We start from the raw sequence: 132,067 nt of genomic DNA on the forward strand, positions 1-132,067 counted from the left end.
AGTTGAATTTAATTCTGTCTAGTCCCGGAGCATTATTGTTGCATGAGAGGAGTGCAATTGAGAATTCCATCATTGTCAAAGGCGAATCTATGAAATCGTTACTTGTGGGAGCATCGCGAGTGATTTTCTGCGCAGGACCAGAATCGGGACAAATTTTCTTGGCAAAATTAAATATCCAACGATTCGAAAAATCTTCGCTTTCATTAGTCACGTTTCGATTCCTCATTCTTCTGGCTGTGTTCCAAAGAGTACTCATTGATGTTTCTCTTGACAAGCCATTAACGAAGTGTCTCCAATAACTAGATTTTTTGGCACGACGTATACTGTCAAATTTGTTTTGCAAAATGAAATAATTTTCAAAGTTCTCACGTATACCCCCTTTCTGTTTCATAATTTCTTTGTAGGCAACTTGTTTAGCTTCATATGCATCAGAGCACTCTTTGTCCCACCAAGGATTAGGGGGCCGTCTATTTATTGTCATTCCAGGATTGCATTTCGTTTGGGCTTGTTCTGCTGCTTCAATAATTAAACCCGCTAGGAATTCATATTCTTCGGTAGGGGGTAGCTCTTCTGTCGAAGCAAGAGAAGTGGAAATTAATGTTTCGTATGTTTTCCAATCAATATTTCGTGTTAAGTCATAAGGAACATTGATTGAATTCGTAAGGCCTAATTCACTGTTAATTGAAACAACGATTGGCAAATGATCGCTACCGTGAGGATCAGGTACAACCTTCCACGTGCAATCTAACCGAAGTGATGTCGAGCACAGAGATAGATCTAATGCACTTGGACGTGCAGGAGGTCTGGGGATGCGTGTTGTTTCGCCAGTATTTAAAACTGTCATATTAAATTCGTCACAAACATTGTATATCAAAGAGGATCGATTATCATTGTAGAGGGAACCCCACAATACTCCGTGCGAGTTGAAGTCTCCCAGTATCAGACGCGGAGCAGCCATGGATTCCACTACCTCAAAAATTTGACGTTGTCCAATTTGAACTTTGGGAGGTATATATATAGAAGCGATAGACATGTCTTTGCCTTTAATGTTCGTTTGGACAGCTACAGCCTCAATGCCCGCAAACAAGGGGATGTTAATTCTATAGAAAGAATAGCATTTTTTAATTCCTAGAAGCACTCCTCCATACGGGGTGTCTCGGTCTAGGCGAATAATGTTGAAATCATTTAAGTTGAAATTAATGTTTGAGGTAAGCCATGTTTCACATAGAGCAAAAGCATCGCATTTTAAATTATGCAGTAAAATTTTTAAGGAATCAATTTTAGGTATGATACTTCTGCAATTCCACTGTAAAACAGTGATGGAATCTTTCATTGGAGGAGGTGAATTACCCATTGAAAGATACAATCGCTGCAAGGATGGGCCATTGAGCAATCAGCTGCTCTAAAAATGTTCTAATTGTTGGGAGGAAAGCTGAAAGTATACTCTTTAGTGGTTCAGAAATATTGAATGCTTTAAAAATCCAATCAACAATTTCAGAAAATTTCAATAATCCTACCCCCGGCTGAGGCTCAGAGGAAGTCGAAATTTTATTATTTCCAGTAATGGTGTTCTGTTTGGATTGTACGTTCCCAAAACCGGGCGGAATTGATTTCGGTTTTGAATCGGAATTTTTCGGTTTTGGGCGCAGTTTATCTATTGGTGGAGAAATTTTAAGGCCTTTTCTTGGCAGCTTGGGAAAAGAAGACTGTTTTCTTTTTCTGGAATTTCCGGGTAAAACAAATGATGTACCTTCGCACGCTCCGTCAGAGTCAGACTGTTCCGAAAATAGAGATGCGTAAGTGTTTTCTAAGAAGATGGGTTTAGGGGTAGCATTTTTCAACATTTCTGCATAGGAGCGCTTAGACCTCTCCTTCAAGGATCGTTTAATTTTATCCTCACGCAATTTATAAATGGGGCATGCAGGGAGCTCATGTGAGTTTTCTCCGCACATTAAACATTTTTCTGAATTTTCATTGCATGTATCCTCTTGATGAGAACCCCCACATTTGCCACACCGTGCCTTATTGGAACAGTAAGTGGCTGTGTGGCCAAGCTGTTTGCAATTAAGGCAATTCATTACACGAGGGATAAAAAGGCGAACAGGGAGACGAATCTTATCGATAATGACATAGTTGGGCAGCGCAGACCCAGCGAAAGTCACTCGAAATGAGTCAGACAGTCGATAAACTTTTTTATCTCCTTCGTGTGATACTGAATGCAATTGCTTGCATTCAAGTATTTTTACGTCTTTAAGTATGGTGTCTTTGAAACGACCAACCCCATGCTTAACTAAGTCATCAACAGTCAAACTCGATTCTGTGATGACCCCATCAATTTCAATTTCCTTTGAAGGAATATACGCTCTATACTCACGCGTAAAAAGCTCGCAAGAAGCAATTGCATTGGCTTGTTTGAAACTACCAACGACAATGCGTATTTTATCTTTATTGACTTTGACGATCTCTTTTACATCCGAGAATCGCGAAGTCAAATCTTTAGAAATTTGAATAATATTTAGCGCCTTTACTTTACGCCTAATAAATACAATCCATGGTCCCGTTGACGACTCTGGGTAAATTTTAATTCTAGTCGGATTTACATTTTCAGCATAAGGCTTAGGGGGAGGGTCTGTTACTCGTTCTCCCATCTCTTCATCCATTTTACCTAGCAAGAAAAACTATCACAAAAAGGAATGAAAAATATACCTGTTATACCAGTAGAACACACCTCATGTGTTACGTTGAAAACTCGGTGCCCGTTGTTTGACAATGTGACACCTGCTGTTCTTCTTCGTCGCGTTGCTTCTTCAGTAGAGAAATAGTCCTACCTGCAACACTTCAAAACTCTCTCCGATTAAGCTGCTCGTCGGTATCACCACCACAAGCGCGCTCTCTCCGTTTCCACCACCTCGGTAGACAAATGTGGCTACCTGTGGCTTGCTGCGAAAATCCCACTGTCGATGCGGCACTTTTCGGTGCCACTTGTTTTCCTTATTCGTCGTACCACTTCTGCGGTAGACAAATAGAGCAAATGGGTCTACCTGTGACGCTTCCCTCTCGTCGATTAGAATTGCCCGACGACACCAATACACTATATTTTTTTCTGTGTGTACAGGCACGATCACTGTCGATTTCTGCCACCGCGGTAGGCAAATTCGTCTACCCGCGGTTTGCTGTCAAAACACCACTTGTCGAGGATGCCGTTGACCACGCCTCCGACGTATCAACTGTCGACTCACACTTAACAAACTGGTCTCTCTCTCTCCCACAATAACGCATACAGCGTCTCGCACTCCGTCACTCTCTCGAGAACAAAACCTTCCACCTGGAGGCACAACCGTCTCGGTCGGTTGCAAAAACTGTTATGAATTACATAGATTTCTCAAAATCATTCAACAAAGTTTCACATGATCTAGCTATTGAGAAGCTGAGGGGACTTGGATTTCCTTCTTGGGCAACACGATGGCTTCATTCATACCTCTCGGATCGTTTCATGCATGTTAGTCTGAATACTTTAAACTCAGATTTGTTTCAACTAACTTCTGTAGTTCCTCAAGACACTGGGGTCGCTCATCTTTATACCTACTGTTTGTGAAAGATCTATGTCTTCATTTGAACTGCGACAAAGTATTGGATGCTGACGATCTGAAAATGTATAAAACTATTTGCTCTGCTTAAGTGCATGTTCAGGAGTGTTTCAGTTTTAGATTCATAATTTTGACAGTTCTATAATATAAAACTGAAAATTTTTAAAACTGTACTGTACAGATCTACAATTGACTAATCTATGTGGAGTGGTGTTAGTGCGAGATTGAGGTTAAATCGGGTAGTTTTTTGCCAAATGAGGTTAAATCAGATGGCGAATTGAAAACATAGCGTTATATGTATGTTGTCTATACACATTGCAACTGTGTTGGTGTCCTAGACGTCAAATAAGTCAATTGGACATTTACTTGCTATCGCGATGATGTAAAGGGAAAGGAATGGAGGTGAACATCAAGAAATGCAAAGAAATTTTCATTCACTCGGCGTCGCTTATCGATCAAGCACGAATACGCTCTGAATGACCAAATACTGGAGCGTCTCGAAACTCGAAACTGGAATATTGCAGCATAGTTTGTAAATCAGCTGTCAGAAATCTTAATTGACTTAACAACGACAAAAAGACAATTTAAAAAATATTTCAATTCTATTCGCCGTGGTGCTGTGAGCGATCCCGAAATATATTTCAGGTTAGAACAAAACCCGGTTTTCAGTTCAGTGGTGCATAACCTAGGTTCGAAACTGGCTCCAAACAAACGGTTTGATAGCAGTTAGGTCCGAAACTGATGGGATTTTCGATTGATTGACACCGGTGTAGTGGAGTGTACTAGTTCTGCACCATTTTTGCACTTTCTAGCAGAAGTAGAGCAAACTGGGTATGTTCCATTGACACTTCTGCTAGAAAGTGCAAAACCAGTGCACTCCACTACACTGGTGTACATCAATCGAAAATCCCATGAGTTAGTTTCTGCCTCAAGCGAAAACGACATAATTAATTTACCCGAACTCTTACTCCAGGTGGGGCATTCAAATTCGTGCTTTATTTAGTTATTTAGCAATACCGCGGAAAGCCCAAAGTTACTTCCAAACTACACTGAAATAGTGAAAGTAACGTATGTAACGAAACTATGTAAGGTTTGCGTGCTTATAACTCTGCTATTACTAGGATTTTAATCATTCATACACCAACCGATTCAGAAAAAAACCCTAAATTAAATATTAGTAATAATTTAATATCTCCGCAATAAAAGTAGTCTTTTGAAAATCGTCAAAATTCAAAAGTTCACGAAAAAAGGGAAAATTCCAATTCGTGAGGCAGATTTCTCAGGCAGAGCCGTCAATAGGAAGCACATTAGTGGCTCAATCAAACACGAAAAGTCATAAATAGAGGAGACGCGCTCCTGTTAAAATCAGTTGTTGTTCTTATCCCATACGAGCAACATCATCTCCGGACGATACAATAAGCGCTATCGATTTTCGGCAACGTTAGCACCTATGTGACTAAATCATATACCTACGGTTAGTTTATAAATAGAGATGACGCGTGAATCAGTTTTTGCTCTTGTGTCGAACGGGCAAGATCATGAAAAAAATATTTTTATGCATGCGTTGTAACTTCTCAATCCATGTTTACGGCGCTTTGTAGGTGCGTAGGGTAATGTGCCTATTGATATACATGTTTCATATTTCGGTTATATGTGATACGTTTTTAATCAGTAAGGCATCTGACAACATGCTTCTGTAGTTATTTCTAAAGCACTTCAGCAGCGTAGTATTTTATATGGGAGTGTAATTGGAACGGAAACAATTACATTCCCAGCAGAATTTTTTGATTGATTATTTCGAACACTTGTTTCGTACTGCAATTTAAAACAAAAACATATTATCCCAGCAGCAGTTTAAACGAGTATTCTTTTTAGATTAAAATTCAAGCCATTTTTTGAGTGTTAGTGGACTTAAAGTTGTTTTCTCAGTTTAACAAATAGAACGATTGTGTTGTGTAATTTGAATTTTAAAATAAATTTGTTTTAAATTATAAAACAAACGGGTGTACTGGGAATGTAATTGTGCCACTTCTAGTTCCACATTGAAACACCTATATAACATAATACGCTGCAGAACATGCAGTGCATTGTTTAAGTTTCAAATTAGAATCGTTTTAAAAATACTATGTTTATGCTACAGAGTTATAACACGTTATAATAATTAGCAACAAGAAAAATGTCACCAATATAGCGTCAAAACCCGTTTTAACTGGTACTGCGAACGTAGTATAATTTATCAAAAAAAAATCATTTGTTCGGCCATTAATCGATCAAGAAATACTTAACCTAAAGATTGTTTACCTAAGTTCAATATTGAAAATTTAATTGAAAAATGAAATTCCATATTATTCGTCGAGAAACTTAATATTTCTGTTGGTGAGCGTGAGTTTCCTCATCACAGTTCTCAATATGCAGCTATTCTTTTGAATATATTTTCTGGGCAAACCAGCCTATTTTTACTAGATGGATCAAATAAATAATGCCAATCAGCTAGTGAGATACTTGATTAATTGAAATAATAGGGAGATAGGGAGAGTGCATAGCAAATTGTAATATATGGGAACAAGAGAGTGGGCAAGAACGTGAATCGATAATTATGATAGATAACAATTTATTTGCACGCTCTTGAAAAAAGCTGCATTTTTGATGTCCGTGGTCGTGTCCTGTACACAACCCTTATTTTTTTAATTTGTCCAATTGAACGCATGGACCTACACTACTTGTAACTAGATACTTCCGCAAGCGAACGATTGATGATAGCGCGACCGCGGGAGTTTGAAGATTCACGCTTCAGACCGCGTTTGAAAATTTATAAGTGCTGAGACGTTCACCTTATCACCGGGATTTTATCAAGTTTGCGTGATCGCGGGCGTAGGTTGCGTGGATGATCGCGAAGGTCTCAAGCATTTGTATGTTTGTCGCTTGTATCTGACTTCGCGTGTAAAAATTCGATTTTTTTTGTCTCCATGGAACGCGTTGTTTAGTGGATATGTATGTCATTTTTATGTTTGGTCCACCTGAAGGCGTTGGTTCTATGCTACTAGGGACGAGGATAAGGACTTCCAGACGTAACCGATTCACGATCATTCGAAAACAGGTATTTGTTTTTGTAAAGCATTATTTCTGCTCTTATAGAGTTTCTCCAATGAATATTTCATAGGCAAACATAATTATATAGTAAAAAAATAAAAAACACGGTCTGAATTGCCCCGTAGGGAGGTCCAACATTGTAAAAAAATGGGAAAACGTAGAGTTTTGCAAATCGTCGCCTAGCGCTGCTACTCTATGGCAAATGAACTTTTATGGCACCAAACTGCAGCTGAAATTTTAAACTACCAATTAGGACTTCAGACCGATAAATTCTTTCACGTCTATCTACATAAAAGGACGATTTGTTTAGGTAGCTCCGAGTGGCCCCGGGTTCTCCTATTTAATGGATTTCTTTCCTTTTCGGTAGGAAATATATGTGCCAGTAATTCTTAGTTTTTTATATTGCCCAATTTCCAACCTGCTTATAAAGAACTACACATTTGCCGCTGTTTTCCATATATAAAATAGTATAAAGAAACTTAACCTCTAAGATTATAGAAATTAACACTTGTGTCACCACTATTGAATGTACAGAATGTTAAAGATATCCGTGAGTGATTAACTTCAACATGCATGTGAAGTTCAACACCTAAATTACTATCTCACAGCTTAGCCTCTGTTTTTAACAGTGGTGCCAGTTTTTGGGCGAGCATAATGTTTCCGGTGATCTTCAGCTTACCTTTCATGAAGGCAGCCTGTGGTTGAAGTTTGCCAAGCGCAAGGTCAACAAAATCTGCATCCGAAATTGTCATTGTGGTATCGGCTTTACCCTGCACCGGGCCTTCATAAACCTTGGCTGTTTTCAAATCGAGTACTGCAAAGATGTTAGGTTTGTGTTAAACAAATTGTAGGAAATCATTATAATTAAAAATTAATAATAATCACATACGCAACTTCTTTGAGTTCAAAGAACCTCTCATAATAACCAGAACTACATTTGTGTAGTTTTTTCATTCATTCGTTCGCACAGGTAAAACTCACCCCATTCTTTGACCACCTTGCCAGCATCGGTAATTTTGTACAGAAAAACAGCGTTGATAGTCTTCGCCTTGGCCTCGTTCTCGGCTATGCGTTCCTTGATTCCAGCGAAAATCGCATCACTCAGCAGATCTTTTCCGGCGGTCATATTTGGTTTCACGACAATTTTCTTGAAATCAACGTAAGCGCCTGGGAAAATAAATCAAACAGCAACTTAGCTTAATGTGATTGAGTAATTCGGGATCAATTAGCAGTTGAAATAATCAAATGATTTTTCCTTGGCCTTGCCTTAAACGACAGTGACGAGCCCTACAATTCTCTACTCGAGCGGCGAAAGTGTTGCTATGAATGTTCAACCACCCATCGATAGTGATGTAGGTACCTACCAACGAAGCAAAAACAGGCAAAGTCTAAAAGTCAACACCACAAAGGTTATTTTTACTGGAATAAACGCTGGGTCATGCCACTTAAGTCGCGATTTACAAGCGATTTCATTCTTATCAATATCAATGGGTTTTTATATTCTGCACACATATCGGAACATGAGAGCACACTACAAGCTGGGTGGTTGTATAATCGTCAGATAAAACAGATTAGATTAACTGTTGTAACAGCTAACACTTTTGGATTTGTTACTCACCAAGCAATGAAGATTGTTCAACTAATTCAAGTAATAATAGGGAAACTTTTGATCGAGCGTGCTGCTAAACTTGATCTAAGCTGGATTCTACGTTCGAGTGTGAGCTTACTATATTAGCATGACAGTGAAATGCTTGACCCAGCCATACAAATATGAATGAATATGCTGGAAAATGAACGATTTTAGTTAGACCATTTTGCAGGTATGTGTGTAAACCTTTCAGAAAAATGAGCAAATAGAGCAGAACGGGGCGAGGCAGTTAGCGGGGCAAAAAGACCAATGAACCATTAGGTACTCTTATATGAGGCGTTAGTAAAATTATAATCAAGCAGTAATGTAATACCTGTATCGAACTGAATGTATGGAGGTGGCTATCCGGTTCCGGAAGGCGCCCGAGAATATTTTACTGATGGCTCAAAAAACTGTGGTGCGGGAGCATCAGGGCTCTGTGTACCATTGGTTTTTACGAGGCCCTAGATTCTACACTGTCAGTATTTGAAGCGGAGGTACGTGCAATTGAAACATGTGCCAAAAAGTGTTTGCTTAGAAGCAATCAAGGGGCAAGAAATTGGTCATTTTAATAGATACACTCAAAAAAAATTAAACGTTATGCCTATTGATTTTACACATAGATTTTTGCAATTAACGGAGGCATATAGACACTATTTGCTGGCACATAAACCTAATGTGTGTATTTACAAGAAACATTAATCTTGCATTCACATTTCATAACTATTAGGCACATAAAACCCCATTCTATAACATTATGCACATATAACTTATGTGTGTGCATACATAGTTTATACAGTTGACACATAGAAGGTATGTGTGCGCGTGATAACAATAGCATTTCTTCTTCATATGAATTTTAAGCGGTTTGAAGCAAATAGAATTAACGTTTGGATTTTTCTCAGTGTAGCCAGGCCGGCTTAAAAGCTCTGGATTTGTGTAAGTTCAAATCAGAATGTGTAAGATGTATGCTGGGCAACCTTTTTTAGCGAGGAAGTGTAAAGTTGATGCAAAACTGAAACGAAATGCATTTTCGAAAAATACAGTGATGACCCGTAAATTTGAAAAAAAAAAAGATATTTTTTTGTCCATTTTGCTTCTATAACATAAGAAATATAAGCTCAAGAGAGATTTACTCGCTTGGTTTGGTTTATCTTCTAGAGAAGATCAGTCAGAATTTTCAGGCTGTCAAAATCGGGCCAAAAGCCACCAAATCGAAGGTAGACAAAATCGGGTTCTGATAAAATCGAATCTTCTCTGTAGACCAAATTCGTTGTACAGTAATAGAGCAACTTGCGATTATACTGCCCATAATCGCAAGTCCGTCCCATGTTCTATGGGATTCCCTATCGACATGGGACTGACTTGCGATTATAGGCAATATAGGCAGTATACATATCAACAGATATTTTTTCGCGCAGAAACGATGCGGTTGTGGTTAAAAACTACAGACTGGGGTAACGTTCTCGAGAGTTACCTACTTTTCAAATCCTATCTATCCAGTGCAAATCTAATATGCTGTGTGAGCTGTCTCGCCCCGTTCTACTCTACGTGTTCCGTCTTTATTTGCTTTTAGTTAGATGGAAGATGTAGTATAGTGCTGTTCGGTCAAGCTCTTGACTACACATACTATAGCGAGCCGGCTAAAAATGAAATTTTTTAACCCTTCACCGCCCAGCCTTTTTCATGTGTTAAGGGGGCATCTGGTGTAAAGTGCTTATGCCGAAAGTTATTTAGTTTTACGATCTTGATGGCAAGGAATCAATGGATCTTTTGTGTAATGTTGAGATTTATTTATACATTCATTGTGCACGAAAAAAATATTTTCATTCACGCAGAGCCAAACCTACGTTCCAAGAGTAGACATCCAACTATTTCCAAGTCGAGAAGCGCCGCGGCGAAAACGATAACTCTTGATAAAATTGTCTGACACAGGAAATTCAATGGGATTTGTAAAGCTTAGACTTGTAGTTAACCGATGAACCAAAAAAAAATAGAAAAAAGTTCGAGTTTCGGAAAATGGCTTCAAGAAAACCGAAAAATCTTATATTGTACTGTAAAATTTGCTCACTTTTCTAAAAAAAAATAGAGAGAATTTTTTTTTATTCAGTTTTCTGTGGTTCGTCGACAGACTACACATATTGGGCATTCTCATAAAAAAACCAAGCCCATTCGTTTATCAGTTTTTGAGTCATCGTGTTCGCCAATTTGTAAAACGCGGTTTCGAGAAAAACGCTATTAAGGCGAATGAACTTAAGGTTAAAACCTCTATAAAAATGCTATAAAAGTTTCCGATAGATTGAAATATGCGTGTGTTACAGCAAGTACACGTGAGGAATGCACGGCTGTTTAAAATAAAAAAAGTTCAAAGTGGCCACCGAGATTGCGGGAGACTATTCTAAAGAATCCAAATCCTCTCAGGAAATTGTTGCACTAATATTCAAGCTTTTAGTTACAAGTTTGTGATTAGGATAACTTTAGATAAACAGGGACAATTCCATCTTTTCCGGTTTGGGTAGAAATAAAATAATTGCTCATGATTTTTAAAGAGGTTTTAACATTATGGTCATTCACCCCTTATTCGGGCTAGGGAAATCTCTTTAGAAAATTCTTTAGCCCTATGTGCGGGGTTGGGAATCGAGCTCAGGTGCGCAGCGTACAAGGCAATCGATTTATCAACTACGCTAAGTCCGTCCCTCTCATGACCTTTTTGTTTGACTATGCTGCTATTATAAAGTTCTGAGAACAAAAGATGCGTGGGTAATATATGTGATATAATCGGAGTGTCATTACTACACTACGGGACATTAATTCATATCTAATGATATTCAACGAAATACCCTTTGAATGAAAAATTATTGTTTAAAATAATGATGGTGGTGTTAATGGGACACGCACAGAATTCGAAGATCGTTGATGTTGCTGACTGCTGTCCACTACGTCCAGGCTCCTTTGTGCTCATGAATGCGATTCTTAAATCAGGGCTACCATTAACCCGAATGGGTACAAAGCAGTCTTCCCAAATGAACATCGACCACCATGTTCGCAACGACAATGCGTACAAAAACACGTACCCATGTTCGCCTTCACAACCGGAACCCAACCGGACCTTGTGTAAACACCCGCTGTACGTACACGATGTTTAAACCTAAGTTTGCGTATGGTTCGCATGGCTTCGGTGTTCGATGCAAACCAGTACACAACGGCAAAGCATGGCAAAGTCTGGTACTAAGAGGAGCATTGGGTCCAATACTGTAAATTTGTCGAATTTCGCAATACTCTGCAAACTCTCGCGATGCGCTTGTGAAAATAAAATCGTAGTACATCGAAGATTTCGGACGCGCGTATTTTGTGCACGAAATATCTGCATGAGTTTTCAAATTTTAGATTTGTTCTAAAGTTTTGAGTGGGTAATTAACCACTCGGATATTCTCGAGTTGGCGCTACTACCCACGTTATCCGCCGGTTCTGTCTTACATGATTAGTATAGGTATAGCGCGTCAACCGGTTATAATTTTACCAATTGCATTCCAGATGACATTAAACCACAGGACCAATCAAACAAATCATTGGTCTGTACTAGCAAAAGGTCGAAATATATAGAGAAACCTGGGGCTATTAAGACAGTGGGGATAATTCGGACCCCCTCGATTTCTCAAAAAATAGCAAGACTTTCTGATTATCGTACATATTCGTGGAACCGCTATTCTGAAACATTATTTTTGAAAGCTGAATTTGATTCTTTGTTCTATGTAGAAAGGAGATACAATGTGTTTAGTTGTTTTGCCATTCTCAAAACAAAAATCATTGTAATGGAAAAACCGTGATTAAAGCAACAAATAAAAGTGAAAAAATATCATGCGAGTGTTTTGGAAACCGTAAGGCTCCTATTTTATGGAATGATTTTTGTTTTGGTGAAAACACAGATATTTTCGAGACGCTCACCACTTTTGTGCTATATGAGCGTACGGGGCTTTTCGGACCCCCTATTCCGTCAACCAACGTTCAGCGGCTTGCGGCTGCGCACACCATTGCACACGCCACAGCTCAGAAAATACATGGGCAGCCAAACGACAGCTGTGACATACTAGATTAAGTTTTTGCAAGGCAATTTTTTTTGCTTCTTAAGGAGTGTCTCTTATAAATATTTCATAGGTAAACATAAATCCATTGTAAAAAAATTAAAGAAAAATGACGGTCTGAATTGCCCCTACATTGTAAAAGAATTAAAAAAAAACATGTTTGCAAATTATCGCCTAGCGCTGCCATTGAGTGGTGTAAATGAACATTTTATGGCACCAAAATGTAGCTGAGGTTTCAAACTAACAATTAGGACATTTAAACGGTAACATTTTTCACATCTAAAAGGACGATTTGCTTAAGTAGGTCCGAATAGCCCCGGGTTCCCCTATTTGGCTTTTTATATTAACGTTTTTAATGAAAACGAAATCAATGCATGTACCCTTAAATGTAGTAGCTTACGAGGGATCAGATGGGGTAATTTCGGAAGAGATGCCGCACATTTCTAAAAATCAATTGTACATCAAAGTAAACCATACAATATTTGATGAAATCATTTTTATCAATTGCGACAAGTATCTAAAATACACTGAAGTGGATTTTGTCATGAAAAAAATTATCAAATTTCTACGAACATTAAAAAAGAGGTCAATTCAAGAGATGCCGCATATGCGGGTGAGACGCTACACCGTGGCCGTTGATGTTTTCGTGGTTAGGTGTCTTCAGCTTAGAATCATGAAGCTTGATTAAATCTGTCAGCACTCTCCCTTTTCTTAACCCTCTAGTTCCCAACACTGCCTCTAGGCGGTCTTTTAAAAAATCTAAATAAAACTACTAAAATATGATTGTATAATATAATTAATATATTGATTAAGCAATCCCTTGGCTAGGGCGGCTTCTAACATCGGCCTCACGCGTATATCTTTCTACGGTCCATCAATTTACAATTTGCTACCCAATGAGTTAAAAACATCGCCAGTATTAGTTCATTCAAACGTAGTGTTAAGAAATATTTCATAATGAACGTAGTCCAATTTATTTTATAAAAGAGTGAAGACGTGCATATCAAAAATAGATTACCTTAGTTATAAATTTGTACTTAATTTTCATAAATTTCATCTTAGTCTTAATTTTTCTATTTTTAAAATGTAATTTTATGTATAGATTAGCATAATCTGTCGATCCCCTTAAAATGAATCTTATATTCCACTGGGAGCTCACCTTAATGATTAAAGTTAGTAGATTTTTCCTCCCTTTTAATATTTTTTCATTAATCCCTCAGCTCCATTAAAAATCTATTTCATTTTGTTTAACCTGCTGTATAGATACTGGAGCTGAGGTCTGTAAGTGTCCGTGACCAGGGGGCTCTATGTGCGAGCTTCTTGGTACGGGGGTGTGTGGAGGGAAATTATAATTAAAAAAAATAAAAAAATGCGGCCACAGTCCCAACTACAAATATATTTAAAATGGCCGTTGAAGCGTACGTATTTGTATTTGTATTTGAGCGTTATGTCTGTTAGTTTGTGGTATTAGTTTTAAACTTGTAAAATTAAACATGACGCCCAGGCCACTGCAAGTAAAGGGGCTGATCCAGAGGGAGCGAACTGAAGGGAGAGAAGGAAGCGCACCCCTCCCCAAATTTTCAGCTTGGGAAATGTCTTATTGGATGCAATTTTAAATTAGACTCCAACTCATAATTATTGCAAACCAAAAATTAGCATATTTTCATTAAATGAGATCATCATGTCTAACGTATTGTAAAACGTTCATTTCAGTATCGAAATTTTAGAAATCCACCCTTCCCCTTCCCAACGAAAATTTTTGTCTGGTTTCGCCGATGCACAAAAATATATTTTACGGGTAGTCATTTAAAGTGGCAGTGGATGGTTTTCGGTCAGGTAAAAGTTGGGAGGGTGCTTTTGGTTTTTAAGGAAATACTACCTACAGCAACTGTAAATTTGCTCCATTCATTTATGAGAAAAGCAGAAAGCTACATATTAGGACACAATTTCGAAAATAAAATTTTATTCGAATTCCGTTCAACGGGAACACTTTGTTCAACCATGTCATCATTCATTCAGACTTCAATTTAATAGCTTTTTTCACCGATGTAGAAACACAGCGCCCAATACATCTCGTGAGATCATTAGCGGGGTGCATAAGAAACCTGGAACGATCGGGGCAGGGTTCCTGTTCAACAACGAGTTCATGTCGGATGTCAGCTTCCTCGTGGGATCCGAGAGACAGCGAATTTTCGGCCACAAGTTATTGCTAATAAACGCATCGGAACATTTCGTCAATATGCTTCAGAATTCAAAAACCAACGAGATTTTGCTGGAAGACGTTAAGCCGTGCTATTTTCTGGAGATATTGCGTTTCCTTTACTGCGATAAAATTCAACTTAACACCGAAAACGTTCCAGAAATTTACATATTGGCAAAGAAGTGGTCCCTGGAAAAGGTGTTGGAAGCGATTGCGATCTTTCTCATGCAGAGCATTGATTCGAAAAATGTTCTTGATAAATTGATGGAAAATCGGCTCTACGAACTCAAGTCAGTTGACGAGAAGTGTTTGCGAATAATTTGCGACAATCCTTTCCGATACTTAAAGGAGGAGAATCTTGCGCTTTTGGATCGCGAATCGCTTCAAATAATCGTCAGTGCAAAAAGAATCTATTGTTCAAGTAATCAATTGATGGATATTATCGATATATGGCAAAAAACGCGTAACGAGGAATATGTCGAGGATTTGAGATTAGCAATCGGATGCTCTAATCCTAATTCTTCTTGGGTTAAGCTGAAGGTTTTCGGCGAGTTCTTTACATTTGTTCGTACCTACACGTTTGACTTTCGCATTACATCTGGCTACATTCTTCAAGTCTCATGAAAAAACCACAACTGCAAATGTCAAAATAAGTCGAACCAATGACCACTGTTTAGTACATCCCGCACGCACTTACACTTTCAACAACTCATGTGTTGACACAGTTAACATAGCTAATGTTTTCTTTGAGCCTATTGAGATAATACCCTCTGTAACCTATAGGGTGGATATTCAGTTCAATAATACAGCGGAACAGTTGATCAGAGATAAACCTAGAATTTATTATAATCTAATCAAACTAGAATTCGTCAAGCCAACATATAATTCATCAAGTAATACAGCTATTGCCCATTTCCACTGCCAAATTTTACATTAATTGTATGATTTTGATATTCTCTGTAGCGCACATCACGGAATGAACGTTAAACTGAACCGTAACTGATCAAGTCTTGGTCAACTAAGTTTTAAACTTCAAAATCGATCTAAACGTCAATAGATCAATAGCTATTGGGGTTTTCTCTGAATCTCGCGAGAAAATTGACACGGCGGATGTTCAAATATCTTTGGACGATTCGTCTCGTCGTCGTAACATACTTCTCCAATGAGATGAGATTACACTTTCAGAAACTTGTTTTGACGCAGTGCACATAGTGTTTTTAAGCTAATTTATCTACAATCTGTTTGTTTGAGAAAAGAAAAATTTTCAATGGTATTTTCCAGTTGTGTTATTATCCTCATATATAATTATTCCTTGACAGTAATCAATCATTAGTACCACCACAAAGGAAAAGTTATATAAGTTTTTTTCCTTTTGAATCGAGATGTACAACAATAATTAAATAAACGAATTTTCAACATCCAGCCTTTTTCAACTAAAGCGTAGTCGCGGAGGGTAATTGAAAAAGTCCCTAACCTAGCCGATGAGAGAGGGTTACAAAATAAAACTGTTTACTGTTGCTGGAATCTCTTAATCGGAAATACGATGTGTTAACATGTGCAGCCCGGCAAATAAACATGTTAACATAAAGGATGGCCCCTGGATTTTTGAAGAGTTTCGATTCTATCCGCTCAGTCTTCTGGGGTATGTGTTTCTGGATTGTATGGTAATGTAATTGATGACGCAGTTGCATGGGCTAAACTGCCGTGATACGCATAACAGTCCCATTTGCTATGGATTTCCTATGCAGGTGGGACTGTTTTGCTTATCACGGCAGTAAAGAAGCTGTGGATTCTGATGTGACGAAGTCGAATCGCAAATTCCATAACTAATGAGGTAACCGTAGTGTTATTGCTTTGTAAAAATAAAATGGAAAGACACCCTAGTCAGTACACTGGTTTACCCAAATACGTTTAAAAATAAATCGTTTGAATACAAATACATTGACACCTGCAGTCCGCTTGGTTGTGTAAGTTGCTGCTTCCATTCTGAGCGCATTTTAAACCAATGGTAAAGAAATTTGGTGTCTGCCCTTCGCGAGTCACTTAAAGAGAAATTATTTATCCAACCCACAGGTTTATAACGCGAGGCCCTTCCATGCCTAGTTTCCCCAAATGCCCTTTCTTACTGATTAACGTTGAATTTAACCAGAACCGTTACTCACCAGATAGCACCTCCGTGTTCGTTTCAACAACCACCGTACGGAAACAGACGCGATTATTCGACTCCTTCCACATATCAACGCGCAATGTTTGTCCCGGTAAAACAGGCTTGGAAAAACGCACCTTAGCAGCCTTGAACAAACTAGAATCGTCAGCCCCAAACTGCTTCAAGACTGCTTTCACCGAAATTCCCATCGTGCACAATCCATGCAAAATCGGTGTCTTATAGCCGGCAATTGCGGAGAATCCTGGATCAATATGTAATGGGTTCAGATCCCCTGACAACCGGTACAAAGCAGCCTGATCACGTGTGGTTTTCACCTGCACTGATGCATCTGGCGAACGTTTGGGATTCGGAACCAATGGTTTGACTTCCGGGCTGGCTTTTGTTTTACCGTTGAAGTTTCCAACACCCACAACAAACGTACTGCTTTGACCACGTGCAATCAATGTCCCGTTTTCGTCGTAGGAATCGGATTGAGTGATTACTAAAGCACCGGATTTCTTATCGAGAACATCAATAACACTGGTGGTGGTAATTAAATTACCATCTGTCGGTACTGAGTCAAACAATTCGATGTACTGTTCACCGTGCAGGATCTGAAGGAGTAGAAATACATTTCTAGCAAATATAACTGTTTAGAAATAATAATTACACTTACATTAGTCAGATCAAAGCTGGCATGAGGGATTGCTGATGCGGTTATGTTAGATCCCATGACCGAAAGTAGACCAGGGAGAATGAAAAACGTCGGAATAACTGAAAATTCTGAGTGATTTTCGTACAAGAAGCGTAAATCACTTTCATCAGTAACGGTCGCTCCCACTCCCAGAGCGTACAATATAACATCTTTAAAGTTAAACTTAAATGTTTCTGTAACGGAATTTTCGGCATGCTTTCCCTCGCGTAACTTTTCCAGTACGTCTACTAAAGATAGGCTGGCTTCACTGATGGCATTAAGATGTTTCGCATCCGACATGTCAGTGACTTTATCCCAAACACTCTTAACATACTCTGGTGTAACATCATCGTCGATTGATGTACGGAGAATTGATCCTTTTCCCCTAACAAAATGGACCTTTGTGGCCCAACCAGCTGCACTTTCAATTATTGCCCCCGTATCCTGACAGGATTCATGACACAGATAAGCAACGACCGGAGCAATCAATTTGGGTTCTGAAAATCAAAGAAAACATTAATTTACTTCGCCAGTTTTAAATTCAATGAAACTCACTAAGCTCATTGAACAAAATCTCTGGAAGTATTCCCTCGGTCATCCTTGACGCAGCCGTTGGAACGATTACATTGCATTGAATGTTATTTTTAGCTCCCTCGATTGCGACTGTGTTGGCTAACCCGACCAATCCTAGTTTGGCGGCACTATAATTGGCTTGGCCGAAATTTCCATAGACACCGGAGTTGCTGGATGTCATAATTATTCGACCATAGTTCTGTTTTTTCATGATTGCCCAGGCAGCTCGCGTCGTTAGGAAACTACCTTTCAAGTGCACATCATGAATAAGATTCCAGTCCTCATCAGAAATGCGAGCAAGACTCTTGTCTCGCAAAATTCCAGCATTGTTAATCAAAACATCAACACGGCCAAATGCTTCCATTGCTGTCTGAATAATTTTATCCCCATCCACTACGGAGTTGTAATCTGGAACCGCGGTTCCGCCAGCCGCTCGGATTTCCTGTACCACATTATCGGCTGCATTCGATTTGCCCTGACCGTGAAAATTGCCACCCAAATCATTCACCACAACCTTTGCACCGCGGGAACCGAACAGCAAGGCATATTCGCGACCTAGACCAGCACCGGCACCGGTAACGACCACCACTCGGCCATCGTAGCGCAGTTGATTCTCGTTAGCTGATACCATTTTCTCTCCACACCCAAGCTAATTGACCTCTGGAATGAGCAAATTCTGCGCCGGGAAGCTTATTTGTTCAACAATAATCTTATCTTGAAGTATAGTGAAATGATACCACAAATCAGACCTGAAGCGAGAATAATATGGTAGGTACTAAGCGCAAGTCATGCAAATGTCAATCAAAAGTGAACTTTTGTACATATCGTATAATATACTCTTCTGTACCAATACGGACAGAGTTTATACTGGCGAATGTTATGAATATGCAACAAGACTGCCCTCAAGAAAAGTGACTTAACTTTCAACCAGTTTCTATACTGCGTACTTTGGTGCTTTCAATAACGCACTCTCTGTATAGTATGTACTACAACGATAATCGGTGTGGGTATTGCTATGCTTGATGTGCACAATATGCGCGATTAAATTTATAATTATTTTAAATTACTTACAAATTTCAGCGCAAATTGTAATTATAACTGCGATTTTATTGAATGCGGTAAAATAAATTGTTGGCAGTTTCAAACTAATGTACGAGACAAACTATAGACATAAGAAAGTAATAATATTATGCACCTGATGTTTTTGAATGATACTGCGCGGTGGACCTAAGTACTAGTGAATTAATACGCAAGAGTAACGGTGACCTGCGTGAATGACAGCGTCTATGTATAGGTTTTACTACAATACTACGAGTGAGTTATGTTTTTTCTCATTGTCGTTTCCTTCTCACCCAGTGAACGAAGAGGCGGCTAGGCGGGTTAAACCCCAGTCAAAAAAGACGGACGAACATGGTCAGGCGATTTGAACACTTCTCGATAAACATATGATTACGGTTTAAAATCCAACTGTCAAATTTCTCTTTGAAAGGAAATTTCGGACAAACCGTTACTGGCCAAACACAGTTCATAGCAGTTAATGAAAGAGAAAACTTTGCTTACACGCCACCGAAAAACTACCTAAAATTCAGTACTTTTGACTCAAACTCGTGGTATCGTGCAGGAATGTAAAATTAGGTAAACCGTGTTGAAGGTAGTTTTCATTTAACTGCGGCAAAAATAATAACTCAACCTTGAGTTTAATTTACTTAAATTTAAGTTGAATTTACCTAATTTTGAGTATACCCCAAACAACTCAAAAGTACCTTACTGCACGGAAGACCTCGAATGAGTCGAATCTCTCGTTTTGTTTTTGACAACATTAATAAGTGCGAAAGCGATGCACACGGTAAACTGGATATACCTAGAAAATTGGTAGTGGCGTGGCACCCAAAAAAGGGGTACAAATTACCTGCTAATAGGTTCCAATCCCTATAATATTTACCTATTTCTAGGTAATATCCGCTCAGATTTGATTACCAATTACCTAATTTTAGGTGGTTTCAAGTTACCTACTGGTGAGTATGTGCAGTTTTGTGGAATTTAGGTACTATTTACTTAGGCATCCAGAAAAGTGCACGAACTTAGAAGTGGGTATATTCACTCTACCTAAACTAGGTGATTACGAATCAATTATAAATACCTTGTACATGAAAAAGAATAAATATTATAGAGATTTCCACCTATTAGTGGGTAAATCGTACCTTCTGTTTGGGTACAGCGCTAGTACCAATTCTCTAGGTGCATCCAGTTTACTGTGCACAGCTCAAAAGTACCTAAATTTAAGTTAAAATAACTTATTCTGTAGGTTATTTTACGGTTGCGTGTACAAAGGGAATTGTGACAGTTGGCTTTTAAGCCGCAATCACATGTTTGTCGAGACTTTGACGTTTGACTAAACCTCCTCCAACGAAAAACGAAAGAGAGGGAGTCCAAATTTACCCAAAAATAATGAGATATTCCCCAAAGCTGACTAAACTTCATCCCATTAATTTTGAGTAAAAAAAATCATTCCCTCTCGCTTGTTTTCCGGCAGTGAAATAAGGACAGCAAATTAAAATTACCTACTGGTACGTAATGGCACAGATAACAGACGTTTAGGCTAGAACAAAATTTCTTCAAAAACCTGGGTAAACTTTCAAATTGATATACGTTGAAAATCCGTGTTTCACTATTGCCATCTGCGCAACTGTTTGCTACACGTGTTTGACAGCTGCACTCTAACTGCATTGTAGTGATCACTGCGCCATCTGCAAACGTTTGCCAAACATGTTTCAGATGTCTGATTTATTCGGAATTTCAGCAGCGGGTATTTACACACGATTCAAATCGAGCCTAAACGTCTGTTATCTGTGGTAATGGATTTTAAGTGTGCAGGGACAACTTGACAGATATATGTTTGTTTCATATATGTACCACCGATTTGATGGTGGCGCTAGTATGCCTTCTCTTTGCGAGTTCCATAAATAACGACACGAAAAAGTTTCAAGAGAAAAGCGTTTTTTATTACGTGTGTTATGAACACTGTCAATGCGGCTAGAACAACATTTAGAAAAAGCGTATTCCAAAATATGGATAAAGAAAACTGGTGGTGTTAGTAGTGTAATCTCTATTAAATATCAGATTGATTGTCAAAGTAAATTTGACATAAGATTTTGACATTGCTTTTTAGTTGGACAATGGTCCAACTAGCGGAGTTCCAACTAAAAAGCGGTCCAGTTAAAAAGTGTCTAACCAGCGAATCACGACTGTACAAGTGGAAGCGGCTCAATTTTGAAAGTCATCTTGAATTTCCGAAAAAAATCGAAATTATTTTATTTTGGATTTTTGAAACTTAAAATGGAATCTATGTTCCTGTTTTGGTATGGCGGAATGAGAACAGCTTCTAATTTGAACAGCGAAATAAATTTGATGATAGAAATGCTTAAATTGTTTATTTTTTAGATATGGATAATAATAAATGGGATGCGCCTTTTTCAAATTTTGCTCCATTCGACCCGCCATGACATCACCACAAAATTTGCTTATGAGTCCAATATATGGGAGCTGTCAAGTTGTCCCCGCAGATCTTCGAGTTGGTTTCTCTATTCACGGAAACGAAAAACTACCTAAAATTGAGTTCCTTTGACTCAATCTTGTGGTATCGTGGGGGAACTTAAAATTAGGTAAACCGTGTTGAAGGTAGTTTCCATTTAACAACGGCAAAAATTACAACTCATTGATAGGTTTTTATACTCAAATTTAAGTTGAATTTACCTAATTTTGAGTATACCCCAAACAACTCAAAAGTACCTTCCTCCACGGAAGACCTCGACTGAGTCGAATCTCTCGTTTTGTTTTTGACAACACTAATGAGTGCGAAAGCGACGCACAACTCAAAAGTAAGTTAAAAGAACTTATGCTGTAGGTTGTTTTATTTAACCGTGTTCGTTCGAGCATATATATATGACGATGGCAAGTAGTGTTGAATACAAAGGAACTAATTATAGGGCTGGATATTTTATGACTCCATTCGAAAAACATATGATGTACTTGGTTCAAGTCATTGAATTTATTATGTGTAGTAACGAGATATATTTAATATGTCAATTCTGGCAAGTTGGAAAGTTTTGTGAGCATTTCCAGGCGTATGAAGTAATAAGAAGCTTGAATATAGTTGAGATATTAAAAATTGATCTGTTTGATAGCTCTCCTGTATCTGTACATAGTATAGGTGATAAAACTAGCATTTATTTTCGAGTTAAGAACAGTTTCAATGTAAATATAAACTAACTTGTAATAAAGTTTGATATGATGTTTTTATTTTTTTATACTTGATTGATTTACGTTTATTTCAATAGGTTCCATATGTTCCCATCACGTTTTATAATTAATAAACTGATTCCGAGTTTTCTTTGAACTTTTTTAACTTTATCTTTTAATTACAAATATATTTATGTTCGTATTCTGATCTAATGATGATTACTTTGGTCTGCATATCCTACGAAGAGTTGAAAGGCAATGGAAAAAATCACTGAATAACTCGCAGAAGACAATATATACATTAAGTGTCTATCATTGTTAGATTGGTCTATTTGAAGAAGTATTAGATAATTGGAAAGTCATGCAGTTATTTTTATAAATTACTCTATAGAGTAATTATATAAACAACTGCATTATTTTCCAATCTACGAGTACTTTTTCAAATAGTGCAATCTAATAATGATAGACACTTAAAGTGTACATTCTGTCTAATATTTGTATATAATCAAGAAAAACAAAAGGTAAAGTCCATTGCACAATCCTATAGATTTCACATATTTTTTGATAACATTTACAAGTACATCATATAGTTTCTACTATAACACTTTGTAAAAGATACGAGAGAAGTCACGTAAATATAAGGTGAAACCTACGTGGTATTCAAATTTTTGTTTTATGAAAACTACTGGTGCATCATGTAGGTTCTATTAAAGTACATTGTAAAGGATAAATGAAAAGTCACGTAGGTGTTATGTGAAACTCCGGCAAGAGTTCATGAGTTCATTCTGTGTTACCTATCACCCACGTAAGTATTACGTGAAAAGTGTGATGGAGAAAAACCACGTGTTTTCACGTAGCATTGACATGTGGATTATTTTGAGTGTAGAGTTACATCTTGGCCTGTCGGAAAGATGGATGATTGAATCGCGCGAACTGCGATCATAAAAAAACTCAAGAAACGTCAAATGAATGAAGTGTGATAGCGGTGATAGATCAAAATAGTCGCAAATATGCTGCACACGAGTTTTGTAGTGTGATTTGAATAAATTTCGTGATTTCCACAAAGTGAAAATTTAGGTCATCAAGGCACTCGAGCGCGCGTTGGAGTATCATTTTAAATTATTTAATAAAAAATAATATTGAAATTTGTCTTCGGTTTGATGACGCGTGAATGGTTACAACGGTTTTTTTTTCACGAGACGGATTTTTACATTTTTGAGATATTTTTCGTGCGATCTTTGATTTCTTTTTCGATTGTGCAAAGTGACCGCGGATTGACCTACGGATTTCGGGTGTTTCATTCGGTTAAACTTTCTAGCGGGCCGTGATTTCGGCGTTTTTCCACGGCGTTCTTGAGCCGGGCAAGATGGCGACCGTTACCACGCGGAACGAAAACTAATACCGAAGTGCTACATAACGAGTCTTGTGCGATCTTTCATTATTTTATCTCGTGTGCAAAGTGAACTCATTTAGTCCCACGGTTCTCGGGATTATCGTCCGGCCAAACTCTTTAACGGCCCGTAATTTCGGTGTTTTTCTTCAAGGAATTTGAGCCGGACAAGATGGCTACCGGCGCCACGAAGAGCGAACATTAGTATCGGAGCGCCACACAGAAAAAAATTAAAAAAAAGAAAAGAAAACTAAAAAGGAAAATGTCCAAACAAATGATAAATGGGCAGAGGATCACGAGATCCCAAGCCGATCCACAGAATAAGTGTACAAATGGTTCACAGATTCAGATTAAAACAGGACAAAACAGGATTAAACAACCGAAGGATGACGGAAATAAAAACCAAAGAAACAAACGAACCTCCTCTACAACACCAATTACTGGTGGAAGTCAGCCAGCAAGTGTTGAAGAGATCGTAGATGAAAACCAATCAACGAGACCTAACGCGATCGCAGGAGGGAACAAATCTACACAAACTACTTTTCTATGTACAGGAGAAAGTCAAAATACGCAGGCCACAATATCAGAATCCCCGACCCTATCTGATGTCGCCTACTTGGAACCGATAAACTATGCGAATGAAATTCCCCAACACCCTGTAGCAGTGGGCAAGATGCTTTTCGAAGCAGGATTCGACCAATGTAACGAGATAACAAAAGTAGGGAAGTTTAGGTACAAATTAAACCTTACCAATAAAAAAGCTTTTGAAGTCCTCCAAACCATTGACATCAAACAGGGGAATCTGAAAGTATTTTTACCAGTAAGTTACAAGGAAACAATATGTTTTGTGCCTAACGTTCCTCTAGAGTTCAAGGAAGAAGAATTCAAGGATCACGTCGTGTGTGAGCAATCGATTTTGAAAGTAGAGCGCATCAAAAAGATGGGAAGGAACAAGGAAATTATCGACACTACAAACATGAAAGTGACCGTACAGGGAAGAGTTGTTCCGCGCACAATGAAGATTTATGGATGCTGCTTTAGGCCTGAACTCTACATATTCCCGGTCAAGCAGTGCTCTAACTGCTGGAAGTATGGACACACCAGGAAATTCTGCCGAGGCAAACCATCATGCCAGAACTGTGGAAACGCACACATAAATGCTGATAAATGCTCGAATATGCCACATTGCAGAAACTGCAACAGAAACCACGGAGCTGCCGACAGAGAATGCCCGGAAAGGTTCAGAAGACAGGCGATAGTGAAGGAGATGGCAACACAGCGAATCCCGTTTGCAGAAGCGGAGCTTTCCTTCCCGTTAACGACGAACCGGTTCTCAAGCTTGTCGGAAGAAAATTTCCCAAACCTACCTACTATCGATATTGACAAGGGTGCAAGGTCAACTAGCACAGTGCCCATTCGTCCGAAACGGAAAATGCTACCCAGAATGCCCCAGCTAGAAACCGGAGCAGAAGCACCCTCCGCGAATTGCACAACCAGGACAAAGCAAACGGACTAAGCGGTTCCTTTCTAACCGAAAACCTCCTCAGAGCCACAGAATTCGAGTCATTCATCGACCAGCTCAGAAAGCTACTCCTGCAGCACCTTCGATCAAAACCCTGGTTGGCACCCCTGGTGCAATTGCGAGACATGATCACAAATAAAATAAAAGGAGAAATATCCCCAGTAGAAATAGATGGCCTCCTGATTGAAATCTGCACAGAGCTCGACAACATAATTAACAACGAAACCAAAGACACTAACGAATCTAGAATAGCCAGCAACACAAGTAATGGTGAATAAAATCATGAAAATCCTTCAAAACAACGTACAAAGCTTAAGACCAACTGAAACGAGAGAAGAGCTCTATACAACACTAGTACAGAACAACGTTAGTGCAGTACTACTGCAAGAGATATGGTTGAAGGAGAACGAACCCTTTAAAATGAAAAAGTACAATCTAATATCGAAAAGACGAAAGCAAGGCTACGGAGGAGTTGGAATATTTTTGCACGAAGAATTCGAATATGAGGAACTCGCTTTTCCGGATCTGGGACCACTGGAAGTGGTTGGAGTTAAAATAAAGAGTGGTTTTGACCCAATAAACCTAATATCAGCCTACCTGCCTCCAGCCAATGTTTTAAGCATGGAGGCTAGAGAAGGACTGGCAGTCTTTTTTGATGTCATTTCCAGGGTGCAAGGTGAAACAATCATAGGTGCGGATCTAAATACTCATCACGCGTCGTGGAGCCCAAATTTCCCAGCCTGCGCCAGAGGAAGGTACCTGAGGGAAAAAATCGACCTGTCGGACTACACGCTACTAAACGATGGCACAGCAACAACGCTACACGGTCCGGATGGCAGGGACTCAGCCGTAGATGTCACACTCGCCTCACCGAACATCGCCAAAAAAACATCCTGGGAGGTACATCAAGAAGAATTTGGCAGTATTCACTGTGCGATATGGATTAACGTCAACAGCAATATACCGGTCCTTCAAAAATCCACCAAAAGAATTAACAAAGCGAAGGTTATCGAGAGTCTAAGCGAAATACAGCCGCAGTTCATCTACTCCCCAGAGGAGATGGTAGATGTATTTAACGATGCAGTGGAAAAAGCTTCATTTGTGGTTGCAAATAAAAAAACCAACTTCCTAAAAAAGTGGTGGAACACAGAGATCGGAACTCTATACGACATAAAAAGAGAAGCCTTACGTGCGTACAACATTAACAAAACTCGAACCAACTATATGATAGTACAAAAGACCCGAGCAGAATTTAAGCGAATGGTGCGTAGAGAAAAGCGTCTGTATGTTGCAAACCTGATGTTAAAGGTGGATGAAGCTACACCAAACCGCCAGCTGTGGAACATCATCAAGGGGATCGACACCTCCCTGTCAGGCACAGCGCGAAAAACAGGCACAGCGCGATGACCCACACAAAAGGTGAGGAATTCATGAACTATTACTTCCACGGAAAGAGCAAAAAAATCCAAATGCCAAGTACTAGGACACATGAAACACTTGAAGGATACGAGATGGCACTGAAGGACAATGAAACTCTTCAGGCTCTCGGAAAAACAAAGAACCATTCTGCCCCAGGGGAGAACCAAATATCGTATGACATTCTCAAACAACTCCCCTTAGGAATGCAACTAAAATTCTCCGAGATGATCAGCCGAGTCTTCGTAACTGAAACCATACCTTCACGGTGGAGAATAACCGTAATAAAGCCCATACCCAAAAAGAACGCCGTCCCTGGCCTTCCAAACGCAAGCAGGCCAATCGCCCTGATGAATGTGGAAATCAAACTGATCAACACCGTGGTAAAGAACAGGCTCGCCGAAATAGCGGATATTGGTGGACTGATCCCAGAACTTTCCTTCGGCTTCCGAAAGCATAGGTCCGCATCTACTTGTGTGACCTACGTAATAAACGCCATTCATGAAATAAAGGAGCACGAAGAAGAAGCCATAGTTGCCTTCCTTGACGTCAAAAAGGCTTACGACTCAGTAAACACAAACAAACTGCTACGGATCTTGGCGGATCTACACATACCAAGAAAACTGATTTCATGGTTGTACGAGTATCTGAGACATCGAATAATGCGACTGGAAACGGAAGACGGTGTGATTGAAGAAGTCGTGTCTGAAGGCTTACCCCAAGGATGTCCTGTCTCCCCAATTTTGTATAATTTTTACACTGCAGCGCTCCATGATCTAAATGACGACTCCTGCGAACTCGTACAATTCGCCGACGACTTTGCTGTGATTGCCAGAGGGGCTACACTAGAGCTTGCGGAACAGAATCTAAATAACTTCCTTAACAAACTGGCGAGCAGACTGAAAGACCTAGACCTAGAAATCTGTCCACATAAATCTGCAGTTATACCCTTCACTGGCAAACGCATTGACCATCTGAGGATCAAAATCCAAGGTCAGCGGGTAGAAGTAGTCAACACGCACCTCTATCTAGGTTTCACGCTGGACCGAGCACTTCGGCACCGAAAGCATATTGACACAATCACGGAAAAGGCTAGGGAAAAACTTCCCCTCCTCAAACTGCTAGCAAGAAAATCAGGAGGTGCCAATCCAGAAACGCTATTAAAAGTGGGAAACGCTGTCATACGAAGCCGAATGGAGTACGGTGCCTCCTCCTTTGGTAACGCCGCCAGCACCAACTTCAAAAAACTTCAACTGCTTCAGAACTCATACATCAGAATAGCAATGAAATATCTACGTAGCACTCCGGTGCATGTCATGTTAGCGGAGACAGGTCAACTGCCGATGAAGCTCAGGATTGAATTACTCACCAAAAAGGAGCTGATCAGAAGTGTATTCCACAGGACACCCCTTCTACATTTCATCAGCGACACGCTGTCGAAGGAAATCCCGAACGGATCCTATTTATCTGAAATGGCTGACAAACATGCAGATGTCATCTTCCAAGTTCATCCGTCTGACAAGGACATAGCGCGAGAAACGAGGATGCAATATTTTTTAACTTTGATCTGGAGGACTTCGTACACCCCACTCTTGGTGAGGAAAAGCTAATGAAAAAACAGCATTGCAACCTTATATGGCAGAACCTTTTCCGGGAAGCGACACACACGAAATACAAGGACCACAAAATGATATTCACTGATGCCTCAAAAACGCCTAGTGGAACCGCGTTAGCAGTCTACGATGAGTATGAACAAATCACGAAAACAGAAAGCATAAATAACAACTACTCCATAACGAACGCGGAACTACGAGCTATATTCAAAGCAATAGAACATATAAAGGAAAAACAATATAAACAGACTGTGATTTTCACCGACTCAAGAAGCGCCTGTCAATCTCTTATGAACCGAAATACACTGTTAGAAAATTTCATCATATGGGATATCCACAAAGAAATGAAAAGCATGCGAAAAGGGGCAGTGCAAATACAATGGATCCCCAGTCACATGGGCATTCATGGCAACGAAATAGCCGACCAAGCAGCGGTGGCCAAATCTAGCGAAAAACAGACGGAACATATTGGCATAACACAGGGAGATGCAATAATTCTATGTCAGAAAGAAGTTTTGAACGAATGGACAAAGGAATACAAATTGATTTCAAATGCAAAAGGACGGTGGCACTACAAAATTATGGAGAATCCAGGAAGAAACTGTTGGTCTAAAGATCTGATCCTGTCCTCAGAACAAAAGAAAATCTTAAACAGAATCCGATCCGGGCACACCTGCACCAAAGAAAGGAGAGCCCTTTGGGGTCTCGAACTAGATGAATACTGTGAAATGTGCATAGAACGGGAAGATCTCAACCATAGCCTGTATCACTGCCCTAAATACAACAACACCAGAATCAAATTTAACGCATTAGAATATATGAAGCCATTAGAGGAAATATTTCTGGAAAATTGCGAAGAGAGCATGAAACAAATCTGCAACTTCATCAAAGAAGCACAGATACAAATTTAAATTTACACCAAACCAACGTAACTACTAAACGGAACTGGGAAAGTATACAAAGAAAACTAAAAAGACGACACCGGCCAGATGGATCAACTATGATCTTAGCCTGTCATTCTGACACCCCAAAGGAAAAAAAAAAAAAAAGTGAAAATTTACTAATTTTATTTTCGCAGAGAAACAGTTGTAAAACATAATTGAATGTTGAGCGTTGAGCAATCTTCGATTGAAATGTAGAAATTAACATTGGCCGCCGAGACTACCATTTGTATAAAGTTCAGCACGATGGCGACGCGCCGACCCCGTGTGAAAGTGGCTGCGAACCTCTCGATTCGAAGACCCTCAAAGTCGATATCCGGAGATTCTGGAAAAGATGTAAAGCCAACAATCACTGAACTATCAATTAGTTCAAACACTGCAAATGCTACAGTTGAGATCACTGAAAAATCGACGGATGAAGTCAGCAGTACTACATGCGATGTGAAGGTGGTAGAAGGCAATGTTCGTGATAAACCTGTCAAAAAATCCGGTTGTGCGGAAATTGCACCAAGTCCAATAGAAGATCAACATACTTTCAAATTTCCTAGTGTGTATTTTTAACTTCGACTCGTAGAAGAATTGTAAAATAGATTTTGTTTTTTTTAGAACCAGTCGAGGAGACTCTTAAGATTACAACACCCGCTCCATTGCCACACTCTTCCTTGGAAGTCTGTACAGAAGAACCGCATTCACCGAAGAAACTCGATTCCAAGTTTGCTTACATAAATGCACTCAACAGTCCACGTAAGCGGATCCGCACCGAATCGATGACTTCAAATAAATCATATTCGGATGTCAGCTTGAAATCTCGCAAAACAATCAAACAGGAAGAATCGCAAAAGGCGTCCGACGCGAAGCGAGACCTTCGTAAGCGTTTGAACAACATCCAGAACATTGACAAGCAGTCGCTTACTATGTTCGATATGATCTACTACAATCCAGCCAAGAACCCTATGAAGAATCCGGCATTCAGCAAAAAGGGTTCTCTGGAAAATATCCCCAGCGCGGTAGATAAAGATCGGCGAAGCGTGAGTAAATCGCGGTCGCCTACCCCAGCTCCGATGCTTCCACCGCTGCCACCTAATCCACCTAAAGCCCAGATACAGCTTACGCCACAACTGAAACTTGGACCTAATGGGGAAATGATTTTGGATGAGACCAGCTTAGTCATTGAAAATGAACGGGAAAAAGAAATCCGGGACACCATGGCTAGAACGGAAATTGTGTACGACGACGAGTTCAGTGGGAGTGAGTATACTAGATGGCAACTCGCACCAGATCAGTGCATAATATTGTTTGTTTTAGATTCTGGATATTACAGTCGGTACAAAAGAACAAGAGATTGGCCCCCTGATGAAACTATTCGGTTCTATCGATGTCTGCATACAATAGGTACGGATTTCTCGATGATGATTCAACTTTTTCCAAACCGCAGCCGGAGGGATCTTAAATTAAAAGTAAGTAAACAATCACGAATATATATTTAAACACATTTTAACTACTTTAAACGAGCAGTTCAAAAAAGAGGAACGCCTAAATTTAATGTTGGTCAACAAAGCGCTGCTCTATCCGAAAGAATTCAACATCGAAGAGCTGAAACAGCAGTTCCAACAAGAGGACGAGGAGATTGAGCGACAACGGGAGCAAGAACGCCAGATGAGGCTAGAAGCGGAGGAGACTTTGAGACAACAGAAGACAGCTAAACGGTAAGCGGCTTAGTTTGTGGTAAGATTTGTCTTCAATTATTTAATCAGTTTTTGTACTTGCAGATTACAACTTAATCAAAACAAAAATCGTAATCCAAAAAAGCGTGTAAGTAAAGCCGCACGGGTGATGTTGGATGACGAAAGGCTGTCCAAAGCAGAACCTTTAATGAAAGAAGTAAAACCCAAGCGTAGGAAAAGAAAAACGCCCAATGAAACAAACAACTCCTCCGCAATCCAACAGCCTAGTTCAGAAATATTCGCCGCGGTACCCAGTGATGCATTTGTAAATCCGATTGATCCTACTCAAAGGTTAGACAATCCAGACCAGAGAAATTATCAGGAAGTGTCGTACGACCCGCCTTACATTCCGAATGAGGATTTCACTGTTTCTGAATGTGCTAAAACTAACGGCCCGTCTTGTTCTGAAGCCACCATATCCCCGAGTGTGACACAAGCTGAGACTCCTCCACTTGATATTGAATCCATGGATATAGAAATCGTCGATGCGGAATCGAGAAGTTTATATGAGATCAAGTCAGAACCACAAGTGTATCCTCTTGGAATATACCAAAACAACGTGTCTGAATTGAACCCACCTAATGTTATAACGTTGCAGAATTTGGATGACCAAAGTCAAACTACGGTAGCCTATCAGGAGCCAATGATGGGAAATGTGAATGAAAACGACATCGATTCCATCGAATCCAAATACTATGGCGGGTGTGATATGGTATACCTTCCAATGCCAGCGAACGCACCAATAGCTCGCCCAGTCAAGGGTGAACTGTTCTCTCAAAACCCTCCAACGGTACGATCACCGCCTCTGCATTACGATTTGTTACCTCTTTCAGCGCCTGACTCTTTGAAGAATAGATCACCTGGCAGAGAAAGCAGTCAGTCAACGATTGTGAAAACAAATGTCGAATCTGAAAGGGTTCCTACACCGGACGTACCGGTTGAAAGACTTGAAGCAGAAGAACCGGTAGTGTCACAAGTTGTCGACGAAGATAGTACACAAGACTCGAAAATAATACTCAAAGAAGAGCAAGGTCATGTCGAACAACGGCAAGAACCTGTGGAATCAGAGGAGCAGAATGAATCACATGGGCTGGGTCCGTTGGAGGATATTGATCTGAATTCGCTGGTGCTGGTCGAAAGTCAAGATACGACCAATCCGGATAGAACCATCTTCGAAATCTATGTGATAGACCAACAAACGGGCAAACTCAGCGAAAAACCGCTGGATGTCCCCGAGGATGTGATTGAAAACATACGCTCCATCCTGGAAACTGGCGAAGATTCAGGTTGAGCGCAGCTGTTTCTCGTGTGTGTTTATAGTTATTTAGCTAGGTACTCATAGGAAAGCTATGTCGGGAAAGTAAATTAATAGTAGAGCATTTTGTATAGGTATTTTGGCTAGTGAATTTCTCAAAATACAAATATTATCCTGTTGCTTGTGAGGAAATAAACTTTTATTTATTTATTCTAAGCATTTTGTTTATTTATTAAAGTCACAATGTTCCAACTAAAAGTCTATTCTTTGGGGTGCAATTCTCCGGTTTGAGTCGTTTCTGTACCACCGTGTAACCAAATTCGCGTGCCCACAGAACTCGATCCAGATCGATTACGTCCATGCAATAAAATCCCTGATGAGACTTTTCCACATTGGTTTTACTATTGTTCAGATCGTGTGTCTGGTCCGCACAATGTGCAATGCACAGATATTCCTTGAGCAGCAAATCCGACTGTTGGAAGATTTCGCTTCTGGGGTACCGAATGACATCCAACTCGTATAGCTTCCCGTAGCAGCATGGACAGCAGACAAATTGCGCACGACACTCGATGCATTTTTGCAGCACAATGTCACTTGCAACTCCACATGCATGGAGCGACACACCGATATTAAATCGGGCGGTGAAATAATTCAAATTACACTGAAAATAAACAACATTGGCTAAGTCTAGACGTTGAACCCGGTCCATTGCCAGCTGCTGTGATTCTTCCTTGTTTTCCAGCAAATAGATGGTGCATTCGGGCAAGAGGTAGGCCAGCAGAATACCTAGGTGGCCGGTGCCTGAGCAGAAGTCGACAATGATGTCACCCGGACGAGCTAGTGCAATCACTTCATTGGCCAGACACTCTAGCTGATGTTTTTTGCGTTCGATGCGCTTCGAAGGGAGCATTCCACCTACAAAAATATCAATTTAATGAAAAGTTCAATTGTCCGTCACAATTATCCGAATTCGACAGAAAAGAAACAAAATAATAGCTCGATTATTTAAAAACAGGCAGAAGAATTTACCCCGCTATTATATCTTATATGTCCCCAACAAAAACGGAACATTCCCAGAAATATGGGAATACTACTACTTAGTACCAATTTTCTAAACAAGCTCGAAAGCAGATCCGAGCTAATCCTTAAGTTATCTGACAATTCACTCAACTAATCTGCGTATTTGAACGCTTCACTACTAGAAAGTCCATTGCCTAAATACATCAGCAGACAGTTATTTGCGCGCAACTATGGGCTGCTGCAACTACGTCATTGCTTTGACCGGGGCATGGCTTGACAACCGTACTTTGTCTCGACAGGTGACATCGGGTGATGGTATGCTGTGCGCAGTTCACCATGGCATCAAAGCCCGAGTGATCAATGTTGACCGGTTAGCGAACGCCGAGCAAGTGTGGCTATCAGTGAAAACTGCCGATCATACTCTGTTCCAGTGTGTTGTGTCTTTCCTATCTGATATAGTTCGTGATTCTAGCCCGATCGACGAACATCTTTCCTATTTCTTTCAAGAGCTAGAAGGCTGCCCCACCTGATGATATGATCTGGCTAGACGTGATGTAATGCATTTTAGGAGAGCTGTTCTACTGGAGCTGTAGAGCTAGGGCTCGGCAGGACTCCCCATCAGAATCACACACTATAATTGCAGACGAGACGGGAAATGTCACACTGCTTAACGCCAATTGCAGTGAGCCGTGATTCTGAATGCGATACTCATTGTACTGTTCAGATATGTGCCTAAGCACGTGACTGCGTGTAACATCGCGAACGATTCAAGCGTTTGTACGTTACCGGTTTCGATCGCACGTGCGTTTGTATGTCGCGTGTGCTAACGTGTATGTAACTTCGCGTGTATCCATTCTATTTTATAACTGAGTGACATTTGTAAATTCGCGTGTTTCCTTGGATGATCGCGCGCGAACCGTGAATCTGATACTTGAGTTTCGGTGTACGGTTCAGATTCTAAAACAAAGTGAGTGTTGTCTAGTGGATACGAGCTTTATTTTTTGATTGACCCAACAAAATGTATGGACCTAAGTTGCTTGGACGTAGGGTAAAGATTTTCGGGCGTGACCGATTCATGATCGCGCGAACATGGGAGTTTGCGTTTGTAACTTTGTTTGTACTACAACGTTCACCTTATCACCGGGGTGTTATAAAGTTTGCGTGACGTATTCGCGTGTGTTTCTGGATGGTTACAATCCTCTGATATTTAGTTTTCGGTGTACGGTTCACATTCTGACAGGGAGTGAATTACCTCATATCATTAGATTTCCCGGTTATGTCGCCATGGAAGTGTCCAGTGGATATGAAAGCTTTCTTTTTTTAATTAGTCCAATTGAAGGCATGGATCTAGACTGCCGTTACCGAAGATAGAGACTTCCGGAAGTGACCGATTCATGATAGCACGAGCACGGGAGTTTGTAGTTTATAGTTTCTCTTCTGAGGCCGCATTTGTGAATTTATAAGTGCTTAAACGATTACTTAATCACCAGGGTGCTATCCTGTTCTCGAGATAACAAGCGTAGGTGTGTGTGGATGATCGCGAAGAACTCAAGCGTTTGTATGTTAAAGTTCTTGGGGCGCGTGCTAGCGTGTAGATTAAGATGAGATAATATTAGGTTTAGTTTAATAAGAATAGCTGGTAGCCGTCCGACTCCTAGGCTTCGAATGACAGTTTAATCTCTTTCTCCTAACACTGTCAACTACCCGTACGTATTGCCATGTAAAAATGTACCCAAAAGTTCAACAAACTGCTGACTATCGCAACAATCCCTGACCCGTAGTTCCTGTTCCTTCCACTGGATCAGCGTTACCCTCAGCAATCTCCAGAACCTCCTGTTCGTTCGTACAATCGCCTACCGCATCACCTCTTTCACTGTTTGAACCATTCTCTTCTACACTCCATCCACAGACAATAGTGTTTATACTCCAGCCCAAGGAGTTTTTATTCTCAGGTTATGCGATCCTCAAAAACGCCGATCAGCCATGTTGGTTTTAGAAACTACAGCTAACAACATTGTTTACTAGTTCTCTCCATATGTTTGCATGGATTTCAATGGGCAAAAAAGTTGTTCGGTGTCATTTTTCTTCCCCGCAGTCTGTTGCACGCTTACCTCACTCCTCACTTAGTTACTGTCAAGGACGAATCACCTTAGAACTCTAAGCACCTTGCTCTAGCCCTTGCCGGGATAAACACCTTCACCGATCTCGCCTAACTCAAGGTAATGCTGCACCAAACAACGCGCGTGTGTAACGAATGAGCGCTCGGTTACGAATGTCCTTACACGCATTGAAAACATTACTTGTCAGTTCTCAGTGAGTAAAGTTTGTACTTGGTGACAAATCTGTTACCCGTTTGGTGTGCTTCAAATATTTAGAGATCGTTTTTTAAGCAACCTGGGGTAAAATACTACACTACGTACAGAAATTGTCCTTACAGTAGGCACAGACAAACAGACGTAACAGCTTGAAGAAAATTCTAAAAAAAATCTATGCCCACGCTATTTTCATTTTCTGCGTGATATAGTTGAATCTTCAAAATACAAATACATACAATTTTCGTTCACTCACCTTCCGGTTTTGCCACCAGTGGGACCGTCTCCCAGTCAAATAAATTACTCTCGCGATCGTTCGGTATGCTGCAAATGTTCAACTGTAAGCGACTTACTTTCTCCAAAATACCCAACACTTCCGACTGATTTGTGGTGAGCACTTTCTCGCCCAGAATATTCAATTTTTTTGTGTCCGATTTGTATAGACTGTAGCTGGCGGGAGCATCCACGACCAGTTGATGCACTGCCAGCTGTTGAAGTCTTGGTTGATGTTGGTTTGCAAGTATTTTTTTACAAATTAGGCTCAGCTCTCCATCGTCATCTGAATTCACCTGTCCGTACCAGCTGACGATTCTAGGGATCCTTGCGCGCAATGTATCAAGTGGAATCCGCTTATCCAGCAGGTTGAAACAGATGAAAAGTATTATATCGGCTAGGGTTTTTTCAAAACCCTCGACAAACTTGTGATTATTGTAAAAATCGAAGCGATTCGCTTCATTGTCCAATTTATCGTATTCTTGCTGAGACGAAACCTTCACATTCTGGACGTCATTTATCAATTTGTAAATATTGTGTACTTTAAGAGGCTGCGACAGATGACTCTCCAGTTTTCCTATATCTTCTGGAAGAATAAATGTACGGCAGTTTTCTTGCTGTAGCACCGTACGGACGCATTTTATTATATCAATTTCGCAAAATTTTGTCCACATCGAGATCTCAGCTGGCGCTAGAAGTGTGTTGCCTTTAAATCCAAGAATGTGTTTAGCATTTTGCGAACATTGCAAGTGAGCTTTTGTAATACAGCGAGAAATTCCACAAAGGCCGGAAGTGATCCATGCATTGGTCACCAATGTCGGCAATTGGCAGTATGTTGCAGCTATTGGCCAGTTTTCATTTTCGTGAAAATTGACACTGAGCTTTGCAATATTCAGTATGATGGAATCATGGTGCTCAGAAACAGTTTTGCCTTGGACAAAGCTTATCTGAAGATCTCGACCAATCTCAGGCTGCTGCAAATATTTACAAAGTGCTAACAAAACGTAGCTTTCGATTGGTACTTCTACTAGGACAATTTCATCCAAATCGGATTTGCAATAATATTCTAAGTATAAGTCAATCATTGTAACTAATTGAAGAGGTCGAAAAGGATAGTTTTAACAACTTCCAAGCTGGTTTTGGATTTTTAGCATAGCTCTTCGGTTCAATGATTTTTGTCGTAGAAATGAAACTGCCGTTGACAAGCAGCCTAGTACCGTGAGTGTTATTTGGAATGACCAGTAGCGTTTCTCGTCTAGCCAAGCTACCCGATCACAGCTAAAAAAAAGTCCGGTTAGCTTCCATCAATTGCGCTAGATTTAGATAAACCTACCTTCGTGTAACTATTTCACCGCTGAGGCATTTGAGCACTTCCTTGTTATGAGTGTGAACACAAACTCCCTGGGATTTGCTGGCGATTTCGAACGCCGTACACGGATGACAGTCTTTTATCACCTCATACGACTCGCGTACCCAACAGGTAGAATTATTTTCAATTACAAACTCTTGACGACGTGTTCCTGCCTTCATCCATTTGGACTCAATTATTAAAACCACGATAGTTAATCTATAGAACGTAATATATACAATGACACAGTAATTTCATAAAACTTTTACTCACAATATCAGACAGCTGATTCCGAACACCATGCGCTTTTGTGAAAGGTTTTCTATCATGTTGTTTCTTTCTCGGATTAGCATGGAATAAAGGCAATTATGTTTTGAACATTTTCTAAATGTATACAATATTATAGTGAAATTTTTTATTTACGAAATAGACCACTAATTTGTTGCGATATATAAACCGTCATCCTTCAACCACGATGCAAGAAAGTGAAAATGCAGGTGGAACAACGCATCCCATCTGCCAGGCAATCTTGCACTGAAAAGAAAATTTGACAGTATTGCGCACTTCCCACCAACCTGGACTCCGCACTTTTAAAGTGCGAGTGATCTCAAAACTGCGAGCTGTCAAAAAACATGTATTTCAAGTGATAGAGGTGGTACTTTCATAGACAGACCAGTCGAACTAACCGATCTATGAGAAGAATTTAATGGAAGAATGGTAAGTGCGCAGTGCGGTTAGAATCCAGTTTTTAGTGCCACAAGCAATAGTTGAAATTTCCCCTCATGGTAATCACAACAAACTTTATTATAATTATGAAGTACGCTTTTTGATGGGAAACTGGGACTACTTACAAAATGAATATATTGTTTTTACTCTCTTCTGTGTAAACATAATGTACGTCAGAATCTGCATACTTATAGAGAACAGTTGCACAAAGAGTGAAGTCAAAAAAGATGGGTGGGTAATGTCTAGGACATAACCGGAGGATCGTGACTACTCATTTGACTTGTAATTTTCTTGCTTTGAAATATCAATGTTAAAATCTCTCGAAACAACCATCGGAATCTTTTTCCTAGCGTACAGAAATGAATCACGCTTAGCGAAAAACTAGGGGCGGGTAATGTCCGGGACATAACCGCGATGATCATATTCTTAAAATTCTGCTTGTATGTCTTTCAAATGGTTAAATTTTATGGATTAAGTTCGATTCACCGGGTTCAGCGAAATTTTCCTGGGGATCCCGTTCGTTAATCTATTCAGTAAAACGATTTTATTACCGAGTTCTCCGCATTGAATACAGGTCAATAAGCATCTGTCAATACTCAATAAGAGTTAGTAGTTTGCGGTAAGTGTATGTCGATAAAAGTTAAGGAATGCACGTTTTAGTCAAGATCTTTTAAGGTTATACAGAAAACTTTCACACAAAATAATTGTCCTACGTCAATACCCCGGTCATGTTCCGGACATTACATACCCCAAATTTTTCTCATTTCTTTCAAAGTTTCAATTTTAAACACAAATATCATTTCATATGATTATTTCAACAAGCAGATAATGTACTTGTATGACAGGTGAGAGTGTTTTGAAGCGGTTTTAGTGGAGGTAACAACATAAAATCGTGTATTGGACATTTTACAATGATTTTCCTTAACCCCGCAAAACCATGGGGTTGGCAGCAGAGAGTTAAGTTGTTTGGAAGAAATGACTGTTAGTACACAGAGAACAGACATCCATGATCGAACAAAAATATTTAAAAAACGTGTGTAAACACTTGAATTAATATACAATAAACAATAGCGCCGCCAAACCAACTTAACCTAACTATCCGTCAAATCCATTCCGGAACCAGTTCGAAATCCACAATATGTGTTAAAAAATTGATATCAACTTATTTTGGACACCCCTCGATTTTCTTTCTTGACAGCTATTTGTTTATTGAGTTAGAATAATCAAAAAGTGACAAATTTCGTAACGGTAGGTCGCCTGCTCTTTTTGGTCAAATTGTTTAAAAAAGTTCAAGCCAATGGATGTCGAAAATCAAAAGATTGAGGAATATTTCATTGAAGACCATAATATGACCAAAGAGGAGACTTCTGAAATCCATGTTGAAGAACATTTGTAGTTCGAATTTGTTGAATTCGACGAGCAATATGTTGACAAATCTAAGAGACATATCACAGCTAAATAATGATAATAAGAGTGTACTTGCTAAATTCCTAGAATCGCCTGAAACACTCACACGAACAGGAACATCACGATTCAAGCGACGTAGTCCTGCTGTTTTAACATTCCGCCGAACAGTTGAATACCACAAGGCGAAAACTGAAGAAAAAAGGAAAGTAAAGGAAGAGAAACAAAGAAAAACTGAGCTTAGAAAGAATAACAAGAAACCACCTCGCAAACAAAAGAATTAAAAATTAATATTTAGTACAAGAAGATTCCTGACGAACTTTGAACCTTGATTTATCATCCGCTTGAGGATGCGTTACTCCATAATACTATAACAGATGAATTGTTACACAAAATATATTATTGTTAACTCTATTGCATAACATTTAATGGTGCTTTGTTAAGCCTGCAGTAACCTAATTGTACCGAAAGTTTCTCTATTTCTCAAAATGATAGAACTAAAAAAATACTTCATGCAGTCAGCCTTCCATATTAAGATTAATGTTCCATTTTTGATAGGCAGTCACTGATTTGCTTATGTTCTTCTTTCATGCATTAAATATATTGCAAAAAGAACGAGTCAGTAGGTCAGTTTAGTAGAAAAAACTTCACTGTCACATTCAGTGTGTCCAAAATATGCTTGGAACACTGTCCTAATTAGTTTGGAAGGGTGTGAAATGTGAAAAATTCATGCTGTGAAGAAATGTTATTTTCGAGTTTATGTCAATGTATAAAACATCCATTGGCAGTTTTCTTTCAAGAACAATAGTTTTGGAGCAGACTCGTGCATGTATTGCATTAAAAAACAGGCAAGCAAACATTTTTTGACGTTCACGTAATTTCACTTCCTCTAGGGGTCCAAAATTGGTTGGTTACCCTAGTCACCAAATATTTTTATTTTTGGAATTCACTCCAAAGTAAAACCACAGATAACAGACGTTTAGGCTAGAACAAAATTTCTTCAAAAACCCGTGTAAACTTTCAAATTAATAAACGTTGGAAATCCGTGTTTCACTATTGCCATCTGCGCAACTGTTTGCTACACGTGTTTGACAGCCGCACTCTAACTGCATTGTATCGATCACTGCGCCATCTGCAAACGTTTGCCAAACGTGTTTCAGACGTCTAATTTATTCGGAATTTCAGTAGCGGGTATTTACACACGATTCAAATCGAGCCTAAACGTCTGTTATCTGTGGTAAAACTTTGTGTATCTCGTCAATGCAGGGGCTATTTACTTCGGCCAATCTGGTGCATGCATAGGGATGTAGTAAACAATGTTGCTAGCTGTCGTTTCTAGAACCAATATGGCTGATCGTCGATTTCGAGGATCGTATCATCTGAGAATAAAAGCTCCTTGATTCATATATTGCAAATATCATTCCGTCGGCAACTATCCTCCACAGATAAGAGTGCTAACGGCCTATCTCGTATGAAGCTGATGTCAGATGATCATGGTTCGGATCACATAAAATTAATTTAAAAAATCTGAAGGAATTGAAATTTTGTGGTGATGTTAATGTTGTACAGCAATGAAGCATTTTAACGCATTCTACGAACGACTCATTTAAGAACTTTACATCATTTGAAGCGTCGTGGTTACTTGGGTGGTATTTGAGATACCTGACGTTTAAAATATGCGCACTGAGATTTCGCTTTTTTGTACTACCGCCCTTCCCTTAAGCCCAGAAGCTGTTTGTTTTCTCCCAATACGCCGTGTAAACGATTTGTTTTCCTCCCAATTTAAACGTAAAAACGGCACAATACCAACGTACCTGGGTAAGTCTATAGTGCCATAACTATTTCGGTAATTTCAAAATCTCTATATGAAATCACCGGACAATTTACCAAATTTTATATACGATCCTAATGAGTTTTCCAACAAATTGTTTTCCTGTAAATTAAAACGACCAAAGTAATTGCCTTTTTCTAATTATAATTTTATTCAAAACGTTGCATCTCTTTAATTTTGTCTCTTTAAGTTCGCAGTGGCCACCTCTCTTCAACCCTTGGCTCCGGGTCTAATTTACTGCAGTGGTGTTAGTGCGATATACGTAATGCTGCCAGTTTTGGTGTGGTGTTGAATTTGCTCGCATTAAAAACGATTCAGTCACACAAGTCAGCAGAGCAAAGGAGAAAAATTATTGTACAGATACGTAAATAGCGAAAAGGAGATCGAGGAAGGTTTTTTCACGAACCAGTGAAAATTTTCAGATTTTGTGGATATTTCTTCGCGATTTTATTCGACCGTTTTGCTGATAAAAGTTGAAAGAATCGATTTCCGGTAAAATTTGCGATCCCGCATTGGGGTTTCACGGGTTTTCGAGCGGAAGAAATAGTGCAAAAGTGAGCGACTGGCTGGCGGATGGCAGTGTAGAAAATTTTCTGTGAAGTTATTTTTCCTTGTCCATTCGCCGTTCCCGTTCTTCTATATCGTTAGTGGTTTACGGGAGTCGGAGAGGGTGGATTTTTCTGCCAAAGAAAAATAAAATAATAAAACGGTGCAGCTTCTTGCAACTTATGCCATTCGTTTCGCTCATAAAGTGGAAACCGCGCTGCGGGATGCGAAGAAAAGTGCGTTTCTCAAGATAAAGTGCGTTTCTAGTTGGCATTAAAGTTTGGAGAAAATTCCGAGAAAAACAGTACATGAACGGGTGTTGGTGGTAGTGGGAGGTTAATTTTCCTGCTAATCATTGATTTTGCACCAAAATAAAGAATATTTTCTTCCTATTGGATTAAACTGCTGTTAAGCTGGTGTTTCAAGACAGTGTGTGTGTGCATTGTAGGTATAATGTATTAGAGGAATCAGCCGTAGTTCCTATAAGAACGTGTGTTGAATTTTTGACGGATTTCGCATCCGGTAAACAAGCAGGTTTTGATAGCAAAGGATAGGTCTTGTGGAATAGATACCAAAAGAAGTAACAGTAGCAGAGCTAGACAGCGCCATGGCGAATCCGAGGAAATTCAGCGAGAAAATCGCCTTGCACAACCAGAAACAAGCAGAGGAGACGGCCGAATTCGAGAGAATCATGCGGGAAGTTTCGGATGTCACGTCCAAGGTAAGATAACCGTTCGGAGAGATGCGGATCTACCACAAATTGGTAGGTAGGATATTGTGTATGAGCGAATGATACATTGTATGAGCGTTATTCGGCAAGCTCCCAGCCGTAGAGAGTGAGGAAACAGCTATGAATTTTCGTTTTAATATTTTGGTGGGTAATGGGGTAATTAGATACCTATTTATGCAGCGTAAAATAGCGACTGTAGGATTGTAAGCTAAGAGGTACGGTATAGAACTTCCTCGCTGAAAAGTTGTTCTTTTGCTTCTCTTTTTACGTATTATTCTGTCCTAAAAATATGTGTGTTGAATATCAAAAAATGAGCAACAAAGCAGTGTCTTGGCGACGAAGATCCACGTTTCCAGGTTGGTATACACCAACCGAAAAAATTATGCGGATATCTCGATTACCCAAACCGCAAAATTGAATAGAAGACAATTCTTGAGCGTTTTTTTTTTTTCAAAAAGACATCTACAATGAGTGACTCTGTTTACTTTCTCTTTCGATTTTTATGGCCTCACTATACTGCCCATAACAGCATAAGAGTCCCATGTTGAAAAACAGCAAGCCGAGAAAAACGCTGTTCAAGATTGTCCCATCCATTGAGCCAAATGGATGGGACAACCATGTTTTGGTATTTTTTTTTTGATATTTTCTGAACAAACCCGGTAATCTTATTTGTGTAGTGTGATTCAGTGGTGATACAGAATACAATCCAACGGATAACTCATTTTCGACAAAAATCCACATGGGACTCTTATGTGTCTATGGGCAGTATACATAAACGCAAACAGCAAGCCGAGAAAAATGCTGTTCAAGATTTATATTTTTCATTGTGCCTTATGGATGAGACAACCATGTTTTGGTATTTTTTTCGATATTTTCTGAACAAACCTGGTAATCTTATTTGTGCATTATGATTCAGTGGTGATGCAGAATACAATCCAACGGATATCTCATTTTCGACAAAAATCCATATGGGACTCTTATGCTTATATGGGCAGTATAGCACTTTTCACTTATTTTACAGTACAGATCGAAAGACGGTGGTTTTGACTAGCATATTATGCAAAGAGTTGAGGAATAAATGTTATGGCGACCGAATTATTAACAGAAGAGAAAGTAAAGAGAGTCACTCATTGTAGATATGTCGTTTTGAATAAAAGGCGTATTACTATTTGATAGATTGCTCAATATATGATGAATGAATGAATACATGAAATTTTGATCAAAGTGGACTATCTTTGTTAAGCCCTCGGTGAAAAAAAACGTGAACTCGATGCGCAACAAATTGTTTTTTTTTCAATATCTCACTTAGTACATAGAAATTGATGAAACTGGAACTAGACGATACATACATTAATATGCTTAGCGAATCTATGCACAATTATTCGATGTAATTGAATCAATTACAATTCCCCGATAATTTTAAATATTGAACGGTGAAATATGTTCGCAGTGGATAATTTATTTGTTCACCGGGAGTGTAAACGCGACGATGGGCGGAATTGATGCGGAGTGGTGAATATAAATGTCATCGCTGTTCACGGTGAACGTTCGCCTTCGAATACCAGATTTCATTCTGACAAACTGTAAACTGCCAGTTGAGCGTGACATCGTTGTGCGGTGATGAAACTGTTCACGACATCCTCCACCGTGAACAATGGAAGGTATTCAACACATGTTCACGATCATTTTCACCGAGAGTCTAAATAATGTTGAACGTATTTGAATATGTATTACGTCATTCGGACATCATAGAGTTACCAGTTTATATTTGCTGTGTGACCACACTCTTCAACCCGTAACCGGAAGTCCGATCAATTAAAACTTCAATAGCGTCTTATGGGAGCATTTTACCGTTAATTTGAAACTGAGTGCAAATGCAAATCGGTTCAGCCATCTCTGAGAAAATTGAGTGACTTTATTTGACACACACATACATACACACAGACATTTTGCGATCTCGACGAACTGAATCGAATGAGATATGATACTCGGCCCTCCGGGCCTCGGTTGCATAATCGATTTGTGGAGTGATTGCATAGCCTTTCTTTATATGAGAAAGGCAAAACGTAAGACAGTTCGTTGGTAGCACTATCGAAGATAGAAAAAATAAATTGAATTAAAACATGTTCAAGGTTGACGATGTAATGGCCCATTCCCTGAAGCGTGGCAGGGGTTTGCGGTGGACACTCTCTAAGCCGAACCGCTCAACTAAAATTCAAAAACTAAAAAGATTATACTGAAGAAAAATGTATTGTGGTGTACTTGAATGGATCAATTTCCCAATATTTTTTTTCTAACAAAAAAAAGTTGACCAAAAAATTGAGTCTTTCGGTGTTCAAAATTTTAAACAAAAACCCATTGCAAAAAAAATCGAAATTTTTTGATGAAAGATTACCCGATTAAGAATACGAAAATGTAAATACCAACAATGCAATGAATCGATGAAAATCGGACAAATAGTTTTTGAGATATCACGTTCACTGCAACGGTACTTCTAAAAGAACCAGTGCGCTGCAAACGGCTGTAATTTAAAATCTAGTAATCGAATCTGGATAAAATTTGTTTTCAAAAGTATCTACATTCAGAATATTCAATAATTTTCTTTCAATTTTTTTAGTTCCAACTTTGTATACCCCTTACGATAGTTATTGCATTAGGCCTCGATGATGGTGCATCCAGGAGACCGAAAGGTTTATGAATATTTTTTTACGTTTTGTTTTTTCTTACTCTGCATCCGCTCATAATAACCATTAGCCTGTGCACGCTGGCGTGGCCGACTGGTGGGTCGACGTAGATTTTGGCTTTTACTGTAGGCCGTGTTTGCAAACATTGTTCCACAGGTTAATGGCGGTATTGGTGGACACGGCTCGCAGTGGGGGTCATTTTGTGTAATTTTATCGGTCGGCATCATCATCGTGTATAGGCTTATTAAAGAAATGTAAAGGGTGAAACCTATTAGTGTTAATTGTAGTTTTTAGTACTAGTATACCAGTGCTATGTGCTAGTCGTATGTCTATTAGACTGGCTCAATTTTTGACTTTAGCTCCACCATGCTCTACTGATTCCTTTTATGGCCCTTAGTAATTGTGCAAATTTTGGTACCGATCGGTTGTGTCTACGGACCCCCCAAAAATTTCGGAAGTTTCTATGGAAATTAGTATGAAAAATCGGTTAAAATCGAATTTCACAAAACTTTCTTTCAAAGATTGTAGATTAATTGCAATCGATTGAGTTATAAATATGTATATGTTATCGCTTTGAATTTAAAGTTATAGACTGAATAAAGGTTTGCACCGCTACTTGTCACTTTTACGTTGATAATCCTTTGATAATGCGACAAAACCTGCAACAGGCATGTTGGTCCATGCTTAGTCGTCGCAAAGCAAGCTGTTTACGCCTTCAATCCTTCAATGTTCGGTGACGTTCAGCGTGGAATAACTTAGTTACAAATTGCGCGTCATTTTTTTTCTCGACGGCATATTGTTAGGCACTAAAAGTAGTATTTGTGGTATTCTTTACGAACAAAAAAAAGACGCAGATCACTTTTTTTTTCAATTTTTCGAATCGAAAAAAAAAAATCGCGTACGATCTGCTTTTTAAGACGATTTTATTGCTGGTTAGTTCGTTGAAATCGGTCAATTAGGTCGCCTGTAGCAATTTTTAAAAATAAACTGGCTAAAAACTTCAAATGTCAATATTATGGCCAATCTTTTTTTTCGCAAAACCCACCTGGATCTGGTTTTGCAATGGTAAACACTATAAAAAATTGGATCTCCCATGGAAAATGCGATATCACCTAATTTGGGTGGCCCACTTGAGAAATTTTGACTCACCTATAAATTTGCAATCGCGGTCTCAGGCATTAACCCGCCGCTCGCGCGATCATGAATCGGTCATGCCCGGAAGCCTTAATTCTCGATCCTAGCACCCTGGACTCATGCTTTCGGTTGGACCAATAAAAGAATGACCGGGAACTCTAGTGATATAGGGAAACTGACTCTCGTGTAGCATATCTATCATGCACCAAAAATTTATTATCAGAATACACGCGAATATGCGAATGGCCACACGATTATAAAATCGAATTTATGCACGCGAAGTTAAATACACGCTACCGCAAGCGACAAACACGTTAACATTCAAATCCTTAGCAAATTCTCCCTTCTCGCAGGTTGATGGGATCGACAGTATTGTAAGCATCATCAAACCACAATAGATTCAATAGAGTTATCTAAATATAAGGACTTTTGAGTTTCTATTTGTACCATGTTCTACTACTAGAGGTTTTTTAGTTCTCATGTTAATAATCCACCAATCATTATGACTACTCAGGACTTGATTTATATAAGAAGCCCGCTTCAAAATACTGATTACAATACGCCTCGATAGTGGTGTATCGAGGAGGCCGGAAGGGCTGATGTGAGCCTTTTGTCTGTTCTATACCTTTCCTCTATTTACCAGCTCATAACCAACAATCAACCTGTAATCAATAGGTAATTGAGAAAGGATGTGCTATGTGTGGTGGTTGGCTCGCTAATCTATTACGTCTCTCATATATTGTCTTTTATTTCTTTTTTTCGAGTCCTATACTGCCATTCTACACCCGCCTTCAGCTGGGTCAGAAAAGATGGTGATAGTGAACGTCTTAACGCTCACACATTATCAAACGCGGTCTCAAGCGGGAACCTACAAAAATGCCCACGCGCACGCGATAACGAATCGGTCACGTCAGGAAGTCTATCTTTGATCCTAGAAGCCTAGGTCCATGCCTTCAGCTGGACCAATTAAGAAAATGCGCTCATACCTATTAGACAACACGTCTCATGGCGACATGATCGGGAACCCTAGCGACATAAGGAAACCCACTCTCTGCCAGAATCTGAACCGCGCACCAAAAATTTAATATCATGGTTCCCGCGACCATTCAAGAACACACGCAAATGTGTTACAAAATCACGTCAGCATACAAACGTTAGAGCCCTTCGCGATTTTCCAAGCAACCTGCGCCCACGAACTCGTAAACATGATAACACCCCGGTGATAAGGTGAACGTCTCAGCGCTCATAAACTTACCAACGCGATCTCAAGCGTCAATCTACCAACTCCAGCGCTTGCGCCATCATGAATCGGCATCGTCCGGAAGTCTCTATCCTCGGTACCGACAGTTTAGGTCCATGTTAATTAATAAAAAAAATAAAATTGAAAAATTAAGAAAGAAAAAATAACTCATGTCCACTAGACAAAACGTTCCATGGCGACATGACAGGGAACTCTAGTGATATGGGGTAACTCACTCCCTGTCAGAATGTGATCAGTATACCGAAAACTAAATATCAGAATGACGGTCCGCGAATATGTGAATGGCCGCAGGCTTTCAAAATCGAATTTATGCACCTTCTTTACCCTTCATTATATCAACTTAGGTCCATATATTCAGTTGGACCAATCAAAAAATAAAGCTTATATCCACTGGACCACACGTTCTACGGCGACATGACTGGGACTCTAGTGATATGGAAGAGTCTACATTCTTCTAGAATCTGAACCGTACACGAAAAATTAAGTATCATATCCACGGTTAGCACACGCGACATACAAACGCACACGCGATCGAACACGTTAACGTACAAATGCTCGAGCCCTTCGCGATGATACACGCGATGGCGAAGTCCCTACGCTCGCACATACCTGAACCGTACAATGAATATCACGTTCAGAATCACGGGCCGCTACAATTGCCCAAAGCAGTGTTTTATTGGGCACCCTTGCCTGTCTTGTCTGCAATTGTAGTGTGTGATTCTCACGGGGAGCCCTTCCGAGAACCTAGCTCTACAGCTCCAGTAGGACAACTCTCGAAAAAAAGAATGTCGATTTTAAGGAAATTCAATGTAAATTTTGCTCCTTTGATAGGTTATCTAGCAGGAGGATAGAAGCTAAGGTGTTTAATGTTAGTTAAGTCTTACCTGTCATTAAGGTTAGTCCAAAACATTATTTATTGTTTTATACATTCTCCATTAACATTAGTTTATTATACACTATTTCTTTCTAAAAAGAAAAATTACAATTTTTAGCATATAACCCAAGAATATTTTTGATTACGAACAAAATGTTTACTTACAACTCAGTGCATACCCGCCTTTGATTCGCGCGATAAGAAACTGAGAATGAGCTGAGTTTGAGTATGTTTTGGTGGTAAAGTAGTCGTAGTATACAAAATGTGCTCTCTTCTGTCTCTCTACTCGCTAGTCCCTCCTATTGCTGCTGTTGTGTATTTATAAATATAACATGTTTTGTGTTTTTCTTTCGTTACGGCGCAGCACATCGTTTGTATTGGTGTACCGTTCGCATTTGTATGCATTAGACATCATTCATCAGATGTGCGTGGATTGATATTTATTGAAATACAGAACATAGTGTTATATTTTTAATTTGTACCGCTGATAAATACTGATAGTGGCGCATATTTCTCTTGTCTGCTGTTTATATATTTTTTCTTTTACTTTCTGACGACACGTAGCGTAAGCTGAAATCGAATTTGAGCAAACGCAAAATATCGGCGCAGAAGGATTTAGCACAATTGGCGACATTGTTCGTGCAGTGGTACCATGAGGGTAAACATTAGTTGTTATTTACTCTAAGCACACTTTTAGTTTCCGGCGTTATTTTCTATGGGTAATTTTTATGGACGTGTGAAGATGACTTCGATTTCAAGACACCCGATAGAACCGATGAATTTGATTCAACAACTCTATAGTCGTTCCACTTTTATTTTCTACTGAGTTTAACAATAATTTTTTTTTACTTGACATATAATCATGTTTTTCTAAAAAAAAATATTCATTGAAAAAAATCTGGTTCATTATATTTAAATTTATTTTTATTCTAATGAAAAGTCAATAATGCTTTCCGTCAGGAGAAATAAAAAACGATTGAATTCAAAAACAAACATTTTTGTTCTAAATTTTTATGCGCATAGTCCTGCGAGCTAGCGATAGACAAACACCACGATAGACGGAATGAGCTATTCGTTCAACCCTTTTTTTTGCAGATCCAACACGATGACAAGCAACTTGCGGTGCTTGTCTGCTGGCTAGTTTTGAGATTTGTGTTCTTGCCTTCGTCATTAGATTCGATAGTCATGGCAGAGGGCACGTTTTTCTGCCTCAACGAATACTTGCTGAGATTAGCCATTCAATACTGAAGTTGTTTTGCATGAACGTGTGTGCACTGAAGTGGTTCGACTAGCGTCCTATTTTCCCATACACACTAATTTGGCCACGAGCACCGACAGAATGTGAGATTCGAAGATGATTGTATTTGGCATTGCCTCAGCCGTTTCTGGCGGCGCTCCTTCTCAGTCACAAACCGGTGCGTATTTGGATTTTGAACCCCCCGTGGAAGGAGCGGTGACGACGTGTTGGCGCGCCGCGAACGGCCATTGGCTAGTGAAACATTATACCGATTGCATTTTCTTCGCGTGTGTCGTGTCGAGCCTTAATTCTGTTCTTTTTTTCGTTTCCTGTTTGGTGGGATTTAGAAACTGTTGAATAGCTTTGAGCGCTAGGGTGATTTTGCCTATTTTAATCCTATTAGGCAGGGTGTCATGCTATTTCATAGATTACTTGGCTTGCAATCGATGTATTACGCTTTAATCAGTATCAATATCATTACTTCGTTCCCAAAAAGCAGTATATTAATGGAACTAGTTTGGATTCTGTATTATGCTTTTCGTTTGTTATATGTTCACCAATCGATAAAACGCCAGGGTCGTCTAAAGGTCAAATAACAAGATTATTTCGGGATGAATGAGGGACCGCACACCCGTTAACATACAAAGGCTCTAGATCTGCGAGATATTACAGTCCTGGTCAGTAACTCGAGCATGCAATTGTAACTATATACGAAAAAATTACACCCACGATCTGGCAAACAAAAAACGAGTGGTCAAGTGAATGTTCTAACTTCTATACAATTTATAAACGCCGTCTAAAGTGCTATTATACAAACGCGCTTTCCCACGCAATTATGAATCGATCACGTCCTCTACCCCTGGTCCTAGTACCTTAGGTCCATGCCTTCAGTTAATACTTGCGAGCCATGCACTCAAAACTAAACATCAGACTCGCGGTCCGCGCGAATGGTCAAGAATATATGCGAATATGCAAATGACAACACGGTTATACAATCGAGTTTATACACACGATGTATGTAGTATCACTGTCACACACCACATATAAACGCCAAAGCGATCAAACACGTTAACAGACAATCGCTCGAATCCTTCGCTATCATCCTCGAACACCTAGGCTCGTGTTCTCCCAAACATGAAAAAGTCCCGGTGATTTAGTGAACGTTTTAGCAGTTCTAAACTTATAAACGTGGTCCTACACGCGAACCCACCAACGTTCGTGCTCGCGCGATCATGTGTCGGTCACGTTCAAAAGTAGCTACCCTCGGTCATAGCACACTATACAACACGTTCCATGGCAACATGATCGGGATCTCCAGTGATATGGTGGAACTCATTCTCTTCTAGCATCTGAACCGTACACCGAAAAATAATTGTTAAATTCACGGTGCGCGCCATTATTCAAACAGGCGAATGGCCACACGTTTATAAAATCGATTTTTTACACGCGAAGTTACATACACGCTAGCACACGCGACATACAAACGCCCGTGCGATCCAACGTTAATATACAAACACAGCCGTAGCGTGGTCTTCTGGCACCCTTGGCGGAGTCTCAGTCTTGCGCCCTTTGAGGCATTTGTCTAACTGATCTAACCAGAGAGTAATTCTATCAATATAAAGCGCCAAAAACTTTATAGTTTCGTGAAATTTTAGATATACGTTCGATGCAGATTTGTCTCTAATATCATTCAGTAAGGCGTTTAAAGGTTACCGATGGAGCATTTTTCGGAAGATCTTGTGAAATAAGTTGACGCTACTTGAAGATGATGGACGGAGGATCTTTCCGCAATACGGGATGTGTGGGTCGGTTTATTCAACTGATGATTTATTAGGGAATTCTACCCGCTTCTATTACACAACAGTTCGAAGATTTTAATTGAATATTTGTCCCTTCACCAACCGTTCGGTATATTCACAGAACAACGTTATTTTCAAAAGAATAAGTATCCAGTAAAAATACAGAAAACGTGATGTTCAAAAGATTCGACCGACGTTCGTTCGTGTTTCACTGTCGCTCATTTCATGTAAATTCAGCCACAAATCTATGTATTCGTGACATTAGTTGTCGCTAGGTATTTGGAGGCATCGGAAGGAGTATTTATTCCAGACTATATTAGGATGCCAATAGCTTGTATGGAAGGAAAATAACCATCGAATTTTATAACTATACGCATTTCAAAAGTATTAGTACCTTGAAAAGTCTATACAAAATTTCAACTTAATCAAATAGTCAAACGTTTAACGGTCAAAGTGTAAAAATGTGAACACAGTGAAAACACACCAAGCACCCTTTGAGTATTCGTCTAATACGTATTTTTGATTATTAGATTTGAATCACCAGTCCAAGTGCCATCGTCGTGATTTCGTTTATGTCTTTTATGTTCATGCCCTCTCGCAAAGTTGAGATCGACGTCACCTATTCGAGTTTGCCTTGCGTGGATCTACTGAAGAACTTAGTTAGCAATTTAAAGGACCCCTTGCACTAAAGAGCAAAGATTTTGAATAGGAGTCGCACTAGACAGGACAAAATGGTGTACCCTTTCAAACTCGTGTCAAGTAACCTTTAGTCCATGTGGGGACATCTTTTATTGTTGGAATTATAGGCAAATCCTTGCAAAAGCTTAAATTTTTCTCTTGAGTGGTCACCACATATATTAGCTCGAGCAGACTCTGACTCAAAGCCGAAGTTAACAGTTCCTTGATCTTATAAACTTGAGATAAGTCGAGGAGTTTTCGGCGCTTCCAGAAACACCAAAAATCTCATGTGACATTTCAACCAGAGATTCAACTTAGTGCGAAACTCGAAAGTGGGTAGTGCGAAACTTTGTGATATTGCGGAACTATACCCGGCATCGAGTAGGCTTCAATTATTACGGTACGCCGTATTAAGTTTAGAGTCATGTTCTATAAGAAATGTATCTCTTATTACTAGCTTCTCCCTGGTGCAAATACACAAACAATCATTTTTCGAGTTTAAAACGATAAACAGTTTATTGTTGCTAGTTGTTAATGAGGAGGCGCATAATTTCACGAATTAATTGTTTTTGTTGAAACTAAATGCTAAATACTCGAAAACTCACATTTTGAGAGATTTTAGTTACGGGATTACATTGTAACGTGCTCCGGTGGGGGTCAATTTAATTTATAATTTATTTCTCACTCAAACAACGCAACAGGTACCTAACACATTAAAACGCCTAACAGTCTTCAACCAAAGTACTCAGCTTTAGCGCCATCCTATATCAATAGAATGCCAAGTCTCAATATTGTTTTGCCCAGCTGCTAGCGGCCAGTCGTTAGTTCGGGCAGCAGATACAAGAAAACTATTAGAACCTCGAACATCGTTATTCATTTGATAAGGTTCAACGTGATGTTCGGAAAGAAAACAAATCTGCTCTAAGCGTCATAAATACATTACAACATACCTTTTGTTATTTTTCAAAAAAATTAGATTTTTTTATTACTTTATTGGAAAGTTCAACTCCTTGAGAATGTTTTTTCAAATTTTTATAGAGATCTGAGAAATAGATCGAAAGCTTCCTCGGCATGATACTGTATCTTGATGTGGTCCGAGTGCTTTTCCACCTAATCAGTATTTCTGGGATTATATCACATAGAAACTTGGGATACGATTATTTTCTTTTTAGTTTAGCTAAATTGTGATCAAATTTAGTACTTAACTCGGCGACCTTTATTACCCGCTTATGCCATGGTCAAATAATATACAATGTGGGTTTAGGGCCAAGTTCTCTTTGGAGGCACCCTTTTTTATTGATATATTTTAAATTAGATCCATGCTAACACTCACTAACACAATAAATTGCTTATTCTCTCATATACACTCACAATCTCTCTCATTCCAAACGGACAAATGTAGCCTGAGCCATAATACAAACCTGGTCACAAACGTGAACGCCCGCGATCTGGCCAACATTTAAACACCCTGGTAATTAAGTGAACATATTAGCACGTAAAAATTAGCTAACGCGGTCTCAAGTATGAACCCACCGCTCGCGCAAAGATGAATCGGTCACGTCCGGAAGTCTCTACCCTTGGTCTTAGCAGCCCACACTAATGCCCTCAGTTGGACCAATAGAAAAAAAAGCTATACAACTCGTTCTGGGGCGACTGGGACTCTAGTGAAATGGGAGAACCCACTTTCTTCTAGCATCTGAACTATAGACTAAAAATTAGGAATATTCACGGACCGTGGGCGATCATTCAAGAACACGCAAACAGGATGATGGCCGCTGGCTCATAAAAGTAATACATACTAGCACACGCGACGAACACGTCAATATACAAACGCTCGAGTCGTTCCCGATCATCCGCGCACACTAGGGCATTGCAAAAAAAACTTTTTTTTGAATTCTCAAAGGCCCCCCCTCTCATATTGTGACAAATGTCAAAGTAAGGTCAGATGCCAAATTTCACAAAAGACCCCCGCCCACTTCGCTTGAAATTTTTTGAAATTGATATTATGGGAAAATATGGAGGAAAAATACATTAAATGCTATAACTTTTGAAGTAGCAATCAGAAAATTACAATTTATACCTCTTTTGGAAGGAAATAATCTTAGTATTTGAATGGAGGTATTTATGTTTCCAGAAAAATACGGGAAAGTGGGGAATTAGGTCAATTTGGCCCCAAAATCCCCTATTTTTAATAATTTTTCTGCTCCGTGATGCATATCATACATATTTTGTATTTTTTTTAATGTGAAAAAATCTCGAAAATCGATCGGAGCCTTTTTGGCCTTTGTCCGAATACGAGAAGTTGGGGTTATATAGCCTTTTGTCATTAATATTAAACTTCATTATTTTCTCGTGAATATATCTCTATTATTCTTCACTCAATTTTCATAAACTATACCTTGTTGAACGTGGAAAATCCTTAGGATTATAACAAAAATAGATTCGTTACCAGTAAAATTCAGGAACATCAAATTATCTGACATATAGTGTCGATTTCACATTTTTATCATAAAATCGCACATATTAACTTCATTTAACAACAAAATACTTATTTAATGTACTACTTTTAGTGTAAAATATGCTTAGGGATCACATGAGAAAAGTTTCATTCCTGGAAAAATAGGGGAAGTTGAGGTATTAGGACAAATAATGAAAAAAATGAAATTTATAGAGTAAATATCAAAAAGTTTGATATTTCTGAATTTTACCTTTAACGTTTTTATTTTTGTTTTATTCCTCAGAATTTTACACGTTCAACAAGTTACATTTTGTAAAATTTGATTGAAGAATAATAGAGTTATATGCATGAGAAAATGATAAAATTTAATATGAATGACAAAAAGCCCTATAACCCCAACTTCTCGTATTCTGACTAAGGTCAAAAGGGTTCCGATCGATTTCTGAGATTTTTTCACATTAGGAAAACTACAAAATATGTATGATTTGCATTACGGAACAGAAAACTCATTGAAAATAGGGGATTTTGGGTCCAAAATGACCCAGTTCCCCACTTTCCCGTATTTTCCTAGAAACAAAAATATCTCCATTCAAATACTAAGATTATGTCCTTTCAAAAGAGGTATAAATTGTAATTTCCTGATTGCTACTTCAAAAGTTATAGCATTTAATGTATTTTTCCTCCATATTTTCCCATACTACCAATTTCAAAAAATTTCAAGCGAAGTGGGCGGGGGTCTAAAATTGTCCAAATGATGTGAAATTTGGCATCTGACCTTACTTTGACATTTGTCACAATATGAGAGGGGGGGCCTTTGAGAATTCAAAAAAAAAATTTTTTTTGCAATGCCCTAGCGCACACCCACGCCCACGATCTCGTAAACGAGATAACATCCCGGTGACTATATGAATGGTTTAGCACTTATAAATTCACAAACGCAGTCTCAGGTGTGAACCTCCAAATGCTCGTGTTCGTGCGATTATCAACCGGTTTCGTCCGGAAGTCCCTCTTCTCGGCCCTAGTAGCATACATCCAATGCCTTCAGACGAATTAAAAAGATGACGCTCATATCCACTAAACAACACGTTTCATGGCAACATAAATATCAAAATTATACACGCGAAGTCATATACACGCGACAAATAAACATACAAATGCTTGAGCCTTTCGCGATCATCCACGCAACCTACACTCGCGTTCTCTCAGATATGATAACGTCCCAGTAATAATATGAACGCATCAGTCCTCATAAACATTCAAACGCGGTCTGAAGCGTGAGCCTACAATCTCCCGTTCTCGCGCGATCATGAATCGGTCTCGTCCGGAAGTCTCTATTCTTGATACCAGAAGTCTAGGTCCATGCCTTCAATTGAACAAATTAAAAAGAAAGCTCTCATATCCACTGGACAACACATGGCAACATGACCGGAAACTCACTCCCTGTCAGAATGTGAACTGTACGCCGAAAACTAAATATCAGAATGGTGGTCCGCGTGACCATCCAAGAACGCACGCGAATATGTGACCACACAGTAACAAAATCTAATTTATACACGGGAAGTCACATGCACGCTAGCACACGCGTCAAACACGTTAATATACAAACGCTTAAGCCTTCACGATTAACCACGCACGCCTACGCCAGCGATCGCGCAAAGTTGATAACACCACGTTAATAAGGTAAATATTTTGGCACTTACGAAGTTTCAAACGCGAACCTACAAACGTCCGTGTTCGCGTGTTCATGAATCAGTCACGTCCGGAAATCGTTACTTTTCGTTTTAGCAACATAGGTGCATACATTCAGTTGGACCAATCGAAAAATAAAGCTCATATCCAATAGACAAGTAAGATCGTTTCGTGGTCTTCGAGACTTTGTTTCTTTGTTAAATTTCCTGTGAAAGCCACATATTGATTTATTTTTCGGAAGTAATGAGCGACTTCGGGAGGAATTGTTTTGTGAAAGTTAACCTTCCCATACAAAATTTCATGTAAACTTTAAACAGTGGGCGCAAAAATAAAGTTTCAGGGATCCAGCTAAGAGTTTGCATAGTTGTTCTAGGACCCAAATGGTACCTAAAAAGTTGCTCGGAGCTGGAATCGAATTTTTGTCCCACCCTAATACTCATATACTAAGAGAATTTTTCGAGTTTTGGGATTTTTGTTAATCTATTGGTCTTCAATCGTGATCACCGCAATCCTCTTAAATAAAAAAAGTTTCAGGGAAAATGCCATAACTCCGCCAATTATCAATATATTTTTATAAATTTATGCTTGTTTATTTCATTGAAAAATGTGCTACCAAAATACTACAAGTTTGATGTAATGCAATCATTGCTTTATGCCTTTACGTAAATTCAAACCGTCTTGACATTTTTTCTCGCTAAAGGTATGTAACCCCTTAATAGCATATTGATTGGGTGGCTGTTCGGCCATCTATGGGAGCTGTCCATCAATGTCAGCTTCTTTCTCCGAACAGCCTAGATAAGCCGTGTAGTGTCGGTAGTGGTTGTTTCAACCGGCTAAGAATTACACTACGGACTACCTGTTCCGGTGGTAACACCAAACAGGGAACCCCAATTCCATAGTGTCATGCGACCCGTGCTATGGGTAAAATTGTTGAGGGGGTTTAAAATATTCTCAATGGCGAACGGAGCCTGGGAAGAGCCGGGCGAACTCCCCAGTAACTGGCTGTGGTCCACTAGGAGGTTGATAACTCTATTATCTTTCTCCGGACAAAACCAGCCTAGAGGCCGCGTGGCATCCAGCGGGTTGAAGTATGTCAGTTATGGAAATAACTGTCAAATTCATTCCCAAAGGTGGCCGCGTCACTTATGAGGAGGCAAAGAGCTTTAGACCGATCAGTCTGACCTCCTTCCTTCTCAAATAAGTGGAACGTTTAATCGACCACTACATTCGGGATGGTAGCTTGGGCGAGCACCCGCTGCATGCAATGCAACATGCATATCAGCGGGGGAAGTCTACTACCACCCTGTTACACAATGTTGTCTACAACATTGAAAAAGCTTTTTCACAAAAGCAATCAAGTTTAGGAGTTTTTCTCGATATTGAAGGTGCTTTTGACAACGTGTCTTTCGAATCCATTTTGGAAGCAGCACGAGATCATGGAGTACCTTCATATATCACGAACTGGATACACGCAATGCTTAGCAACCGACATCTGTGCTCATCGGTAAGACAAGTAGAGATGAGGAAACTGAGTGTCTGCGGATGTCCTCAAGGTGGTGTGCTGTCACCACTTCTATGGAACCTTGTCGCCGATAGCTTGTTGAGAAAACTAAATGAGCTTGGGTTTCCGACGTATGGTTTCGCCGATAATTGTCATATGGTGATAACCGGTATTTGCATTGGCACACTTTTTGATTTGATGCAACAAGCCTGATGTGTTGTTGAGCGGTGGTGTCTTCATGTTGGACCATCAGTTAATCCAAATAAAACCTCAATGGTGCTTTTCACGCAACGAAGGATTACAACCGGAGCTCGTCCATTGCAGTTTTTTGACTCTGAAATTATTGTCGAAGATCAAGTTAAGTACGTTGGGGTAATTCTCGACTCAAAACTTAATTGGACAGCTCACATCGATTTCAGGATCAAGAAAGCTTGCATGGCCTTTGGCCAATGTAGACGGGCTTTCGGCAAATCTTGGGGACTCAAACCCATGTACATTCAGTGGATCCACACAACAATTGTTAGACCAATACTGGCATAAGGGTGCCTTGTTTGGTGGCAGAAGGGAGAAGTCATGACAATCCAATCAAAGTTAAACCATCTTCAGAGAATGGTCTTGATGGCGATGACTGGTGCGTTCTCGACAACACCTACTGCTGCTCTCGAGGCACTCTCGAGTGTTTCTGAAACAAGAAGCACTTTCTTGTGCATACCGTCTTAGGGTTACTGGGCTCTGGAACAGTAACCCAATAGACCGTGTAACTAGCCACACAAGACTGTGGCCCCAAATGGTTACTTGGGATGAATACACACTTGCTCCCAGTGACCTTACACTCACATGTAGTTTTCCTTCTAAAACTTTCAATGTGAGAATTCCTCTTTGTGAGGAATGGCTGTCTGGCTGGATGGAGCGACAACTTGAAGAATACGTAGTTCGTTATACGGACGGTTCTTTGTTGGAGGGCCGAGCCGGTGCTGGTGTCTATTGTCATGAGATGAGATTAAACCAATCTCATTCGCTTGGTAGATACTGTACCGTATTCCATGCAGAAATCTTTGCGATTCTATGTGGCGTACAATCCCCACTTCAACAGGGAATTTGCGGTAAAAGAATCTATTTTTGCTCTGACAGTCAGGCTGCCCTGAAAGCACTTAGTTCGGCAGATTCGAGATCGAAATTAGTAATCGCATGTCGAACTCAAATCGAAGAACTTAGCATTTCAAATGCTATCTACTTTCTAAGGGTACCCGGTCGTTCCGGTATTACTGGAAATGAATGGGCGGACGAATTGGCTAGAGCTGGCGCTGCGACTGATTTCGTTGGTCCAGAACCAGTTCTACCACTGTGAATAAGTTGGATAAAGCACAAGATTTGCTCTTGGGCTGCATTCGAACATGCTAACCATTGGCGTAGCTTGCAAACTTGCGTTCAAACAAAGGCTTTTCTGCCGGATGTGAGTCCGAAAATGTCAAAAAAATGTGTTGCATTTTTCCAAGCACAACTGCAGTATTCTGGTCAGGGCACTGACTGGACATTGCGAACTCAATTATCACATGGCTACTATTCAGCGCGCTGAGTATTATTCATGTGATCTTTGTGAATCCGATTACGGAACATCATATCATTTGAAATGCAATTGCCCTGTATTAATGCAATTGCGCATCCGGATTTTTGGTTCTCCATACAAAGATGAACCTATGTACAGAGAGCTGAAATTTAAGGATATGCTTTTGTTCCTAACCCAGTGTGGTAAAGAGCTGTAGTTTTTTTAGCCGTATTTGAATGACAATATCTCTTCGGGGGTGTTGTCGTTCTGTTATCTCAATATCCCCTCGGGGGTGTTGATATATCCGCTCACTGTTTGAGTAGAGGTTCTAAATCCCTCCGGGGGTTGGAAGTTTTATTCCTGCTGTTGTAGCACCTGCAGATCGTTCAGCATCACTCCGGGGGTGCAGAATGCTCTGTTTTAATTGTTCTGTGTCGTTGTTTTCCTTACCCCTAACCTTACCACTTCCCCAATCCTTCCCATCAGGAAAATGATGAAAAGACGATTCTTGGCAAGGCACAAATCTCCGATCAACATGGGGAACGTGCCATTTGAGCCAGACGCTACTGATTCCTGATGTAACCCCTTAATAGCATATTGATTGGATATAACTTTTAGAATCATATTCCTTTCTTTTATGTTATCTGGTATGATGTGGAACATTTATTGAAGATGAAAATGGAGCCTAAGCTGACGTTAATCGCTTTCGTCCAATTTCATTACTTTTGAAATTCTGTACTGATGATAGTTTAGTCGATTAGAAATTTGTTTTTGGAGATTTCCTTGTATATGGAAAATGCAGGCATCATAATACTCTTTCATTCACACGAGATGGTGTGAATTCCGCATAAGAATGAGTCGAACAATTCTCCGTTTCACAAATAGTGTGAGAACTGATAATGATTTGTGTGGAAATAGACAATAGTGTTAAAATATCTACTCCATTAGCAGGAAAAGAAAACGGAATACAAAATAGAACATACATATTTATGATAAGTAGCAGCAAGGACAAATAGAATATCGTGATAAACTCACAAGTTTATTCTCCGATATCCGGTGAAATTGTGCGTTTTATGTATTCGATAAACTCATGTAAGTGACGAAATTTTTGCATGTGAAAATTTTTGTTGTTGAACTAATGAATTATCTGGACTCCTACTGTTGAAGTAGTGGTTTAACCGGCAAATGCAATGCTTAACGATGATAAAATTGAGATACGACTACATATCAGTCGCCACGTACTTCCGATAAGTTTATTGCAGGTACCATATCGAAATACGATGATTAATATTTGAAACCTTGTATATCTTATAACAAGGAATACGGAGCAAATCCAACTAATCTCCTTAAAAATCATAATTTACACTATTTACGGTTGTCCAACAAGTATCTCTGATGGCACCGGTGGTTGAGTGGTAAGCGTGACTGCCACTCACTCGTTAAGATTTTCTGAGATGAAAAATCTGTGGTCACGTCTTTCGTCGGAAGGGAAGTAAAGCCGTTGGTCCCGGTTCATGTGTTGATGGGCCGATTTCTAGGGTCCAGATGGTGGAATCACTTCTCTGGCGTCGGTGATTGGCACCGCTGGTAATAATTGTTGTTCTATGATGTTCTTGAAGCACTATTAGATAGTAGATTGCACTTGTAGTGTGCTATAAAACTTCAATTGTTACCTGGGACTCAGCACGATAACAGTATCCTACACTTACTATCTCTAATCCAACAGCCAATAACCACCAGCGAAGAAACAAGTTGTCAAGAAACTGCATTGAGCCGTATCACATAAATTACAAATTAAAAAAATCATCATTGGACATGTTTATTTTTTCAGCTTTGTCATTAAGCTGCATTATTTTCTGTTTGTTGATCATGACGTGTTGCCAAGACTAACTGACTCTACCCTATGAAACTCTCAGTATAAATAAAGCCCTGATATTTTTTTATTTAATTTTTTTAATTGGGAAAAAACCCGCGAATTCTCCACTAACACAAAACAAACTGTTTATAACAATTCGTGAAATCATGGTACAATAATATTCAATCAACAGATAGTGGAGTGCAGCATACGCTCGATCGCCTCTTTGAAGCACGCTATGTTCTAATACATGCCACACTAGCCTATTTTCCATGGATTCGAATGGCGTCACTAAGTCACGATTATCAATCCATTCTTCCAGCATGTCTGTTCTTATCTATTGAACAAACCGTGTTTTGATAGTTATGCTACTTCGCGAGTGGCCGATGATTTTGATCTAAAACAAGTATCGTTGATATAATTCGTTTTTTTCGTTCATAGTTTAATGTACGGCCACATCTGTGATACAATTGGTGAAGGAGAACATAATCGATTTAGTAATCAACGCGTACAAAATTATCTAAAATTTACGTTATTGACACGCTTTGTTAGCTTTAATAAATCTTACACAACATCACTGCTGTATCGTGTTCGTTTTTTATTGAGCCGCAAATAGGAAATTATAATTACAGCGAATTTGGCCTGATGACCTTTTTCCTTTTGGAAGCTATGGTATTGAGCCCATTTTTACCTTATTCCAATTACCATTATCACTTGAAACCGTTTATTATATTAGGGTCTGTTTGACGCATTAGCTTAAATATAAGGATAAATTGTTTTACTCAAACAACGAGTCGCAGGCCACTTTTGTCATACCGTTTATTAGGAGCGAAGCAAGGAGATTGATACCAATGTATACAAACTACATCGATTGTAGGTGCAACAATTAATGGAATAGTGTGGCACCCTCTGAACTCTACGGTTAAAATAAGTTCACCACCCTATTACATATAAACCCTCTGCTGCCTACCTGTACTTTGGGATGGGGATGACACTTTAAGGTTTGTCTATCTTCGAGTGCTGGATATGCGGTCGATGTTGTGTCTATGTTTAGCACACCGTTTCATAACAAATTTGGTTACGTGAAGTAAATAAATCGCCCTTACTTTGTTTCAATAGATGCTGCTGCTTAAAAGGTTTAGGTAAGAATACATTTTTAGTGAGAAGTGACAAGATTAATTTTTTTTAAAATTTTGCTTATGGATAATGTAATGGTAAATGATACTTGTATTAATTATTGTAATAGAAATAAATTAATTTTTACAATTTAATCATCGTGGACTACTTTTCGCCACGAGTGTTACTTTATGCCAAAATAAGAAAACGGTGTTCGAGTTTATGGTTCAAAATTTACGTAGTTTTTTCAGAAGTAAAAAATGTATTCGTTGGTTCAACATAATTATTTAAATCGAAAATGTGTTCCAGAGCTTACTGATAGATAATCGTAGCAGAAACTGAAACAAATATTATGCGCGAGAAAACATAACATAACTCGAATAGTGGGATATACCAAGTATTTTAGGGCATTACAACTTATTTTTAAATAAAAAGCGTAAAAGGTATTTTTTATCCGAATTTTGACATTATTCATATTGATTCGTAGCATTAATGTTTGAATATCCTTTCAAGCATTTGGCCACTGGCTTCGCTATACGATGTTGACCAGTTTATCTCATTTGGTCATATTTCGCCGTTAACACGCATAATGTTGGCTTCCGAAGCGTTCACAGTGTCCGGCTTGTCGGCATAGACCAACGAGTTGACATAACACCATACAAATAGTTGACCGGCGTCAGATCGCATGACCTTGGTGGCTAATTGATTGGATCAGAACGAGCAATAACACGATCGCTAAAGACAGTAGTTTTATTCTGTTGAAACCAACAATCCTTAGAATCAATACCATCGCTGTTCTGGAAAAATTGATCGTAATCACGTTAGAGTAGTGCCGCCCGTTGACCGTGATATTGACTCCTGCCCACCGGCTCCATATCATGCATAGCACTTTTATGAGAAGATTTAGAATTGTTCTCGTCCCAGAAACGGACATTTTGTTCGTAGACATACCATTTACCGAAGCAACTCAGAACTAGTTTTGACATGAAGACGATTGATGAAAAGCGAATAGAGTGCGAGTAAAGGCACTATAAACTAGGCTCATTAGCCAGCGTAAGGTGTAAATGCCTCTGTCCCATCCTCAAGGACCAAAGGAGTAACATTAACCTTCTTATCCAAGTCGCTCCCAGTGATAGATTCCAACCCCCTATAAACTGAAACGGTCGGTACGGTTGTCCTCGTTTCTTCCTCATGCAAGATTCAACACAGATCGTTCGTTAAATTATTCAATAAATGAATAAATTAATTACCATATAATTTTGAAACATCTTTAAACCCAACTTTGCACAGTAGGCCTGGCCGTTTTAATATTTGCGACATATTATCATATGCTTAAAAGATTCATGTTGACGAGAAAAACACTAATGAATAAATGGCGTGTTTTCCAGGATGCTTTTCAATGCTGGCTGTGTAAGGGGTTATAAAAGAACAGAGTAGAATAGAAAAGAATAGAACAGAATAAAATAGAATAGAAATCATGAAGAACATTACTCTACAAGAAAAATCAGCTAGTAATATCATAACTATCATTATAATACATTTTTTTGGAGACGGACCACTGCGACCAACATTTAGATCTATTGTGGTATGCCCCTTCCTTAATCTAAGTGTACTATCAACTATGACATATTAATATTGATGAGTGATTGTCTTTATTGAGATACACACTCTTCCCAGCTAGGCACTACACTTCGGATGACGTTTATTACCTGTTTGGGATTTGCAGTCCAAATAGCAAAAGTCTCCAGTGTTCCTTTACCGAGGACTCTAAGTCTGCGCAAATGCTGTGATGTTTGACTTTCCGATCCGCAGATGCGGCATGTATCGTTTGTAAGTTTACCAATCTTCATAAGATGATATTTACTCGGACAGTGTCCGGTAAATAATCCTGTCGTACATAGGAATTGCGAAAATTGTGACTAAGCTCCTGGAATCAGGAATATAGATCACGCAAATCTGCATAAAAAATCCGAAAGTAAATGCATGCATATTATCACGACAACGCGAAGAGAGATTACGAAAGTCTTGTCTAAGCTCTTGAAATCATGACCAAATCATTACGATAATTCGAAGAGAAGTTACGAAAATCGTGACTAATTTCCGAAATTCATGATCATCATTTAATTCTCGGCTTCTTGGTTGTTATAGTTAGTACGAATTAGTGTGTCCCCAAATTATGAATATGATCGTAAAAAAGCTAATCGTATTTAGAGAACAATCCCAACTGGGTGCAGTGTGCATCTCAATAAAGATGACAATCGCTAATATAGTGATATGCCATAGAACATAGTACACTTAGACTAAGGAAGCAGCACACTAAATATTGGTCGCAGTGGTTCGTCTCCCTCACAGAAAATGTTGATAGTGTTCAATTCTATGCTATCGTCAAGAATTTTATGTTTCACATGAGGAACCGCTGGATGTCCAAATGATAATTTACAGCCACTCTATTTAATAGAATCAGAAGCGATATAAAAGACTGATAGGGGTTTTTGTCTTACATAGATAACAGATGTCATTACACAATACGAAATATGCTCGTTACAATGACGAAGTTTAACGCGTATTTCAATCAATTTCTTGGGATAGGAACAGGATGGAAAAAGGAAAATTTCGTTCACGTTACCTAATCGAAAATAATTTTCGAGTGTATTTCTTCAGTGTATAATTAAATAAAATTGTTGAAAGTGAAGCATACTTCTACTATCTTGGCATAATTAAAAAAATAATACTTGCTTATAAATATTATCATTAAATCTTAAAGACAAGTCTATGCTAAAGATCATTGGATAGTATTAACGTAAAATGTTACAGCATGCAACCACAGACAAACAACACACATAAAAAACGGTAGATTAAAATTATGACAAAGGCGCCATCTCACCGAGTGTGGCTCTAGTGAAGCGATTTTGACCTACGACAAGATAACTAGTAAGCGATTGCTGGTGCCAGTGTGGAGCCAATTTGACGTTTTCGAATTTGACTAATGGGATGCTATTTTCGTTACCAAAGGGCTCATTTCGCAGTGTTAGCATCATGATCAGGGGAATTAGCCTAATAAAATAATTTGAATTCGTCAATTCTGTATCGTGAATATGTAATATATTAAATAATACTGAACATTTGAGTAAAGACTCGACATATTCATCATTCGTTTTCCATTTATATATTAGTTTCCTTCCGATCGAGTACTTGTCAATAGAATTCATATCAAGTAATTTTTTACGACTTCTTTTTGAAGAACATTTGTATTTGTATGTTTATTTGTAACGTTAGCCTGTTAGCGTATTTGCAATATTTAAATTTACTATTCTCGTATATGATTGGAATGTCACTGACCTATGTATAAAAAAACTAATAATAGAGATGTCGAGTCATTATCCAGTGATTCTGCGTATTTATGTAAATCTCTTATTTTTTTGAGGAAAAAAAAGACATGCGAACTTCCGCTTTTGATCTCGTTAAATAAAGAATCTGTAGTCCGCTGAATGTTCTGTAACGAGTCTTTCACATGGCAAGATGGCGGAAGGGTGTGTCGAATGGATTCATGAATGTTCTGAGATGACATTATGCTGACCAGATTTACTAGAAACACGTAGTTTGTGATATGGCGAAATGCTTGTTAATAAATCGGACATTGTGTATTATAGCAACATATCTAAATATGAAAAAGAAATCGCACACATCGCTAGCCGCATACAGTCAACTGTCGTCAATTATTCAGCACAAGAAACAAGAAGCACAAGAAAAGCAAGAAAACCAAAAATAAGAAGCCAGTTGTCTCATCTTGTCTTAGATTTTGACTCATAGCCATAATGCGTCACTTCTTTTCTACACGCACCCGAAAACCAAGATGATGAGAAAGAATGTACTTTTGTACATGTAAAATTGAACACGGCGTTCGCGACACTGGAAAAAAAAACGTAAAAACCGAACGAGCATCCTGATTCTTTGGCGGACGATGAATTAAGAGAAAAGGCCGAGCTTCACCTCGGATCGTCGAATTCGAACCCTTAGGAACACCTTTTTATCTCGAAACTAGCTTTAAATAACAGGTATAACGGAACAAAACCTCTGCCCACAGAAAAGCCCACTGCGTCATTTGTTTATGTTTTGAAGTAAAATAGTTCTAACATTTCAATATAGGGGTCTCGTTTCAAAGTCTCTTCTGAGATATTTTCCCAGTTTTCAAATGCGAATAACTTCTATTGTACTGTTCGAAATCGCTACATTTTTGCACTATCTGATCGGAAATATGTGCACGTATTTTGTATTTGATTCCGTAATATGTACGATTATTATAAATAACAAACATAATTATTTTGTCAAAATAGTCATGATTAGCGTTTATTGGTCTGAACAATTCAACCAGGCAGCGAGCGTTGCTAGGTAGGACCGCCATCCAATGAACCGCGACACACATATAAAAGCAACACATAAGAAAAAAAATCGCCAGTTCGCTTTCTGACCTCGTAGTAGTTGCTACGTTCCGTCAGCTCGAAACAATATATTCCATGACTGCTGCCAGGCATCATTTCAATGATGTACAGGCGCGCCAGTTTTATGCATACAATAATCACAGACCATCGAAAAAACAGAACGCTCTTTCTTTCGGAGCTAAATAAACGAATTTCAAGGCGATGGGGTGGTTGGGTGCGAGAGACCGCGCTCTCTTGCTCTTTCAATTATGTGTGGCGTTCTCGAATAAATTCATCACGGTGCGCGCTCCACTAGAATGTACAATGGAGTGTGCTCTTTTATTAGTTTTCTGCTAGCAAGTGGTAGCGTGGCTGCGATTGACGATTTGAAGGAGATTATGTTGGTTTGTTGAATACTGATATAAGTTTCTGTTGATGGCTTGGTACTGGGGGCAAACTGGTAAACTTGAAATACTCCGTTAAAAGTAATAATATGCCTTGCTTTAAAGTGGCCTATTTCTAAAATAAAGCAGCTAGATGAATGCCTTTTGATTCCACTATACATATGTGTAATGCAATATTCAATAATGTGTGTAGTAAAGGTAGTACTATCCACTTAAAAAATAATTACCCATTGGAAACTTGGGAACAAACCTGGCAGTTGAATTTTTCAACACATGTGTCTCGGGCAGACGTGCGAGACGACACATTTATTGTTGAAGTGTCCAAGGCAGGAAATACTGTTCAAAATCATTTCATAGTATCCCGCATGATGCCGATCGGTGAGCAGATACATTTTAGGATCTTGTCAAGTTTACTGGTTCGGTGTACAGACACTTTATACATAGACTACCGGAGTGTCAAAAAGTGCAGCCAAACGAGAATGATGGTATTGAGAGGGGAAGTATAGGAGGAACCCCTTGCAAAGCTTATGGGATCTTTCGTGATGCCTGTTTACTTTTGTAGTTGCTAGTTTTGCTGTTTTTTCTCTCCGCATGTCTGTGTACAAAATGCCTTTAGTTCGGTGTATCGAAACCAACCGGATTTATGCAATGGATTCGAATTTGTCGGTCGCTACGAAAACTGAAGATATGGTCAGACCTTATTCAGTCTAGATGTATATAATGATCCTTTGCAACCCAACAGGGGGTAAAACATCAAGACGTGGAATTATTATGAATGACATATTTGGGTTGCGTAAGGATAGAAGCAAAGCTTTCGTTGAAAGAGAAAGTAGTGCCATGGACACGTATACAGAATCATCGTGGTGAACCATTAGAATTTTATAAATTTGAATTCTCCCGTAGTCTACATGATGAGCTTTCACCTACGGAAAACGTGAAAAAATGAAATCATTGAGTATGATTCTTCCTGATATTGGCAAGTATTTTAAAAATTCTTTAAAAATACGTTACATAACCTTGTACTTATAAAAGTAAAATAAAAGAAGAGTAAATAGAAACAAAAATCAATGATACGATTAATGAACGACAAGAATTGATTTGTTCACACGAAAAGAAAAACAATTTTGGTGTTGTTTATTTCCAATAAATGATTGGGTTGGGTTTTTAAAAATGCAGTCGTTGCTGCCAATTGCAATCATTAAGGGAGACCGGGACTAGTTGGCGGTGTTTTCAGTTTTAAATTTTTACCGCTTTGATGTAGGTAGATCTTGCAAAATAGAACACGCGTCATGAAAGAGCAGACTGTTGGCAACATCTCCGATTTTTTTTGAAGTGTTTGATGCATTGTCTCCATTTTTAGAGACAATATGAGACACAAAAAACCCGCCAACTTACCCCGACCCCGGGGTAAGTTGGCGGTATGTGAGGATACGCCAAAAACTAAGCAAATGGAGATGCAATTATTTCAAGGGTCCTTTTGGAACGTACTGAATGTCTTTCCGAGAAAATTTATATTAACCGACATTTGCTATTATATTTCAATTTTAATACCCCACCATTTTGACTTTGACGGGTACTATTCAAAGGAAATTTTCGAAATTCTTCATGCAATTGGCCGGAATAAATGCCTCCTACATTGGCGAGATACACAAGAAAAAAGTTTTCTTACATTGGAGTGAATTCCAGAAAAAAAAAATTGATGACTTTTTTTGCACTGTAAATAGTACCGCCAACTTGCGCCTCGTGCAGCACCGCCAACTTACCCCAACCGCATATTTTATTAAAACTATTTAAAAATAACTTTTGTTTGTGGATAAATGTAATATCTATACGGATACTGAAAGCACTTTTCACGCGCTATCGAAAAATATAATCATTCGGGAAATAGATTGAAAATCACCCCAAATAACGCAAGATATTTCTAATTTAGAAAATTTACTTGGTACTCTCAAAAACACAATATCATCTAAAACTTCCACCAGACAAATCGTTTTGCAACAAAAACACATTGGATAACGGGTTTCACATAACTTGAAGTACACAAGAAGAGGCAGCGCTGTATGTCTAATATAAACAGAGAAAAAGGGATTCCACAAACTTACCCCAACCGCCAACTAGCCCCGGGCTCCCCTATCCCACGGAAAATTGAAATACGTGACGTAGGCGGTTTTTCTATTTCGTGCTTCAAATTTAACAAGTACTACAATGCTCCCACCTTTCATTTATCATCTTGCATTTGACAAGCGGTGTGGACATTGGTCCCAGGACCTCGGTTGAAAAAAAATTATTTACCATTGTTGCCAGAATCACATTTTGTGCAAAGTGTTCAACGGATGTCGCTAGTGTATCGTGGACGATAATTTTTGTTTTAATTTTCCTCAAGCTGTTACGTCTGTTTGTCCATGATATAAATATGAGACATGAAATAGAAACAAATTGTAAACATTTGTGTTTATGTTAATGGGCAGAGTAATAATAAAAACAGCGCGCAATTGGGATAATAAACCCATCATACCCCTTGTTGAGCATCTTTATTCCGCAAATTTGACATCAAAAATACACGAAGCGGAAATATACCTTTATCTCTTACAGTGGTGTGTCCATATACAAAACAAATGGAATGATGCGTAACTCGTCGAGGTACCTCGTGCTCTTGCGATTTTTTCATTTTCGGCAGTCGTCTCACTAGGCTAGACATGATTGGGGTGTGTACAACTACATACCAATACTACATTTTCTCGATATTGATATTTGGTTACTACTTGACCATATCGACAACGAGATGTTATAACAAATCAGCACATTGAAACGATCCAAATTGTAATGTGTTGGAACATTGTTGATACAATTGGCATATTTAAGGACTACAAATGTATTGAAAAATGTCCGAATGGACTTCTGTCTCATCCAATTTATTTAGCGTCTTTTTGAGCCTTATAAATTAAATGTAGACTCCACTACGTTATGAAGACGACCCAGGCCTTGATCATAGGCTTTTTTTTTTAATTCCATGACATTTGTTTACGCTTCTCTAATGATGTATTCATACAAAAATATATCAATAATATTAATGAAATACGTACATGTGTACCCCTTGCCATTATATGCGGGCTGTTGTTTACCATTCTGACAAACACAACGGGATTGGCGCATCGCGTATTCTTCGCCAAGCGAAAGACGCTGATCAATATACACACATTCAAGGCCAACCTTTCGAATGTGTGTTGCCGCGCACGCCGATCGTTTCGGATAGAGGAGCGGCCAGTTGTTGTTCAAGTTCTCATCGCGAATCGTGTATTTGGGTATTTGTGTTACAGGGTTCTCGGTTTAGCACAAAAAATCTACAGGTGTCGAAAATACGCAGAAGAAAGAATACCTGGTAGCATTGGATGGAGGAATGTAGCTCCTTCTTAACCAAACCGGTACGAGTTCAATTTGTACTGCAAAGTCGGCATCAGTCGAGATTGGAGAAGCTAACCGAACGCGCGTCAAATTGGGTGTTCTCTCAGTGATATTGTTCAGTACATGTGTGGCTTGTGCAGTGAGAACTTCTTAGATTACGCTTGCTAGTGGGTTTACTTGTGCGGAAAACATTGATGATTTGATACTCAATCAAGCGAGCGAGCAAACGTTAGGGACAATCGTAGTGTTCAAAGACTTGCTTTTTTACGCCAGCACAAATACTAAGTCTAAGAATGACGAATCCAAGAAAGTATCGTGATAAAATTAAAATTCAAGAGGAGAAGATGAAGATGCAGCAATTGGAGTTCGAGAGGACTATGCGAGAGATTTCTCCCATTGTAGTGTCTCGGGTGAGCTTAGTTTTACATTCTTTTTACTGCTTTGGGTGCTGTGAGTAATCCGCCAATTATTTTTTTTAAATATTATTCGTTGGTGGTAATAATAGAAACATGATTGATGCTTCAAAGTGAATTGTCACGTCCTGTCCAAGAGGGTAGGTTTTGTGTTTCCTTTCATCGAGGTGGGACTTGTTCGGGCCACTATTTGGTTGAACTGATTGCATTGTTTATGTTTAACGATTAGTGTTCCGTGGGAAACTAATGTTATCAATATTTAGGCTTCCATGTTATAACAACTTGATTGTGCTATTTTAAGCGCTTTATATGAAAAATTGTGGCAAGAATGTTCAAATAGACATATTCAATAATAACAATAATCTATATCATTAGGTCGCTATTGTGAAATTTTTCCAATAATATTTCAGTGCGTATCGAAATACATTGCGTTATAACATTTCTGTTGTCGTGCAAATGAACAAATATGTCATGTATGCTCTGTAAGCAAGAAAACATAAAATATAAAAGGATGGTCTTGGTTTGTTATGCTCGTTGTGAGTGTCAGCAAGGCACGGTGGTTGTACATTCTTTAGATCATTTTTCGGCGAGAGATTAGTACAGTGCCTACCATTACGCTATCACCTATGTGTATTTTTGTTTCCCTCTAGAAAAATTCGAAGAAAAGAAAGAGCACGTGGCTCGAAAATCAATCAGCGCCTGTGCCAATAGGGAAGGGAATAAATGTTAGTCCAATACTAGTTGTATATACAGAAAAGGGATTATGCTTTGTCGCATTTGATGATTTCTTTAAATTATTTATAATACTAAAACTTCAGTTTAAAAATCTGCCAGTAAAGCCCCTTGATCTTAGGTAAATATGGGGCACAGAATTGGAGCGACGTTTTAGCCGTATTCTAAAAAGTAGCAAATCAAATTCTATTCTAAAAAGTAGCAAATCAAATTCACAGGAGATAGAAACAGCAGAAAGAGAAACCATTCGCGTGTCATTTAAACCAATTTATTCTTTTTCGTTTTTGGCCACCTTTACATTCATAGATCCCCGAGAAAAATGTGTTATTGTTTTATTCTATAACGTGGTTTGTTTTCGCAGTTTTAACATATACTACAAAGACAACTATGCCACAGACTAATAGACATACATTTTAAACAAATTTTTAGTTAAGATTGTTGTCGTATATGCCATGGTGGCGTCACTGATATGTTCCTAAGTATACTGCGGGACAGATTTCTAGTAAAAAATTGGTTCCGAGCATGAGGGATAACGGAAATGAGTTTTTGTGATCGTGTATAAAAGGTAGAACTAGTGTTCTGGTAAAACGAGCGGGATGATATTTTTGGGAAAATTTCCTCATAGTGTTATGTTTGTTTGTCTGTATCTATACTATATATTCTATGTTAATTGCACACATTGAAATAGAATGCTACTTTTGACGATGAAAGTCTGGCGCTCTGAATATACATTCTAAAGGTTTGATGTCTGGCAAAGTACCTTAGGTAAAACTAATTTTGTCAACTTTGGTTTTGATCTAGATATATCGAAATTGATATAGATCGGTTGTATCTTTTTTTATTCTCGCTTATTTTACATCAGCCTCTGTCTACACTGAGTGCCAGTCACCGATGCCAGAGAGGTTTCTCCACGATCTGATGCTAGATATGATTCCACTTACATGAAAACTTATCTCGAAAACTCAACGCAAATCGGGCTTTTCCTAGAGACATTCTACAAAAAGCTTCGTCATCAAGTTTCTTGTCGAAATTTTTGCATGGAAATATTACAGAATGTTATTGAAATGATACATTATAATGTACAAAACATTTGTTCAATTCGCTTCACCGAAATTTCCAAAAAAACGCTTTTAATCCACCTAACAGTGTGATGAGACATTTCTTATAACTCTTATCACTCTTCGGATATTATATCGTTTGAAAACATTTAGAGCTTGATGCTTCGCGATGTTTTTGATAACACATACTACATGGGATAGTGGCAGGACTCAGAGAATCGCTCAAATCAGCATAGGACAACATCAGTGCTAGAAATCTCAAACCAAATCAATGGGAAAGCGAAAAAATGGCCCATAAAATAGACATACAAACGAATTATTGCTATAATGCTCTGTTAATAAAATATCTAAATTCCTCAATCAATACATTGTGGTGGGAAAATGAATTTTCCTAAAGGGGTTATATATTGTACTGAGCCAAAAAAATCGATTTTTTTTAATCGATTTGAAGTTTATACTTTACTCAAATTTCCAACGCGACTGAGAACTAAGAAATCTACGCTTTTTCTTGAAAAGGGCGATACTAGCAGTGATACCATTCAAAGAAAATCTACAGTGAATATTTTCAGACTTGGTTTTATTTCCTATTTTTATTGTGTATTTTTACATCCTAGATTGCATGATTCAGTGATCGAAACCCAAAACTTCATAAAGTATTTGAAATTATTAAATTAAAATTTGTTTTTGCTATTGAAATTGACAAAATGATAGTATAACCCCTTTGGCGATTGTTTACTTTTTCGGTCCCACCTATCAGCATTGAAGTATCGCCCTTACGTTTTTTTTACAATAACTAACGTTTTACACCACCGATTTCGTCCGGGTTTTTTCAATAGCGATCATTGTTACTATTTACAGCTGGTATCAGCTTAATAATCCTAAAAAATACGAAAAAAAAACAGTTTCGCCTCTAAACTGCTAGCAAAAAAAGTATCGCCCTGTTGTTTGCATGGAGCGTGGAGGGCGAAATTTTAAATAAACAAACAAAATGCAAGAAGTTTCTTGTGAAAGAGTGTAGAACGACTTTGTTTCTACTCACTTGAAGTCAGCGGCGTAACCAGAAATTCGGTTTGGTGGGGGTTTGGTGAAAATCGATCTTACTGTCCAAACGGCATAATTCCGAAACCATAATTTTTGAAGTTATAAAATTATGCAGAATTATTTTTCAGAAAATAGTAGCAGAGTTCGTGTCTTTAGCGAATTTGTTGAGACTTTATTGTAGTCATGAATATTAACCTGAGAAAATTCACCATAAATACTTCTTGGACGATATACCGTCAAAATTATTTTATCAAATGATGCGCTGTTTAAAGTTTGTAAAATTCATCGAAAATACTAAACCTCCGAAATTGGCGGTTTCAGAATGATGCTATCTTGACCTGAAATTACTGTTTTTAAACATTTGACCTATACATATAATTGGTCATACAACAAAAATCAAATGCTCATCAAAATCGATCGTCATTTTTCATAAATTTCTCTCTACATTCGGAAAGTGTTATCCTCGTTATTAATCATATTACGTTTTCGTCTCAACTCGACGCATTCCCAAAATAAAAACCTGTTTTAATCCACCTAGTGGTGCAATTGTGCTTTTCTCATTTGTCCAGATTACGATTCCACGACTGGTTATGTTCAATACAATGGTGGAAATGATATTACATGTTCAGTACGATTTGCACATACATACAATGGATCGACAGCCACGATCTTGAGATACTATGTGATACTGAAACATCGCTTGAAACCAGCGGCGGATCATGGAGAAAGATCCGGGAGGTCCGGGTCCTGCCGAAAATTTTCAACTTGTTAAGAAATTTTAAACTAGTTTTAATTTTAAAGTAGCAATCCCTCACTGCATACTCCCTCCGGGCCGGCATGAATGACGATTTTTAGAGTGATTGCATAACCTTTCTATATGAGAAAGGCAAAAATGTACCAAAGTCCAAAAAAGTCAATTTTTGTCAAACATTATTTTTTTCGAGTTTACATCAAATCTCAATGTTGCATGCATTTTAAAGTCCTTTGGCATCAAAAATACAAATTTGATTTTGAAAATTTTTCATTTCAGTTTATATGGGAATTTGATGTGTGATTGCACTCTTCAACTCGTAACTCTGGAACCGGAAGTCCAATCAATAAAAATCAATTGCAGCCGATGGGAAGGTTGTACCTTTCATTTGAGACTAACTTTGTGCAAATCGGTCCAGCCATCTCTGAAAAACAGAGGTCACATTTTTTTCCACATACGCGCATACACACACATACATACACACAAAGCCATTTTCCGATGTCAAAGAACTCATTCATTTGGTGTATGACACTTGGCCCTCCGGGTCGGGATAAGATTGACGAATTTTAGAGTGTATGAGAAAGGCAAAAACATTTTTAGCAACTGTTGAAATGCATTTTTTTGGTGAGCAGTTCTATGTTTCATAGACATTAAATCCATTTTAACTTCGCTTCCTATTAAATAAAGACTTTCTTACAGTACATCTCTACAAAAGCGAGCTTAGTTTGAAAAGAAATCTGAGGATTATGATTGATTACAGAACTCTGGAATTTTCTATTGGAATGTTTTCAGGCAGGAATTTGACATTGATGCTATTAGACAACTGTGAAATCAAGACCAATAGATCAGTTACATATAAGGATCCCATTCCGACAATTTATCAAAAGTCCTCATGATGTTTACAACAACAGGTTATCAATCTACGGATCAGATAATTGTTATTGTAATATTGAATTAAATCAGTCTGCATCAATAAATTTTCAACTTCAATCCAATTTTTTTTTGTGTTGGGGGGGTTGTATGGTGCTCAACCCCAAAACCTTCTCTTGGCTACGGCGTTGCTTGGAGTTATTTATTTCGCTTTTCATTTTCCGATATGTTTCAGATCGATCCGATGGTTATAAGTTAGAAAAATTGCAGTCAGAAGGTTCGTACAAATGAACATTTTTGCATTGATAAGTTATCAAGTTTCTTCCAGACAACTTGGATGTGTTCGGTGATTATTTCTAGCGGTTGCAGATAGAAAAATGAAATACAAAATTCGTTTTATCGAAATAATGTTTAGCTTATTTCAATGGATTATTACTATATTGAACAATAAATAGGCGACAAAGAGTAACCCACAAACAACAAACCATAACTTTTAAAGTATTCAAAATAGATATTTGAAGTCTTCAGTAAAGTTATTCGCAAAAGTATGAGCTACAAATTTGCTGAAGGCATCATTTCGATATAATCACTTCCAAAAAAATTTATGAAAATATCTCACTCATAGGGGGATTAATCAACAAAAGCACAATATCAAAAGAAAGGGCATATTGCTTCCATTAAATTCTCCGAAGATACTATTGACCTAAAATAAGCCGTTTCGGCGTTAATAATAGATTACATGTTTTTGGTCATATTTCTGGCAATGGGAAATGATAAAAAATTTTCGTCCGCATTTAATGTTAAATATCTTTTTTGATAATAGTCCGATTTCAACAATCTATAGCTTGTTCGAAAGGTATTCGTTGAAGCTGTCTAAAAACATAACATTGTTAATCTACAATGTCAATTTCGGCAGATAATTCGAAAAAAATGCAAAAAACGCCATTTTTACGCATTCAAACATTCATATCTTAGAAACTAAACATCAGAATCAAAAACAAATTAATAGCGTTCATACTGTTTTTTAGTTCTTTCATTTAAAATTGGTTTGGATAAGATCGGTTCAGCCATTGCTGAGAAACACGAATGAGAATTTGTCCGTTACATACACACACAGACATTGTTCCAAATCGTCGAGCTGAGTCGATTGGTATATAAGACTCGGCCCTCCGGGCCTCGGAAAAAATCTTGAAAGTTTGAGCGAATTCTATACATTTCTTTTATAAGAAATGTAAAAAAATGGTGAAAAAAATTACCCCCTCTTAAGTGTAATAGATAATACGGATCCTGAAAACTTTTTTACGTGCTATTGAAAAATATAATCTTATGTGGAATGGATAAAAAATAAATAACACAAAATGTTTAAAATTGAGAAAATTTACTTATTGTGCTCGAAAGCACACCATCGCCCTAAACCTCTATAAAACAAAATGTACTGCAACATAACCACATTGGTGAATGTATTTCACGGTATACAGCGAGATACAGCGCCATATCGTCGCTGTTGTGCTTTCCTATGACAAGCGCCATTTGGCACATTTTGAGAAAAACGATTGTTAAAGTTTGAGATTGAACATCTTGAAACTTATAAATGGTATAAACAATTAAAAGAAGGCAATTGATGGTTCTATCTGTTCTGTATTATTCTCTCAAATATTACGAAGATTGGTTGAAAACCGTGTGGTGTTCGGCGGGCTAAAATTGTTTTTGTTCTAATTGAGCCAAGAATAGAACCACTGGGAACCTGCTCCCATGCCGTAAGAGGCGACCTACAATATTTTAGGAGTTCCTAGTTTAAGGTGTTGATCCGTACCGAAGACTTATTCTGGAGCACGGTTGTACAATAGCCGTAAAGGATGAAGTCTTATTCTACACTAAGTAACAGCATATATTAATATACCGGCTCTTCCACGCCGTGGTATAACTGTCAAAGCCTTGGGGTTAAACCGTATTTAGAAAAGAAAACTTTCAAGAAGGAATTTTTTGAATTAGCCCAAGATGGAGCTGTCGAATTACATAAAAAAAAATTGTGTGGCAAGCGATCTGTGAATGTCTCAAAATGAATCAGTTTTTTGTCAAATCTGGAACGGTCTACCGACAAATCTACATCTACCTCCAAACGTGACTTCTTGAGGTCTCATGAAGGTCTGACAATAGCTTTGTACTAATTTTGATTTCCTAAACAATGGTAAACATTTCAACACTCCAGAACTTCACTGTCAGAAAATGTAGGGCCGTCGAAACCTAAGACTTCGTAAAGTCACACTCCTGTTCCTTTCTTCAAAATCATCCAGTGCAGTACTTTGCGTCACACTTTCATATGGCAGTCGGTCTTTGCCAGTATTGCTCTTCTCCCATCCATTCTTCTTCTGGGCCGCCGATAGATCAAAAGCCCTTGTCGTTGTGCTTATTATATTTATTACGCATAGTAAACATGTTGTTTGACATTTGGCATTTAACCCAATTATTGAAACTTGTCCGATTGGGAGAGTGGGGATCCCAACTTGTCATTAACATTTCGCAGTGAATTTCTTCGCATTAATTTGAGATATCTTTTATACTTTTCGTACGCTCGCTTTGTATTGCAAGCTTTGGAAATGATCATTGATATGTTAACAATAAGCAATACTGGCCGGCTGTTCGGAGTTCAAATTGTTCGTTTCGAATTATCGGAAATTGATCGCGAGCGACTTTTGTATATATTACTAAGATCATATTTTCTATAGATGATTATTTTATTCCACGCGGCCTAATCATTTTTGTAACGCCCGCGGAAGAATAATTTTTAAAATGCCTATTCGAACGGCATCTATATTTCTACTGGAGGTCGCACTCTTGAAAACTTTGATCTAAAATGAAACGACAAAGCGCGTGAGTACTTAGCTAAATCACAATATCTACCAAGATATATCCTGATTCATTTCCTTACTTACTAATACCAATCCTATCCTGCGACACTTGTGGATGATGCAGAGAATTCCTCGGTCATAATAGTCACATGTGTTGAACTAACATTCCTTTCCATCCCAAAATTGACCTGCATGGGCGTAGCCATTTACGTTATTGCTCATACTATAATCTTAGTCTCTTTAGGTTGCACGCTGAGTATGATGTACTATCCCAAGTATCACAATTGGTTCAATATGCAATTTCAACAAGCTTTGCTCAATCGCGGGAAATTCACGGGCGGTCAACTAAGTTAAGCTAACCTAAGCTAAGCAAATATTACGAAGATCGATTACCTATGTTGCCGATTTTTACTAAAAATGTAAACAAAAGTCGCGCTCACACGAGTCGTAGGTGTGTATCGATAACAAAATTTGTATGGCGTGTCATAATCGTGCCTGGAAAATTTTCCATAGAAAAAAGCATCAATTATTAACTTTTATTCATATCTTTGGCTTCATTTTGGTCTATAAACAATCGGTGAGATGCATTTTGAAGGAAATGAGTCAGGAATCTAGAAAAAATAGTTATTTTTGGTTACAAGCAGAATGTCAAAATTCAGAAAACGCCACTTTGTAGAGATTTTTGAGACAAGTGATGTGGCATATCTAACTCAGTTTACCCCAGAATGGCCCTAGTCATAAGATAGCACAACAGCGACGATATATCAAATATAAACGAAGAAAAAAAACCTTCGCCAACTTGGCTCCGGACTCCCTTCCATATCACACTCTGATAAATATTACATATCCTGGTACGAATAATCCTACTACCCTCAAAATCCAGTTCAGATTTCGAGTTTCTCAAAATTAGCATATTTCGGCCACTTGTATACTGTACATAACGATAAGAGAGCACTCCCCAATTTGCCTTGTGTTCTTCGATGCGGAGGAACTCTCGAACAAGTTCTGCCAACATAGGATGGAACATTTTGTTTGATGCCACTCGGTTAGCAGTGACGCAAATCGGTGTTGAAGAAAACAGGTTTCCCGTGTGGCTAAGCCGCCATCGTTTCAAACTACTCACGTTAAGTTTTTGGATTTTTGGAAACAGGCTTGTTTTTGCGGATTTTCCCTTTACCTACGCCTGAGATAAAGAAGGCGGGATGAGATCAGTTGGAATGCAGATATTTAAATCGTGCTTTTGCGTTATGGAAATAGAATTGAAAAAACAAATCAGCTCATACCTAATAGAAGCCTTGCAAATTTAATGAAATATCGGTCGGTCGTGCTAACGTGTTCGTGACGTAAAAGGAATTTTGGAATATTATGGGGAATGTGAATTTGCGTAGTATATTCGTAGTACTTTTGTTCTCTACAACATTGAACATTTTCTTTTGTTTAGGAATATGTTTAGACCAACCTACGTTAAATCTGAATCAAATTTGTTGGAGCATGTTTTAGCCCAAACTATTCTAAGTTTGTATGGAGTTTACTATAGTATAAGAAACCGATACATTTTCATTAAATGCCGTCTGGTCCCAGTCAAGAAGAACAAGTTCTTGTGAAGGCAGTTATTGCAAAATTAAACTTTCGTTGCCCCGAAAGTTATGAAAATAGTGCTGTCTCTGGCTATCTGGCGAATTGAACCTTCAATCAAGTGAACCTTGACGTATTTGTTGTGATCACCAGTCATACCGTTGGTGTAAAGCGGAAATATAGTTCAGATGGTATCTTCAGAAACATGTGATATAAACAACTTGGGTTCGAAATGTAACAGAATTATTTTCATGCATTTTTTTAAAGTGCAATAATATGCGCTGAACAAATTAAAATAGAAACGAGACTGAAGATTCCCTTTTTTTGAAAGTTCGACTGATGTTCACCACATCCCTGTGGAGCTGGAACAGGAACCGCTATAGAGTGCCCCGTGAACTAAAGGTAGGTGAATTGAGTAAGCCGGACGATACCTGTCACTAAACGCCAGCAAAAGAATGTCTCCGGCCATGAAGCACGATTTGATTTTAACCAAAACTTTTGAAGTATCCAGGGATTAAGATTGGAGTAGCGTCGTGTATATGATGTTACTACAAAACTTTGTTAAAAATACAATAATATATGTTCACATCGAAGCGTTTCGCGGTAAGGTAAATAACACGCCAGAAATAACGGTTATGATCTCCCTTATTACTTTATTTGAAACTTATAATTCTACATAATAATCCCGTTTTACAAATAGCAAAAAAATAAAAACTAAGAACCGAACTCATGTCCTTCAGATAGGCTGTTTATGACGATCGCATCTGAACTATTGAACCGCCTCTGTAATCGAGGAACTGATGTTACCAATTACGCATTTCATATATAACTTTCCAGTTTTGTATAAGTGATTGTGACTGCTCATTGGAACTGATTGTATAGCTCTCTTTATAACAACGGCAAAAACGATATTAGAAAATACATCATTTGCTTCAACTCCAAATCGAACCCCAAAACGAATTGAATTGAACATAAATATTATGAAGAAACACAATATATATTCAAAACATCCGTTAGAAACAGTAAATTTTAATATTTTGTGTTGTGATCGTCATTTCTTCAACATGTCCGTCTTACCTCCACCATATGTCCGTTTCACCACTGTAAAAAGTGCAGATGTTTCTTCATTTTGAAGTTCTTTAAAAAATGATACCTATTGAATTTTGTAACATAATCCCTCTGGGTACTCGAAAGCTACAGCATAGAGTATTACATGTTGACAAAAACATGCTGTTACTATGTTATAATTCAGCATATCTTTGATATGTCCGCCTTATCCCCAGTTCCCCTATGACTAGCATATCACGATTAACTTGATTGAAGTATCAGCCAGAGTATCCAGATAAATTCAATTTTCACCAACGATGTAGACACTTAAGCATTTTATAAAGAATAACTTTTGAACCAGATGTCGTAGCCTATTACTCTCTTTGGAGAAGTTGTACACTGTGCTCGAATCTGTCGGAATTAACATAACATATATTTTTAGAATACATAGGAACGTGTCTACGAAATATTAAATATTAAATAACTAAAATATAGTGCAACCTATCAACATCAACATTTTGCATAGTTGAATGAGGTCGCATTACGAGTAGTTTTTCTATCGGTTCCACTGAGTTCTAAAATTTATGCCACCCTAATGAACATCATTGGCAGGTTTGTGGTGTCGATTTACTTGAGATGTTTGTGGTATCGATATGCTGTCTTTCAAAAGTGATCACTGCAGAAAGTATGCTAACACCTAACCTGAGTACACTGATTCACAAAAACGTTCGATTATTTCCTTTTCAAATGTTCTATAACAATCTGACAGATTTAGCCTACTGAATTCGATAAAATGAAAGGTTAAACAATTTTGCACTGATTTTTTTTTTGAGTTTTAGTGTACAAAATTATTTTTTTTTTATTTTTGACGTAAATGTCTATATTTTAATTTGTGGTATAGTCCACCAGAATAGCAGATCGTAATATTAATTAGATGAACAGGAGCAAATAATATCAAGGGGTCTTCTTAGACCGATTTTTCCTGGAACCGAATATAAATGATGTCTTAAAAATATTTGATTTGCTGTAACCCATCGAAGCAAAGTTTTGCGTTATAACTCATGTCTTTTCCACGCATGCAAATCTTAAAGTGAACAAGTCATTGCACAATGAAAGGCAAATTAATCATATTTGATACTAATTAGATCATATTTAAACATTTCTTTTTTACGGTTATTCGGTAACAGTCGTATCGAGAGAATGGCCAAGTAACGCTTTCGGTCAAATAACATTAAGTCAAAAGACAATGCGACCCTCAGCCTAATGGCATTTGGCCAGTACGGCTAAACGTTGACCAGTAAGGCTAAATGATAGCCTGCCTAATGGCGTTCAACCGACAGGTAGTCGGACTAATGATTGGATTCTCCTGTGTTGCTTGGTTGCTTTATTGTTGTGACAACCAATCAGGATACCTGATTAGATGTTTAAGACTCAAAATATTTTCTAATAATTCTAATAATGATCACGAATGTTTCGAAGTTTGGCTAATTTGATTTCATAATGAAGGCGGAAGGAGTGTCTCTACCAAATTGCCAAAATGTCACCATAAATTCCAAATAAATATGCAATGTATGCAGTTGTTGTAGCAGCCCGTTATGTGCACAGATACTGACCCGGAACCGATTATCGACTTTTTGATTTATTATCAATTAGCAGCAGGTCAATTTCTACGAAAATCGCACTATCGCACTGCGTACGTATACATATATACGTGTTTCGATCTGATAGGTGACTAAATGAACTGTAAATTACAGACGGACAAAGTTATTCGAGTCTCAATTACGTTTCTGATACCGTGAATCGGGGTGACATTGATCACTTTTCAAAGTAGTTATCGCATATTTTTACACGTAACACATTTTTTCTCAAGTTTAATATTTTTAAACCATGTACTGATATATAAAGAACAAGATTGGATGGTTTTATCTGAAATTTTCCGCCCTCAACTGTTTTTTCAAAAATGATTTGAAGTCCGTTTTCGTATTCCGGGGTGACTTTGATAATCTGCATGTTCACCCACATTAAGTTCTTGATGTCAATGTTTTTCATTCAAATGTTTGTTTAAACTAATTCTGAAAAGATACTCATTGGTTAATAGCTATTAATTGGTATTGTGCAAAGTATTTTCATATACTGTAATATTTGCGTGACCAAAATTCGAGTACAACTAGTATAAAAGAATCTCAAAACATTTTAACTACTAAATTTGTTTTATTTGAGTGGTTGGACAATTCAAATTTAAACTTGCCATAATTTGAAATAATTGCGAATTAGTTTTTCAAAAAATGTTTTTAATATAAGTTTTTGAAAATCAATTTTGCACATCCGATTCTAAATAAAAACTCCCTTGGAATTTATTACTTTTGCTAAAATCTAAGATTTATTTGTTGTATAAAAATATACACTTTATGAAACCTCGTAAAAATAAGGTAAAGTAAAATTTCGGTTTTAGTAGTTTTTGTACCAAATATTGATCAATATATTCAAAAAGTATATAAAATCAGTATTGTTGAAGATTAAAGTGAAACTCATTTCAAATTTAAATGATCTGGTGGACTATTCTGGCTAAATAAGCAATCCACGAAAAAAGTTTCGAGTGATCAAAGTCACCTCGACGATCAAAGTCACCCCGGTTTACGTTACCCCTAAGTTGCTGGGGGTGTGCAATCTGACGAACCGGCCGAGTGTCTAGATTGTTGGTGGATGTTTGCGAGTGGGCTACAAATGCAATAGACTACAAGCTTTTGTTACTCGGCTTCCATGTAGTGGTGTCGGGCTCTAAAACGACCGAGACCTATCTGTGGGGAAGAGTGCGAACAACTAAAAAGTCAAATGTAAATAAAAACAAAACAGAAGTGAAAAAACTTGTTGCTATTTTAGTCGAGTGAACGCGAATGCACCCATTGATCGGCGTCAGATTAAAATAGTTGTTGATAAATAAATTGCCTAGATGTTGGTTGCCCCCGGCCGTGCGATAGTGTTGCGCACTGATGTTAGTACCGATAAGATGTGAGTAGATTGTGTTACGATAAATGTTGAATGAAAGAACTCGACTAGAGGGCATCATAGCGTAGTTGGTAAGCACCTCGCCCGGTACACCTGGGTTCGATGCGGATCTCTGGCACATTAGATTAGCGTAATGTAATGCGATAAAGAGCCGCATGACTCAATGCTTTATATGTCTATAATTATAACATAAACATCGACCATTAACCAACAAAATGGAATAGACGTGTATATTCTTTAAAATAATCGAACATATGCGTTTAGGGGTAATGGGATCTTATTTGAGGTTCAACTGAGCAAGCCTAAAAAGCGCCCACGTGGATTTTTTATTATATTGTTATTGAAAATGAAACAGATTTGTATCGTGATTAGTGTATGCGCTTACCTTCAATTTTTTCATGATATTGAAATAGTCAAAGTGCTTATAACAGCATAGCATGTGAGTGTGCATGCATCTGTGAAAATTGAGAACATCGATGGCAATTATCATAAAAAAATCAGAGCAAATCGTACGAAACAAAATCCTTGAAAAAAAAATTCTACCTGAATCGCTTGATTCGATCTTCTGTAACTTGGTCAAATCCCACTAATTTTGGATTTGAAAGCTTGTGGTTGAAATTTCGAGCCAATTGAAGAAGCCACAAGTAACTTCAATTTTGTGTTATTATGATGAATCTTTAAAACGTGAATATATCATTCAGAAATGGAATATTCACATGGAAATTTCACAAAAAACTAAATAAGTGAATGCATTCTGTGGTTGAAGTTTGAACGATTTTTGTCAAGAAGTAAGTACGTCAGCATCACATTAGTCTAACATATTGAAAAATTTTCAAAAAACCTATTTGTTATGAAACTACTCGAATAAAATCTTTGAAAGTCAACTTGGATATCGTAGGGAAGTGGGTTGGGGTACAGGAATAGTCCACGGAGGGTGAGGAGGGGTCAAAAAGAAAAGTTTTTTTGTGTTCACGTGGTATATGAACGGCCCCTTAATTTATGATCCAGCGCGTAGTTTTCCTGATCGTTTGCTTTTGTGGTCCATGTTTGGCGAATAACGGTTTCGAGATCATTGGTCAAAGTGAATTATATTAGTTGATTTTTAATTCTTCATCCTAGATTTCGCATATGCCTTTCGAAAACAAAATATGATTTGAGTACTACAAACTTGCAGTTAAACCCTCAGATGCATAAGAAGCCTTCGAATATATTCCAAAAAATAATCTTAATCCAAAAACTTTTTGATTTTTATTCAATGTCATTCATATTATGTTGCTTTTGAAAACGATAATCCGGCGTTCTTTACCAAGTGTTGCAATGAAATCCGTCAAAAAGTTAAAAGATTTATCGAGTTTGTCCAAATACGTCATGACAAGTGAATTTTATATGAAGAAGCTGATAGAGTAGGAGGTTCATTCGAGTATAGTTACAGTAGACATCCTCACGTACAAGAGAAGATAAAGAAAAGAAGACATATCTGATCGAAAAAGTTGTTTCTGTGTGATCTTGGAAAAGAGCATCAATATCGTACAAGTGTGGTCAACACTTATCTAAGTTTTCTCATTCCAAAGACATCAACCTATATCAGGTGGAACCTGGAACTATAATTTACGGCTAACAGATGGGACTTTTCAGGCCGGCAAATTCCTCTGAATGCATTGTTCAACTAAACCCAACTATTTGGCAAATAATATAAATGAATATAAATTGACTTACAAATCACTTGGCCTCGTGTAAATATAATTAATATACGGCTACGTCCAAATCTTAAACATCTTTTCCGGATAATTTTAGATTGATTTTTAGATGTTAACAAAGTTGTAGACAATTAAATTATCTATTAGAATCTCACTTTTAATATTATTCGAATGTCTAGAGGCAGAAATATGAAATATAAAACCTATGCTTTCACGAGAAAACTCAAAAGATCCGATTTTTTATGTTATTGGGGAAAGTCCATTTTTCATATCCTGAAGTTTCAGATATGGTAATTTTTTGCAAAAAAATTAAAAAAAAACACACCGTGTAATGTATCTAACAAAAAACCGTAACAGACCTATACACCAAAATTTGATTGTCGATTTCAGCAAAATTTTGCTAAATTTTTATCAACTGAAAGTTTCAGCAATGCAAGATGCCGAAAAATCGGCAATTCGAATTGAACCTGTTTGACAGATTCGCTTTGCTGAAAATACAGTAAGTCAAATTTTTCAAATTGACAGCGCAATAACCGGATTTACAGCAATCCAGCTCGGAATACTGAGAACCCGGCAGTTGTCAATTTGACAATTTGAATTACTGAATATTCAGCAAAACGAATCTGTCAAACAGGTTGAATTCAAATTGCTGATTTTTCGGCATCTTGTATTGCCGAAACATTCAGCTGATGAAAATTCAGCAAAATTTAGCTGGCATTCGGCGAAAAAAATTTGGTGTGTACCCCCGAAACAAAATGATCGTAACTATGGCATCTTTTGACCAAGTAGGACACTTTCGAACGTTTTGAATTCAGAAACTCATCGAATTTTAGAATTTGAAAAAATGACCGGATAAATTGACCTGGTTCCTGGTAATTTGAATTCCGGAGTAATGTTCCAGTACTGGGATACGATTTGTAAAATTCAACTGAATCCTAGCAATATGGGTATCAAAATTCTTGGGTTTGTCTCAAAACTCTTATCGTTGTGGGGTCATCTGACGGTTTGAACTCCGAATGGCCACTCAGGGCTCCACGAGAATTATCTCCGGAATGCCCGTTCTGGGGTTAAGACATTAAATGGTCCTTTAATCATACGATGCAGCCTTCTGAGGTAATTCCAAGAATGTTGACAAACATATTGCTAGTATTCTGTTTAAATTTGCATATCGTATCATAGTACTGGAACTTTATCCGGGCAATTTTCAGCGAGTCTAAAATCACAAGAGCTCTTGAATCCAAAGCATCCAAAAGTGCCCAAATCGTTATGGGATAAAAAATGTAGAAGCCCTTCATCATGCTCCCGCTCACTGCATCATTAATTTTTCTTCCCCCAAATCTGTCACTAATTGTCAATTTCCAGCTTATGTCTCCGACAGAGTACTCGGATTCCTTTTCAAATTGTAATCGACGAAATTACAGTGTTATTACTCAAATTTCCTGGATTGTAGTCTGAAAAGGTATCCGGGTACTCTACCAGACACTTAAATGATATAACTGTAGCGTTAGGATTTATGCTTCACCCCTCACGAACGTTTAGTTGAAATGTATGAGCTTTGAATCATACAACTTTTCTGTACAAATCATCAGTTGTTTTATACTATTAGTCGAAATATTGCTAACGTCATTTACCACTTTTTTTTAATGCAAACTTCAACACCTTTATCTACACTTTCTTGCCGTTTTTAGGTTTCAAGGAGTGCTAATCTCACACCCACACTTGGTGGATTGGGTACATTTCGTGGTGGCTCCCTGCCCAACGTCAACAACGATAACGACAAATTTGAGGAAAAGGTCCGCCACGCGAAAGACTTTGTCGGTGTTTTTTATATTGTGGATCAAGTTTGCGTTCGGCTTTGACTGTTAGATGTTTCAGTGGAAATTAATATTTGCTGTTATTGTTGTTGTTGTATACTAATTATGTTGCCGATAAATTCGCGATTTGCTCTAATTGAATAACAAGACGAGAAAAAAACTAACAGGGTGATCCAGAATTATTTTTGTTGAGGGGATCTTTGGTGTGGGTTTCTTCTCAATTCTCACACAGTAGTCCAATGCGGAATCTTCTAGGGCTCATTTTTCTGAGTGTAGAAACCTAGTATGTTTCTTTTACAGGGTTCAACGGCACAGAAGTCAATTCGCTGTCGTTATCGGAGTTTTTCAATGAATAACGTGAATTTACTGGGATATATCAGGAAATACGGCATGATTAGAAGGCGTAATGTAGTTGTATAGATGGTTATATTTTTTAATCAGAAAACGAGATGACAGCGGTTAGGACTTCTACAAAAAGAAAAACAAACGAAATAGAACATATCGTGACATGAAACACTTCAGCCCCTTGTCCCCAAGTTCCACGTGAGTTACAATCAAGAGTAACTCCGAAATTATTGACTTACGTAGCAGCCTTCGACATGGTTGTAGTCAATAACATTTTCTTCCCGATTTTCTTTTTTGGTAACGTTCTGTCTAATGACAACTAGTGGCAAATATGTGGATTATCTCGACATATATACTATTTTTTTTATACATAACTAGTTGTAACCCGGTGCACTTAACTACACCCATCGAAACAAAGTAAAAGGTTGTTGTTTAATAGGGCATAGCAAAAAAACACAAAGTCCCCTCCTTTCAAAGTAAGCTCAAGTGCCAAATTTCACATCGTTTGGTCAATTTTGAAGTTTTTGACAATTGGTACTGTTGGAAAATATGGAGGAAAAATATATTAAATACTTTAACTTTTGAAGTGGCACTTAAAAAATTACAATTCATTCATCTTTTTAAAGAAAATAACTTTAGTATTTGAATGAATATTTCCACTTATTGAATAATACGGAAAGCGGGGTACTGGGTCATTTTGTCTCCAAAATCCCCTATTTTTTTTAAATTTTCTGCTCCATGCTGCAAATTATACATATTTTGCAGTTTTTTTAATGTGAAAAAATCCCATAACTCGAACGGAACCTTCGCGACCGTTGTGAGAATATGAGAAGTTTGGGTTATAGGGCCTTTTGTCATCATTATAAATTTTATCATTTTCTCGTGCATATATCTCTATTATTCTTCAATCAATTTTAATAAAATGTACTTTGTTAAGATTCGTTGCAGGTAAAGTTCAGAAGAATCAGTTTTTAAGACATTGAATCTCGATTCCGCATTTTTATCATTCAATTGCGCATATCATCTCCATTTAACAATAAATTATTATTTAATTTGCTACTTCTTGTGTAAAATACGCTTTGGAATCATGGAAAAAATTTAAAATACTGGTTATTTCCTTTAAAAAGAGGTATGAATTGTAATTTTCTGAGTGCTTCTTCAAAAGTTATAGCATTTAACATATTTTCCTCTACATTTTCCCATAGTAGGCACCAATTTCAAAAACTTCAATAGAATTGGAGATGTGATATTTGGCATCTGAGCTTACTTTGATATTTGTCACAATATGAAAGGGAGGGAATTTAGAATTCAAAAATGGGTGATTTTTTGCAATACCCTCTTTTGTTTTATATGAAACATTTGCGTTTTATACATAATCGTTCTATATAATAAGTATATGTTTTACGCATAATGTTCCCATGCATGGGAACATCATGCGTAAAACAGCTATATGTATGTCAAATAATTCCATGCAAACTTCATAATAATCCGTTAGTTAGGGTTGGCAGAGGCAGTACTAGGTTTTGAATAAAAAGGTGCTGATTGAGATTTGAAAATTTTGGTTTTTGGCAGTGTACTGGAGACGGTGCACAAAAGATAGTCGTTCTTGTTCCAAAACAGATGTGTAGTGGTTTAATTTTCACAGTACAGTGAAGACTCGACTTTATCAGCCCCCGATTTCATCTACCTCCGATTTTTTCATTTTTGGCCCCATTTTGTCAGCTTCCCATGAAAGTCCTAGCTATAGCAGACGAATCAAATCAAATACGAGTTCATCCTTTCTGGAACATATTTTTTATCTTTAAGATGCAGTCGGTTGTCACGATAAAGATAGACACGTCTACCTTTATCAGGACACATGTTAGTGAACTCGGGTGATTCGTAGTTATTCTGCCTAAGCTCGACCCTCATTAACAGAAGACAAAGATTAAGCCCGTACGATATTAAGCCTGTTCTAATGACCCTGCCACTTCTAGTTTTCCGATCTGTTTACTTCACATCCTTGCTCTCACTTGAGTACTATGGCTCTAATTTTCATAACTTTCCATACCCAGTAATCTCTAGCTAATTGAATGTCGTTAAAATGTAAAACAAAATTAAGATGCAAATAATCCAAAAACAAACATATATTTTTTTTTATTTTGCGCCCCTTAAGAGAAATTTATACCAAAGAATCAGAAAGGGTTATGAGACTATGTCTATGGACTAAAGAACAATATTTTAACAGCTTCGGTTGTTTTAAAAAGAGGGCGAGTAAACTTTTGGTAAAGCCCTCAATAAACAATTACAATTCTTTAAAAAGACTGAAACAATATGACCCGATTCTGTAAATGTCTACATTTTCGCAGCTTAAAATACGCTAAGGCGATGTTAAAACGAGTCTTCACTGTATTTTGGTATGCAGTATTCAACCTTCTTTAGGTATTAACATTTTGTAACGAATAAGGTGTTAACAGATCATATTGACCCGGATATCGAACCCATCGAACATTTGTAGCCAAATTTATATGCACTGATTTTTTGTTAAATTTTAAACGTTAAATTTTCAGTTTCTGATAAATATTAGCTATTCTAACCAGGTTAACCCAGTGGTAATTGGTGCCGAATGGGATCATGTTTCATTTATTGACAGAATACTAATAATCGACACAAACAAAAAATAAGAATGCATATATTAATTTTGGACATGGTACCGATATTGGATGGTCAGCATTACGATTTCGATGCCGATTGCGGCGCTACAATAGTATTTCTCATAATACTGAGCAAGTGAAAATTTTGTAATATTCTTGAAAGCTTATATAAAATCCCATCTGAAATGATGTTTATACTCAAACTGATTCAAATATTGACCCTACGTGAAAATCTTCCGGATGATCCGGAACACCCGTATAACTGATAATTTACGATTCTAGTATTATAACTCTGATGTTTTGTGGAAATGGACACTATTGGTTACATTATGACCTTCCGGAAAATCTGCAACATCCGTGGGTCTTGTCAGTTCCTAAATTTTGTCGTAGAGCTGTGAGATATTTTAGTAAACACGCAGAAACATCATTCGCCTTAATTCGTGCTTTTGATTGGGACAAGGCCTCTGTTGAACTTTTGGAAGATTCGGCGTATAATGGACCAGTTCACAAATCTGGTATCCAAACTTTTTAAGTTTCTGTGGAATACGCTCCTTTTTGTGCCCGGAACATCAACCCGCTTAACTTCGTTTGGTAGTATTTTGCTTGTAGCACCTGGATTTAAGACCAACTTTATGAATTGATCAGTTCACTGGTTTTCAAGATTTTCCGGATTCCATAAATATGAATTTATGCCACTGCAACTTGAAGAAATGTTTTCAAAAAAACTTCGGAGCTTTCGGACTAGATTAATGAATTGACCAGTATTACGGACGTTGTGGATCTTCTGGAGCATTTTCACGTAGCATCCATCGGCAATATTTGATCAAAATATCATTTTAGATGGAATTTTATAAATATATCAAAAATAATTCTAAATTTGGGGATCAGTTTCATTGATTGACCTCATTGTCACTTGTTTAGTATTATGAGTATTCTGCCACCGCAATCCCCAACGGAATCGTAATCCTGAACATCCAAGTTCGGTCGTACCATGAACAACATTGATATATACAATCCCAACCTTGTTTTGCGTGTGTTTATTATTATTATTCTACCCATAAACCTGTGATTTATGATGCTGGTTCTGCATACATCTATTAGGTCAAACATAATTTTATTCGGCACCAATTCCCACAGGGCAAGCTGATCAAAATCGGTAATATTTACCAGAAATTGAAAACCGAAACTCTAATAAACATTTCGGGCATAAGTAGTATAGGTTTGGCCGAACAATGTGTCTTAAAAGTATGTGTGCAAGATTAGGGTCAAATTGACTCGCTGGCACCTTATTTGTAACGTTTAACAGAAATGCATGGAAAATTTTGAATTCTACGTAGAATCGTTGTTCTACATGAGAGAGGGAAGGTCAAGAAATTACGAACTTCTAACAGCAAAACTTCAACAGTTATCGCAATTTGAATCATTTTAACCCCACCACCAAAAGAAGTTTAATGTATCAGGTCGAAAGCTCACCTTCTCTTTTATAATGTGATCAGCTTAACAAAATAGTCACGCTTTTGAGATCCAGGCTGTAGTACGGATACTAGTGCGAACATTGGTCAAGCTATTCCCATTGGAGTAGCAGATTTCTACATATGTCTATTTTTCCGTACAATTCTGTTTCTTTCAGTTCAGAAGGTCAAAAAAGTCCATAGGATTTTGGTATGGTGGTATAATACTTCGCTAGAGAGGATTTCTCATGTCCGTAGGATCGTACCAATTGCCATGTGAACTAAAATCAGCCGGGAAGTTGGACGAAGCATAACGTCATCTACCGAAATGGAATATGGTAGTAGTCTGTACTTTATTCCTTAGGTCTCTGGATTTGATTGAAGATCTTCTTACGAAGACGAATTGACGAATGACAAACCGCATCCTCGCCGTTTGAAGTTCGCATCGTCGAAATAAAACAAAAACACTAAAGGGTCTAGGTGATTTCCTTGCGAATTGCAACAAGGACTTCGTTAATGTGTGACGTTGTCTACCCTCTGTTATAGTACTGAATGACGCACATTGTCCATAACTCTATTATTCCTAATCTATTCAGTAGATAGAAACATATGTGTCAAGTTTTTATGTATCTTTTTCGGGGTTTCTCGGATAACGTTCCTTATGCTGTTTCTGATGACAAATATAAAATAGTGTATTTATTCTGTAAAGTAAGGTGCGAATCTTGTAATCCTGGATCATCCCGTAATTTCTGAAAGAGCTGAAAAAATGTGTCTTAATTTCACTTAGCATCAGATATGCTGACGTTACTCTAATTGCAATAAACAACGCGATTAAATGAATGCTACATGTAGTTAGATTTACTGCAAGCACATGTTAAGTTCGAAGAACTTATTATGTTTCGTTCGTAGTGGGCACTATTGTACAGTTGTAGCATAGTACAGTTGTTGTTGTATAGTCAACCTAGAACCTGTAAACAATTTATGCACAACTCATATTAAATGCAGGCATCAAACTTACGGATAACTATGATAGAAACGCCTAATGAATAGTTGTATTTGTGCATGAAAATAATACATAGACAATCAATGTGTTGTTACCTTAAAAGCCAAACAAATGTAGGGTATGTTAATGCAGATTATAGTACACCTCGAGAACTTTAATTGTAGAAATTATCGATGTTGCTCTTTTTTTGTCAATAGCTGCTATCGCTGGGATTATAAGTATTTTCCGCTATTCTAACATTTTTGTCTGTATCTTTTCGGAATAGGGTGACGACGGCAGCACACTGACAGAGCTAAAGTCCTATACACAGCTGGAAAGTGTAAAGGTAAAAAAAGAAGCAGTATCCAAAGCTACCACCCCATCCAACCACAGCAGGGAATCTAGAGGTATATATCTCAGATTAAAGTGGTGATTATTCTTCTATATTACTTCTATTGCGATAACAGGTCGTACTCCAGGTGGTCCAATGAGAAATCGACAGTCTAGCCGTAATCACGATACATCGCCCTACGGTAGCAATTCGGTGCATCTTATACCTCCAATGGAAAGCAACTGGCATCGATCTATCTCGGACTCTGCCATTCATCAGAGTTTATGTCAGAATCAGGTAAGCGTAGAATCAATTTAATGGCAAAATTCGTTACCTATTTATCGTTTACAAATTGCAGCACGAGTCCAATCACCTAAACACACACTCACCTCTAACGTTAAGTCCAACAGTTCAAAGAAAGATTTCAAATGCTCAAAGTATCTCTAAAGTGCATCACCATATATCATCAAATCATCTTGAAAACCACTCGCCACATGATATGCGATCCCGATCATCAACCGGTCTGACAAGGCTACCAGGGATAAAGTACGTTTTACATAAAGTTTAATGGTGTAACTGATGTGTATTAAATCGTTTTCTTGATATTTCAGCATTTACCCTTCACAAAATCATACAGACAGTATACAAATACCTATCCCAAGTAACACGGGTTCATTGCCGGATCTGACCTCTGTTGGTTATCCTATGTACCCATCCTCCCTAGATCAGGAGTATGATCACAATGCACACAACAACAGCTACTGTGCGGTAAGTTTTCACGTGCGTTGTCATTTAATATAGTATAGTTTGCATTTGGCAGAACCATATGTTTTCAGTTGGTATCTATCTTTGCCTCCCCCAGAGACAAAGTTCCTCTAGACACGGTTCTAGCATGGGTCAAAATTGTAAGTAATAGCGAACAGAGACAGCCTATAAAACGTGTTAATGATGACGTAACGCTACCAAACGTCGAAGAAACCGTCACACATACTGGCACAGAGGCAATTTTCGTATTGACGCATGCTAGGACCTTCGCTCCAGAGAAACATAACATACGCTTCAGGTCCCATGAACTACTAAGCAGGTCGACGCACGTTGTAGTAGTTGAAAACATCTGGTGGAACTTAGTGCTGGTGTGATTATCAAAGACAGAAGTAAATATTTGACCGAAAAGACTCACTACCGAAGCGGAGGCTGCTTCTAGGGCACACATAGTACACGGTGTTACAGACAGTGGTTTTGGACTTCTCAAGTGACCTACTATAGGTTGTAGATCTCATCAAATGCAATACAAAATAATGAATGAACAATATTGTATACCCCCAAAATCTTGATTTCTAGCAAAAAAAAACAATTTTTGGGAACTTTTGGCACAAAAAAAATCTACACGGTCATTTTTCAACCAATTTTAATATTACGGAACAGCCAGTCATTTAGTCCAGCATCATCCCCTACTACATCTTCTGCTTCATGATAACCAAATGCGAACGATGCAGCGATGACGTTTTCGAATATTATTAATTATCCAATCGATTCCATAGCATCAGTCTTCCTAAATGAACATCGTACACAATATTCGCTCTGGTTCTGTGCTCATATTAAACCCACACTCTTGCACAACCGAACCCCATGTACGTACACGGTGTGCGTACACATAGGTTCGTGGCACCAGTTTTCTCTTTCTCTCTCTCACCATCACTAACGTTGTTGCCTTGTGCGGATCGTTCTCGTGTACGCACCCGCTGTACATGCACGGATGTTTGAAGTAAAATTTGCACATCGTTCTTGGGTTCGATTTTTAATACATCGAGACGAAGCATATTTGAGGTTGAACGCGTGCACGAAATTTTTTACACAGGTACAAATTTGTCGATGTGCATAGGAAGTCTGCATAGCATAGCACAGTATGAACACCTGCACTAATCGTAGATGTAGTTGCAGAATTGATCATAGGTGACATATCAGTTTTCGATATTATCTGCAATGTGGTAGACCCGCTTATCTCCACACAGCTGCAATTTTTATTTCATAATAATCCTATCCTCTACATGAGGGAAATGCTTGGTACCGAAACAGTTTCGGCGAAAATATGTAAAATGAAAATAATGTAGTAATTGGTAGTTAGATAAATCAATATTACTAATACTAATATCCGCCTGCAAAAATATGGTTAAAAGGAAACAAAAACATTAGCTTCAAAGGACACCATTTTTTCTCGAAAAGGCAATGCCAAAACTATAAGGGAGGGGGGAAGGATGGACTTGTGATCCTGATATCGAACTACATGGAAGGTGAGTTATTGGACCTCCCGGACTTCAACTTTAAAAAAAAGGAGTTTCCATGAATTTATTTACGCAAATCACTTAGTTCAAAGATTTGAGTAGATATTAGCTCGATGGCGATGATCTATTGACTCGAAATCCCACAAACATTTGATTTAGTTCTACAACAACGGGTTTTCATGCTAATAAAAAGACATAAACAATTTTCCCGTGTATTTTATAGTACCATACTACCTGAAACGATAATGAAATTAATTACCACGCCATATATGAACATTCTATTCTAATCATCAATCGAGGCTATTTGCTAATGATTTGACCATCAGGAATAAAATAACTACAACTGACCCCCTTCGACACTAGTTTGATCTTACTAAGCAGTAACGCGTGGCGTCGTGAAACGTATCGAAGAGGAGTTGAGAATAGCTCGTAGCAACATCTGTTTGTTACGCCAGATATATATGACGTATGATAGCATATCTTGGATCCGCCATCCAGCCTAGTTTGTATACCGTACATAACTAGATTAAATGTTTCTGTTCGTTCGCTACTCGACTGTTTCTGTTCACCCGTCTAATCGACCGTCATGTGCCAGAACAAATAAACACCCTCCCGTGCAAACAACTGTTCTAAGATGGTTAAAAATGGCCAAAAGAGTTACATTATAAAAGTTCTCGAAACACGAGACGCTAGTATTACGAAACTATTACTTGCGATTCAACCACGAATACAAATAACAAATCAGACGCGCCTCTTTCAGACTTAAGCGACACTAAAGGAAATTAGTTAATAATTTTCAAGGGTGTTTTTACCGACGAGCGCCTCACACCACAACAAGTGGCTGCCGCCACGAATCTCACTCATTTTATAGGACGATCCATCAACTGAATTCGCGTAATGCTGCCATTCTTACAACAAATTTCAAGTTGAAAGTATTATCTTCCTCGGGTCCAGATGTTATTCGATCGATTTTGGTCAAAGAGTAGGCATCTTTAACCATTTTACGAGTCCTCAAACTATCCTACGCCACTTGAATATTGCTTTCCCTGTTGGAAAAGGAATCCAATGTTTCCTGAACACAAACAAATCGAACATCGTTTATTATCGAGGAATCTTGTGCCTAACACTCTGGAAGTCGCGCTTATGGTCCACTGAACGAGCAGCCGCTGGTACCATAAGACGATTTCGCCTGATTTTCAGAGCAGCGTGCTCTCAGTGCACTAGCGCGACTGCCGGAAGGTTAATTGTCAAAACTATTCGTCCGGGTAGTTTTAGGTCTTCAATGCAGACAACCAAGACGGTTTTATACCTAAACGATCGACAACGTTCAGTCTGCTCTCATTCACTCGATGGATTCGCCGACGGACTGTAAACCAATGCTATTTACATGTATCTATGCGCGGCCTTTGACAAATCAACCATAATATCGCAATAGGCAGTTAGACACATTTGGTTTTCATTCCACTCTACCCTCGGCATCCTCCCCATAAAAATGGAACAAATATTCGGTTATAGGCAGTACATCACACCACAATAATCCCAGTTTTTCTTCGTCGATAATGCGATGATTTTTCGAATGATGCGGAATTTAATCAATGCTGAACTTCTGCAAAGTGACCTGGATAGTTTCAGTACGTGATGTGATTCCAACAGGTTTAATATAAACCCCAGTGAATGCTCAATCATCATGTTATATCAATATCTTCCATTCAGTTCCACTATCATTTGTTTTACTGTAGGGGGGAAGTCCATTTAATATGAAGACAGGACGTCGATTGGCCCTTAACCACTTGGCATATCCATAGGGAGATTGAAGTGGTCATTTGACATAAAGGTCATTTAGCATAATCGATTAAAACAACATTGAAGATAGCCATTTGGCATAATGTCCATTTGGCATAGTAACCATTTGGTATAACGCCATTTGGCATAAAGCCATTTGGCCATTAAACCTAATTGCTCATGCCTATTTGATTAACTAGACATGCAAATCAAAAACCGAAATAATAGGTTGCCAAATCAGTAATTTTCTGGGATGCAGTTTCCAGAAATACCATTGACCCAGATGGACTATACGAACTGCCCGAAGTTTACGGAAATACAATAGAACTACAATTATTGCACATTGAACTTTTTTGAGAAGACCTGCTATACAGCCAACTGCGTTTTTTAGCTTTTCACTTTCTTTTGAACATAAAAATTTGTTTGAATTTTATTAATTTTAAATGCAGCAAAAAATTTCTAGAAGTTGACAATCTTCTGAATATTGTCAATTCTTCGAAAATAATTTAGAAATACCGTTGATTTTGATGATAACTTAAAGCGTCTGAGATTTTGCCTTCTTTTATACATATGTACTACCCATGATCGCATAGTTGTCCCGTTTTCTATGAGATTTCCTATCTTTATGGGACTGATATGCGATCATGGGCAGTGTAGTAATAGTACATTATTCGTAAATGGAAGGGTTAGTACAAAAAGAAAAGTATTTATTTTTCGCTGATTCCCTTCAATTTCCTTGACTTGATCTGTAGTTTGACACCAGCAGGCTATCATATCATTAGCAGATAACAATTACAGAGTTTTTTGCTGTATGTCATTTAACCAATGTGTTAACTTTCATACAAGATGACCCATAAAGTTCTAAATGCAAATGTTCTCAATGCTAAAATTACATGCTTACTTTAGTTTTCTATGTAACCAATTTGACGCAGAACTATTATTTTTCTCACTGAAGTTGATTCCTTCTTTCAAACATGAGCAGTTCTTTGAATCGTATTTATTCCAGTGAATAAAAACGCCATACAAATTTGAACGAACATTTCCATTCTTTATGCCAAATGGGCTCTTATGTCAACAGCTGTTATACCAAACGGCTTTTATGCCAAAATACCATTATGCCAAACGACATTAATAGCATACAATATACTGTACATTTCATACCAAATGATCATTACGCCAAATGATTATAACGTCAAATGCCCTACTCTTTCAAATTATTAGAGAATGCTAACACATTTTCACTCCAAAGATCTTGGATTCGGTCCTAGCGCTTAAACCACATACTTCATACATTGTGGATAAGGCATCAAGACAGCTAGGGTTCATCTTCCCGATAGCAAAGAACTTTAGGAGCGTATACTGTCTGTATTTGTCCGCTAAACGTAAGAATATTGCCCTGCTGTTTGGAATCCGTTGGCCATTGTTGATTGCTCTATAATTCTCTATAATTCTCTAAAGTATGTATTCAAGCTCTACGTAACAATTCTCTCCTCCGATTACTATTCAGGACAACCAACGACGGCCACTACAATGCCGCGACTCTCGAATATAAGGAGTACGCGGTAAACTGGATGTACCTATGCAGTATTTACTTCCAAAAGGGAAAAAATGATTTAAACTAATTTGTGTGCTATGAGCACAAGACTCAACTTAAATTAAGTTGGATTTTTGTGTTTCGAATTCATCTCGTCAGTAACTAGCACCGAATTGGGCAGTGTGTCTGAACTATGTTCAAACATATGTGGCGTCAAATATGTCGTGTGTCTGTTTTGATATAGTGAATGTGTCCTTAGTGCTTCACCCATTCACATTTCTCGTCTCGTCTGGTACTGTAGCATGATGCTGTCAGGGAACCCTTCCGAGCACCTAGGCCAAAGTAATCAGGTGCAGCATTGCAAGCAATACAAAGACAACTTGACAACATACGAGATACGTTCGAAACCATTCGCAAACCAAAGTAGTGAAAGGCCGAGCGATGTGATTCCACGATTATTTTTATCGTTCCGCTAGTAGTCTTTCTTGACAACATGTTTCACTTTCCAATATGTCAAATGGAAATTATGCTAAACAATGTTATGCCCGACGAATGTTAGCCGTTTGATATGCTGACTAAAACATATGTTCTTTACAAACAGAGTCCCCTTGGCACCTCACCTTCATCGCTATCCCCTACATCGGCCATTCACAATCACCATCCGCATCCACGGCCGAACAATTTCGGCGGAGGTGGAGGAGGGGGCGGTTACCCAATTCCAACCAGCAGTCATCCTAACAGTGGCAACGTTAGTCCCAGCAACAACAACAACACAACTACCACTAACCTGAACAGCACTACCAACAACAGTAGTAGTACCAACCATAACAAAGCTAAGATTAATAATCAGAAACCGAAGTCTAGTCAGGTAAGTAGATCACAGCCCTTATCCCTGCTAGATGTTTTCTGCAGTTAGTCGCTGATTTATTCGCTGTCCAAGATTTGGTTCGCTGTCGCCAACCGAACTCCAAATGCAATTCTAATTTATCGCTGGATCTAACGTTTAAAGCCTGCATGAGTATTGTTTCGTTAGTGTCAATTTTGGTTTAAATCATTGTATTAATCTGATAATCTTTCATTACATCACAGAACTGTAGAAGTAACACGATATACACATTTCAATTAGTGATTTGCTCAATGTTCGTCCTGTAATTGTGATGTATTGCTGTCTATAATAATGATCAAATAGTATTTAATCGAATTCATTTATATAATAACTTTGGTTGTAATAAATTGCAGCTGTGAAATTGCAAGGTACAATTTAGATTTGTTTACCACCAGTTTTTCTTCTCCTGTTAGGCAAATAATTTCTTCTTTACTGATTCGTTCGAACACACAGAATACATGATAAATTGATCAAAACATGGTCTTATACTCAAATTGTTTAAATCAAACGAAACAATTCCAATAATCGATTGCTCATCTTAAACATATTGAACAGATTTACCTTTCAGTATGTATTCTTACTACATTTAGCAATGCGAAATGAATTTTTAACATGCAACCGTCGTACCTCAATATCCTAATAACATTCTTGATTGGAAACTTTCGTTCGGTAGCTCATAATAGTTGTGTCATTCGTTTTCCCGTGTTGTTTGACCACCTCATCCTCGACTAACGTAACAACACAATTGGAGGCTTTAACGTTGTTTGTGTTGCTCATGTAAATATTGAGATAAGTTGATGTACTTCTAATAGACCATTACATTGGACTTCCAAAATTCAGTTTTCGCTTGCAGGCTTGTTCATTTGATGTGTTAAATTATTTACATTCTTCATCATTAATTTTTTACAGCCTTTTTTATCTGTACCAGATAGCAATAGATTTACATTTATGTCAAAGGTATATAATTTGTTTATTTTATTTCTATTTTTCTTTAGTTCTAAGCATCAATCCAATCGGCGATTGGTTTGACTCTACCTTCTATTTTATTCATTGCAACACGCGTCTGTTTTATTTTTTAATTGATCTATCATTTTCGATGCTCGAAAATAGTACATTTCTGTAAATAAAGCACTTTGTTTGCCACTAGAAAGCAAAGCAGTAGCATTTGTTTTGATGTTTTAATTTGTAACAGTACAATTGATGTGCAATAAATAACGCAGTCGTGTGTTATTGTGAAGAATAACCCAATCCTGCGGTCGTGTCTTGATCTCTCTTGAAATGGATGCTTATCTGTTTCCCAAATTCGAATCAGATTTAACAGGATAGGGTTAATAGTGAAAGTTAAAACTAAACAACTTAGGCCGAGAGCTCAAGTTTTACTAATCCTAATTTATACAACCGTAGGGTAACAATACTTATGACGTGAGTCAATCGCCTCAGCCACAGCAGCAACAAACACAACAGCAACAGCAGCAGCGAGTACCAACCCTGGAGCAGATTAATTACGATAACTTCAGTCAATTAAATGACGGACTATCGTCACCAAATCAGCAAAATTCACCCGAAAATATTCTGTATGGATCTCATGGGAACATTTCACCGGTAGGAGCTAAATTCATCCCATTGAATAAAATCTATTTTTAACTGACGTTCTTTCACGTTTGTAGCATATGATGCTAGATTATCGGAATAGGCCAAGCCCTGGTTCTAGTCCTGGCCTGGTGCTCAACCTTGACTCAAGTTCGAGTGCGCCATGTAGTCCGGTGTCCCATAGTATAGGAAGTAATAATGGGTAAGTATTTGTAAATTTCTATTTCACAAATATTATATACGTGATTTTTTCATGCAAAATTTGCAGGTTTATCACAATTATAGCAACTCATTTTGGCAAAATACTGCATGAATTAGGTTTATCTTCAAGACAACAGTGTCTGGTTATAGATTGTTTTTTTTTATTTAGTATGTTCGGGCGAATCTTTGATTCGTTAATTTCATTGGGTAACTTAAAATTTGAAACTGTAATTACGTAAGTTTCTTATCTTGTCCAGTGTTGACAGAGATGTTGAGAAATTAAAATGCAAAGAATTCCTCTCAAATTCCAAATTCAATGCGAGATGTCATCGTTTTGCCTATCCTGCACAGATTCGATGCTGTACTCTACGATCTTCATCTGCAGCTGGCTGTGGATGGCAACGCAGACTGCACAATATACTTTATGTCGATTGACTTGATTGCTCCCTTAATGTCATGGTAATGTAGTCCTCTCTAGCGCCGACCGAGGATTTCGAATTTCAGTTTATCTAAACGCCTTCCTTGATTTTCTCTCCAAATCTTGAAGTCAGTTCGAGTCTATTTGATGACAGAAAGTTGATAGCTATGACCATATTCTCCATGTTTATACGATTCGTCACGAATTATGTCCGGAAACATCCCACTTTCGTCGATCACGGTGCCACCAAGCTCTATGCCCAAGTCATCATCAAACGGGTCTGGGTCATTTGACATACAGTCATTTTGCATAACAAACATTCGGCATAACGGTTATTTTACATAATTTTAAGAATTGCTCACTCAGAAGATCATTTGACATAAAGGACTTTTGGCATAATTTTAAAAAGCGATCGCAACAATGATGATTTTGACATAATATTCTTATCTTCGTTTGGCATTGTTATTGATAAAGTTATTTGTAAACAGGGTGTTTATTTGGGTAAATTTTCCTGTGTTATTTTGTCGTCATTATTTTGTGTTGACAAATAATATTTATCGTTCAGGGGTAAGTTGTTACATATGCAGTTGTAGGCGGCTGGCGATAAGCCCATATATTTGAGCATAGCGGGCAAACGAGTGAATTGCAGGTGCTTACGCCTGCGGACTTTTCGCAGCTTCGGATTGTTTTCGCTACATAATCAAACGAAGCAGAGATTTAAGTTTGTTTGCCTTATAGTATATATTTTAAAATTTAACTTGCGGCAAACCGAATCTAATTAGTTCATGATTTTTTGAAAATTTGTGTTGCTGACGTAATGTAATGTAAATAATATTGAAGCCTAATAAGGCTATGCCATATCACTTCAAGTCGCTACCGCTCCGTCAGACTTAAACTAATTCATTGCCCCTATGTTAGAGCAAACGAGTGGATCACAGATTCACCTTCAGTTGATTGAAGCACACATTTTATCATAATGTTGGATATAACAGCTGTTTTGTTGATGTTTTATTTCGTGTAAACAAAGAATTCGCTCTAAAGATTCATAGCCTTGGCAAACTGTCAAATTTACTCATTTAGTTCTGGTTGGATCTCATTGGACTCATAATAATTAGTCACTTTTTCAGTAAATCGCAGTTCTTTAAAAAAGAATCGCGGTTCATTCATTCTTTTTGAAGAATCGATTCTTTTGATCGATTCGTGATTCATTAGGCCATCTCTACTGAGGTCACAAACATTAATGGGTGTGTGCACACATACTAGGCATGTTCCCGCGATGTTCATCCCAGAAAAAAAAAACATCTCGAACGTTTTGGCAAGAAAAAATATTTTTAATTTTTTTTGGCCCAATCCCACTTTTAGGCGGGTTACATGTTTTGAGGTTTAACTGAAAATCCCGCAACTTTCGTAAACCAGCAATGTGTTTTTCGGTTTTCTCACCATAAAAACACAAAATTCAAGTTTTTTGAAGTGAATTGGGCAGTAGAGGGTTAAGCTTTCGAAATGTGACAATATCTGGCGAAACGTTCCAATGATCAAAGAAGATGTGTTTATGATGAGATAACGACAGTTAGCTGGTTAGGCACAAGTCAGTTCGTCAACTCATGCGTTATACGTTCAGAGCAGAGAGTCGTATCTAACACCTCTGCCTCAAATGGTGTTATGGGCTTTTGCATCGTTACTGATTGTGTGGAAACCTAAAGGCATATGAAGCATGCGTCAATACCCGATCAGAATGCAAAAACAAGATTATGACAGAACGCAATTTTAGTACTAAGCTTTTTTATAAATCTGGTTTCGTTAGTAGTTGAAATAACAAAAAATCACAACAAGTAACATTGCGAGGTATAGTTCTGAAATATTTTTGTTATGTGTTTCTGAACGGGTGTACATCAGAAGAAGATGATGTTTAAAATATGCCGAACAATAAACGAGTTTCTGTCTATGGCAATATGACTGGACTATGATGTGGCTTGCGTCAATATTCGCAAGTATGCATATGCGAAGCATTTCACGTTAAGTTTTTCATGCCAATTTTGTTAAAAGCAACGAAAACTGGGTGAAGCAGGAGACTTTCCCAAACAGGAGTTTACGGAAATACGGCAATTGAAATAAAACAAAACTATAGAAGTTTTTCATTTTCTGTAGAAAGCAGACTCATAGCTTTGAGATTAATATGTGCAACTCAATCCATTCCTGATCATAGCACTGTGCGTTTCATCACCAGCGTTAATCATCCAATAACTAGGAAATGCTAACATGTTGGCTTATACTCACCGATGGCGAACCTTGACATGAGTTAGAATCATGACTAGAATTTGAGTTACACGATTTGCAAAAAGACATACTTCACTTTGAGTTTTGTTGACACTAAAAAGTGGCCCGTACACGAGGCGTTAGTAATGTCAACAATCACTCTAACTTATTCTGTACTCTTTTTAAGTCGAAATTTTAACCTATGCTTTGTGGTCTACATTATATAAGGCCATCGTTTTGGTCAAAACTTTTGTAAAGATGCATTGTTCAGTAGTTTTTGTAGATAATCGTAGGGAAAAGAGCCATCGTTCTGTCTTTTGTAAATCGATAAATAATGAAGGAAATAACTACATCTTTTTGATCACTCCTTGAAACATTATTAATAGTTTGTTGCTTTTATTTTCCATTGCAGACAATCGTATGACAAGTATCCATCGAACGATGTCTACGTCCAAAACACGCTGCCACAGCACCTGGAACATATAACCCTGGTAAGCGATTGTTACTATACTTATTCAACGTACAAAGCCATTGATTGGAACGGAAACTTTAGTTCGGCTTTTCTAAAACATCCAATTAGATAAAATATTATCCAAATACGTTTACAAACTGAACATGAACCTGTATTATTGCAATTGTTTCTTTACCTGTTTATTGTAAATATACTACTCCACATCCCGCATCAAAATCAATTTCTACTCTATTATTAGAAATTATCACCACCTCAGCTTTCCCCACTATTCCATTTCCTTTGATTACCTTCGTTTGTTTCGTTAGTTTCTATTGAACTGTTATTTTACTAACCCTTCGCCAGCTGGCAGTATCCGTTTGTATAGCTGATAAATTTTGACGATTCAATACATGCAGTGATAGAAACAGTCATTTCCGAATAACTAATGCTAATTCAATTCACCTTCCAACCGACCACCAACTAAAACAAATACCATCAACCACCAAATAAATCATCACCGTTTCTCCGTTCCTTCATCACTGTTATGCATCGTGTGCGCCGCGAATTCTATGCTCATACTAAATTGCTCTGACAAACACAAATGTTAAACAAAAAAAAACGAATACGTGATGTTAACGAATGTTGCAAAACACCCACACAAAACCAAAATGTACGCATTTCCCGGCAAATGTATCCCGTGTGCGCGTGTTTCAACAGGACTGGACTACTTTGGTTCGAAGTCTTGTCGAGTCTGGATGTACATTAACCGCCCAAGTTCAGGTTGATACCAATATCTTTTTTGAAAACATTTTCACTTTTTTAAATCTATTTCTATATATTTTCTTAATCTTGCTGATGCCGTTTCATTTTTTTACATTTGTTTCTGTTAACAGTAACGATAAATTAACAGATGGTTTTCGATTTCTATATCTCTCCTCGGTTCTTGGTTTCAAGCGAAACAAATTCTGGCCGTAGATCGTTATTCTGAAGCATTTTATTATTGTTCTCATTTTTCATTGTATTTTCGATCGTATGTTGTGTCTTGTGATTTTAATAGCTATCTACTTTCTATTCGCATGATGCTTTTGTATACTGCCCATAATTGAATGTTTGTTCCATTTCTATAGGATTTTTTTTATCATAATGGGGCTAACTTATAGTTATGAGCAGTATACGCACATTGTAGTTTTCAGAATATGCTTTCTGTAATTTCGAATATGCTGTAATGGTTTTTTTTATCATGTCCTGTGGTACGTATATATGACGGGTAAATCGATTGTATAACATTTCACTGAAAGCGTGTTTTGAAAAGGCAGCTATATTCGTCTCAGATTAGAAACTGAAGTTGCAACCAATCGTAAAAAGAGGAAAGGAAATCATTGGAAAGAAAAATAATTGTGGTAAACTATAAATTCAACATTTTCCTGTTGGAGTTAGTTGTGTTTGTTCTACATCAAGAAAAAGCAGCTGAAAAATTAAATTCTTGGGGACGAATCGGACATTGGAATGCGAGAAACCTGCTTGCAGCTTATCAAATGGAGCCTGTCAGAGTAAAAGTAAGCGGTCGACGCAGATCCGCTTGACTTTCACTCTAACAACATCCATTTGGTTTGCAGCAAGCAGGTTTCTCGCATCCTAATGTCAGTTTTAGACTCAGCTCAGCTTCTCGCCGCCACTCTGTAAGCGGCCTAAGTCCGTAAACCAGGCAAGTGTACAAAAACTCGATGTAAGAAATTCGTCCAATGGTCCCAAATTTTCACTCAGCGGCGACAAACGCAGGTTGTGAGTTTAGCCCCGAGCAGACTCAGCTATGAAAGCCATATTGGAAAATATTTTGCTGGAATTTGGGTTCAATAGTACCAATTTTATAACAACTAGAAAGTGACACATCAAAAGGCATGTGATCATTTTGTCTTGATTGGATCCATTAGCGCAAGCTGCAATCAAGCAACACAATCTCCTATTTCGCTACGAGATCCTTATCTAGCTAATAAGCAAAGCCGAGGGACCTAGAACGACCTGAACGGCGCCTAGCACACGTTTACGAGGAAGACGATTTTAAAGATCAATAACGGGTCGACACGGTCATTCATCTTGGAAAATAGCCCCGGAAAGGGTAAGTGCATCGTCGTGATATGGCCGAGCAGAAGCCAACTGGCCTTGCCTTCAGGGCCGTTTTCTCAGATTTGCCTGATCAGGAGTCCGATTCATTGCGAGCGACTGGCAGCACGACTAGAGAACGGCAGAAGAGAGCTTCTGTGCACCGATAACAAGCTGACGCATCACCATGAGTCGAAGCCAAAACTGCGGTTTGAGTAGGGGGGTGTGATGAAGAGCCCGGGTAGGAGGAAACCCAGGATGACATGCTGAAGCAGGTTTGGTGCGGATTTGTGAGTAGAGTTAAGAGACGAAGTTGCTTTAGAAAAGGAAACAGTGAGGGCCAATGATTAGTACAGAGTAAAATATATTGTAGCTTAAACACATAACAGTATTTGTGGAAATTGTTGGTTTGCAATTTGTTCCATGCTAGTCCGTACTTCCTCTACGATCCACATCGCAGGTAAACGTATTACAAAATAGCTGCTCCCATGTCCAGTCATTGCCGTCGAGCGCCAGGTACGTCCCGTCTTCTATGATCAAAACCACGTTGCGTAGGGAAGACATCTTTGATGAACGCCTTCTGCAACTTCTTTTGGGTGGTAGCTTGCGCTCGACTTCCGTTTCCTGATGACGTCCATATTGGCTAAATACTTTTTGACCATCGGACCGGTCGCACCGACCTCCCGATCTAAAGCGCGAAATGATTTCGCCATGCTGCCTTTTGTCTTGTAATCAGCGTTTGCTGCACCTTCCATTCATGCAAAATCGTCGGACGATTGGAACCCACTCGGTACCCCACCTCTCTCCAGGAGCGCCAGGATTTTGTATATGGGCCCTTGGCTGCATGCGGCCGACATAAAGTACGCCATGATGGCAGACTTTTTTGATTCGGGACCGGCGGTAATTACTAACCAACGAACGTCAGAGCTCCGTTCAATGGAAAAATATTTGGCAATAGTTAAGCTGAACTTAGAGATGACGTGAGAGATAGTTATCAGCGAGATGCAGTTCAAGACAAACTGGCGTTAGGGGGCAAGGAAAGTATCCAAGGAGCCTGTACAAAACTGTATAGAAACAGTCAAACGACGGCCATTCGCATTCGCTAAAATGGAATCTTGAATGAATATTTTTTCTTTATCCTGTATGAATTGAATTTGCAAAAGAAACATGATTTGATTGACCGATTTACGCACATTCTTCTAATTCTTGATCGTAAACACTTTATTTTTACGAGATTTTGCATGCTTCTAAGCTTCGTCGACAATATCGACATCACCGAAGTCGATCGCAGAGCAGCGAAAGATGCGTTTGTGCGTTAAAAAAGGAAGGCTGCGAGAATCGGCCTGAGCATACACTCAATACTCATACAAGATAACTTGTAATGAAAGCACATCAAATGATGTTATTTTATTTAAATATAGCAACCGACGCACATTCATTATTAATGCCTTTTTGTCGAATACTATTTGGCCTAATGCCGTTTGACCGAAAACCATTATGCTGATTGAATCATAGGGCGAACGCTTTTCGTCTTAAATTTATTTGGCCGAAAGTGATACTTAGACGATTGCCCATTAAATATTACTCAATAACCGCAATAAAAATTCATAATCATAATAATATGCTAAATGCTGGCTAAAATGTATCAGTAGAATCGGTAAGCGTCGGAAGTCTCTTCCTTGAAGATTATTGATACCACCGCGTGTTTTAAATTGTGTTTTTAAAATATAAAGCAGGAAATGTTTGTGTTTGTTTGTGTTTACTGTGAACCGACCTTCCACTAATCACAGTTAATAGAACTTTGGAAAGTACACTACCATCAGCATGCAGCCACCATAGCTTTTAAAACCCACCACCAGATGTCAACGACGGAAAGGGGGTGGCGGTAGGCGAAGGAACGGGTGGGGTGGCGATCAATCTGATTGGCAATGAACTTGGTCTAAGGGGAATGACCGAGTTTGCTCTAGCTCGCTGCGACCAACTTATCACGTGCAAGGTCGATCCCTTACCCGAAAAGTGTCGAACAGTACAGTGTGTAGCTGAAACCTATAAGAAAAGTACAATTTAAACCGTGCAGAGCTCAAGTGGACAACAGGTAAAGTCCGAATATGATGTCATTCCCCAGAACAGAGAAAGAATGCCCGTTAGGTTTCTTAACCACGATTTGTGTTCTGTTATCTACAGGACCCCGCAGTTTTTGCTAACAATCTATACGACGAGCAGTACGTTGGCGGTACGCTTTTGTATCACGCAACGCCATTGTTCCGGGTATTCCAACTTGCCATCGATTAACCGAGGGCCAAGGCCGCCACCACCCTTGGTGTAACCCAATGACAACGAAGATCGCCACCCCTTCATCGATTCCAGTCCAGCGGACATCAAAGGCCGTAGACGCGGCGGAAAGGAGAACATGAGTTCGACAGTAGGAGAATCAGGTGGTGAAGCAGCGAAAAAGGTCAGATAGAATTAAGAAGTGGAAAGTGGAAGAGATAGAAGAAAGAGTTTGTGAAAGGGAGCAGATAAAAGTAGTTTCCATAAAAGAATCAGGCATTTCTTTGCTATCCGCGAAACTCCAGGATAAGCGTGCCGACCCTGAGGTCTTTGTTTCAGGGAGTCTCAGCAGTGCTCACGGCTGGGGCTGGCCAACACTTACAAATCATTGACTGGTCCAAAAAAAATTTTATGTTAAATTTGGTAGTGACACTTCTATTTAAATCAGTGCACTGGTTTAAATAGAAGCTCCTTAAGCCTAACCTAAATATAGTATAAAACCTTCAATATTGCTCCGACCAAGGTGTCTAGAGTTCTAAGGTGATTCGTCTTTGGCAGTAACTAGGTGAGGGGTGAGGTAAGCGTGCAGCAAGCTGCGGGGAAGAAAAATGACAGCGAACAACTTTGTTTACATACTGAAATCAAAGCAAACATGCATGGTGATGTAGTAAACAATGTTGTTAGCTGTCGTTTCTAGCACCAACATGGCTGATCGGCGATTTCGAGGATCGTATCACCTGAGAATAAAAGCTCCTTGGCTCCGATAAACGTCGCCATTCACAAACTATTACACTGAAACCTCAATTTTATGAACTAAATTCGAAACAACGAACTCTTTTTACGAACCAAGTTCGTAAAAAAAGTTTGAGTACGTAAGTACATTACGAAGTTGTATTGTAGCGGTTATTAATAAAGCTAGGGTATTTTCGGAAGTGGGTTGACGAGTGCATTACGGAAATTGATCCAAGATGGCAATTCCGATCCAAGATCTAAGATGGCAATTCCGGTTTCGAAGTCTCTATAACAAGTCCCAACAATGCTGGTATTCTCGGAATGAGGTTGACGAGTAGATGACAGCAATCGATGTATGAAACCATTTAAAATCCAAGATGGCGACTTCTGGTTTAGATAATTTCTTTATAACCTAAACTACATATATGGGTATATATGGAATAGAGTGGACAAGTACATGACGGCAATCGATGTCTAAAGCCATTTTGCAATTCAAGATGGTGACCTCCATAGTCACTATAATCTCAAAATTATGAGTATTTTTGAAATGGGGTTTACGAGTACATGACGGGAATCGATGTCCAGAAATCTAAAGTGGCGACCTCCGGCTTAGATAAAGTCTATAACCTCAACACTATGGGTGTGTTTGGAATAGGGTTGACGAATATGGAAATCGATATCTGAAGCCATCTTGAAATTCAAGATGGCGACTTTCGGTTTAGATAAAATCTATACCTCAACAATATGGGCATTTTGTGAATATGGTTGGGATGCACATGACGGAAATGGATTTTGAAAACCAAAATGGTGACTTCCGTTTCAGATACACTACCGGTTAAAAGTTGAAGTTCCCTTGCTTTTTTTTTTTGAATTTTACATAATTGATTGGGTTTCTCAGTAGAACATGTCAAAAACGTGCTTCTTGAGTATATTACGTTGCTACACGCTACCGGTAAGAGTGTAGGAGGGGGTTTGACGCCTTTGAGTGACGCGTAGACAAACTTGTTATGAAGGTTGTATTCTTTCGATGCGTCGAGTACATAATACGCGGAACATCTTAGTGCTGCGAGAGCTCACTCCAAAAATTATACTCCAAATTGTTTTTTTTATTTTTCTTTATTAAAGGTAAGTAGAAAGATTTTTATTTTGAAAATCGTAATTGTCGAAAAAAATATCTATTCAAATTAACCTAATTCGAAGATTATCATCTCATTATTGAAAAGCAAAAAAATGTAGAGAAATGGGTCGAAAAATAATTATAAATAATAATAATTGATAATAATAAATGAAGAAAACGATAGCTTTTTGAATATTGCATCAACATTGTATGCTGACCTTAAACTTTTAACTGGTAGTGTAAAGTTACTATAACCTAAATTATATAGGTATTTTCGGAATGGACTAGATGATGGAAATTCACCTCTGAATCCATTTTGAAACCCAAGATGCAACTTTCGGTTTAGATAAGCTCAACAATTTTTCGGGTATTTTCGAAATGGGGTCGACAAGTAGATATGGAAATCGAGGTCTGAAGCCAGGATGGCAACTTCCGGTTCAAATAAAGTTTCTATAACCTGAAAAATATGGGTATTTTCGGAATGGAGTTGATGAGTAGATGACGGAAATCGATATCTGAAGCCATCTTGAAATCCAAGAAGGCGACTTCCGGTTTAGATCTCTATAACCTTAATAATATGGGAATTTTTGAAAGGCCTTGAAGAGTACATAACGGAAATCGATTTCTAAAGCCATTTTGAAATTCAATATTGCAACTTCCGGTTTAGATAAATTCTCTATAACCTCAACAATATGGGTGCTTTCGAAATGTGGTTGACGAGTACCTGATGGAAAACGATGTCTGAAGCTATTTTGAAATCCAAGATGACGAACTCGGGTTTTGATAAATTTTCTATAATCTCAACAACAATGATGGAACAATGATTGAGTAGATATAGATAGTGATTAGTGATGATATGGGTATAAACAATTTTGCTCAACTGGAAGTTTCTATCTTGGTGTGAAGCCGTCTGTGAAATGCTATACAATCGAACTTCCGTTTTACATTACGAAATATCATCTAACAGAGTGCATTTCAAAATCCTGTGATTGACTAGCGGGTATGATTCGAACCAGAATTTTCCAGTTTTTTCTCATTTTACCTCGACACTGATCTCCGCGTATTATATTCGTCTTTGAATATTAATATAATGATCTCGTAGTTTCGTGTAACATAAACTATTGCATCATCATGCTTTCATTAAAAGTAGAGTTCTATGCTTTTTGGTATTACTGGAGTTTCTCTTATATACGAGCTAGCAAAAATGTTTGCTTAACACTTTTATTTATCCATCACATTCTGCAGGGAGACAACTCATTACCACCGGACTTTACAGCAAACCAGCTGGTATTTGGAACGGTAAGCTAGTCTACTTATTCGATGAGTGTTTTAGTTGATTTTCATTATTCCAAACTAGTTTGAGGACCCTTACCTGACGCTGAACAACGATCTCAATCTTCGAACGGAACCAACACGCCAACAACAACAGCAGCAACAGCAGCATCAACAGCAGCAGCAACAGCAGCATCAGCAGCAACAACAACAGTCCCAGCAGTCATCGCCACAACAATCACCGCATCTTAACTCAGTCAACTGTGGTTCGCTTCCGAACAGTGTCAACCACCAAAACTCCTACAGTCACAATCACAACGGAAGCAACGAACCGCTGCTCAGTTTGCAAACGGCTCCACAAATTCAAACGACTCCCACCACGATACCAGAGATTGTGTTTACAGGTAAGCGGCTGCAATATGTTTTGATAAAAATGTGTGATCTTGTTTAGTTTATCATTCACATATTTGAGCGGTCCATGCTGTTGTGACTAACTTCCATTCTCTCATTTTTTTACAGATTTCTCGACAAGAGGTGAGTAATCCATTTTTTCACATTATCATGATTCGATCAAATATTTCATTTCGTTATTGGATATTTGAGGGACGATCGGTGAGCCAAAATTGAATGTTTGGTTGGAGCATTTATTTCAAAAGAGTACAAAACATACGCGATTGAAAGTCTAATAATAAATGTAATGTAATTTTTTCCTTGAATTTTCGATTATTTTACATTGACCATTTTACCTTACCTAAATGTTAATTACATTACCACTACTCCTTCGAAGCACATTGTTCGATTGGAATACACTGCCTATGATAGCTAGTCAGTTTCATGTATATATACAATCGCATAGAACATTGGAAAAATATGCGATTGTGGGCAACCCACGATGTCTACTAATGACTATGTTGACAGAATATCTATAGCATTTCGTCCTGCTGCAAAAAAATGAATGAATGTGTCAAAAAACAAACTTATGAGATCCTCACTATCGACAGCTTATATCTGAAACTGATCGGGCAAAACTCTTTTCTGCCAACCTATTTTCCCAAAGTGAAAGTGAGCCACTATTCAATACCTGTACCTTTTTCCTCAGCAGATGACTTTGAAGCTGATCTTGGCCTTGGGCAGATGGATTTTCAGAGTTTTCAGATGCTATCCGACACCGGTACGATGATCGATCCGATGGACGAAGACAGCTTTCGGCGAGAGCTTCAGTGAGACAACGTTAATGTTGGTCCCAGAACGGATGAGACGACGACACGGTTACAAGCTTTTGTTACTTTGCTTTAAGTTAAGGTTTTACATTTGCGTTATGTAAAAGAAACATTAGAAGGAAGAATTACATAGACAGACAGCTTTCTTCTTGAAAAGGGAAAGCAACGCTTCCCCAAAAGAGATGGTTCATTTTAAAACGAGTCATGCTTTTAAGACGTAGGGAACCCCGATATCACGAGACTATTAATGTGCAGTACTACTAAAAGTGGTTAGTGTGTTTTAAGATTTTAACGTAAGAATGGACAGCTACTTGAGATAAAAGAGACCTAGATAAGTTTATCGATAGCGGCAGGGCAAAGGTGAATAGTTTAGACAATATTTTGCATGTGTGACACACAGGATTAGGTAGGTCGTTCAGAAGTGTAGGGTGGTGAGAATGCGCCGTGCGCGTGAGACAGGTATCCAACATTGGTACATTTCATAGACAAAGAAGCACAAATCAAGTCCGTATACTGTTTACCTAATTTTGGCGCAAATTTTTTAGTTCTGTGTTATTCAGTTTGTATTCTTTTCTAATATCATTGATTGATATTGCATGTTTTATGTTAGCTAATTTTATACATGACCATTGGAAGCAGGATTTTTATTTTGTTAAAAATATACGTGCAATCACGTAGAACTGGTCTGGTATGCTAGTTTAAACGAAGAGACGGAATAATACTTAACATTATTTAGAAAAAAAAAACATCGTTTAGGAACCAACATTCAGAACGACTGAGAGGATTTTTTACGCATGAGTCTCAATCTTTTACATAACAAACTACTGAAGGTATGATAAAACTGTATTTAGATAGAGATGTATGCGAAATAAATTTCATGTGAGCCTTTACGGAACGAAATCGAAACGAATGCTACAGACAACGGAGTGACAATTGCAAAAAGTGTAATTTTATTGAGAAAAAACTAGATGAAAAGATAAATATCGTAACATATCAAATCCATCTTTCCCATACAACAGAAAAAAAATCCAATAAACCGGTCCTCCCCAAAAATTTTAAACGAACATAGTAAAACATAAATTTCAATATAGCAGTTTAAATAACGATCATTTTTCCACGATATTGCTCTCTTTATCTCCAAAAATCGCATTTTTCTACCTAACCGAGCAGTCACTGATTGTGCATAATTCTAACACTATTATTCTACTAGAGTACGAGCTACATACTATTCAACCATCTCTATCTTTCCAATCTATCATAATTCGTTCTAAATTTTTCATCGAATCAATTAAACAAAAACCAAGATGAATGTTCACCGTCAAACGAGAAACGTGCTCTGAAAAAAATCACAACCGTGATATGTATTTATTTGCGTTACTAAAATAATCACAGATCAGTGTACTTCGAACTTTATTCTAAATGCTGAGCAATGGAGAATGTTCACAAAAGATGGAAGAGGAAGCACCACAGTTATTGTTGAAATTGAAAACTCGATATAATACTTTGTTTAAAGAAAAAAAGGAAAAAACGACCTAGAGTAAATGTTAAAACTAAGACCAACAAAGATGTATAAAATATGAATAAGTTGAAACCTTGTTTTTCTTTTCGTTTGCACTTGTTGCAATTTTTGCTTGAAGTGGCCCTTTGGTTTGTTTCTTTTTTATTGAATTGTATCGTATCAATTTTCTAATTTGAGCCCAGTCCGAATGTAGTTTCCTTCGAACTTGAGGATTTTTTGTTTCTTCTAATTTATTTGACACGGCTCAATGCGTTAGCACAACTGAGCCGTTGATCCTTCGTGTTTTTACAAGACGTAAAACAAAATAAAACTAAGTTACTAAGTGTTTTTCTTGGCGGTGATGAATTAGTTGCGTTATCCTCTGCAACTTGGGGTCCGTCCGTCTGTTTTCTCTTGTGTTGTCGTTCTCGTACATATCGTCATCAGTACTGCTTTCATGCTGTTCATTGTCGGAGGTTGTAATTTGCTTCTTGTTATTACTGGTCGCTGTAGCCAGCGAACTGGAGGATGTTGTGCAATGGATCCACAAGAACACTCGATATCGCCAGGTGCAGAGACTGATTGTTGGGTGAAATGTTGCGCCAAAAAGCATTTTTAAGTTTTGCCTCAAGGTACGTGAAAAACAACCGAAAGCAGAAACTGTGATAGGATTTTCGATTGGTTGACACCGGTGTAGTGGAGTGCACTGGAACTGCATCATTTTTGCACTTTCTAGCAGAAGTGCAGAAAACTGGGTATGTTCTATTGACACTTCTGCTAGAAAATGCAGAATCAGTGCACTCCACTTCACCGGTGCACATCAATCGAAAATTCCATGAGTGTACTCGCATCTTTTCTTTTTTTAACCCTATTTTCAGCGTGCGCAACTTATACACATGTTTTCTATCTACACTCACCGTCGGTAGTTTGCACTTTCTATTTGGTTCTTCAGCAGTATTGTCCAGGATTCGTGGTCGCAGAGGATAAACGATCTTCTAAGGTTTTTTAGATAGTTCTCTTCATATGGCAGTGTGCTTTACTCTATTGGAGGGTTTTTTTGAGTGCAAAGTAGGCACGGAATCCTGTCAGAATGGGTATTTCAATTTCGTTTCTTGTGTCTTTGTGGGCCTGTGTCCAGTGACGCATATTATCACTTAAATGTGGCCGCTGTAAGTTGATTTCCTCGGAGCGATCCGTAATGCTGCTTCTGATCTGAAAGATCCCGATATGCTGATTACATAGAGGTTCCTATTCTCAACACAGTGGTTTCTTGTATCACTCCACAGCTTTACTGAAGACACCACCTTTTCTAGCAGAAGAGCAGGCCACTAGACGTATTTCATTCCCACTACTGCTAGAAAGTGCAAAACCAGTGCAATCCACTGCTCCGGTGTTTTTCAATGAAAAACGACACAAGTTTTTGAAAAGTTCATTCCCGTCTTTACTTCTAGGGGGAATAATTAGCATAATTATCACCATTTTTCTTGTTTATGACGATTGAGAGATTTATTTCGAACGAATAGCAAGCCCATTTGATTTTGCTGCCCTAAAAGGGAATACAAACCACTTTCGAACGAATCTCGGATTCGTCGTAAACAAAAATGTATAGTGTATATTTTCGGAAAATGTTTCTATTATGTTATAAAACTTCTTCGAAAATACTTAACTTCCAAAGTCGACGGAATCGAAATTATTTGATGTTGATTGTAATAAACTGTTCTTGAACATTATTATCAGCATTCTTGACTTTACAAAATCTAATTACCCCATTCAAACCATCACTCAAATGTACATTATAAATAGCCACTTCTTCACTTTTTTATTTTTTTTTCGCAGCAGTGGAAGGAAACGGGATGTCGGTGTCCGGAGGAAATCCACCCCCGCGGATCTCTCCGTCGCAGTAGGCTAGATTCGTCATCCGGACTACCGAGTAGATCTGGACAAAGTTGCGAGTCAAATGGCTCAGGTACGAAACTTTGAATCCGACACTACCACGAGCTATCAGTGAAGAGTGCGACCACACTGCAAATTCCCATATAAACGAAATGAAAAATTCTCAAAGGGGGGAGTAAGGAAAAATTTCAAAATCAAATTTGTATTTTGGATGCCAAATGACTTTAAAATGCATGAAACGTTGAGATTTGATGTAATCTCAAAAAAATTTTTTTTTGACGAAAACTGACTTTTTTGACTTTGGTATATTTTTGCCTTTCTCACATAGAAAGGTTATGCAATCGCTCTAAAAATCTTCAACCTAATCTCGGCTTTTTGGCTTGTATAGGCTTAGGTAGGAGTATGCAGTAAGAGGTTGCTACTTTAAAATTATAACTAGTTTAAAATTTCTTAACGGATCTTCCTCCTTGATTCGCCGCTGGCTTCAAGCGATGTTTCAGTGTCGACACATAGTATCTCAATCGTGGCTGTCGATCCATTGTATGTACTATGTGCAAATCGTACTAAATATGTAATATACATTTCCACCATTGTATTGTACATAATGAGCCATAGAGTCGTAGTTTGGAAAATGAGAAAGGCACAATTGCACCACTAGGTGGATTTTTTAAATGAATCTTTTTTGGGATGATTATTGCATTGGCTCGTAGAGATGTGCCATGGGTTTAAGGGGATGTTCTGCTTTACAAGATCGAAAAGATCGAGTATTTTTGTTGCTTGCATAAATAAATAAACCATCTTAAAAATTTACGAATCCAATTCAAAGTATTGTTGATTGCTCCTGTCCTGTTTTAGCTTAATGTAGAGGATATATTTACGTTATTCGTACTTCTTGCTGCCTATCAACAGCTCAGTTAAACCTAGCAGATTCTTGGCTTCGATTGCAATTACCGCCTTTGTTCTAACCATGTGAGTTCAGCAGCATATTTTCACCACTACGTAGTTGATAGGAAATTACAAATTCTCACAATTTTAAATATTTTCGTGCAAAACTAAACTATTCGCTAGTGTCTTTTATTCCTTTCTTTACAAGTTTTTGCGTTACCTGTCAATTCGATCGATCCCTTGATCGGTCACAGAGTGTTGCAAATGTCTTTGACGCAGAGGCATAGCGAAATTAGCACGAACGAATGTTGTAGAACACAGTCGTGATTCGTTGGTTGGGCCATAGCCTATGTCCAACTAACGAATTGAATTCGCTAGTTGGACCGACTGACAAATGTCAAAAACTCTCCAAAGAAGACATTAGTAGTGTAAAAGATTGTTAGATAGATTGTCAAAGTCAATTTGACATGAGACATGAGACGTTCAGATGCTTTTTAGTTGGACAATGGTCCAACTAGCGGAGATCCAACTAAAAAGCGGTCCAGTTAAAAAGTGTCCAACCAGCGAATCAGGGCTGTAGTAGGTGTGTAGCAAACGAAAAGTTACTATACTCTCCCCCCAGTATTTCGCGGTCATTGATCCGAGATACTCACAATCGCACCAACGTCTAACACTGCGAGTTTTATTGTTGGTCTCTGCAATATTCCGCTAGCTGTTTGCATCATAGCCCTACGAACCTGCCCATCCTTGGACCGGATGGCGTCGGTAGTTCGTCCTTTCGTACAATAGTTTCTAGGAAGTGTCTTGTCCACCAACACGATCATGTCTCCCACTTCTATGGGCTTCGCCGGACAAAAACATTTGGTTCGCCGCGTTAACGTTGGCAGATAATCTAGCGCAGCAGCTATCCAGCGTTTCCAGAACCTGCTTTCGTAGACCTGCGACATCTTCCATGTGTGCTTCTGAGCGTAGCTACTGTCTTCGAATGTCTGACGACCCGAGTAGGAAATGGTTCGGGGTTAGCAGTGATGATAGCTCATCGTCTAGTGGCAATTCAGTTACCGGTCCAGAATTGATATTTAATTCGATTTCTGCCAACATGTTTCTTAGTAGTTCATCGGTAGGCGTGCGTGTGAGTTGTGCTTCAAGGCCTTCTTCACTGACCGAACAAGGCGTTCCCATGCGCCACCAAAGTGCGGAGAAGCTGGCGGGATGAATGACTATTTCGTATCCGTTGTAGTGAAATGTTCCATCAGCTTGTTCTGGTTTATCTGCTGTTGTGCCTGTTTCAATTCACGGCTCACCAACAAAACACGATCGCTAAATATCTCCAAGGGGGAACCTCTCATGGCTATGAAATTTCTGGTGGCCAGGATGCTTGAATCTGTTGTGAGGGTGTGCGCAACTTTGAGGCGTATTGATCGAACAGTGAGACAAGTAATCAACACACCCCAACGTTTGTCGGTGCGTCTGCCAACTGCCACGTGCATCGGCCCAAAATAACCAATGCCAATGTATGAGAATGACGGGCTTTCGACCGCATGGGTAGTAAAGCAGATATTTCAGGGACGGCTGGTTTAGCCCTGCGGGTTTTGCAGAGCTGGCATCTCGTACGCACACGATTATGTGTCGAACAAAGCTTAGGAATATAGAACCGACGTTTGATTTCATTGAGCGTCGTTTGGTGGTTCATGTGACATCGGGCGTTTCGTACACTCTTCTACAAATTCGCAAGCATCTATGCGTCCTTTCATCTGCACTAACCTATCTACCTCAAGAATTGGGTTAAGCTTGTACAGTGAAATATTTTTGGGCAGCACGTTCTTCCATGGCAATGGATTAGATTTCCTTAGATGTTGAATCTCTCTGGCAAACTCGGAAACTTGAACGAACTTTAGTATACTGTATCGATTTTGTTGGCTATTTTCGGCAAATTTGAGACTAAGTGAAACAAAAGCAATTTAGTATAGTCAGCTCCGCTTCTTTTAGCTCCTCTTGGGACAGTGGACCGTTTTCAACAGGCTGTTCGGCGATTTTCTTGCGTATATTAGCTGGAGATCGTTTTACAAAGGCCACAAGACGTAGCCACCGTTTCCAACTGGAAAATGTCTCCCACCTGAATATCGTACGTTCTTCGAAGTGATGAAGTACTCGTTTTACTTCTATAGCATCACCAAATTTGGATATATTATTAGGCTAACGAAATTTGGGGCCCCACAGGAATTCCAATCCACGACATGTAGGGACAACGACTTGTAGAAACCAGGTGCGGTAGCTTTTGCCATTCTGTAGCGACGTTCAATTTTGATGGGATCCAGTTCCATTCATGTGGCTCCGTCAACTCTAACATCTCACTGACTCATACGGCTACAAACTGCCTATATTTTCGGTAATCAGAGTTTAGCCAACAAAGAACATCTCGTGCATCCGTCCTGAAGGATCGTTGCGTAGGTTTTAATTTGTGCGACTCCACGATGCTGTTCGCCAAGTGGGCTCCGACTACTGCTGCCTGCAGTTCCAGTCTGGCTATTGACTCAAATCGCAGTGGAGCTACTTTTGTTTTTGTCCCGACTAGTGCACATTACACGATGCCAGCTTCTTCGAAATGTAGATGACATACCGCAACAAGTCCATTCTCATCTGGTAACATCTGGGCACACTAACCATCTCTACTCGCGGAAGAACTTGCACACAGGTCAGTAATTTCTCCCGTTCTTCACTGTTAATTGGCACGTCCAAATTCACACCGCTACACCATATTTCCTGCAGTGATATCTTCAGCAATATCAAGAAGTTTGCCAGACATCTTAAAGGATCATCATTAGTGTGCTTAACATCTGCCTCTTTGTCGGAACAATATGACCGTTAGTAGTTCAGCGTTAATCCTTGGGGATACTTTGAAAGTGAATGAATCAGTAACAGTATACCACCACAAGCCAAGAACTTTTTCTGTCCCCATCTCGTTCAGCAGACTCATACTTTTCACACCTGGGGCCCTATTCTCACAGTCACGTCACATAGTGACTAGAAGGAAATTTCCTTCTAGTCACTAGGTGACGTGACTGTGAGAATATGCCCCCTGGTGTCGCTTCCAACTACCGCAGTGCTTGGTTTCAGTTTGACAGCCAGTTTCGTATATCGAAGCCAGCCTCAGCACGAACGAAATGAACCTCTTTCGCTAACTTTGTCGCCTCTTCTTCCGTTTCCACATTAGTGAGCATATCATCGACGTAATGTTCCTTCACTATCGCTTCAGCTGCTCATGGAAATCGGTCCTGGAATCGTTGTGCATTATGGTCCACATAGGGTCCATTCATAAGTTACGTAACGCAAAAATTACCTGAAATTGACTCCTCCCTCCCCCACGTAACAAATTGTCACAAATTTATCTATCCTCCCTCCCCTATTACGTAACAAATTCTTTATTTTTTTTCTTCGGTCAAAACATGTTACGTAACGTTCTAGCTTACTCCTCCTCCCCCATTTGTCACAATATGTCACAAATTGTCGAGCCCCCTCCCCCTAAACGCGTTACGTAATTTATGAATGGTCCCATATTGACATACACAACGATTTTGGATTTCTGCCCCAACAATTACATGTTTGATTTCTCTTCAAATTAATGGAATAAACGGTTTGTTTTATTACTGACCAGCCTTTCAAGTACCTACCATGAAGGTGGCCAACATCGTCCTGTTCATAATACATTGATAGGATATAACCGTCTGGTTGATAACAGGTGAGAGTTGCGTTTGGTCTTGAAGAATATGATCAAACCTATCAATGTTCGAAATTTCTGTCGCTTTACCGAAATCCTTTGAAATCCATTATTCAATGTTGTGATCTGGTTTAAGCGATTACATAATGTTCTACTTGTAGAGGTTTTACAATAGATTTATCAAGATACAAGAATTGTTTAAGTGTTAAACATTTTTGGAACGTGTCCAGTGAATGGTGTAATAATTACGCTAATTTGAAGCTCTTTTTATCCTCATTGTTATTTATTTACATTATCATGCATTCTTTTATACGTAAGTATTATAGGATATTTTTTTTTGTATTTGTGTTGAATCCTGTTGGACAAAGGCTCACGTCGTCTATGATTTAAATCGTTTTCATGTTTTCAGTTTACTGTGAAAAGTGCGATATTAATGTAAGTATGTATGTATATCTATAGTGCATATTTTTTTAGAAGAGCATATACAATTAGGGCATTAGTTTCAACCATCGACAGTACCTTTTCGAATGCGATTAAAATTCAACAATGATATGCTGTGGAAACATGAAAAGCGGAGGAAAAACGAGAACATACCAAAATATATAAATCGCACAAGTTTATTCCAGCTTGCGCCTTACGTCTCTGTAAGTGTACCTTTTGTATAGACTTATTTAAAAAAAAAACGAAAAAGAAGATTAAGCGATATTTATAAATGATTGAACTAAAATTGAATGTAAATATTTAAACAAAAACAACACTAGAGTAAATATGTAACCACGTTTGCCACAATTTCCCTTTACATGGAATCTTGTTACTGGAAGCATTTAAAGAAAATGCCCTTTGGTTAACAAAAACTCGCTATGGCATCCAGACTTTAAAATTTGTTAATGTTTTCAAATGTGTATTAGAATAGGCTAATAAAGTAAATAATGTGAATGAAATGTCGAGGCGCCCCAAAAGTTACCGCAGGTAAAAATGCTTTTTCCTCCTCTCCGGAACAAGAGAAAATAGTAACAAAATTATTCGGAGGAACCAATCTGTAAAAGTCGACGGTCGGTATTCGTATGTGTGTGATGTCAATTATGGGTACATGATCGCTGTGGATAACCTACGACAGGAAAAGCGCTAAATTCGACAAATATCGCATATACTCCCGCTTATAAATGCGGAACGCATCACTTATTCTGAGATCCCAATCAGTGATCTAAGTTATTGAGTTTGTCATAACAAATACTTCAATGCTAACCAGTCACAAAGAACTGCGTTATTCTATGAGGGCTTGGAAAAAAATAATAATTGAAATACCCAGTATATGGGCAAGATCTACCAGAGTTTTATGGTGTACAACTAATACACCCCGTATAAGAGCGTACTGTACGTCCTAAGTTATCTGAGTTATCAGTTCCTAATTTCTAAAATTTGAGCAATTCCTAAGCTTGCATTTCTTATTGATCTATGATATGCACACGGAAATCCTCTCGTTGTTACGTAACTAAAGCACCAAGAACATTGATTAAAAATTCAGAATAAGTGTAGACGATCCCGAAAAAGCGTTACCATGTATGAAAGAGCACAAGTCATGCGAGACTTCAAATTCCGCATGTTTCCTTCAGTAACAACCAATCCAGAAACTTTTGTCATCTCAACTGTACTCTCAATAATAATCGTACCAATGACCACACATTAAAGATCCAATCCTGACTTATGCATAGACTTTATGTAACAGCAGATAAAATCTGAAGCAGTTTTCTCTGAGATGAAAATCAAAATCGCAAAATATATTAAAAACGAACCAAACAAAGTCTAATATTCATTTTGGGCCGAAAATCAAGAGTATCTGTTACCGTATTTATATTCACAATCTCAAGTTATTGGATTCCTGGGGTCTCCTGCGACTGGATGTCTGAGGTCTCCTGTGGCTAGATCGCCCCTTTTTTGCAAAAAAGTAACATTCCCATAGCTAACACTCCGGAACATAGCGCAACAAGTTTAGCGAAATCGCCTTAAGACAACAGGTTGCCTGAATGTATATAATCTTCCAATTTCCGTTGGTTTATCCCATTTATGCCCATGTTGTTTATAAACAACAACGTTTTTGAATAGCTATAACTATGACTATTTCCTTTCATTTGAGCATTAGCAGTTACAAGTATCAGCTCTAGAACTGAAGTTATTGGGGATTATTCCGAACAGTCACTTTAGGTGAGGTGACACTCTTTCTCACTCGCGCGATCACTGAAGCCACGCAAGGTGGGACGAGTCACTCACATGACTCTCTGTCACGCTATTCTGGTGTGTCACCGCATTCTGTTAGTCGTTTCAGGTGACAGCGAAGTGAAGAAAAAAATGAGGGATGACGATGGTAAAAATAAACATTAAATACGGAATAGTTGTCCGTTTAAATTTTGATTAACTGGTATTCGTCGTATTTGTTACTTTTTCAAGCAATTGCATAATATATTACAACTATTCGTAGTACTGTTGCTGATTTAAAAAAATAAAATGATACGGAAAAGCTGACTAATAAGTTTGTATTTGTAAAAACCACTGGCAGCATTATCAAAAGGCGGCATACATTATTAAAAGGTATAAAGTTAAACAAGCTTATTGTGTATTACGACGGTTTGATTTTTCAAACGAATGCGGTTCGATCGAATCCGACTCGTGTCGTTATATTGAGAATGCAAATCACATTCGTTCGAAAAGTGATCCGTCGTAATGCAGAATAAGCTTAATACTAATGTTATGACTAATCTACTCTACCATGAAGTTCTTTCCCGGATAACAGGTTTCGTAGGTACTGTTTCATTGGACACAGAAACTCGGAAATAGATTTTTCTGCGTTCTTAAGTATATTTAAATCTTATTTCATTCATAGTTCCATGTACACTAAGTTGATATGATAACTGCACATTTAAAGGTATCATTCATTCAACGCCGAATCAGTGCTTTTTTGCTTTTTTACTAATGTGGTCGTTAGCCTGACATTGCGGATGATTTCTTCGACGATAGTTTGATCTCATCTAGCTTAAATTCTATTTGGTAGAGTGATTGAACACGGGGTGCCATTGCAAGGTTTTACTGCGTGAGAATTCTATTGATTTGGGATCTGTTTTTCCAACGAAAAAACACCGTTTGGTCTGTTATGGTGAACGACAGACTAGATTTTTTTTGGTGAGACCGGAAACATAATAATGTCCTATTTTCATCAATTGAGAGTAAAGAACCACTCTAATCTAGGTCGTGATGTCTGATTCTGGGCTCGTTTAATTTATCCTTATTGAAAACAAATTTTAAATTTAGTAGAAATAGCAATTATTTTTATTAGATAAGGTAAATGTTCCTAAGTCATAATTTATGCTGATAATGATGTGGTACTACTACCTATTGCACTAGGTCCATCAACCATAATCCTTATAGGTACAATGGACAGTGGTTGAGAACGAAAATTTAAAAAAATGCATTTTCCGCAAAAGCTTTTCATTCAAATTTTTCATCTTAAGAAGAATTTTTATACACGATTTGGATTTTATTTTATTGTTTCATTCCAGCAAAAACATCAAACTCGATACATTTAGCATGTGTGCCTGCAAACTTAAACATTTTTTTTTATTAAATGATGGCTGCTAAGCTGTTTTTGTGAGTGAATGGAGAACTGTGCGTTTAGTTATGTAAGCTATGCAACCTAGGCTCAATGGAACTATCTAAGTCAGTTTTGGATCACATGTATTTGGAGGAACATCAGATGTTGTTTCAAGCTGTCCTCAACCCGTATTCGGCAGTTTTCACTCCGTTGTCTGACGTATTCTTGGTGGTTACATCATTAGCATTTCTGCATTAGAATCGGCGGACAACCTGTTTGTTGATTATAGGATAAGGGAATATCTTTAACCCTAGAACGTTGCACTGGGGTACAAATGTACCTCACGTCATCTTAGGAGCCGTATGAAGACGAGAATTCGGCATTTATCGACCTGGGACCCCAACCATAATTCAATTTAGAGTTCCTAGGAAGAGTAGAAAAAAGGTGGTATAGCCAGTTTGCTTATAATCTTCGTGGAAACATCCCAGTCAAAAAGGGCAAGTTGCTGGCTAGCGGGGGGCTATTTGCCAACTCGGATGCGCTAATTGTCCTACAATTTGCTGGCAATTAGGGGGATATTTTATATGCAACATTTGGGCGATTTGCCGCCGTCATTTTTTTGCCGCTCTACCCGCCCTTAAGTCGCCCAGGGAACGCGCCATTTAATCGCCCTTAATTGCCTGATATGAAAATTAAAAATAATAATTATTTTCGGATTCACTATCTACTCACATAAATTTATCGGTACACTAGGTAATCACCACCAGACTATAGGAAGAATCGATGGTGAAATTCGTATTGCACACCAAAACTTACCACAATCTGACTTTCATTTAGACTCAGAGATCTTGTTCCACTATACTTACACACGATTCCACAATTTTCCACATTCGTTGGCTAAATTAAGTACACGAAACAAACAAAATTCATGCGAGAACATGCCAATTGTTAAAAAACAATTTTAAGCTTAAGCCAAACATGAACCGCCATGTTTGAAAAACGCGAAAAACAACTAAGTCCATTTCAGCCGCCAGTAAATTTGTCTAAGTATTTAAATTGCCTTTAAATCGCATTCGCAAATTGCATTTGTTCCTAGGGGCAATTAGCACAGGCGAGTTGAGTCAAACGTCAAACTTTTTAAATCGCCTGACCATGTTCGTCCGCATTTTTTTCGATCGGGATGTGTCAATGTTGGCGTGGGGTAGACCTGTGCGCCGCCGCGCAACGCCGCCGCCACCGGTAAATTTTAACAAACGTCGACGCCGAAAGGTAGACCGGCGGCGCGCCGCCGACGCTTTTTTCCCACGCCGACAATTCGCGAACTCGAAAATCGTTGACTCATAATTTTAACCACAAATCTAGAAACATTGTGTATGGTCAGAATATACGACGTTAACTGATTCATGATTTATCACTTATTGATGTTTATTTGGTATTAGTGGTTGTGAATTAGATCACAAAATTAACAAAGTCTTGATATTTTCTTGCAAATCATTACACGACACTCGGAATACAATTCATGGATCCATTCTTGCTTCGTCAACTGGCTATGATTGCGAGCATATAAGTTACAATTCACCATTCGTGCGCGTGGAAATGTCCACAAATTAAAAAAAAAAACACTTCCACTTTCAAGATATAGGTAATGAAATTTACGATAATGTGCCTGATCTTAATATTTACACGTAATCAATTTCACTGGAACTCAGTGTATTATTCATCGATTTTTTAACCGATTCATGATTCCTAGCATGCTAGACACGATTCACCAATTTCAAGGAACTCAGACTATTATTCATGGGTTATTCGCTCTGCTCTTTGGTTTTGAAGTTTCTATGTGAGCTATTGTGTACAAACGTTAGCAACCAGTCTCATAGGCGCGAACATTAGATACAAGGAAACTACCAGGACCTGTAACCCTGTTATTCTTTTGTTAAGATTCAGTGCAATGTTCGGAATTAAATGAAACTGCGCTAAGCATCAAAAATACATTACTTAACCACAATTCAAGTCCGTGAAATAATTAAGAAAACTATAAGACACGTGACTCTGTGTAAAAAATCCGACGATAAACTCAAGAAGAAAATTTACGAAAATCATTGCACATCATTCAATTCTTGACTTTTTTAGTCATTAAAGTTAATACAAATCAATGTATCATCAAGTTATGAACTAGAATCATAAAAATATTAAACATATTCAGACACAACCACCTACTAAACATTTGGGTATAATGCTATCATTTTTTGCGTGAACTAATTTTTTGAAAACACAAAAATTATTTTCAATGCGAGGTTTACTTATCATTGATTGAATCGTGACCTATTTTAAATGTTTTTTCTCGAAGAATAGTTGGACAGAATGATCTTGACTTTTCGCGACGCTGGTGCACTGATGTGGCGATGCAGAGGGTAAGATTTCTGGTCTCATAAATTATTCATCGTGTGATCTAGCCCCACTCAGGAAAGATTTTCAGTGTCAGTTGCATCAGCCCGGTATCACAGACAAAAAAGACGTAACACGAGATGAATTTTCATTACTCGTAGAAAAAACGGTCGTTTTAAATTACAAAAAATGCGCCATATCAGCGAGCGTGCTGTTAGTGAAGAGATTTTGACACAGAGCTAAATGCGTTACTTAGTTTCCGCATCCACCCAAAAACGTTACCGTCTTTTTAATCTCATGCAAACCAAAACAAACAAAATGGGCCAGAAATGTGAAATTCATTCTTGTCGAAGTGCCCAAGGCGGGAGTTGTTCACAACCATTTCTTAAGTTACAACACGATGCCGATCGGCGAGTAAGCACTTAATAGGATGTTAGTAATTTAATTGATTCGGTGTATCGAATCTGATTAGATGTATGCAATGGATTCGAATTTGTTGGTCCCCGGAACTGCTGGAGCAATTGGCGGAGTGCAGGTGCTACGAAAACTATAGATACGCTCAGACCATTTTCAATCAGACTTGTTTAGTAATCAGTTTCAACCCAACATCAAGTCGTGGAATTATTATGAATAATAGTAACTGTATATTTGGGTTTCGTTATGGTGTAGATATGTATGACTCCAGCACATCGAGCATACTTTGCACTCCAGATAGAAGCAAATCTTAAGTTGAAAGAAAATGTGGTGCCACGGAATATTATGCGTTATTTTGTACTTACAAGAAGTAAAAGTAAATGCCAACCTGGAAAATGAAGTAATGTGTATACCTTGAAAGGTCCTTACATGACCATTAAAAGTGACATTTCTGCGCAGTAATGCCATTAATGCCATTAGTAACGCCTCGTGTTAGGGTACCCAATATCTGTGGGATTCTTAAAGAGCGACGGTAAAGAAGACTGAAATGAAACAAAAAACAATGAAAGGACAACAAGAATTAATTTCCTCAAACAAAACAAAAACTATTTTACCGTTGCTTAATTTCCCAAACATAGAACAATAAATAATTATTATGGGTCATTGAAATACTTACGTTACTCTGCATTCTTTAAATTTGTCCATTGCAATCATTATTTCATGCGAAGTCGTAGTATGCGACATCGATAATTTTTCTATTTCGTTCTTTAAATTTTGCAACTGTAAAAATAGTTCCACCATTCATTTATTATCTTGCATTTGGCAAGCAGCTTTCCATCAAAATAGAAATTCATAATGCATTTTGCGTTGCGTGTAAGACGTCAAAACCCTACAAAAAACCAGCCCTACATTCAACAAAACATCTAACAAAGTGGATCAGCGTAGGACGATTGTTAAACAATCTTTTCTGCGAAGGAGTGCAAAGTTGTTGCAAAAATGGAAATTAAATGCATTTTTTCTAATTTGAAGCAAATTTGTAATACATTCTGAAAGTGATCTGCCCCTAGGTGGGCACTATTGGAGCTTCAATTGAATAAAAATTACTTGATATGATTGCGAGAATTACATTTTGTGCAATGTGTTCAACAGATGTCGCTAGTACATCGTGAGCGATGATTTTTTTAGAATTTTCTTCAAGCTGGTAACTGTTTGTATGTGCTGCGAAGTCTGTTACCAATTTGGGAAAGGAATTATACTGCCAAGAATTGTTTTTAGTTACATAGGCGTCAATATTCGTCACGCCGGCGTGCCGCCGCCGATAGGGTTCAACGGCGGGACGCCGCCAACGCCGCCGATCAAATATGTCGCTTACGCCGCCGCCGATTAAAAATGCATCGGCGCACACCTCTAGCGTGGGGTACATTTGTGCCCCAGTGCACGGTTGTCGTTAGCGTTTCGTCAGGCTTCGTGCTGTCAGTGGAAATGTGACTCGTGACCAAGGATGCAAAATGCCTACCTTTTCTGCGGCTGTAATTTTTCTGCCTACATTCTCATTTCTCTTTCGTTGCTGCTGTTGCTCGCTAGTGCAGGACGCCCTGCGCTGTACGGCAGTCTGTAAGCAAAGCAGTAACACGACAAAAAATACTGCCCCAGTACAGCCACCACATGCGAGCGGTACAGCTTCTCTTTCCTTATTTTACACTTTTTCATATTTTTAATCTATTCAATATTTTTAATCACAAACGACGACAATGAATGCGGTTCGTTTACGCCACGACCGGCATCAACGCTTTCGTGTGCGGGCCTCTCTCTTTGACTATGCAGAGAAAAGTGTACAAAGCGAGAGAACAAACTTTACTACGCCACACTCTCACCGAGCAGTCGGAGTACAGCAGCATAACAAAAATGTATTCTACTGCTGTACGGGAAAATGTACTCGGTTTGGCTACCGTTCTGGCAAGAGCTGCAGTGATGCGTCGCTGTAGCGAGCTGTACGGCTTGTGCAAATGTAAATATACCGAAAAAAATGTAGTTTACCGGTACTGTTGGCATCCCTGCTCGTGACAATACCAGTTAAAATACTGGTTGTTTTACTACTTAAGTAACAATTAGTATTATAAAATCGTTTTTAGTCATTTATTCAATTAATTTAATTTAATTCTGAAGTAGAAAAAATCGTTCTCATTTTTGCTGATTTTCATTGTTTTATTGTTTATTTTTTATACTTTTTCAAAACAATGGCTCGCAAGTATAATTTGCGCTGTAACAGTAACGTTGCAATGTATTACTGGTCAGAAATATTTTTTTTTTCATTTCAGTTTACACCCCATTTCGTGGTATTTTCCAAAACCCGATTTTTAAACTTTCACTCTTCCAATTAATTTTTAAAAATATCGATATTCCATTTTATACCGTTTCTGGATCATTATCTCAAATTTTAGAATCATTTGATTTTTTTCAAATCGGTTGAAAATTGGCAAAGTCATAGTAATTTTTGTGAAAATGGTCAAAACCGCGTTTTTCACTTTCTTTTTTGTTCAAACCAATTTATGTATCATTCATTCAATAAATTTTGTACTTTCACTTACGTAGCTGTTTTCGTAATTAAAAAATGAAGAAAATGATGTATTATACATTTCTTTTGTTTGCATTTTTACCTGCAAAAATAGCGATCAAGCGCGTGGGGTACATTTGTACCCCAGTGCAACGTTCTAGGGTGGAAAACGCAAGTGCAACGTTCTAGGGTGAAAGTGATAAATAATGTCTTTTTCACGCCAGTAAAGTTCCTTGAGCGTCTCATATGCGAGTTCCGAAGGAAGTTGAGGTTTCGATAAAATGCCGGAAGAGATGAGGAGCGGTAAGCGAATTTTATAAAAGAGGGATTAAGACACTTGCTACCAATGAAATGAAATCTGTAAGTGCACTAATACATATACAATTTCAGAACCTGTACGGTACGCACACGGGCGCTAGGCCTGTGGTGTTCGATTGACATGGTCTATTCTCATTGGTTCGGAAGTCTTCTGGGCTGGTTATGGTAAATGTGTGCTCCTACTTGCAAGTGGATAGATTAATTCACTTGGGTGGGGGACATTTGGATTCTGCTAGTTGTCGACTCTTTAGACCTTTGGTATGAAGCTAGTTCAGAAAAGGAGTGCAGGACTGGCACCTAAAAGATGGATCAGTATTCAGGACATGTTTTTATGGTTATTTAGCTCGACCAAGTACAGCAGCTTCTAGAAATGCTGAGTAGCATTTTCGGGTCGGTGTGATCTCTTCGAGTTGAACCAGATGGGCATTCGGTTCGAGAAAACTTTATGAGGAATCGCGGATAAATATTACCCAAATTCTTTGTGGGCAGAGCTGCTTTTTGTGAAGCTTAAACCGTCTTAAACCGTCAAGTTAGTCAGAATTATGATAATAGAAAAATGAAGATTTGCCTGATCCATATCCTAATAATCACTGATATTGACTAGAACAGGGATAATCGAATTATGTTTTATGATGAAGGTGGAACAGTTGTAGGAAAAAGTATTCGCGAGTAAGGACTAACACTGCTAGTATTTTACCGCATCCATAAATAGTTGATTGACCTAGGAGACAAAAAGGAAATTAGCGGATTTAATGCGAAATTCTCACTATTGTTTGTTTTTGCCTTTCTCATATAAAAATGTTATGAAATTGCCCCAAAAACAGAATTTCCAACCGAGGTCCAGAGGGCCGAGTGTCATATACCATTCAACTCAGCTCGTCGAGATTGGAAAATGTTTGTGTGTATATATGTGTATGTGCGGATATGTTAACAAAACATCGGTTTCTCGCAATTTTATGCACCGATTTGCACAAACTTAGTTTTAAATTAAAGGTGAAACGTTCTCATCGGTTGCTACTGAATTTTGTGTGAATCCTACTTCTAGTTCCTAAATTAAAGGGTAATGAGTACGAGCACGCAGAAAATCCCGATTTCAACGGAGACTGCGAATATGACCACAACTGCTTGGATTTGTAGTTCTAGATCCTAGGGTAGTCATCCAAAGAGGGACACATCGACACCATCGACGGTTCTTGAAGCCCCAGCAGAATTATCCAAATTTATAATAACCATTACATCGGTTTCTTGGAGATGGCTAGACTGATTGTATCAAACTCAGTCTCGAATGAAACCTTTCATAACACCGTAACCCGCCTTTAAATTTCATTCCAATTCGACTTACGGTTTCGAAGTTACGGGTTGTGGCGTACGATCAATATGGTAATAATTTGATTAGAATGTGTGTCAAACTACTTGTATTTGCAGTTCTAGGTCACTGGCGGCCAACCGAAGTCTCGTTGACCAAATTGACCAACATAGACAGCTCCGAAAGTTCCCTGGAAAAGTATCCATTTATCTATATTAACAAACTCACATCAGTTTATCGGGGATGGTTGGGCTGATTTTAACAAACTTAGACCCAAATGAATGGTATATTATCCCATACACGTCTATAAAATTTCGTACGGATCAGTTATATCGCTCCGGAAATATAGACTGAACCGGTCACATATATAATTCCCATATGAGCGGCCGAAAATAAAAGTCGCAAGGATAGAACATGCTTCGCAAAACCCGTTTCAAACAAATTAGAATATAAAAATCGGA

At 38.3% G+C, this 132,067-nt stretch overlaps 5 protein-coding genes across 20 annotated transcripts; 2 read left to right on the forward strand and 3 right to left on the reverse strand.

Annotated features, from left to right (window-relative positions):
• Positions 1-7,060: 7,060 nt before the first annotated feature.
• Positions 7,061-19,293, reverse strand: LOC131682580 (peroxisomal multifunctional enzyme type 2-like). Of its 5 annotated transcripts, none has more exons than XM_058964167.1 (6): positions 19,195-19,293; positions 17,982-18,748; positions 17,409-17,923; positions 16,749-17,346; positions 7,659-7,844; positions 7,061-7,491 (listed from the first exon to the last, which is right to left on the reverse strand). In XM_058964167.1, the coding sequence occupies exons 2-6, from the start codon at positions 18,628-18,630 to the stop codon at positions 7,280-7,282; spliced, it is 2,160 nt and encodes a 719-aa protein (XP_058820150.1). In that variant the 5' UTR covers positions 18,631-18,748; positions 19,195-19,293; the 3' UTR covers positions 7,061-7,279. The 5 variants fall into 5 exon arrangements, with proteins under 5 accessions (XP_058820150.1, XP_058820149.1, XP_058820151.1 ...); XM_058964166.1 differs by having other exon boundaries at positions 19,071-19,209; XM_058964168.1 differs by lacking the exons at positions 16,749-17,346; positions 17,409-17,923; positions 17,982-18,748; positions 19,195-19,293 and adding an exon at positions 8,296-8,453.
• A 3,869-nt stretch (positions 19,294-23,162) lies between these two features.
• On the forward strand, positions 23,163-32,315 carry LOC131682579 (uncharacterized). Of its 2 annotated transcripts, none has more exons than XM_058964165.1 (6): positions 23,163-23,269; positions 29,258-29,667; positions 29,727-30,368; positions 30,426-30,577; positions 30,636-30,826; positions 30,890-32,315. In XM_058964165.1, the coding sequence occupies exons 2-6, from the start codon at positions 29,367-29,369 to the stop codon at positions 32,133-32,135; spliced, it is 2,532 nt and encodes an 843-aa protein (XP_058820148.1). In that variant the 5' UTR covers positions 23,163-23,269; positions 29,258-29,366; the 3' UTR covers positions 32,136-32,315. The 2 variants fall into 2 exon arrangements, with proteins under 2 accessions (XP_058820148.1, XP_058820147.1); XM_058964164.1 differs by having other exon boundaries at positions 23,163-23,266.
• LOC131682583 (glutathione S-transferase C-terminal domain-containing protein homolog) lies at positions 32,281-36,789 on the reverse strand. Its single transcript, XM_058964183.1, has 2 exons — positions 35,688-36,789; positions 32,281-33,014 (listed from the first exon to the last, which is right to left on the reverse strand). Exons 1-2 carry the CDS (start codon positions 36,787-36,789, stop codon positions 32,338-32,340), a joined length of 1,779 nt encoding a protein of 592 aa, XP_058820166.1. The 3' UTR covers positions 32,281-32,337.
• A 33-nt stretch (positions 36,790-36,822) lies between these two features.
• On the reverse strand, positions 36,823-37,541 carry LOC131682594 (protein JTB). The gene is made up of 3 exons (XM_058964200.1): positions 37,326-37,541; positions 37,038-37,271; positions 36,823-36,982 (listed from the first exon to the last, which is right to left on the reverse strand). The coding sequence occupies exons 1-3, from the start codon at positions 37,403-37,405 to the stop codon at positions 36,823-36,825; spliced, it is 474 nt and encodes a 157-aa protein (XP_058820183.1). The 5' UTR covers positions 37,406-37,541.
• Positions 37,542-41,316: 3,775 nt separating this feature from the next.
• LOC131682581 (myb-like protein AA) lies at positions 41,317-120,914 on the forward strand. Of its 11 annotated transcripts, none has more exons than XM_058964174.1 (17): positions 41,317-41,567; positions 41,973-42,280; positions 87,073-87,177; positions 92,896-93,016; positions 93,077-93,237; positions 93,299-93,486; positions 93,552-93,708; positions 99,140-99,406; positions 100,334-100,381; positions 100,829-101,026; positions 101,092-101,216; positions 104,302-104,380; positions 105,058-105,120; positions 111,806-111,859; positions 111,918-112,236; positions 112,352-112,366; positions 112,932-120,914. In XM_058964174.1, the coding sequence occupies exons 2-17, from the start codon at positions 42,167-42,169 to the stop codon at positions 113,054-113,056; spliced, it is 2,139 nt and encodes a 712-aa protein (XP_058820157.1). In that variant the 5' UTR covers positions 41,317-41,567; positions 41,973-42,166; the 3' UTR covers positions 113,057-120,914. The 11 variants fall into 11 exon arrangements, with proteins under 11 accessions (XP_058820157.1, XP_058820155.1, XP_058820156.1 ...); XM_058964172.1 differs by having other exon boundaries at positions 41,317-41,505; positions 41,827-42,280; XM_058964173.1 differs by having other exon boundaries at positions 41,317-41,505.
• The last annotated feature ends 11,153 nt before the right edge of the window (positions 120,915-132,067 follow it).

This window comes from Topomyia yanbarensis, chromosome 2 (assembly GCF_030247195.1).
Source record: "Topomyia yanbarensis strain Yona2022 chromosome 2, ASM3024719v1, whole genome shotgun sequence".
Classification (NCBI taxonomy): domain Eukaryota; kingdom Metazoa; phylum Arthropoda; class Insecta; order Diptera; family Culicidae; genus Topomyia; species Topomyia yanbarensis.

Bases quoted from the DNA above. Each gene is read 5' to 3' on its own strand.
- LOC131682581 (XM_058964171.1), top strand. From the start codon at position 42,167: ATGGCGAATCCGAGGAAATTCAGCGAGAAAATCGCCTTGCACAACCAG. The intron at 99,407-100,333 runs GTAAGTAGATCA...AATTTTTTACAG, and splicing joins AGAAACCGAAGTCTAGTCAG to CCTTTTTTATCTGTACCAGA. The intron at 101,027-101,091 runs GTAGGAGCTAAA...TCACGTTTGTAG, and splicing joins CTCATGGGAACATTTCACCG to CATATGATGCTAGATTATCG.
- LOC131682580 (XM_058964167.1), bottom strand. From the start codon at position 18,630: ATGGTATCAGCTAACGAGAATCAACTGCGCTACGATGGCCGAGTGGTG. The intron at 7,845-16,748 runs GTGAGTAACGGT...TTATTTTCCCAG, and splicing joins GAACACGGAGGTGCTATCTG to GCGCTTACGTTGATTTCAAG. The intron at 7,492-7,658 runs GTGAGTTTTACC...ACATCTTTGCAG, and splicing joins CAAGGTGGTCAAAGAATGGG to TACTCGATTTGAAAACAGCC.
- LOC131682594 (XM_058964200.1), bottom strand. From the start codon at position 37,405: ATGCTAATCCGAGAAAGAAACAACATGATAGAAAACCTTTCACAAAAG. The intron at 37,272-37,325 runs GTGAGTAAAAGT...TACGTTCTATAG, and splicing joins GGAATCAGCTGTCTGATATT to ATTAACTATCGTGGTTTTAA. The intron at 36,983-37,037 runs GTAGGTTTATCT...ACTTTTTTTTAG, and splicing joins GGTGAAATAGTTACACGAAG to CTGTGATCGGGTAGCTTGGC.
- LOC131682579 (XM_058964165.1), top strand. From the start codon at position 29,367: ATGGCGACGCGCCGACCCCGTGTGAAAGTGGCTGCGAACCTCTCGATT. The intron at 30,369-30,425 runs GTGAGTATACTA...TGTTTGTTTTAG, and splicing joins CGACGACGAGTTCAGTGGGA to ATTCTGGATATTACAGTCGG. The intron at 30,827-30,889 runs GTAAGCGGCTTA...TTGTACTTGCAG, and splicing joins CAACAGAAGACAGCTAAACG to ATTACAACTTAATCAAAACA.
- LOC131682583 (XM_058964183.1), bottom strand. From the start codon at position 36,789: ATGATTGACTTATACTTAGAATATTATTGCAAATCCGATTTGGATGAA. The intron at 33,015-35,687 runs GTGAGTGAACGA...ATATTTTTGTAG, and splicing joins ACTGGTGGCAAAACCGGAAG to GTGGAATGCTCCCTTCGAAG.